This window comes from Pelmatolapia mariae, linkage group LG22 (genome assembly GCF_036321145.2).
Source record: "Pelmatolapia mariae isolate MD_Pm_ZW linkage group LG22, Pm_UMD_F_2, whole genome shotgun sequence".
Taxonomy (NCBI): domain Eukaryota; kingdom Metazoa; phylum Chordata; class Actinopteri; order Cichliformes; family Cichlidae; genus Pelmatolapia; species Pelmatolapia mariae.
In genome coordinates this window covers 22,330,599-22,474,777 of record NC_086245.2, presented here as the reverse complement: position 1 = coordinate 22,474,777, position 144,179 = coordinate 22,330,599, and the positions used below count along the sequence as shown (strand labels likewise).

The following is a 144,179-nucleotide window of genomic DNA, read 5'->3' as shown; positions in this document are numbered from 1 at the left end:
ATAAGAATAGACATCTGACTATTTTACAGAATAGACAATATAAACATATTTAAAGTTAAAGGAATTTGAAATGTACATTGTGCCTGGGTTTAGAGTGTCTGGAAGTGAGAGATAAGCATCTCATAACCTCTTCAAACAGGTACGATATTAAGATGGGGATTGAAAGAAACAAAGGAAATATTCCTCAAAAACAGCTGCAGGGTCAGGAAGACAGAGTGAGAGGAAGTTGGAATGAAAGAGCAGAGGAATGAGGATGGCAGCGAGTGGAACTAAGACTCTGACATGCAATTCAGATTATGATTCGCTGCCATGGGCATCCTAAAAGGAGAAACCCGTGTGTCGATCCAAAAAAAAAAAAACTGGCAATGTGGGGCTGGAGGCTCCTGAGAGGGCATGAGCGTTCTGCACTACTGGCAGTGTGGTAAAACAGTGCACGAACAGGTTCATTTATTAAACACAGTTCTTCCCTGAAAGTAAGGACATTTGTGTCCCGTAGGGAAATAACTCACACAACATTTAACACGCTCAAACAAAACCTTACTCACTTGTTGGCCATTCCTGTTCCCACGCTGTGTCAGACAAAGTCAGTGTGCATCTCATTTTAAATAAACTGTTTGGAAAAAGCCAGCTGTCATTTGCACACACAAAGCAACATGAAATGATTCATATTTTTTCAATTTCTAATCGCTTGTAATCATGTTTTGTCAGTTAGGCAATGGAAAGCTTGCTCTCATGGTTTTTTAACTTAAAAAAGGCACAACTTTTCCCAAACAAATGATTTATGTTTTTGTTTCTGAGGTCTTAATGCACCACTGATAAACAGGTAACACAAATTAAGCACAAACTCTCATATTGAAGTAATCAAAGTGAAGTAGTTTCTAAATTTGTTCCTAATAGGGGCCAGGGTGAACTGTTACAGGGTCTGTTTCTGATCTGCAAGAAAACAAAACAAAAAATTCCACTGAACTCCAAGCAAAAAGGAGGCTCCAGCATCCAGAGAAGGACCACCAGCATCATGTGGACAGACAGGAAGTTATTAGTAGTGTGTGTCATAGTAACAGACGGCCACAATACTTAGTCATATTATTGTTATATCATCTCTTGTTCTCATGTTCTGATAAAATGTCCCCCTAAAGTAATGATGTTTGTTGGAGTGCCTCTTTGTGGTATTCCATCTGTTCCCCTAGCATAGTAAGGTACAAATAGTATCTTTTCTGTAAAGAATGGGTCTTATTGGCATAGCAGTTTACCAAATCCTTCCACACCAGGCTGTTTTCACTGATTTGTCATAAGAGTCCTCAGGTCGTCAAACTCATCTGCGCCCCCGAATGGCATTAGGAAACCAGACAAAGACAAAGACGCCACACACATTTTGGATGGACTCTACTATCCCACAGATATAATCACTTCTGGAAGAGTATCCAATAGTCTGTTTCCCATTTCAAACCTCAACGAATCCCATCCTTATCCTTTAAAAGCACACAGACGCGCGTGCACACCATGGCCTGAAGACATGGTTACACTATGTCTACTCAGTGGAAAATTTCATAACCACAAAAACAAAGGCATTTTTGGTAGAATAGAACTTTCACACCAGTCAACCACAACACTAAAACCACCTGCTTAATATTGTGTGGGTCCACCTGATTCTCACATTACAGGTCACTGCTTTTGGTGTCTTTTTTTGTCCTGACGGTAGCGGTGGGATCTCTGTGAATCAGGCTTTCTTCTTGAGTTGCTGGATTAGACTGGAATCTAGGGAGTGTAAACCAATGCTTTATTGTGCTCCTTAAGCCTTTCCATGAGCAATTTTTGAAGCGTTATCAGGGGAGGCTGGTCCAAGCGAGCTGGACTTGGATTAAGAGAACTAAACAGAGGGTTAGAAGGTCCTTAACCCATCGGCAAGACCAGTATGTGCTCCTTTACACAAGGAGGAACACTGCCTGAGCTACAAAATGACCTCTGTAGAATAGGTAACAGCAGCCTAACTGACATCAGGTATCAGGATGAAAGCGTTGGACCCAGTATCAGACCCTATGCTGGTGCAGTAGATCCTGGGTTCTTCGTGCTGAACGATAATCCCCGGCCTTATGTGGCGGGAGGGTGCAGGCAGTTCCTTGACAATGAAGGAATGGATGCCACTGAATTGCCCCCACGCTTGCTGACCCAAATCCAATAGAAAACCTCTCACATATTATGTATCAGTACATCTAACCCAGCCAGGTTATAGATCAGACTGCCCAGGAGGATGCCCTAACAATGTTAGGCATGCATGAGTACCATTTTGAGCTGCTGCAATGGAATTTACCGTATCATTTTTTCACTTTGATTTTCAGGGTGTCTTTGAATTCAGCCCTTTGTAGGTTGACATTTATTATTTCCCTTAAACAATGTGGCATCCTTTCTTTTCTAACACATTACCCGTTCCATATCCGTATGGCTATAGTCATGTTTTCTTCATCGATCTTTTAATTTTACATATCCCATTGATGCATGAAATGCCTTTTTCATTTAGTTAGGTTCTATGCTGCCTACTTATTTATCCAGCTTGTCAATATCCTCATCATGTGTGTGATAGGGAAATCAATAAGTGTTTAACCTTTAAAGAGAACCGGCTATCTTTTTTTTATTCCAAATTTGAGAAATAGTCTACTTAGATGTTTGTGTCAGATTAAAAGCCGAATGTTCCTCATTCATGTTTTTGTTTTCTGCCTTTTTTAAGAACAGCAAAGCCTAACCTTCCAATGAGTTGATCTATTTAAAGACCGTAGTAATTCCTAAAGCATTCTGCTCTTTCCTTTTCCGTGCTGTATGTCGCAAAAAAAGGAAAGCGTGTTTTTAAGCTGTAACATTCGGTCGTATGTCCTTGTTACAAAAATGGTCTTGGCTGGAGCTGTCTGTTTCCAGTGTGGGTTCTGAGGATCAAAATGGAAACATATTGAAACATCGGTACAGATCCAGCTCTCTTTGAGTTGTGTACATTCTTCAACAGCAGTGAGCACTGCTGAATCAGAAAGACTTACATAACAAAGTTGCGAAACAAAGAGTCGCAGGGCAACCAAAAGCTCCGGGTTGTCCTGTTTGTGGTAGTTTTACCTCAAGTCCTTATAAAAATGTAAACAAATTCAGTGCCTTTCACCTGTAAGAAAACCTGTGCATATTTTTGCCATTTCATTACTGTGATCATTCCTGATAATCTCCTTTTAAAGAGTTTGCAGGATATGATTGTAGCCTGATAGAGGCCAGTTTGGCTCTGCAGATTCAGCCAGAATTGGACAACAGCAGTTTATTTTGTGCCTTTCCATGGTAGTGGTGGGAGAGATCAAATCATTAATGTCATCTGTATTTACAATTCAATTCACAAGGGAAGAAAGCCAGACCGACCACAGACTGTGCAACCTCAAAGTGGGCCTGAACACAACCATATCCTGCTTGCATCTGATTAAAATCCAACGATACAGCAGAAATGATTTTACCATAAACAGGGATTACAGTGACACAAAACATGTCTCATTTTTATACAGAGTAATAACAGGATATTAGGGACAGGGAACAACCAAAACACACTCGATAGTGCTGAGAAAGAGAGAGTTGGGGTAATTATTGTGATTCTAGACATGCAATGGCGCAGTGGTGGTGTTTTGGTCTCACTTGCCACTCTGGGCCAAACTTAAAACTATAGGACGGTTTGTTTCTCATGTTTCTCTGTTTATAGTGCACAGAGAATATCTGTGTGTTTATTGATGTTCCTTTTTAATTAGCACCAAAAGCAGCAGCAGTGAATCAAAGTTGTTACTTGTTAACTTTTCGCATTAACAGTGACTAGACCAGGAATTTAGGTGCAGACATTCCGTATAGGAATGACTTCAGTGATTTTAAATCATTTGTCATCTAGAGCTAGCACCCCTTCAGCTTAATTAGTACTTTGATTTCTGATCAATACTTGAATAAGTAATTACATGCAATACATTTCTAACAAATGCAGTTGTATTTTCTGTTTTGTACTAACCTAGCAGCCCCAAAGCTGAAAAATGAAGCCACTGCACTTGTGCCAAAAGCTTAATGGAATTATTTCAAAATAATATTGCTCATCCAAGAGATTTTTGCCTCAGTTCTGGTGTGTGAAACGCTAGAATTTTTTTTTTTTTTTTTTTTTTTTTGGGGTTTTCTTTCATCGGCTTCTTAGCACTTAATAACTAGTGGTAGTTTCCAAAATGGTAACATTAGGGTTTCACACTACAGAGTCAAAAAGCCAATGAGTGGCTTCACTGTGGCTACAGTCTATGGTGCTAATTAGCTTATTTGTACTGACCTAAAATGGCAAGCATGCTAAGTACTCCATCCATCAATTTTCTACTGCTCATCAGCTTAAGCACAGATGCCCAGACCTCCCTCTCCCTGGCCACCTCCTTGAACTAGTTCCTTAAACTCAGCCAAGCCAGCCAAGAAAGATATTATTTGCAACATGTCCTAGGTGTGGCTCCTCCTGATAGGCCATGCCTTTATCACCACACTTAAGAGAGCCAAACTTCCTCTGGCTCCACAATGAAAGGAAGAATAATATCACACAGAGACTGATGGTGTCCTTCTATCGAGCTACCATTGAGAGTGTACTAACTGATGGCATATGCGTTTGGTACCCTAGCTGTACGGCAGCTCAGAGGAAAGCACTCCAAGGGGTTATTAACACCGCCCAAAAAATCACTGGCTGCCCTCTCCCTGTGCTGAAGGATTTACATGAAAGCCATTGCTTGAAAAAAATTCAGAACATCATTAAAGACACTTCTCACCCCGGCTATTCCCTGTTGAAACTGCTGCCCTCAGGCAGACGGTATAGAACAAACAAAGCAAGAACAAACAGACTTAAACACAGCTTCTACCCAACAGCAATATCATATTTGAACATCAGCATTAGCAACCGTACCCTGTACCATGCTGTGGAATAACTTGTAACTAATTGAGGCATATGTATTGGAATGAATGTGAATGTTCTGTTGTTTTATTGGTATTTCAAGGTTTTTAGCACTGATCGAAGACAACTGTTAATCTCGTTGTTCAAGCGACAATGACAATAAAGATATTCAGTTCAATAAAAACAGACATGTCTGCTCACCTTTATGAAGCTGGATCCAGAGGGGAGGGGGTGTTTCTGACCACTTTTTAAAATAATTTAACATTCGAGTCTGATTCACAAACGTGTGTTTTTATCATGCATTCATTCTACAGAATGTCTAATAATCAGGTCTGGGTACTGCTGTAATTTTTCATAATTCCTTCCTCACTTAAACAGCAAGAGGCAGAGAGCCATTAAAAATACTCTGCCTGTTTTAGGCGAGGAATTTGCTTGGATTAGATTATGAAGGAGACACGACAACCTCTCGTGACCTGCAGTTCACCTGCACTATTGTAACATTATCCCACTTCAGAAGCTGGCAAGTTAAAGACTGTTTAGTGTCCAGTCACCATTCTCACATGTACCTACACCAGGTAATGCTTAGGAAAGTTCAGGGTTGCAGTATGTATCTGGAAAAAGTTGATGAGAGACCACTTTTCACTTCTGGTGGAGCAAATCAAAACAATTTCCTCCGATTTTAAACACACCAGTTCTGATAAACCTTCTGTCTGGACCTCATACAGCTGCTTATACAGCTGTAGAGTCTTGTTGTTGTTGACAAAGTAGGTCAAATTGTGCTGTACTGCCCATTGTGCAGTAACTATGAATGCCTTAATAGCAAGCACAAACTGATAAGAATCTGGGCTCCGATAAATTGTAAAATGATTCACAGATTTTCCTTTACGACCTCATTTTAGTGACCGTGTGTTGAGTCTGGACTCGCTTTAGGGTTTTACTCTGGTCTTTCTTATCGTTCTATTTATTTATTTATTTATTTTATGCACATTGTCTATCCAAGCAAAATTATTTTGAATGTGTAGACATGATGTAACAAAGACTGAAATGGTAATTATGGTGAAAATTTTGTCTGGCTAAATGTTTTCATCCATGAACCTCAAGGCATGCGTAAGGACTACCACTGAAACCGCCTGTTAATACTCCCGTGTACAATAAAAGCAACGCCCACCCTTTGTCATGCCCACTGGTGAGGAAACAAATAGAAAATAAAAGCTGAAAGTGTTCCGCAGACCAAAACAAACACGTGGGATCAGATTTGTGTATGAGCGACTTTTCGGCTTTTGATTGGGAACATTCCACATTGGTGTTTACATTTGAAAGGCAGAATGTACAAAATATAACAGCTATTGGAGGGGGAAAAGATGGAAATAAGGTAAAAGTGGAGTCTCTCCAATTAGAAAATAGAAAACACATGTATTGGAGGAAGGTTGCCAATATGTTGTAAGTCTACAGACTTCAAGAATGAAAGCTCACATGACTGCTGTGCTACACATGTGCTACCCGTATCACAAGGCTGAAAATTCATGTGTGTTTTTGTACTCATACACACACAAACCCACGCACATTTATTTGCAACACTTTTGGATCCCATGCCATGATTAGCACCGAGCTCAGCTTCTCTGGGGAGTTCAGCAGGTAGGGCAAAATTCTCTTTTAGGGCCCGCCACTAAAAATCTCCAAGGCTTTGCAGCGCATCGATGGCCCAGTGCTTCAAAACACAGTCCAAATCCTGGAGATCACGCTGAGAGGGAACATCTGGGGACTGGGACAGGCTGCAGATAAGACTCCAGAGTGTGTGTGTAGGCATGCATGTATTTGTACGTCATTGGCAGATTGTGGCTGTGTGTAGTTAAAGGAATAGATAGGCCATGATTTATGTGAAACAGTATTTAAATTCATGTACACTGTATAAGCCCTAATTACTGGGGTTACTGTACTGTGCATGTGCATGTCCATGTGCGTGTGCATGCGCACTATCAAGTGATCCAGCTCTGACTCCCTGAAATCCCAAAGCCATCAGTCACAGAGGGGAAGTAAGGGTGTTTCTGGGTATATAATTCTGTAATTGGTATCATATGTGTAAAGAGACAAAAAGGAGGTATGTGTGAGGTATGTGTACATTATGCTTACATTTATCTGACAAGTGACCTCTTGAGTGCATTTAAATAATGATTACAACTGTATAAAAAAAGAAGAATCACAGTTTTCTTTTCACCATCGAGTCCAACTTTAAACACCCTTAATCTTGACCCTGATGCAGTTTTAGTGGTTCAAATGTAAACATACCTTAAATAGGAGGCAGGTTACAGAATGCACACATTCTCAGAAGGATTACACTACTAAGTCAAAGGAGTTTGCAAAGAAAAGCGTCTGGACTTCTTAAAGTTGCCTGGTGATCCTCTACCAGGGGGTCCTTTGTCCCTCTTTGGGGGGATACTCCCACTGGGTTTAAATCTGGGACTCTCGGCCATTTGACCTTAGAACTGAAGAAGCTTCTCGGATGAGAGGTGAAACGTCTTCAAGCAACTTTAAGAAGTCCAGACGCTTTTCTTTGCAAACTCCTTTGACTACGATGACCTGGATGACTGAGAACCTTCACAGACATTACACTACTAACAAACTACCTCCTTGTAAGTTCGGTATAACGACTTGGAAATCCCGCTTTGTGCTAAGGCTGCAAAGCCTACACCTCTCCCAGCTACAACGGCAACAACAGACATGCTGTAAAAGTTCACACACAGTGCAAAGACTTGATTACTGTGCAACCAAATAACCTGAACGTTATATGGACAACGTCCTTGAGTCCACATCCACATCCCTCACACATGCTGCGCTTTGAGCCAACAGCAACTCTGACAGCTTAAGCAGATTGAGTCTATTTGTTCCCATCAGGTGCGTTGACTGGCGAGCAGAGGGTTTAAATCCAAAACTCCACTCTAAACAGAAAGTGGGCGTATATTTAAACAGGTCACCACCAACTAGCCAAGGAAAGCAGGGCTAAGTAGCCACCTCAGCAAACAGCTCGATCAAAAAGGATCTACCACCGATTTCTGGGTTAAAGTTACAGTGGAAACATTTGGAGAGAGGGTTGCTATCAACATGAATTACCATTGACATGTTAGCACATTTCAAAAGGAAGGGAAAGGGGGCATGGTAAACAACATAGCAAGGAGTGGAGAAATACAGAAAACCAAAGAAAAGAATAGGGAAGATGAAAGCGTGGTGCTGATTTTATGAGAGGGGCCAACGACTTCCCCGATATGCGTTTCTCTGCGGGGAGCATGTTGAAGGCTGAGTACGCCCTAGTATGTGGTTTTTCCAAGGCCGAGCTGATCCAGGCTGGCCCATCTCTTTTTCATAGATACACTGAGTTATACAGCACTTCTCAGAGGGAGGGAGAGGCCGGGTTTTCCTGTTCATGTGGAAAAAAGGGAGGGAAGAATGAGTGGAGGTAATCCTAGCCGCCGAGGTGGCCCTCTGGTAGGGCCCAAATTCTGCTATTCTCCTTCCTGAATGTCTCAGCCGCTCTCACTTTTACAGACGCATACGAGCGAACTGAACACATGGGGCGAGGCACTGTGTATGGATGTCGGTTGGTAGGGTGGGCTCTGTATGCTGCTAAAGCCTCTCCCTGTTTTTGACCACAGTTATGGTACTTGCCAGTGGGTGTCTGGTTAAGAAAATAAAGCAGCGTGTTGGCCACGTCCAGGCTCATATATAAAGCATATGTCTCAAAACACAGGAATCCAAATTCCAAAGGCAGGAATTTTAGCAGAGTTCTTAAGTTCTACTTCACTGCAGCATTGAGTGCTTTGGATCCAAAGCGTGATTATCCTCCTAACAAATTGTTTTAGAAATGCATGGGTTTGCAGCATTGTGGAGAACTGGATTTAACTATAACTGTCAAACTCAGGGTTATTTGTCTCTGTCCGTATCTGGTGTCTACTTTCTTTCTGCTCCCTCCATCATCATGTCTTGCTCTTTCCTTCTCACTCCATCTTTCCCTTTCTCCCTTTCTTTCCCTCTCTGAGACACTGTGCAGGCAGCCCTCTGTATTACTGCTCAGGTCCCAGCGAGGGCTTGCTGAAGAGGGATGTGGATTCCATAAAGCGCTCGGCTCTATAAACGTCTCCCAATCCACATTCAGCACCTGGGTAAATATTATCCCAGCAATGCTGTGGTGACATCCTGAGAACACAAGACTGATAATTAAGTTTAAAAAAAATTGTTATACAAACTTTGTACAAAAACCAGTGACTTCTTAATTTTTACTTATAACTCATATTTTTTAAAAATGTCAGGTCATAAATATTCAGTGTTGGGCAAAGGTCTTGAGACAGCCCTCATGTCAAGGAGTCACACTCTCTTGTAATTTTTTTTAAAGTGGTCTTGAGCAACAGTTCTCCAGGTTTTCTGAAGGATGTAGGAACGAGCCAAACCATGAAGGCCGTGTAGCCAAACAGGAGGATCTTGAAATTGATTCTGAACCTCACTGGCAACTATTGGAGAGCTAAAACAGGTGTGATATGATCTCTTTGTCGGGTCCCTGCGAGGAGCCTAGCAGCAGCATTCTGGACAGGCTGGAAATGAGAAAGAGAGGACTGAGTGAGTCCAGTATAAAGTGAATTGCAGTTTTCCAAGCGGGAGGAAATGAGAACTGAATGACAATTTTGCCATCTCTCACAGAAAGGAAATGCTTCATTTTTTGATGTGACGCAGAGATGGAAATAACCTCATCACAAATAGTAACACTGGAAGGACGTCACGGCGGCTTATGGAGGGAAGAATCCAAATTTAACATTTTTAGTTCAAGTCGTCATTATATGTGAAGGAGAGAGGTACAGGAGTAAGTGTCTCCAACCATCTGTAAAACACAGTGGAGGCTCTGTCATGGTTTGGAGCTGCATTTTAGCCAGTGGTTTGGGGGGTCTAGTCAAAATTGATAGAATTATGAAGAATGAAGAATAACATCCGCTTTTGATCCACTATGTTTCTGATTGGCAATGGCTTCATGGTAATGACCCCCAAACAGTCCAGTAAAGGCATACCTGGATAAAAGAACACACAATGGGTGGTTGTAGCTCAGGGGGAAAAGCAGTTCATCTATTAATGGGAAGGTTGGTGGTTGAATCCTTAGCACTATAATGAATTATCCTATGAAATATGAACAATTCATTTTAAAACATCATACAGGAATTTACTGGAATCGTCTATTTATGTCTGGCTATCATAAGTTAAGAAGGTTACCAACTAAGTTTAGCAAACTCTCAGTTTAGGTATAACTTGAGCTAATTTCTATCTTCATATTCTTATTCTTGGACTAGCATTGCAAGAGTCACAGTTCTAAACAACCCTTGTTTATCTTATACCAGGCCTTGGTGCAGCCCCTCAGTTTACCCACAGTCTAAAAAGAGACATTTTAGTTCCTTTCCTTTTAAGGTCAACTTGGTTTTTTATTGGCTGTAAATGGCCAATTTTAACAGCACATGGGTGGGACTATTTCTGTCCTCACTGACATACGGAGACAGCAGTCCTAACAGTTCAGACCAATGTGAAGCCTGAGATTTAGCATACATAATTTTGCACTCTATTACCTTATTATCTGCCACTTTATAACATTATAACCTTTATTAAAGCGCTTTGGGGTCCATATGGACTAAGTAAAGTGCTATACAAATACAGGCCATTTACCATTTATTAGAGTATGTCCCAAAAGGTTGATTCTGTTCATCTGGATATAGCTTTTCAGTGGGAGAAACGTTTCATCACTTATACAAGAGACTTCTTCAGTCTCAGCTGACTGCAGGTTCCCCCAACCTTATAAACAGTACATTTGCACAATAACTGAAACCAGCCCACTGAATGAACAATGGGCTGTGAGGTCAGTTCCTTGATCATTAATATGCAAATTGTCATGAACATTGATCAACAACCACTGATTAAAGCCCATTGATTAAAGGGTATGCAAAATAAATGACAAAAAAGTATAAAAGTCTCCTTTAAGCATGCATAATAATAAACACTTACATGCATAATTTTGTTTTTTTAGTGGGGGGTAATGCTACACATCTGTTGTGTGGCTCATTTTTATTGGCTTTGTTTATGTAACCTGTAACTGCAATACGAAACTAAGGTAGGAAGTGAATGGATGCCTCGGGAGAAAAATTTGGTTACTATATTACAGCAGATGAATGCACCATTCAGCCCACGCTTAACACATTTGCTCTTGTGTCTGAAAAGGCATATCTTCCAAACTCTTTGAAAGCTGAAAAGCTCCCTTAGATACCCAAGAACACTGCTTTGGTACACTGAGAACTGGCTTGCTGTGTTTAGTTGCAGTTGCTAGGCTAGGGCTGGACAATCGCTCCTGTGTGGAGCAATTTTTCCACTCACACGCAGCATATTGTGTGTTTGTGAAATAAGTAGTTATTTTTGACTGAATCTGAAAGCTGAAAACACACACACGCAGGGCAGACCTAATATGTGACTGAGACTGTTTATTAGAGCTCCGGCACCAACCTCCTCAACCACACGCAAATAACTAAAACTACAAAATCAGAGAAGTTTGTGAGGATGAAAAAGACTCGAGGGTATGGTACTTGTAAGATGTCTGTTCTATTTATCATATATTACCTTATTTTGGGTGGTTTGAGTAATGTAACAAATAAATGGCAGCACATTAAAAACTTAAATTACCATACCGTATTTAATGAGAGAGAGTTCATGTGACCCAAACGACTGGAACAAAAGTATGTGACAGCTTTGGCCCCCAGAAACTCTCCCCTCTACTTGGAATGAATTCTGTTCAATCTCTGTGTAAAAGAATGTGTTGCATTTTGAAGTACGACCACAGTCACGTTTTTAGGATTTTATGACGAGAATGTCTTAACTCAGAGGCATACTGCACCGTTAATAACTGCAGGCTTGCTGAGGAAACAGGCCAGGGGTAGTTACGGTCAAACAAAGGGGAAGGAGGAGTGAAGGAGCGATGTCTCGTCTCATTTTAAAGAATCTGTGAATTAAGGTGTTTGATAAATTAATAACACGTCACTGGCTTGCAAATCAGATGCATTAGCAGGTCTTGTTGCAGCTGGCTTAAAGTCGATCGAAGCCTCATTTTAAATCTCACGTGAAGTCAACAGATCTTCGTCTAGAGTCAATCTGATTAATAAAAATGGTCCTTTTAGTTTAATCTCAAAGCTAGGCCCAGAAGTCCAACATGCTCATTTTTAAAGGGCTTTGGTGGTTCAAAATAAAAAGCGCTCGAGTTACCGCAGCTGCACTCTGCACGGATCAATTTGGGAAACCAATTTGGAAGGATGGCTCCAAGATAGAGATGGGTTCCAGTGGACTCGATGCGACCTGGACTACCTCAGCCAGTGCACACTGACAGTGATGGAGAAGAAAAACAAAGGGCCGCAGGGAGGGGGGGCGAGGAGTCGCAGAGGAAATGAATATCTTACAGTAACACATGGTGTGAAAGAAAGAAATGTCTCTCTGCTGACCTCCTTGTGCTTTTCATTCCTCCTCTCTACCCCCCCTCCCTCTCAGCCTCCCTCCTCCACCCTTCACTTGTGCTCCATGCCGATTGAAATATGCAAGCATAATAGTCTGGGAAATAGGATCAAGAGGTTTATGTAGAAAAGTGTGTTTGGGCTGGGGCCGCTATGCAGTGGTAAATGACTGTCTTCAATCTACAAAAAAGATTTATGCTCTTAAGGTAAATTGAAGTTATCACACTGCAACCACAAAACCTCAAAGAGAAAATGATGCAGAGAAGTGTAAAAGACGAGGATAAAGGAGAGTACTGAAGAAAGGCAAATTAATCAATGGTTTAGGCTTGAATGATTTACTGGACAAAGGGGAATTTTACTTATTTTATTCATCGTGGGCCTCACAGCCTGATGCAGCTCTCCAAACTTTAATTGCTAGCTCACCTGGCAGATGATATTTACGATAATAAAATACACGAAAATACTCAAATAGAGATGCCTTTCAGACAAAAGAGGGCAGTGTGCAAAAGCCCCAGCTAATTGCACAGTGCTAATTGCACTGTTGCCAGTTTTGATGGCCCTGGAAATAGTCCATGAAACAGTGCAGGCATCAAACACGAGAAGATAACTACAAACATGAGGGGAAAATAATAAAAGGACACAAGAAAAAAAACAAGCATTTTAATCTCAGAGCTGATGCTGGAAAATTTTCCAATTTGTTACTTCTAAGCAAGGAATCAGTAAGGTTACTATGGGTTCAAACAAGGATGGTCAAAAAACCTGAAAGGGATTTTAGGATCCTAGCTATCCCAAAATCCTTCACAGCATTATATGTTCTGCCCAGTTTCACCTCAAAGTCACTTTGAGGTAATAAAGGCAGAAGGATGATGAAGCATCTATCTCCCCTCTTCTGCATTACAGCTTTGTCTGCCTTCACTCACCCAGGAGGATAATAGATACCAATTATCCTGCACCACTGATTTCATAATTGCTCTAAAGGGATCACTACAACACACACATTCCCATCTTTGCCTGTCAAGAGAAGCTAATCAGATCCCTAAATTAGACTGAAGTGATAGACTTATTAGGGACTAATTTCTGTATTGCTAAACTAACAAAATCACCTTTCCAAAACCAACAAAAAATGATGGTCTTGATCATGTCTAGGTTGTTCTGATTATATCTTCTGATCACAGTGTCATGTTATCCCCAGAGAGCACATGACTCCCAGACTGCAGGCTTACTTGTAGGTCCCAGAATTTCAATGATTAAGATGTAAGACAAAGGCTTTTCCAGCTGGATCAGGCGATGCTGAAATATTCCTCAGTTATGCTGCTATAGGCTCAAGCTGTTGGGGAACATCCTGTGATTCGCTGAGCATTTCTTCTCCACTCCCCCATCTTTTCACTCCTTATATGTTTATATACCACCACTGCATGTCATTAGCTTTTTGGCCCCTCTCCCATAGTTTATTATTCCTTGTCTCTTTATGCTCTTCTTTTTTCTCTTTTTTTCTCCTCACCCCACAACTAGTCAGCGGGTTCTGCTGAAGTCATTTTGTTGTTAGCAAGGGGTTCGTCCTCCCTACAGTCGCCAAATTGACTTGCCAAAAGGGATTGTTTGATTGTTGGGGTTTTCTCTCTAATATTGTGGGCTCTCTCACATGCAATATAAAATGCCTTAAGGGGATTGTAGTTATGAAGTGATATAAAGACATGAATTTCAGCCTTCAGTTTAGCTGGAATGGAAAACATTAAAAAGGCTAAAATTTCTGAACTTTCCTTAGTTTAGATTCAATCTAATCTCAATGCATGATGCCCTATCAAAATTCAACAAGCTGCACTGATCAGGTGCTATTCTGAGGTAAATCAGACAGAGATGACCTAAGCTGGCCCCAGATGACGACTTACATTTCCTATCCCCGGTAGACAGGTCACACAACTGCATCCTACTTCCTTTTCCTACAGGCATGGACATTCGTCACACCTCAGTCTCCTGGCGGCCTAAAACGGAAACATCAGATGGGAAACGCTGTTAACACCCTACAATATTCTCAACATGGGGTTGTGACTATTTGCGTATAGAAATTTTACTATGGCTAAGACATACATCAAATGATTTAAATAAATCATCACTATAAAGATCGTAGTGTGTCTGCATGTTTGTTCTGAAACTTTCTTTAGCTAACTGATAATATAATATATTTATATAGCACCTTTCAAGAAACCCAAGGTCGCATTATACAGAAAACTCAAAGCCCACAGGCCTCCAGTATGTGAGGAAAACTGAAGGCATTTTCACCATCTTTGGGAAATTAAAGTCATTCTCTATTGCTTGGCCTTTAGAACACCAGAAGTGAGGGTGGATTCAGAGGTGGTGTGGTGTGATGTGACTCTGCACACATCATACCACCACATCATTTTGGTTTTGAACACGTCACACACTTCCATTAGTGGCCAAAATGTGCAGATGGAAACATCAGATGGAGTTTTCCAAGCATGTTAATTCTTGCTTCTATTTTAGGATGCAGTGTACCTTTTTTAAATGAGGTACACAAGTCTATAAAGAGGTGCTAATGAATGACTCACACTTCATGGAACCCTCCACTATGTGTGTCATTCTTTCCTTGCTGGGTCCACACCTTGCACCACTGACTACTGACTAGAATAATTCTATTATTTTCATCACAGTAGCAATAAATACTAGTCACAGATCATGCCAACTCTCTTCTATCATTGCTTTTCACAACCCCTTCATCAATCCATCTGTTACTGTTTCCATCACCAGTCCCACCAGTCTTCCCTGTTTAACTCTTTCTGGAAGGTCTGTACACCAATCATAAATGTGTTCTATGATTTAGGCAAATTCTGCTACACAGTTTCTGTTAACTCTACACAAACCATCTGAATAAAGTTGCTTGTAATTCATCACAAACTGAGCAATATACTTTGTGACAAATGCTTAAAAAGGAAGAAAAAAACATTAATCATGGGCCAGTAAATTCAACCCCCAGGTTAAGTTTGCCATGGTGGAGCTCTACTGTAAAGTCCTGAGGTGTCTGACTGAGGACACTCAGAGCAAACCAGTCTTAAGTTTGGCGTGTACCAGTATTGCACCCCATCTGCCCTGCTCACCAAAGTTGGGTCCCTGTAACATGTGTCCACTTCCACCAAAAAGAAATTCTAGTTAAAGGTTTGTCATTTTGAAACACTGAAGGACATCCAACACATATTAGTGACACACATTTACAGGATATTAAAAATTGCATTTGAAGAGGTCTAGAGGTGCAGAAGGAGACAACCTTGAAGTCGCCAATAAATCAGGTAACTTTTTCAAAACTTCATCTGTGTAAGTTGCAGAACTTGAGTTGCACCGAATACTAGGAGAAAGGTTTCATAAATATGTTTTCATAGTGCTTAAACATTTGAAAATAACTTTTGCTGCCTTTTCATGTTTCTGCGGGTGCATACAATGGACAAACCAAACACTGAGAGTCAGTCAGAGCCCCTTTAGTGTTTCTATTTTTGTTTTTTCTTCCTACATATATTCAGCTGGTTGTAATCTGCAACCTCACCAGTAGATGTTACTAAATTCTAAACATTGCATATTTAAGCAATTGTAGCTTCTGGGTATACTGGGATCTACACTCAATGTATAGCACATTATGTTGAGTATAAAGATGTTGAGAGGAGCCTCATGTGTCATAAGACCCACTGTGTCAGTATTTTCGCCAGATGTGGCTCATGGGTCACTGGGGTGTGAAGAAGATGCGGGAAATGAAACTGACGGCACCTTGTTGCTAAATAATTACAGCTATGTTCAACCCCAGATTTCTTCCGAACACATTCACGTCCTGAATTGTTATTTTATGTTTTGTTTTGTTTTTTTCCCTCTCTCGTGTGCCGGTCTCAGTTATATCCTCCACTGACATGTTTTCTCAGAGTCTGTGTTATTGCTTATATGGTTAGAGCTGGAAAACCAAACAAAGCCTGACACAGCACTCCATCACCTGGCCCGATGATGTCATGATGTCTTAAGTATCCCACTTTGACTGTGGCCCCACCTTCCTCTCAGCACATGTCAGAGGTTGGTGAACCATGCACAGGTGTGTGTGTGTGTGTGTGTGCAAATCAGTGACATATTTTTGGAGGCTGAGAACCCCCACAGGGTGTAAAGTTGTTCCAGACCACGTTGTACCAGAGCTGGGTGTGAATGGGGGTTATGTCTCTGAACAGTCCACTCTTTGAGCTTCATTTCCAGGTCGACCCCTTCCAGAGCATGGTTCATGGTAGAGGTGTCGTCATCTGACTGGTTAGAGCTCCTGGCCTCACATGTTTGTTAGAGTGCATTTTGCTGTTCATCAATCAAATCTAGGTTTCCATTACTACCAAGCAGACCTGAAATTTCATATTTCCGCTCAGTCTTCTTAGTACACGAGCCTTGCTCATAGTGTGCTGCACTCATACTCCACTGACCTAAGTTCACACTTGCAGTTTCTTAAGTGCTAGTCAGAAGTTCTGCTAGTGCTTGAAGAAAACACTACTATAATTAAACATAATGATGATTTACATTGGCCAGCAGTTGAGCATGCTCCTTACAATGATAGTGCCAAGATGCTGATGTTTGTTGGTAACATTTACCAAGACGAAAATACTCCATCCACATATTAAAGAGGTACTCATGTATTGATTTGTGGTGAGAATATTTGCTTCTTCGGAAAAAGTTCTGGATTCGCTGTCATGTGGACAAAGCCATGATCTAGTTACTCATGCCAAATAACCGGACTGCTTGAAAGAACGTGTCATCACTTTCGTCTTGGACGATCCACTTCCTAATTTTTCTCACAGCGTCATCTATTTGTGCTCATTCACATCTGCCAAGAAGTAGATAGAACCGGGGGGGGGGGGGTTGAATGTTGGATATCCCTTCACAGTTAAAGTCATTCTTTTGCCTTCCAAGGCACATCTCCAAGGACATCCAGGTCTCATTCACTCAGCCCCACTGGCTTTTATGTCCACTGAAAATGTCTCAGTGGTGTGTGCCGCATACTGAGTGCAAAAGAAACCAAATGTGGTATTCTGAAAACAGACTGTTTATGTGATTTTGTTACATTGTCTTTTGTTTCTGTGGAACACAGTTTTGGTTTAAATTATTATGGTTTAATGTCTAAATCAAAGAAACACTTTGATAGGATTAAAGGAGAGGAAATAGGAAATAATTATATGGTCTCACAACACATTAGCAACATAAGAGGTTCATTGTAACAGTGGAACATGAAACCACAGTGTGCTCAAATGATGGTGTACTACAACAAACACACAGAGATTCTCAGTTGATGACAATCAACTGCCCTCTGTTTACTGAAAACAATAAAACCCCTCTGCTGACACGAGGCAGGCTTCTGGTAGAGTCTGTCCGTAGAAAAAACATTTAATGGCTCCATGTGGGGTTGTTTGCTGCTTAATCTGTGGTTGTAACATCCACTCAGACATGTGTGTCTATTTTTTTCCTGTTTCAAAGCGTATGACATTCCTTTAACCGGATAACTGATGTGGATTCTGACAGTTGGTGGGGCCAGACGCTGACCTGGCTCATGAGAGGCCCGGAAACAATCCAACAAAATGCTACACAGCTTTGGAGAACTCCCTCCCTTCTTACTTGCTCCATGTATCCCTTTGGAGCAGGATGTTGCAGGTCAGATTTACAGTAGATCTATGCGCCACTGAGCCTAACTTGGGCAAGCTAATTGGAAAAAGGATTTGTATGTTATGTGGCCCGCAGCGGGTCCTTTCAGCACCTCCACATTGAATAAGCAAGGAAATCACAAAGGACGGCACACAGGTGAAGCAGATGTACATATGAATGTGTGTAAAGATATATCCTCCACAGTACGCATGCATGCATTTGCACACAGAATGGTTTGAAGACCATAAAAAATTAAGAAGAGCTTTTGGCACGCTGCTCACATTACTGAATGACATGAACAAGGAAATGAGGAGGTTGAACTTTAAGTTACACATGTCTGGCAAGCACATTGCCATCGGAGAATACACTGACAGCATCCCAAATATATGTATGCATGTGTTATATATGAAGGGGAAAAAGATCAGGCATCTATACATGTAGAAATATGACTCATTTCCTGCACTGAAAACACTGTACTAATGGACTGTTCTGCACTCTTCTCATGCAATTTTAATTCTATTGTGTTTCTAACCTTGTTTTATCTCTGATTTCCATTATGGATCGCCAAAGAGGAACCCTCTGTCTGATAAAAATGGTCCATTACATAAATGGCTCATCACTCCGAGGCCTTTGTGTGTCTGCCCAGCAGGTGAACAAGAGGTCTTCAACTTGGCAACAATAGAAAGACTTTGAAGACTTTACAGTTGGAGAGACACATCATCACAGACTCCAGCAGTAATGGGACACAGTAACACTACACCTGATGAAAATAATACTAATAGTGACAACGTGAACAATAGTCTGGTCTTGTCATTCATGACAAAAGGTTAATGTCCCAAAATGATTATTAAACCTCATTATATCTTACAAGTTCATTTACTACAAATGTTGAGTTAACTATTATAGAACAAATTCTTGAAGTTGGTTGAAAGTAATGGACTTGTCTACCAACACTAGTGAAATTGAAATTGAGACTGTTTGTCTTCAAAGTAAAAGTTGCACCTTTTGAAACATGTTGGCTGCAATGCTGAGGCACAACTTTACTACAAGCAAATGTGGCAATCTACTAGAAACCAAAGCAATTACTGAGGGGGGAATACAACCTGTGGTTGTATCACATCCAATATGGCAGACAGCTGTTGAGCATTGTGCACATGACATCACATGAGAAACCTCAATAAAAGATGGACGTAGCCTCTGCGGGGCAAAAACGAAGCCAATGTGAAAGTGCCTTCTAGTGAAAACTGCATTCTACCTGAAAACCACTAGATGGCAATAGCTGTTGTCTAAAAAGATTTCTGGTTAAAACCTTATGGTAGAACAGCGTTTTGACTTGACTTGAGTCCAAAATAAGGTCATTTTGTAAATCTTGGTCATACAGTGTTACTAAAATGAGGATTATCTATGGTAAAACCACATTCTGACTAAACAGACAGTTACAGTGATGCAATGTTGAAAGTTTTAATCTCAAGGCTTCAAAACCGGGCTTTAGAAACCGATCAGTGATGTCACAGTAGCCATATCCATCCTTTATACTCTCTATGGCTAGTTCAAAATGTAACCATGCCTATTAATAAGAATATTATAAATATTATATTAATAATCTTTTATAATATTTTAGCTGAAATAACAACTATCTAACATTTTAAAATAAGACAGTGACCACGATTAAATATTGTGTTATACTTTTATGTTGGCCCTGAGACAGAGGATGGATGAATGGATGTTAGTGAGCATTCTAGCAGAAATCAGTTCAACGTTAGTTTCCGTGTTAGCATTTAGCTTAATGTACTTAGTGTCATAAAGCTACTAGGATAGCTAGGTAGTAATTTCCCAGAAAAGCAAAGATCAGTATTGTAAATTAAGATAAAAATAATAATAATAATAATAATAATAATAATAATAATAATAATAATAATAATTACAAAAGTGTTCAAATGTGAGTAAAAAAGATCAAATTTGAATCTACAGAGAGCAGTTCTAACAGCTACAGTTTTTTCAGATATACAAGATGGTGGTAATTTGCAGATAACACTAACTATACAACAATAACTATATAGCACTAACTATACACCTATGTGTAACATTTTCAGCATAAAAGATGAAGAAAATGTAAACACACTACTCACCTAATATTAGCCTTTACAATGAAAATACATCCATGGCTAAATCATTTGCTAGCTTGTTAGCTTGTTTTTAACACGAAGAAGTCATGTAATGTGCTGACTTATTTTGACATTATAACCTGTGTTTTGCTTTGTTTGTTTATTTGTTTTAAGTTTGAAATGGATGAAATTATAAAATGGTGGCTGCATTTTATCCAAGAGGGCAATACTGACCTATGAGACGTCTCATTAATTAACTTCAAGACACGTTACAATGTCAAACATAAACTGTCTAAGCCTTGATCGAAATACAATATTTGCTACTATATGGCATCATTTGCCATTACTTTTTCATTTTTTTTAACATTTCCATAAAATGCACTCAACATTTAAATAAAATCATACTATATATTGCCACATCATGTTATTGGTCAGGTGAGCCTCAAATTCCAGTGTTTTTGAACAGAGAGTCAGTTTTTCAGGCATGAAAATGTTTAGCCTCTACAATGAGACTATCCAGAGCCCTTCTAATCACAATCATTTGTATAAAACAATTGCTTAAAACCGGGGGAAAATAAATGTTTTGCTGAAGATATAAATCCTAGAGCTGGTGTCTGGATTTATGCCTTGCATACTAGCATGGATATCGTACTATGAAATGTAGATAGATGGCCAGCTTGAATCATTTGAAGTAAGCTGCCCTAATTAGTGTACAGTCTGTTTTGTCACTCCAAAATATTAATGTGACACACACACACACACACACGGTCAGCTCATGCTTGGCAGCAATGAGCAGTGACATCCCGTCCAGTGCAGCTGGTCTGCAGCCTCTAGGCAGTCCTACGCTCTGGGAGGGAAGCCTGGTTTGATTTTAGTCAAACCAGGGCAAACCAGGACTTTCACATTCCAGCTTTTCAACTGAAATTATTTGTTACTGCCCCAGAGACTCATCGAGAGCTTACATATATGAATTTGGAGGAATAATGTCTTAAAGTGTTAGCTAAGGTGCAGCTTGCCCTCAGGCTAGCCAGTGTAAAATTATACACACCACTTTTTCTTTTCCTTTTTGCTCTTTCTCTCTCTCTCATTCTCCTTGCTCTATCTTGAAGTGAGGCTGTTCCAAGCTGGAAAGTTCTGCCGCTGTTACATAAACTCCAGCTCGAGCGGCTGCGGGGTCAAGAAAAAGGGAAGAAAAGACGGAGAAAAACAAGACAAGAGCTGAGGAATATTGTGGGAAAATAAGGGCCAAAGATAAAAAGGATCTGGATTGGGTAAAACCTGTGTCATCAGGAACGTCTAAAAAAAACCTCCTCTTCATAAGATCCCGGAGAAAAGAGGAAGAACAAAAGAGCAGGAGGAAATTGGAAGCAGAGTGAAGGCAGCTTAGCAGCTCCTATCCAAAAAGCCTGGAAGAAAGGGAAGAAGGAAAAACTGAAAACAAAGCATTAAATGGCTTGGAATTGTCCAAGGCCCGCCTGAAACCCTCTCTGGAACCAGCCAGGCCGCCGCTGATACACAAAAGAGCCACCTTCAACCTGACATGTCTTCCTGTTGAAAAGACAGAAACACAACTCTCTCGGAGCACTGGCGATCCAGGAATTCATTGTGTGGGTTACCTGGTGCCGATCTCTGTTTTTATTGTTGGGAATTGAGGGGTTTTGTTGCTAGTTTAGTTTCTCTTTCCCTGCCAGCACACTTAATGACCCATTACTTTGGGAAGCCTAATAACTTCTCACTTTCTATTGGATGTACAACCCATGGTAGATGACTGAGCGAAGCATGAGTTATTAGATTTATAGGAAGTGCTCAACAGTTTGTCTGGAAGTGGGTAATGAATCATATTCCAAATGGCTTGCAGATGCTGTAGCAGATCTCGGTGGGTACATGCTGCGACTGAATACCAAATCAACTTATAATTACCTCTCGAAACCACATCCACATTTATTTACTGAGGTGTTTATGCGCATAAATCCCAAATGAACATCCCCTCAAACCACTAAAAATCACACGGAGCAACAGGGAGGTGTGTTTTAGCAGACAAGGGACGTTCCTATGAATAATGCAATGACAACTCCTGTACTGGCGAGAGCATCTTTTCAGGTGTGCACAATCATTAAATCAGCCACCTCTACTGCTTCACTGCCCAGGAGCATTTTTCAGTAAGTCAGGGTTTTAATTTACCATGAATCCACTTGTATGCTGACTCACTGCATTTTCTCCTTTTATGAAGTGCTGTCCGTACTGCTTTCATCTCAGCTGTTCTCACTGACTAGCTGCAAAACACACACACACGCACATATTGTGGAAACCTCTGAAAATCCTGGGTGACTGAATCTTCGGCCAGCCTTTACTTCACCTGTGAGGCAGCACGATTCCCAGCAGATACAGGACATTCCCAAAAACTGCAAAGTAAACAGGTTGAATAATGGAAACATTGTGAAAGTCAGAGGAAAAAAGGAAAGGGGGAGGGGGGGGGCTAAACGTTGAGAGGATGGGGTTGGAAATAGATGGAGTGGAGGTAGAACAAAGGGATGCGGTATTCAATAAGCGCAGGTCCATTACCAGGCTGTGTGCTGGGCTTTACTGTCACAGCGTGCCTTTCACCATTTGTTTCCCATAAAGGCCACATGGAAACATTTAGCTGGCTTAAAGCAGATCAGCGCACGCTGTCTCAGGCCCGTAACATTTGCTACTTGTATTCCAGGTCTGTCCTAATAAAGTTTTCTGAAAAATATAGGCAGCTGCAATAAATAATATTAATAAATATTTTTTAAATGGCAGCACGTCTGCTTGTGGGAGACGGCGAACAAACTGCCTGCATGTTAGGAAGCATCTTAGACTGTTTGAAACTATGAGACAGAGAGAAGGGGAGTAAATATGAATAGCATCTTCAAAGTAGTTCCTCATGGCTCGATGAGTCCTAAGTGCCTCAAACAATTCTTTTTTTTCTCTCTCTCTCTCTCCTGTGACACCATCTGCAGTCCTGCAGAGGGAATAGAAATCCCAGATGCTCAGGTTATAAGCAGAGCAGTCTTCACACTTTCTTGCTTAATGGGTAAAACTGTGAGAACAATCAACACAAAGCTCTCACCAAGAGCCGAGAAACAGTCGACTGTTTGCATGATCGGTCCTTCTAGAAAGCATTAACACCGACGCGAGAGTGCTGCGGCGGTAATAAATTCATCCTCGCTTTGGGCTCCGTGACCAGCATGTGTGTATGCATTTGTCAAGGTAAATTCCTGCAAGCATATGGCAGAGGGATACCGGTTTTCACAAGTACACAAACCCAGCTGCCTATGCATCCCTCAGGTCCAGCTCCAAACCTGCCAAGTCATTTACATTAAGCTTCTGCACACAACCACACAAAAAATAGATTTCCTGAAATACTCTACATCCAACATCCACATGACAGGCCTACAGGGTGCATAGATACGCACCCGTAATGTGTTGAGCGCTCGCCTAATGGCCTGCCAAGTTTATTGTTGGCCTTTGTGGTGCCTCCGCTTTCCATTCTTTATCCTTTTAAATGAGCGCTACCCCAGACGGGAGTAGGCAGATGCTTCAGACAATGCATAATAATGAGAAATCCCTCCCTAATACATCTTATAAAGTACAGAGTTGACTGCATGTTGTCAATGTTTCTCTCATCTCGAGCCAGATCAAAGCTATTGGCACCATCTGAAAAAAATAGAGCCTTATTATTTACGTTTTCTTGCAGATCCAGCCAGTACTCCCACAAGTAAGGGAATGTACACCCCCACACCGCAATATATCCATCTCTGGCAGAAAAAAAAAATAGATGTACATCGTTTAAACCACATGCCCGCAGAGGAAAGCTAATGTACACAGCAACCTCTTGTGGCTGTTTGGAGAATTGACCTCAAGTCAACAGAATTTGTCATGGGTTCATGTAATAGCACTAGTAGCTATAAAATAAGAATGTGTAGGGCCTCGAGGTTTCCAGCAGCTAATGGCTGACAGATTTCTCCAAAAGGAAATCCCTATCTGACAATCTCATTCTCTAAGTGCTTTCAGCAGACTCGTGAGTTTGGTACTCTTGCTGTTCTGTTACACAATAAAAAAATTTAAAAAAAAATGAGGAATTAAGAAAATATTGCTAATGTTCTCATGGTATCCAGACCAGATTTTTTTTTTCCTCCTTTCAAATGTGGAACCACAGATGGATTGTGTGTGTGTGTGCGCATGTGCTACATCTCATGAATGGCCACCTGTGTTTTAAGTTATTGATGAGGTGTGCAGCAGGTCTGACTGAGAGGTTCTGTTCATTACTTGTAAGGGAGCTATTCACAGGTGTGACAGCCCCAACTGGTGACTTTTCTGCACCCATGCAAATTGCTTCTATGGGCCCTGAACAAACATAAGAGAGAAATTAAGGTCGGTTATTGTTTGCCTTTGCAGAACAGCTCCAAAGAAATAACAGTACCGTGAAACATTTAGTGTGTTTGTGTAAGAAAGAGCTTGGTTTAAAGTGTTCAAGGTCCCCAAGCAGGCATGTTAGAAGGTTTCAAATCTCATAAATGGATGAGAAAAGCATCACATCAAATATGTCACTTTTACTGAACATCATCATAAATTAACATGCCAAATAATTGGCAGCAATAAAGTGTGATTTCATTAAAAACAAAAAAAGAACAGAATAGACCCAAAAAAAAAAAACAACCAAAAAAAAAAAACTTGGCATAAGACTTACTCGCCTTGTGCCGAACAAAAATAAACAAAACACTTTATTCATGAGAAAAAGACGTCAACGAGTCTTTAAACATGGGTTAGTAACAAATAAATGGTCAAACTGAAGCTACGAGTCGATTCAGGTACTTTTAGTGAATCATCCATCAGCCTCTTATGCTCACATCGACTCGTAGAGATGTTATGTTGCCAGAGAAGTAACCATCCTGTTAAAGTTGAGCACGTGGTCTGATGGTGTGAATTGTGTTCATCTTTTAATGTGTGAAAGTGTTCTGTGTTTAAATCAGTCCTCCCTCTGTGGGATGCAGGTGATCTCTGTGTTTCCATCACTCGTCTCCCGCAGGCAGGTTTTCTTCAATCCTCTTAATGAACTTCATGCGGATTTCTGTCACACTGTCCCCTCTCAGAGTGTCCTGGGCAAATTTCACATCCACCGCCATCTGGACCTAAACCACATTCATAAAGATTTTGTTTTAAAAAACAAAAAGGAAGACAGACTTTTATCCTCATTTGTTCATTTTCCACTATTAAAGTTGTGGTCAGAAGTTGTATACACTCATCATGGGCATGAATGTTCATCAGGTTTTATGTCCACAGCAAGTTTTACATTGTCATGGATTGACAAGGTGCTGACCAGGAAACAAGCACCTGCTCCAAAATCAAGCAGCTTTCGGAAGAAAAGTTTAATGTGAGATAAGACAAAGTTTGAGCTATGTGGCCACAATGACAAAAGATGTGTTAGGCTTTCAAATCTAAGAGCACGGTGCCTACTCTCAAGTATGGTGTTGGCAGCAAAAAAAAAAGCTCTTGGGCATCATGCACGAGTGAAGGAGGACAACTATCTCCAAATTTTTCAATTTCACCTAGAATCAAAACCTTGACTGTTGAAGGTTGGCCACAGTTGGGTGTTCAACAAGACAATGATCCCAAACACACAACAAAACTGGTTTTGGAATGGATAAAGCTGGCCAACATTAACATTCTGAAAACTTCCCAAGACTCCACCCTGGGGGGGCTGTAGCTCAGGAGGTAGAGCAGGTCACCTACTGATCGGAAGGTTGGTGGTTCAATTCCTGGCTCCTCCAGTCTGCATGTCAAGTATCCTTGGGCAAGATACTAACGTGTGAGTATGAATGTGTGTGAATGTAGTTAGAAAGCACTACTTGTAGAGAAAGTGCTCGTGAGAATGGGTGTGATCAAATCCGATTTTTTTGCCCCTATGCAACCCGTATCCGATCTTGGTATGACAGTGTGAACGGCACAAATCCGATATTTTCAAATCCGATCTGGGTCACTTTCATATGTGGTCCTGAATCCGATACGTATCCGATGTTTTAGAAAGCGACTGCTGTGTGAACGGTCAAGTCACATTAAATCCGTCTTTTACGTCACTGACACAAGACAGACGCCAATTATCAGCGCCCAAGAAGCGCCCGATAGGACATCGCGAACTATTTCTTGCCATCCGGTGAAACTGTTGGGAAGACCACGTTGGAGAAATGTGGACATTTTATTTTTACTGTATTTTCTGCAGATTCTGACAGAAATCTGCAACTATCCTTTGAAGCACCGCTCCTCTAAAACAGCAAAAAGGATCATCTACATTATTATGTAAATAACAAAATAACTTAAAGCAAAAATTTGGAAACATAAAGTCCGAAGTCTTTATATTAAGGGCCATCAGTCAAACAATATTGTGTCCTCTGGGTCTAAACAGAGCGAGTTGTGTGTGACATCTTCTTTTGCGCATGCGGGCCGCTTTGAGCGTTCACACTAGAGCGCGTTTGATGTCGCATTTTATGTGTAGTGTGAACAAGCAGACAAAAAAATCGGATTTGATCAAAAAATCGGAATTGAGCATTAAGACCTGCAGTGTGAACATAGCCTTAAAAGCCAGGTCTGTGCCAGAAAACCAACCAATTTAAATAAACAATTTTCCCAATAAGAGTGGTCAAATATCCAGCCAGAATTATGTCAGAATCTTGGTGATGGATATAAAAAAGCATCTTGCAAGTTGCTAAGAGACATTTAACCAAATATTGGTGGATGTATATGTTTGAGCCTGTGTGGATTAGAGGAAATCCAAAATAAAATTGGTAGTAGACATCATTAAAGATGTATGCCATCATTTCACGGCATAAACTAAATGTAACTGTGCACTGGAACCATATCACCATTGTTTCTTTATATTTTTCCATATATCCTATACATGCTGCACCTTAAAACTTCTGAGGTTTATCTTACCATCTCCAGGGCTCCTCTGAGGATGCCGCACAGAAGGTTGGAGTAGATGAGTGTGCTGTGGTTATCTGGCAACTCCACAAAGTCTACCAGTGGATTATTCTCGAGGATAAGGGAAAACTCATCTCCTGCAGGGCTCCAGTTGGTCACGCTTGGGGTGATTCCTAGGTACATTTTAAAAGCAACCTAATGGAGACCCCAATATTAACAACAGAGAGTAGAAAAAAAAGGAAAAAAAACATTAATCATTTACAAATATTTTCTGATAAAGTCATCAGTTTTTTTGGCTTTTGTTCTTCTTTATCACTTTTTCATAGAGGGAACGGCAGGCTTTCTCATTTTCTGACAAATAAAATTTCAATGGAGCAAACAAAATCCCAGTTGCACGGCTCCAAATAATTCCAACATTAAGCTGGCCTGGGCAGATTTGCACTCATATGTAAAATGTTTGCTGTCCTTATTCCAGTTTTTAACATCACTAGCCACAGAATAATAATGAAAATATGATCCACAGCTGTAGAAAATCTGTTGTGACCACATAACAGACCTCTTCTGCGTCTATTTAACTGAAGAATTGCTGAGGTGATTTCAGAGTTTAGCTAGAGGTCACGAGATATCCTGAAGCAGTCATTCACTGCACCTTCCAAACCGCTGTCCCATAGTGGTCCTCCATTTACAGACCTGACCTCTCTCTTCATGACCACGAGCCAGGTCCCTGAGCTGGAGTGTTGTTACATCTGTGGAATGACTCCCTTTGCACGCAGATGTAACACCTCGAAAGCAACTGAAGGGCTCAACGTGCAGCCCGAGAGCCGCCTTCCTGGTCTGTCTGTCTGTGTCCTTTTGTCATAAGGAAGTCATATGGAAAAACTGACAGCCAGGTGACTTAGTATAAAACCAGACTCAGTTATGCAGCCCTGTTGCCAAAGCTGAACAGAGACCCATTTTGTTAACTTCCAGCTATTTTAACAACTATCCATGATTCACATTTGAAAATAATTCTTATTTTTCTTATACTGGGCGTTGGTAAAGCACATCACTACATCTACTACATGAAAAATAAATAAATAAATGAACTGTTTCTATTAAGGCCTGTAACCTTCTAATTGGCTGCCCCTCACTACCAGAAAGTTTGAATAGCAGGTGGGTGTGGTTTCTGTGCTCACAGCCAGTATTTAGAGCCTTTGGTTCATAGGGATTACTTGTAACTTGTTACTTTGGCCATGACAAATGTGAGCATCTATGATTGCAACAGCAAATATGTTAGAGAAAATAAGGAAAAGCTTAACAGGTTCTCTTTCAAAATAAAAGTCCAAAGATGGCAAACCAGAGATGTATCACTGAATTTGCATCACATTTCACACCGGATCATTTCCACACACTCACACGAATGTGATTTTAGCATAAAGTTTAGAAATAAGCTTCATTCTGTATTTTAAGCTTTTCTTGTCCACTTAGTCATAACGGTTTTACTTACCCCTTACCCTTATCCTGACACTCTTTCACCCATCCTGTGTTAGGGTGTTTTATTAGAAATGTTCCCTCTAATCTGTCCCTCCCTCCCTCTCCCATTTCCCTCTGTCTATCTTGGGAGAAGTCCATGGTCATGCTCTGATTGGCCTGGAACCTTGCAGTTACCTTAGCAATGACATCGGCTGTTTCTCGGAAATCCTGACACCTGCCGATGCTTGAGCGTGCCAGGAAGTCCTCAATCAGACGCACACCAATGTTATAACCCCTGTGGAAGTCAGAACGTCAGAGAGAGAGAGAAGTGGGTAAGAGACAAAGTCGTGTTTTCTTTTTATATTAAAGGAAAAGTAGTTGGGGGGAAATGACAGATTAACCTCCGGCAAACTGTAAAGCCATGGCAGACAGCTTCAAATCCTTCAAAATATTTTTGGTTCATATACTTGCCAAATAATGACATTTCTGATTAAAGAGTCCAGACAACTTATCCTAACAGCAGAGTGTGAAGCCAATGAATGCATCCCAATCCTAACATGGTCTGTCTCTAACCAGCTGGATGGCATCTGGCAGATTGGGCAGTGCAGATTCACTGCCTTCTAAGGCCAGGTAAGACGAGCCTCGTCCTGACAGCTCAGGGTTACCGCAAGCCAAAGAAACAAAGTACATCCAGTCCAAAGGTCTGTCAGCATGACAGGATCATTTAAATTTCTTAAGTTAGAAACCAATCATTTTGTCTTAATCTTATTCTGGGGGAGTACTGTCTCCTGCTTGGCATTCCTAAGGCATTCTTCTGTCTTAATATTAAATATTTGCTTCTTCAAAAGACCCCATCCAAAGAACTTACAAGAGGAGAAGCAGCAGTGTAAGAAATGAAATCCGATAAGACTACGTCTCTGCCCCATTTTGTGTCAAGCTATATTATGAACTGAAAATAGGAAAACGCTTAAAGAGTACAATGAAGCTGTCAGCTATAAAGAGTCACCCAAGAGGCTTCAAAAATCCCAAAGGACGCATGATTGAGAGCATCCATTGAAAACCACAGGCTCAACATATGCAAGACAGAAGCACTGAACTTTGTTACAGATAAATACTCATGTACAAGAATACACGGCAGTACCTTGTCACCAGCATTGTACTTCCTGTGATACGTTCAAAATTATGTATGATGTTATAAATTGTGTGTTTATTACATTATGGGTTTATGATGCACACCTGCACATCATACCAGTTATGTAGTAAGTTTCAGCGGCTTGGAATTATCTACCAGAAAAGCCAGGTTTATGTTTCTTAATGTATCAAATTAAACAGGCTGGATGATAGCACATACTTGATGGTACATACATGAACTTATTAACTATAAATTAAACAAAGGGTGCCTTTGTTTTGACCTCAGATCATCAGTTTGAGATGATCTGAGGTTTGGGACATGGTACTTAATCCTGCTGGAAACAACCATCAGAAGATGGATACACTACACATTATTACATCACCAGCTTGATGCCGGACTGATCCATGCCTTCATGTTATTTAATAGCTTATCAAGCTTTTACGAGCTTAAAAGTCAGTTTTCTGTGTCACAAAAGTGGTTCTCTTTTTACCTAGCTAAATCGCCGTGGTAACTTATGCTGAAGACCTGACCAGGTTATGTTCCAATTTTCAGTTTAAAATAAGCTGGATGCACCAAGTTTGCACATGTTTTTCTAATTTGGTGCCAAATCTCTTTTACATTGCTGGAATTGCGGCTACCAGAACAAAACACATTCATTTCACTTTCCTCTGCTGACAAAGTAAAATGATTTCCACATCTCCTTTGTTAGGCTACAGAACGGTAACCTTTAATGTTTAAATGGACCTAGTTCAAAGATTCAAAGCTCGAATGTGCCGCAGTCACCTTTAAAATAAATAGCAGCACACGGTAGGGCTGGGCCATATCATACCGTTCACGGTAATACCGGTATAATGTTGGGCAACTATAAGAAAATGAAATATCGCGATAGAATATGGGTAAAACACGCATGCGCATTGCCTTTGTTTTCATACGCACATGGCGGAAAAAGCATGGCGGCAACGGAGAATGAGAAGGGCGAAAGCGGATCGTTAAATGAAACAGATGAACCAGAATTGGTTTGTAAAAATGCTGCAACTTCAGTGGTGTGGAACTGGTTTAGCTTTTGTCCGTCAGATACACAACAAAGTACTATTTTTGGTAGAGCATGCTAGCGGGCCGTCGTTATTACTGTGTTTTTTTGGAAAATACGGCACACTTAAAATCAATCCTTTGATTTTTCTGAAAATCGACGATTTTATGTGGTACACGGCGCTCGAAAATCTGTCAAATGTTTTAGTACGACTTTGCTAAGCTACGAACCCGCACCGCTTGATGGATTGTCAGAGCATTACGGCTATCGTAGGCAGGAGCCTCGCGGAGTGATACGTACTGTGCTTCAACATAATATTATCGTATTGTGTGTGTGTATAACCTCTTTTTAAGTTTTGTGGATATTATACATGGTTATGCTGAGGATATGTCGGCCAATTTCCACTGTCAGCAAGGAATTTGCATTTGCACTGTTAAATTTCTATATAACTTTAATGCACATAAAAAACAGCTGCTTGTTTAAGTGAAAATACATTGATGGGGTTTTTTTTGCACTAATAAAGTTGTGGAGTTGTAAAGTATTTTGTCTAGTGTCAGTTATATCGTCAGTTATATCGTTATCGCAAATTTTCAAATGTATATCGTGATAAATATTTTTGGTCATATCGCCCTGCTCTAGCACACGGAACTGTTTATTTACCGCTGTGTGAAATAAATCCCAAGATTAATGTTCTTCAGTAGCATTAATCTCTTATCTTTGTGACAATGTTGCATTTTACTGGTATACCTTTATATTTGATATAGATTTTTAATCACTATTTTATGATCATTATCTGAGGATCTGTTTTTGTGTGAAAGAAGAGTCACATGACCTGCAAAATCACTATTTTTATGTAATCACTCACATAGCAGAGCAGAAACCCAGCTTAACAGAAAGTTGGTAAAAAGCACTGTGGTGGCCACAGGGGGGGGCTTTCGACTGTGTTAAGCCAGCTAACACAGAAAAAGCGCTGTGGTTTTGAACTTCATTCATGGTCTGGTGTGATCTTCTGCTGCTGTATCCCAGTGTTTGACACACTGTGTATTCACAGATGCTCTTCTACATACCTTGGTGGGAACAAGTGCTTATTTGAGTTACTGTTGCCTCCCTAACAGCTTGAGACAGGATAACCTAAATGAACTGCGGTGTTATGTAATTGGCTGATTAGGAATTTGTGTTGAAGGGCAGCAAATAGGTGTACCTCATAAAGTGCCTAGTTACTGTTTAAGTGATGGAAAAGTTTACCTCCTGTGTTTCTAATTAAGTAATGTTTTTTTTGTTTCACACAGCAAGTGCATTTAACAGTATTTACACAATTTTCAAACGACAGCTGGATGTGAGCCCCAAAAGAGGATTTGGCCAGACTCAAGCTTAATTCACAGTTTATTATTCAAATGGTCACAAATTTAAGCACAAGTGTCTGTCTGTTGTGCTTAAAGAAATGCCTTTACTGTATGTGGAGCAAATGGTTCGTTCAAAGACAGGAAAAATCCTTGAAAGAGTACTCACATCTTATCCAGCTGTTTATTGACCTCCTCATCATTCTCATAGTCTTTACAAAGCTGGGTGACCAGGGCCCCATAAGTCAGTGTGAACAACTCCGAGTTCTAAAAAACAAACAAACACAAAAACAACACATAAACTACTCAAAAACCACACAGATCACATGTTATGTTTGCCCCACACAAATCTGGACAAATGACAACCTTTTTACCAGCAAGCAAAGCCTATATAAAACATTTTAATTTAAATAATAATTTGGGGATGGGATATTTTTGAGCATCTAGAAGTTAAACAGATCGTCCCAGGGCAGCTCCTATAGCTGAAATAACGTTTGATGCCAGCTTAGGATTGAATAACGTTTCATTAATATGTGGCACATTTTTCTATTGCTGATCTTTCAGTTTTCACACCAAACTTTAAAAGCTATACAGATCTAATGCTATTACCATAAAAATAACTGTTAACATTAGAGCCACAGCTGACACGAATGACCTGTCACGGCACAGGAGCTACGATACCTGCTTGGAAAATAGTGTTTTAGCGTCGTTTTTAGAAAGGTATTTTACAGTTTTAGTCAGCTCAGTTAATAAATTGCAAATTCATATACGTTCAAATTCATATACATTGAAAAATCCTTTAAAAATAGGTTTTAAATGTGTTTTTGTGTTTTGTTGTCATTTGTAAAAGACTACTTAGCTTGTAGCTCCACTTCCTGTCAAAGTCAAAGCCGGCATTATTCAACAATGAAATAAATGTTAAACAGGTACAAATATACTTCTTGTATCTAGTCACACGTGCAAGATAAATATGCATAATTTGCCGATTAGCTCAGCTCAGAGACATGAGTGAGTTGTTAATTTAGCCTTACAGCCACGGTTAGCATCCTGCTAGCTAAGCTTGCTATGTTGCCATTAATCCTGTAGGAGTCGCCTACCATCTTCTTGCTGTCTGTTGCCCGGTTGGCTTGTCTGGACATTGTGACGGGTGTTACGGGCTTACACAGGTGGTGCACTCGATATTAATCCTTTATTTATTTGATTCGGGCTAAGCAGTTATTTCCGTAATCGCCTGTTTAAGTCTCTCTCGCTGTATCAAGCGTCATGAGATAGAAATATGAACTTCCGGTCTTACTTAAAAGTAAAAGCTTTATTGCGGAAAATTCGCGAATAATCCATTGAAATTAAAGAAAACGGTGCAATGAGGAATGAAAGGCCTTTAAAATTGCACTCTGTTGTTGCCGATATCCAGACAAATGTAGCCTCTTATGTATGACACCAGATAATACACTTTATTTTGAAAGGAAACGCATTTTTTCCTACAGTTTTAGGGGTGTGTTTGACGCAGTTTTTGTTCAGCTGCTTATCTTACCGCCCTCTGGCGTCTTGGAGGGGAACAGAGGACCGCAATTTCTTGGGCTCAACAAAATCTTCCCATAATTGACCACACGATGGCGATATGGGCAATATATTGATAAATTGTGAGTTTTAAAAGCCTGCTTTATAAAATTGTAAGATTCCTCGACAAATAATTTAAACCTATAGTCGTTAAAAAGTTTTTTCTCAATAAGTGTAGTGATTACTCTTGCTCATAACATAACTTTTCACTCTACAGATATTGTCCGTGTGTGACAGAGAGAGAGAAAGTGAGGGAGAGGGAGAGGAAGAGAGAAAGACGGAGGGAGGGGGTTCACACACACAGAGAGAATATAGTAGTGATAGGTAACAGATGTGCTTTAAAGTCAGCATCACATTTTGAATCTCAGACATCACATGGCATCCTCTTCGTCCTGATTGGGAGTATTTTCACCTCGAATAAGCCGCATGCTGGTTGGTTGAAAGGCAATCATCCCATCGTCGTGAAGCAAACTCTGCGCTCCACAGCGAGGAGGAGGAAGAAGAGGGACGGCGGAGCAGATCGCCCGTGCTCACTTTCCTTTTTTGTGAAGGGCTCGTTTGGCAATAGCCAGCACAGACCGCAGGAACTGTTGTGTTGGTGGTGGTGGTGGAGGAGGATGATGACGGGCAAATCTGTGAAAGACGTTGACAGATACCAGGCTGTCCTCAACTCTTTACTGGCGCTGGAGGAGAACAAATACTGCGCTGACTGTGAATCGAAAGGTAGGTGATTTCCATCAGGGTCATGTTTCCCCGGGTTTTCAGCCCGAGGCGCGCGGCCGGCGCATGAATCGACCCCCTTTGATCGCTTACTACACTGGAAAAAAAATGCTGCACTGCATTCATCATCCCTCGACCAATTGCATTGTACTATGGTGCAAAGACGTGGAGCCACATCCTTACACGGCTGGAGCGTGGCATGCAGTTACATCATGCCAAGCTACCTCAAGTATTAGGATCTAAAAAGGGTTTAAAGGGTGAGAACTGCGTGGCGGGATGAAGTGAGAAAATGCGCTCATTAGTGAAAATGACTCCAGCTATCGCCGCTCAGGCTGTCTGACAGCCGGTGTGGAAAGAGCAGGGAAGCAGGCACAGGGATGGAGTTGAAGACACCTGTGCTGACTTTGAGTCACCCTGAACACACTGTTCTTGCAGACTGGGAGCAAGCAGTGAAACCCAACTCTTAACAAAGAGGCACTGCAATGTTCTTACAACACTGAGCTGCAATTCTCAGTGATTACCTATATAGCAAGGAGACTTATTGAGTTGCTTGATTGTAGTGGAGCCAGGCTGTCTTTTTATACACTGAATCACCATAATCAGACTGTCAGGTGTTCTATGTGTTCATCTGTGTGTAGCCTCAAGGAGGCCTTGAACCTTTATTTTTGCCATAGGGGTGGGTAAACACTGGTTTGGTCGCAAATACACTCAGTCAGAGTCTTGAGTCAACAAACAGACTATTCAAAGGTTGCTCTTTATTTGGTTTTCGGATGAGCCATCAACAAGTTGATGACGCCGTGGGGCTGTTTCCTTATCTTAGTTAAAGAGCTCTTGCGCATTTTTCAGGAAAATGAATGTTTTTGTTTACATGCAGGTTGTGTGGGCCTGGTGGGTGGATTTCTTTCGAGCATACAGCCGGTGTTGGGATATCGAGATGAACATCACTCACTGTAAATGTTTGAAAGGAAGCGCTGTGTGTACGCAAATCACTGTTACGCAGGAGGACACCCTTGGTAAATACAAACTTTGAGAATGATATGTGTAGACAGACTCCAGTTTAAAATGGGAGTATTAACTATATATACGAAAGTTACTGACCACTAGGCAAACATTAGAGGCAACCATCAGAAGATAGGCACACTGGGGTCATAAAGGGATGGACATGCTCAGGAACAGCACTCTAGTAGGCTGTGGTGTTTAAACGATGCTTAGTTGGTATGAAAATATTCCCCACGCAGGATGGATCCATGCTTTCATGTTGTTTCTAGCAAACGCTGACCCTAACAACCAAATATTGCAGAAGAGATCTAGATTCATCAGACTGGGCAACGTTTTTACGTCTTCTGTTGTCCGTGTGTGGTGAGCTTGTATGAATTGTAGCCTCAGTTTCCTGTTCTCAGCTGACAGGATTTACACCCAGTATGGTCTTCTGTGGTTTAAAGTCCATCTGCTTCAAGGTTTGTTGTGCTTTCAGAGATGTTGTTCTGTATACCTTGGTTGTAACGAGTGGTTCTTTGTGTTTCTGTCAACATTAAATCAGTCTGGCCATTCTCCTCTAACCTTCAACATCAACAAGGTATTTTCACCCAGAGAATTTTCAGTATCAGGATGTCCTTAATATGGTCAATCTTCCAATCAGAATTGGCTTGTCTCAGACATAGGAAGATCTAAGGGAAGATAAATAAGGATTATTCTGAACTCTGATTCATGCAAAGCTACTTTAGCAGAGTCCAAGACTAAAAACACAGACTTAGTAGTGAGCATATTAGTATCCTTTTATTATAATAATACCAAATTCTATGCAAAGTTTTGCCTTAATAAAAAAAAATCTAACATCCATAGGCTAAACTGTATAGTCAGCTAGGTCTATACAAGTTCAAGTGTGTAATTAAAGCTTTAGAAAAAATCAGTTCCAGCTGTCAAGTAAGTACAGCACATCATCTCTCCTGGGAGAATGTTAATATCTAATTTGTGATAGACATTTTTTTTCCTTTTAAAACACATTTGTACATTACTTTAGTAAGATGACATGTGACCACAAGGTCTTAGTTGTATTTAAACTGAATAAGTCACCAGATCTATGAATACAACAACGCAGGGTTTTGTTAATGTTCCTATTGCCTTTGGGTGCTCTTTTAAACAAGATATTTAGAAGTGATGCTGTTCGCCTTCAGGCAAACACACTCGTGACTGCTCAGTGGACAGTTTGAAAACAGCACAGTATGATTGGGCTCCTGCAGCTTATTTACATACTGTTTGAAGGCTCGAACGCAGACTTCAGAAGCACAGAGAATAAATGATGTCTTAGAAGATTATATTTGCATATGTGATGCAAATTTTACGACCTTTTACTCCCAAATCAGGCACATGTGGAGAGAGAAAGGGTATTTAAGTTAGCTACACAAGTTTGATTACTACTACGTTTCTCCTTTTTCTTGCATATTAAAATCATGGTCACAAAGGCTCTCTTGGTGTGAACTCTTTAGATTTTCAATTTAAGAGCTCGACATCCCTGCCAACCACACCCACACACACAAACAAAAACATGTTTTCTGTCAAGATTTCACACATTACAAAATCTTTGTAATGTGCTAAAAGGGTGTTTGTAATTTGCTTAAAGGGTGTCCACACAGGAAGGCTCTTGCAGCAATGTGACGAGCAGTGACCGTGGGATGACAGTAAAAATTTGAATTGTGGTCGCAACAGGAAAAATAATCACTGGCGAGTAAGGGAATTAACCGCCAATGGGTTTAAAGAAAATGATTGACATGTGACTGTGTGATTCATGAGTACACCCTGGACAGGTTGCCAGATCTTATTATTTTTGATTTTTAAAATATATTGTTTTGTTCCAAAATATATATTTTTTTACAGTAAATATGAATAAAGTTTTAAAGAACAGCAAATATTATTTTGTTATAAAAAAAGCTTTTATTTTGAAAGGTTACAAAGTTCTCTCTCCTGCTGTTTTTTTCGTGAAACCGTTCAAATGATTAGGCTGACTCTGTGATCTGAGCTGATGCTCAGAGAGTGTTTTTTTACCTCTTTGCTGAGTAGTGCATTTCTCAAAACTGTAAGTACACATTCCAGACTACACACTCGAGTCGTGCACAGATGCACAAGTGCACACCTCAAGCACATTAGTGCCCTCCCCTGCCCTCTCTCTCTTATCAGGGTTTTTTTTTATTTTTGGCCATATGGCTCGTGATGGGGTTTGGTCTAATCTTGTTTGCACCTGATTGCTGTTGCACGTTCATCACCTACCTCTCTCCCTCCCTCCCTCCCTCTCTCAGGATGATCAGAGAGGAAGTGGTGTGGTGTATGGAGCCAAGAACGTGTTTATTCCAGCAAATGCAAACACACAACAGCAGCACTCTCAGACATTCCCCTGTCTATTATATACTGCACCGCTGGAACAATATCTCTGTTTCTCCGACTCTAGCTTACTGCCTGTGTGCCGCAAACTTCCTGTCTCTGTCTGTTTCTCTGGGCTGCATGACTTTGTGTGCTATTTGTTTATTTGTACCACTTCCTCATACAGTGACACCCCTCCAGTAAATCCTTAATACTGCCAGGAAATAATAAAGAGACAGGGGGAGAGGCAGAGGGTTAGGCAGGGTGCATAATGTAGTCAACACTTCAACCTCTGGCTTCAGTCTCAAGGGGCTGTGTACATGTGCGTGTGTGTGTGTGCGTGTGTGTGTGTGTGTGTTTGAATGAGCATAAAAGCATGTCTCCCTTATTGTCTCCATTGTACTTGTGTTTACTCATGCTGGGCCCTGGTTGCTGTGGCGATATCACCTGATGATGCCAGGCTGTCTACCTCCACCATGAGCTCTCAGTCCCCTCCTCCCCTCGGACCCTTTTTAATCTCATCCAATGAGAAGTCAGCAGAGATTTCCATTCAGAGAAGAAGGTTATTGGACGTGTGTGTCTGTGTGTGTGTGTTTGTTTGCGCGTGTGTCCTTGGCTGGCACAAAGTACAGAGCCTCAGTACCAGAGAGAGGATGGCACCGTGCTACATTATTGTGCGCACAACTCTCTAATACACAGCGATGGCCAGATTAAGCTGCAAAGGGCTTTGGGACAAATAAGCTGCTGGGTCCCTTTTTAACAACCCTGATCCTGTCTTTACACCTGCAAATCGTATCACTGCGCAGGAGGACACACGCGTCTACCCGTTTAAGAGTCTCGTGCTAGTGACAGCGTGACAGGATGTAAACATTAAGGGAGTCCTTCCTCAGCTGAGCTCTAATGTTGTCAGCTGCATGCTTCCTTACCAAGAAAAGAACTCATACCAGAAACTGCTCACCGCAGTGTTTTGGAGTAAATGGGTCACGATTTCTGGAAAAAGATGTTACTGTTGAGTTAGTAAGCAGTTTTTAACCATGTATTTCCATTATAATGAAAAGAAGGCACAGCTAACATCACCAAAACTAGTTAACTTTATTAACACAGAATATCAAAACAGAGGAAAAACCCATACATTTGCTTTTGGTGTGAACTATCCCTTTAAGAATGCTGAATATGTAAGCGCCAGCTTAGCAATCGGCAAGCAATAGTGGGAAGGAAAAACTCTCATTTTAGCAGGAAGAAACCTCCGGCACAGCCAGGCTCAAGGAGCGGCAGCCATCTGCCATGACTGGCTGGGGGTGAGGGGATGGAGACACAGGACAAAAGATACACTGTGGAGGAGAGCCAGAGATTAATGATTAAATGCAAAGTGGTGTATAAACACAGAAAGAGTGAAAAGAAAATCAGTCTGAGGCTGAGCTGGGCTCTTAGAGAGTTCTTGTACATTGAAACTTTGGCCATTTTTAACATGAGCACTGACCACTGTAACAATTTATAGGATAAAACATAAAGATATTGCCCCTCCGTAAGACTATCCTAAACACGACTTTTCTCGTGGCCCCTGAGTTGCCCGTTTGGACTGATTTGTTGATTCAGCCTTATACAACCATTTAGGAAAAACACACAAAAGTATAATAAGGTCACACGTCAGTCTGCTGGGGTTTTTATCTGTGAATTGGCCGCACAGGAAACAGACAAAATGTCAGGAGCAGCTTAAAGAGAGCAGTTATTAAAAACCTAAAAATCATATAGTTGTAAGCTCCTCAAAGGTAAGTTATGTCACATGAATTGTGCTGTTACTGTTTAACCAGGTGATAAATTGGTTCTAAGGATGCATTTTTGGTTCTACAGATAGTGGGTATCTTGGTGTAGGGGATTGCTCTAACAGCTAAGCAAATAACACAGATGACTACTCAGCACAATAACCTTATAACATTTCAGGGGATAAAAACAATATGTGGGCAATAAGATTAAAAAGACATAAAAGCAGGACTAAAAATTTGGACTGCCTTACTCATCTTTTTATATGTAACACTGTTCGACCTCAATTACTCACCTGCAGGATCACAGTCATGATGTTTGCATGGTAACACAGATGGTGGGTGTGCCTTTTGTAAATTATCAATAGGTTCCATCTGCTTTGCTCAGATTGGGTCACTGGGTGGCTCCAGGGTATCTAGATTGGTTTAGATGCTAAGGGGCTAGAGAGTAAGGGACAAAGGCGTGTATGCATGAGCGTGTGTTTTGTGTGGCGGCGGAGCAGGGCGTGGGATCCGCTGATGGCTGAGATGCTCCGTGGGATTAACTGGGTACATGCAGAGCGCACCATTTATCCTTGTGGGATGTAGGCTAATGGACCATATGTACCTGCTCATGAACAAGTGTGTATGTGTGTGAGAGTCGGTGGACCAGTGTATTTGTGTAACGTGTGCACCTGTGTGTTTGTAACTGTAAGGATTCAGACAGGGTTTTTAACAGAGATGTGTTTAAGATGAGAAATTAATGACTAAGTCGCCAGAAATGGTATGGAAAAGCGTTCAAATACGTGTGTGTAAATGACAGCGAAGTTCATTACAGATCTCTGTGTGCGCTCTCTGCTCGTCATACCCCCCGTTACACCCCAGCAGGACGTCGGACAGCTAAAGTCCACCATTTGATGACTATAAAAATCCCCTCCTGCTTGTCTCTGTTTTTGGCTCTCACTGTGGCTCTGCCTTCTCCACCCCTAATGTGCTTCAGCCTGCGTGTTTCACAACCATGACCACAGCCATTTTTTAATTTAATTATTTCTTTAGTTTTGCCAGGGTGATTCATCAGTTCTCTCTGCTTTTGGATGCTTTTCCGTGTAAAAACTGAGAAAGGGACTTATTAGTCAGACCTGGAGAATTTAATTAGACCTTTAAATGATGTTGGCATTCGCTCTTTTGATCACATCAAGAAAAGAGGACATGTATTCACCGCTGCTGGTGAACGGTGGAGCAGTCTACACTCACTGTGATGCCAGCCACAAAGATAAAGTGATTCATAGGGATCGTTGTTTCAATCTTTTCTTCCCTTTTTAGACGTCTCCTCCACCTACTTCCTAGTATATTTGTTCAAAGCACCTGGAGGTGTGCAGTGCTGCCGGACAGACGCACTGCATATGGGTTCTTACTCAAGCATAGCATTGATTGGAACAAGAGAAGGCTGCTTCTCTGTGGTGTGCAGGTGTGATTTGCCTTAAATGTAGCCTTCATCTGTGTGCTCTTTCTGCTCCCCCGGCTCACCGGATCAGCGCACTCCTGTGCACACCTGAGGACCATGACTCCAAACATTCATAATACCCAGCTGGAAGCAGATTAAACCTTCGCATGAGGGGAGAAAAATAACAGGCAGTGTATGGAAAGAAGACTCTGAAGCCATGCTAGCAGCTCAGTTGAACTGTATAACAGTGCTTTTAACTAAGCGCTAATGTCAAGATGCTAACAGTGACAGTGCTGATTTTTACTGGGTATGTTTATCGGTTTAGCATGTAAAGGCTGATTTGGACTTTTATGGTGAATCTTTGTAGAGCCTATGACCTACATAAGTGGCCAACACTGTTACTAGTATTCATGCTTGTGCATGGTGCATTATGTGTTATTAATTATTTTGAATGCTGTACCAGCCATGACAGAAACATATTTCTCCGTTCCCTCATGTCCACTCCAGTAGTTTGTTACGGCGTTTGTTACATCTTAGGGTTTTAGAGGGGTGTGCGGTTTTGAGTTGTGTTACAGTGTAACACAGACGTAAGCGAGGACAAGTGTTTCCTAATTGACAATAAATAGAAATTACAGCTGAATTTTAGTGTAATTCCGTTAATCAAGAAAGAAAAGGTGTGAGGTTGTTCACTGTCAATTACTAGCGGACATGCATGCTCCAGTCACATAGGTGGCTGGCCACCCCCCTTAAGCAGGGGTTGGGAATTAATTTTCCCAAGGGGCGACATGAGAAACTGGGACTGTTGTAAAGGGCCACACCAATAAACTTCTTCTTTTGGCTGCTCAAAGTGGGTTCTGTTTAGGACCCACCAACTTTGAGTTACTTGAACAGAATATTGTCATTTTACACATTATGACTTCTTGATCGAACCTGACTATTTTATCAATGTTTACATTGCATATCATCCAGGTAAGTAAATCCCCAAAAGTTGATTCTGTTCATCTGGATGTAGCGTTTTCAGTGGGAGAAACGTTTCGTCACTCATCCAAGTGACTTCTTCAGTCTCAGCTGACTGCAGGTTTTCCCAATCTTATAAACAGTACATTTGCATAATGACTGAAACCAGCCCACTGAAGGAACAATGGGCTGGGAGGTCACCTTCATCATAATTATGCAAATTCTCATGACCATTGATCAACAGCCACTGATCAAAGCTCATTGATCAAAGACAATTGATCCATGGCCATGAGTACCATTCACAGAGTTGGGGAATGGCTGGAATCACAGCATTGTAAGATGGCGAAAGATGTAACCTTAGGCCCCCTCCTCGATTCAGAGATGGTCTTTCCCTTTTCGCATGACTCTGCGCTCACACCAGCGTTCCTCCCTGTCCAGGATGTGTACATCCTCATCATTGAAAGAGTGTCCACTGGCCTGTAGGTGTTTATAAGATTGGGGAAACCTGCAGTCAGCTGAGACTGAAGAAGTCACTTGGATGAGTGATGAAATGTTTCTCCCACTGAAAACGCTACGTCCAGATGACAGAATCAACTTTTGGGGATTTACATTGCATAGTTTGTCTACCAGACGGCACTCTGCAGCTTCCCTGCTGGCAACATAACAACCAAACAACCATCCGAGGAGAGTCAGACAAACGAGGCCAAATGAGTAAATAAAGAGTTAGACGTAACAGATGTTAGGGAAATCTATGTTTTGTGTGTCTAAAGGGACAAAATACAAATGTATAGTGGTTGGGCTCTGCCTGTTGAAGCAAAGTTAAGCTATTGTAACGCATGCCATAATTTTGAAGACATTTCAGCTAAAAGCACAGACATCAGCCTCATAATGATGACTGAGAAGAGGTCAGGTCAGCTATGATTCATCTTCTGAACATCAGGAGCACCTAAACTATGTTTCATGACAGCTGATCCAATTGTTATTATAGACTCGCCTATTTTTTTGTAGAGACATCAGTCAAAACTGTGCATTGCTAAAAAAAGAGAAACTTTCCAATATGCAAAGAATGGAAAAAGCATTCCCACAAATCCCAGAAAACATGAGGGCAGAAAATAAACAGAAAGAAAGAAATGGAACTGGTGTGAAAGAGATATAAGCAGACAAAGGAGAACATGAGGGAGGCAGCCGTAGTGAGAAAGATAAGAAATGGCGGCCAGAGCACAGAGGGAGCATTAGAATAAGAGATGAGAAGGACAAACTAATTCCAGTGTTCAGGGACTTCAACACTATTGACAGCGTCTCTGTCTTTCTCTGTGTCTGTGTCGGCGTGTACAGTGGCTAAGCAGGCTTTGCAGAGTAATTCTACTATTATTAGCCAGTAGACAGCTAATGCTGCAGCTAGACAGTGAGGAAGAAGAGTGCACATGGTGACTCTCTGTTTTTTGCATTTTTGATTCGCAGTTTAAAAAGATGGAGAAAACTGAAAACTAACTCTTAATAGTGCAAACAGAATTCTAGTAGGATTCAAGAAGGAGCCTATTCATTGCAGTGTTTTTCTCAGAGGAAAAGAGGAAGGCGCTGCGTGTTTTTCCCTTCTCAAACTCGACTTCCCCTTTCATTTGCATAGAATGGCCTTTTCTTAAACTCTGCACAATGCCTTTGTCTGCTGGAAGAGAAGAAATCCAAATCGAAAAGCTGCTCTTCCCCCTAGTGGCGTGAAGGCCACAGTGCACGGACCTGTGGCAGCAGGGTTGCAGGGACTCACAGCAGAGATGGTTTGGAGAAGTGGAGGCAGAGAGTCGCAGAAAGAGGTGGAGGCAAGGAAAGAGGAGGAGGGAGATATGGTAAAGATGTAAGAGCAGCACAAATATTATCTTTGAAGCTGAGTGCAGTCCCCACAGAGGATGGTTGCATATCTTGAGCAAAAATAAATAAATAACGAGCTCATCTATGATGTTTTTATTTATTTTATGTTCTGAATATAGAAGGAAGATTTGCAAGCATGCTTTAAGCTAAAACATATGCAGCATAAGCAATAAACAGGTCTCCACAAAATCTGAGTGGATCCATACGTTTGGCTCAGATCACAGTGCTCCCACACACACAGGCTCTTGACCAAATGAGTAATCATCCCTGCAGGTATCCAGGCCCTGAGTGTGTGTGATTGCTTGTGTGTGGTGCGTGTTTGTGGGACTTTGTACTCCTCCTCTCGCCTCTCAGTTATGTAGGCTAACTCTCGTATTGGATCCTATTATGTGTTAGGCCACCGCATGACTTACACAGGATTAGATGTGTTCCCTGCTGAGTTCAGACTCATAATTGAGGTTTCAGACTCGTCTCTTTATAATTGGTCTAAAATTAATCATTTTTTCCCTCATGTTTCTCTAGTCTACTCACTTAGCCCTCTTTCTTGTTTAACCTAAATCTCTTTTATACCTTTAGCTTGACTTATCACCACCTCCTTGCATCGCTCCTCTGCGAAGACTCTCTCCTCTCTTCTAAATTTCATCCCCCCCTCCTGTTGCTCTTCCAGGTCCACGATGGGCATCCTGGAATTTGGGCATCTTCATCTGTATCCGCTGTGCTGGTATCCATCGAAACCTGGGGGTTCACATCTCCAAGGTCAAGTCTGTCAACCTGGATCAGTGGACGCAGGAGCAAGTCCAGGTCAGAGGTCTTCACTATGAAAATTTCATAACCCCTAAAAAACCCCCAAAGCTTTTAAATATTGGGTTAAATATTTTGAACTGTCCCTGATTATTAAACGCTATAAATGTTGGCTTTCTTATTTGTTTTTTGATTATCTGTTTGTTTTTCAAGCTTCTCTAATTAGCTTAACTGACAGTAGCCTGGCTCAAATTTCCTTATATGGTCATTTCAAACTAGAAGGTGGCTTACAAGGCATGGGTTCTGTTTGTGGAAGCCAAGTGAGGGGCATCCAATCAGAAGAAGGTTGGCTATTAAGGAGTGCCGCATTAGAGAGACAGCTTATTTCAGATAGAGGATGAACTAAGGGGATGCATTATGACCCAGTAAAACATATGTAATGGGGGTGTTAAACTGTGGATATAATCCAAATCATAAAAAAATTAAAATAGGTGGTATTGTTCACTGCATAAGACTGTTAACAAGAAAACACCTGTTTTCCCAAAATTCTAAGCTGTTGCTTCTTTTGTGAAAATCTTTCAGAAAGTAAAACCTTTAAATAAAATAGATTTCCATACAATATAGAGATGGATAGAAAATAAACAACAATATAATTTTTAGTAATAGTAATAATTTATTTAATTTTACTCTATGTATATATGCTTATTTTATCTGGTGGTTGGTATTTTCACATACAGTATAACTGACGATTTTCCACCTCCGAGTAGCCTCTTTCTCTTTAGTATGCAGCTCATCTCGTCTGGTCTGATAGACAAGACAGTCAGCGTGATGCTTCTCAGTGTGAGGGGATTTCTTTGGTCAGCACTTTTTCTTTAGTTCTCTACAGCTCTCACAGAATCCTGCTTTTTCATATAACCGCACTTTAACAAGGACACCTTGGATATTGCATTTGAACATTACTAGATTTCTTTGCAATGTGTCAGTTATTTTGTTCTCTGTTGGTGTCCCCAGTGTGTTCAAGAGATGGGAAATGCCAAGGCCAAACGGCTCTACGAAGCTTTTTTACCCGAGTGCTTCCAGCGTCCCGAGACAGACCAGGCTGCCGAGATCTTTATTAGGGACAAATACGAGAAGAAGAAATACATGGATAAAGTCATTGACATCCAGATGCTCAGGGTGAGTCCACACAAACAGATCCACGTGTTTGTTCTTGTGTCTCCAGTAGAATCTGCAGAACAGGTTTGGAGAGTGAATTTCTCTTTCTTTCCTGTCTGCTACCCTCGACCAACCTTAAGTGTCGTCAAACAAAACCACTTCTTTTCTCTGTACAGAAAGAAAAGAGTTGTGACAACATCCCAAAGGAGCCAGTTGTATTTGAGAAGATGAAATTGGTAGGTGCATCATTCCATGTTCATATCATAGACCAGAGATTTCATTCTGGCCTTTGTTATCTTGGTTTTGTTTATTATATTGTTAAGTTGCTAAATTAATTTTAAAAAAAAAATCAAGAGGCAACCAAAGTCTAATGCAGTAGTAGTCAATCGTCGCAACCACACTCCCTGACTTCAAGCCTGAACAACATTTTTAAAAAAAGGTCCAAAGCTAACCCCCAACCGGTTGCCAGAGATGGTTGCCCCTCCCTGAGCCTGGTTCTACCAGAGGTTTCTTCCTGTTAAAAGGGAGTTTTTCCTTCACACTGTCGCCAGGTGCTTGGTTGGCACCGATAGGAGGTTGTCTGATTTTTGGGGTTTTCTCTGTATTTTTGTAAACTCTGTACCTTACAAAACAAAGCAACTTAAGTCAACTGTTGTGATTTGGTGCTATATAAATAAAATTGAATTGAACTGATATAAACATTTTAGCATCTGGACAGATGATGCATATTGTAGAACTTAACTTTGTCTCACTAGACAATCTCATAGAATTTTTCAAATGAAACATTCTTGTTTTAAAAATTCTATGATATTGTCTAGTGAGACAAAGTTAAGTCAAACATTGAAAATGAAACATTCTTGTTGAACTTAATTATAAACCTTGGTCATCCCTGTATTTGAAAAGGTGTCAACAAAAGGCAGAGAAAAGCTGGTAACTTTTATTGTGGTGACTTGAATGGAACAGTCATTTTATACCACTAGTGAGTGTGAGGAGTAAAAGAATCGGCAGACAGACTCATTCGCCAGTGTAGAATTGTTGCATTAATTACACTGATTTTCTCTGTTGTGACAGAAAAAGGACGTCAGCCCAAAGACAGATTCCCAGTCTGTCACAGACCTGCTTGGACTAGGTATTCTGCCTTATGCACCTGCACGCATGCGCTTAGACTAACACAGAGTCCAAAAAATTAGCACACCAGGAAACCGCTGTCTTAATATAGAACTGCTTTTATGTTGCAAGTCTGCACCTAAAAAGCAAATAAACACGCCAGGCATCTATTTTAGGACAGAAAGCTGAATCTTAATTAGATGAACTGTTTTGAACGTGGATACCTGAAACGGTTGTTATCATTATTACCTCTATTAGATGCCCCAGCTCCAAGCCCTGCGGTGTCTAATGGTGGAGGATGTGTTCCAGACAGTAATGAGAGCCCAGTGGTGTCTAACGCAGCCCTTGCACACTCTGCCCTGGATCTCTTCAGCTCCCTCGCAGCTCCCTCCCCTGCTTCCTCTACAAAAAGCACGGTAGTAGACAACACACTGTACATGCTATAAGCTGCTGAGTTTTTATTTGCGTACATTCAGACAGACTTTCATCTTTGCCTTGTGCCTGTCCAGTCTGTTTCCAGCACCATGCCTCAGAGCAGAGTGACTGCCTCAGTGCCTGAGAATCTGAGCTTGTTCTTAGACGCAGCACCCAAAGCAGAGGAGGGCACTGTCAAGAAACTATCCAAGGACTCCATTCTTTCCCTGTACGCCTCCACTCCCTCGGTACATGCCAGCAGTATGGCTGCACATGGTAAGAGTTTAAAAGATTTCTGTCAGATCTGGTTCAGATCTGGATGTTGACAGGGTGATAGTCTGCTCATCGTTATTGGTGTCTGTGATTGCTCTCAGCAGGCTTGTACATGAACCAAATGGGATATCCAACACACCCGTACGGTCCATACCATTCTTTAGCCCAGGCGGGGGGAATGGGAGGCACTATGATGACATCACAGATGGCCATGATGGGGCAGCAACAGAGCGGGGTGATGGCAGTGCCACAAAACAGCATGATTGGAATTCAGCAGAACTGCATGATGGGGCAGCAGAATGGCTTAATGGGTGCTCAGGGGGTCACGGCTCAGCCTAGCGGCGTTGTGCCGTCGCCCTACATGACAGGAATGATGGGACAGCAGCAAACTGGAATGATGGTACAGCAGCAGAACAGCATTATAGGACAGCAACAAAGTGGGATGATGGGACAGCAGCAGCAGGTTGGGGCTTTGCCCGCATTACCCCAGCAGCAGGCTTACGGAGTCCAGCAAGCCCAGCAGCTACAGTGGAACATCAGCCAGGTGTGTGTTTGTTTTTTGGGGTTTTGAAAGTTGTGAGAGGAGTGGATCCGTTGCTAAAGTTCATTTTGTGCCCTTCAGATGACTCAGCACATGGCCGGCATGAATCTTTACAGCACCAGCGGTATGATGGGATACAGCGGTCAACAAATGGGAGGTTCAGCAGCTCCAAGTTCGGCACACATGACAGCGCACGTGTGGAAATGAGCTTGTCTATCTGAGATTCGATGGAGCGCCAACGACCCACAAAAGGAGAAGAGAAACGCCGTGGATCAGACTCTCCATTAAACATTTTCTGATGCAAGGGAGGAGGAGGAGGAGACTGAGGTGGAGAAGAAGAAGAAGAAGGTTTGAGAAACCACTACTACCTCTCTCTCTCCTCTCTGGCCGCGCTTCCTCTTGCCGTCTCATGCATAGCCATGTTCTGCAGATTTCCATGTTTGCCTTCAGGACCTTTTCATATGACGACTAAGACAAGGGGGTTCTAAGGCCACTGGTTAGGACTCCAGAGCTTTCTTTCTGCCTAGCCTTTATGAGAGAGAGCTTGTGTGCAGAAACATTATGAGGGTATCAAGCAGCTCCAGAATTGCACTGTTTCATATTTAATCAGATGGCACTGGGGTTGGCATTGGGGTTAGCCTAGCTTTAAAAGCTCAAACAGACCGAGATATATAATCTGGCAACCTAAATAGGTGGCTCATACTTTATGCCCTACATTACCAGTATTTACCCAACTGATGGAGCGACATTTAGTGATGATATATACAGTGGCCCTGAGAGGTCAAACACACTGCTGCCTAATAAAACACCAGCAAATATGAAAAATGGTGCAAAAGCACACAAAACATAGTGGAAGTTCAATAAAACCCAATGGAAATAGAAAGAAAAACACTGGAGAAGCTAACAGAAAAAAATCTCACAAAAACAACAGAAATGTTTTTGGCTAAAATGTGACGGCTAACAGCTAACAGTAAACGGCTAACAGCAACCATGTACCTACAGTGTCCATTATGTTTTGTCAGAATTTTTTTTTCTATGTCCATTATGTTTTAATCAACTTCTGTGGTGCTTTTGCAAAATTTTTCTGTTTTGCTGGTGTTTTCTACAGTTGCACTGCATGTGACCTCTCAGGGCCACCGTAGACATAGCTACATTTTAACAGCAGCCATATTTGCAAAGTGTAGCAACTACAACTTTATTCAGCCAATTTCAAGGTAGAGATTTAGAGCTTTTCAAAAGTATATTTTCACATAAGTGAGATGAGCTGCTGCTAATTCACTTAATAATCATTAAAAAAATATAAAAGCTAGGCTAGCCTAATAGTCCCTTCATGCTGCATGCAGAAGACAAATACACATAACCATTTTTAGCCACATATATCTAGAAATTCTACTCATCTAACAATATTTAATTCAAGCAACAAAACCTACCTACACAGCCCGTAATATTGATGTCTTCATCTGAATATCTAGAGGGCTTCTTTTAGAATCTTTAATCTTCAAATGTCAAAAGTCCAAAACCATATTTTGGGAGACCAAAGATCAACACTAGCTTTACTGTAAGTGGACAGTATTCCTGTATGCTCTTTCCTGTTCAACCACTTAACTAGTGATTAATAGAAGAAAAAAAAACAGCACTTCAGCAGTCCGGCATCACTGTCTTCACTGTGCTGTTCTTTCACCAAGGGTAGGACACTTAAAAAAAAAAAAAAGAAGAAGAAGAAAGAAATCATTTTGCATGCAGTGTCATCAGCGCCCGCACACCTCCAGTTAAGAATCTACCTGGTGCATTAGTGGCCTCAAATAACGTTGAATGTCTGTAAATAGGAGGTGAACAGAGAAGTGGGAGTAGAGACGGAAAACTTCAAGGTGAAGGTCAGCCGGGTTTCAGATGCTTCCACTGAATTGCATGAAAAGAATGTGTATCTAGCTCTGATTGTATGTACTGTACTGTATGTTTGTTAAGATTTGCGAATGTGTCTCTCTGAATGTTCCTCCCTCTGACTCAGTCTTTGACAAAGACTGACACAAAAACCAATAAAAAAAAAAAATAGGTAAAACATGTGCTCTGAATGTGATCTCGGTTGACTCGTTTGATCGCGCGCACTTGTGCTTCGATGTGTTTTTGTTTTTTATATATTCCTCGTCTAGAAGCGTACACCTTGTGTCTCTCGAACGTCTGTGCTCGATGGCATCCTGTGGGTTTCCAGTTTTGCTGTAACGGCCTCACCTTTGCGTTGGGGGCAAACAGTGAGCTGTTTTGTTTTGGGGGTTTTTTTGAGAGGGGATGGGAGTATTTAACAATCTGGCCAAACCACATCGTGAAGCATAAAGCGATTGTACAACCGCAGTCTGTCACATCTGTTTTAGCTGATGCTTGTACGCTTCTCCCACACAAACCATCTCTGTGCCCTGATTTCTCTTAAAAGTGTTGCTAAATCTGCCTTTTCTGATAAATGCTTATGGAAATGCTGTGTTTCTGTTATTTTAATTTTATTTGACACTTGTGTTAAGCTGGTAAGATGCTGCTTTTAATGTGAGTGGCAGCAATATAGGAGGTGCCTATGTGCAGCATATAAGGACTTATTTAACAACAGTGTGACAGCAGCAGTCACCTTCTGCACTGAGAGCAACATTTATATAAGAGAGAGCACATCCAGCACAGCAACAGCAAATCTGTCAGTCAGAGGCTAAGGCCTCACCTGAGCTTTTCCATTTGTGATCAGGCTACTTTCTTTTTTTTTTTGGTCCGATATTTTTTCAGTGAAATAAAAACAAATAAAGGAATGTAACTGTATCTTGTCGATCAAGATACTGTATATTTTAATTCTTTATCAGAATATCGCTGTATATTATGTTTCTTAAACAACATGTTCTGTATATTAGTTTGTTTTTCTTTTCCACATGCTTTGCCCCACTTTACACAATTTCAATAAAATTTAACAATGTATATGTGACATATGATAATTGTCCCTGTGAAAACATGCAAATAAATATTGTTTTGGTTAAATTTTATGTTTTGTTTGTTGTGTTCATTGCTGGGCTTTGTCTTTAGACCCTTTTCTTTATTTCTTACACTATTAAACCACGCAAATGCCTGTTCACACGATTCTTCTGCATGAATTGTTTGCATTCTGCAGAAAATTTGGTCTCAGATTTGCTTAAAAACCTTTCATCTAATTAGAAATCCCAGTCTTCAATTAATTCAATACAAAATACTACATAGAGTGCACTATACAGGTCATCGGATGTTCAAGATGGGCTTTACGTCTACCAACAACTGCTCACACTGCCAAACCAATTCACCGGACAATTATATCCACGCTCTTTGGTTCTGTCCACCAGTTCAGAAGTTTTGGCGTGAGATATGTGAAGACTTATCGAAGTGTCTGAAATGTAACATTCCAACTTCCCCTTTAGTGTGTTTGTTGGGCAGCTTAGATAATGTCACTTCAGAAAAGAATATAGCCCACATGGTTTTCACTGCCCTATGCATAGCCAAGAAAACAGTCCTCATGAACTGGAAAAATAAAAATAATCTTAATTCTAACCAGTATAGAAATTATCTATTAGATTACATTAGTCTTGATACAGCCTCTGCCACCACATCAGATCAATTGCTCTGGGCTCCTTTGATCAGCTCCATCACCTAGTGGGGGTGGGGGGTCATAGTTTGGTCTCACCTTCACTGTTGTGATTGGTGTGGGGGTAGGGACAGGCTTAGGGCGTCGGGGGTTCCCAGGAGCATCTTCCTTGGGGGGCTCAACCCGGGGTAGCGGTCATGGCCAATTAAGGGCTCTGTTGGCTCTTAGGTGACGGTTTCCTCGTGGCTGCGTGCAGCGGGGCTAGGGGAGGGTCTGTGCTGATGGACGTGGGTTACTGACCTGGTAGCCTGGCTGCCCCTGGGTGGGTCCGGGACAGCCGTGAGGTTCTGGGGGCGCTCCGTCTCTGGGCTGGGGCCCTGGCCGGGCCTCGGGGGCTCGGGTCCTGGTTGGTGTGTTGCTGGGGTTGTGGGCGGGTGGGTATATGGGGGCCCAGTCCTGGCGCAGGGCGCCGCCGGTGCATCGAGCCACCTGGGGGACTCTTCAACTGGTGGGGGAGGTTGTCACATCTTGCAGGAGCTTTCCTCTCCTCAGGAATTCTCTCTGCAGGAGGGGGAGATATAGGAGAGGTGGAGGAAGATCTCAGCCTGGGCGTCTATTGTCTTGTGTAGTCTGGAAGATGAGTGGATGATGGGGTGGGTGCAGTTTTCTCTGTAGTGGGGTCGGGTGGGCTGTCCCGGGCTCTGTGGGGCCGGGCGGCACTGCTGCACTGGGCCCTGGTCCGGATGGGCCTGGGCCCCCTTTCCCTGGCGGGTTGCAGAGCATGGGGGTGCGTACTGGGGTCAGCGGGGGAGCTGGCCCCAGGGAGGGGTCACTTGCCCCTCCCTTTCTTCCCTCCCCATCTCCAGCTGCCTCCCTCTTCCCGCTCCACCACAATCACCCACACATGCAGGGCCTTGGGGTAGGGGTGTGTCACCAGGGTGCAGAGGAGGCATCCCCCCCCTCTGTCCCCTTCTGGCTGCCTCTGCCTCAATTTTATCTCACAACTTAGACATTCACATTGCTCACACTCTCATAACACATACATATAGGATCTTGGGGGTGGGCTCACAACACGGACTCCAAATTACCATCAGGGTGTACACCTCACCCCTGGCGTCGTTGCCCACCTCTCAATTTTAAATACACGTAGACATTGAGGGCTATCAGGAGGGGCTATGCGCTTACCTGCTGCTCTCTGGCAGGTAGCTCCATGCCCTCCTGGGTTTTAATTGCACCTTAGAACACATATACATCAACACTACATATGAGCGGGTAGAGGGAGGTTTGGAGTCTTCTCACACCCCTGGTCTCTGCGGCCTGCTGGAGCGGGGGGGCTAGGAGGAGGAGTTGGCCGTCCGACTGGGGTCTGGTGTGTGGGGCCTCCCTGCTGCTGCGGAGTCGGGGCAGTCTGCTTCTCCCCACTGCAGGGAAAAGGGTAACACCACCTGGGTCTGGGTGCAGTTTCCCCCTCCAGGGGCAAGGGTACCTAGACCCGGTTCTTAGAGTACGCTTGGGGAGTGTGATTGTGTGTACAGCGTCTCTTTATGTCTGTCTCCACGTTGGTTGAGTGTGGAGTAATTGCCTATGAGAGCATGAGGGTGGGAATGGATGTTTGTATTTGAGTGTGCCTGTATGTCTGTGTCTATATGTCAGGTTGGGTATCAGACGCCACCTCTCTGGGGACATCTCAGGCCCTCCAAGGTTTGGAGGCCTATCTCCCCCTACCACTTCCCTGCCGGTGGCAGACGCCCTCAGACATCGATGCGTTGGTGGTTCTTTGTGTCCGGGGGTGGGCGTCCGGGTACACACCGGCTCACTCCTTGGTGGCTGCTTATCCGGGCCTGGAACCTGGGGCTCGCTCGGGCCACTTCGGGGGTGGGGTGCCCTCGGCCTCTCGGCCTGGGGCTCGGTCACTCAGGCACAGCTGGCTGCCGGCGGAGCTCACGGGCACGTCACTGCAACCCCCCCTGGCTTCTGCTCCGCGGCTGCTGAGTGATCCCTCATCTGGGACTCTCCTCAGCTCTTTCTGGGACAGTGGCGCGGCTGCCCCTCTGTTGGTCTTCCTTGGTCTCTTGTGTTCTGGGGGCCTCTGGATGTCTGGAGTTTTGATCTCCTCCATACCTGCTTCATGCCCTGGAGGATGGGACTGTGGCCCCCCACACCCTCTAGCAGATCATTACATTAAGGAACCTTTTAAATACAAGCGCGCTCATGCTCACAGGTGTACACACAGGTGATCACACACACAAACTACACCCTTTTTGGCTCCTACCTCAAAGCACACTGTGCGCTGTCGATCTTACGTGCTGCACAATAATGTTTAATATTAAGTATTTAGTGTTATATTCCCATATATCATTGTGATGTTGTTTATTCTATTACTCTCGTTTTCTTCTGCTTGTTTTCTTTTTTCTTTCTCAACAGGTGATCCAGGTGATCGATATATGTATTTTTTGTCTGCTTATTTTGTTGTTTTTTGTTTTTTGCCCTTTATCCCCGTCCCTCTTCTCCGCTGTTTTTTTTTTTTTGTTGTTTTGCTTTTTCCCCCCTCTTTCTTTCTCCCTTTTCTTTTCCCCTGTCCCGTATCTAGCAAGTAAAAAAAATAAAATAAAATAAAATAAACAATAAAAGGTAAATCAAATGGACCATTACGGCAAGGCTGGGATGGTCCATTTGGTAAAGTAAATCCGTTGGGCATCTTTCTTCGCCTTTAGACAACAATTCTGATGGCAAAAGAACCAAACGGGACAGGTTTAAAAAAAAAAAAAAAAAAAATTGCCTATTCTGCTTGATTGCTGTCAACAAAAAAGAAGGAGTGGCTGCATAGAAGTTTAATACTACTGTGGAAGTTTGTTAGTAAATTTTTTCTGGCCTCATGTACAGGTCACGAAGCTCAAGGTAGTTTGAGTATAGACACATTAATGTTGCTCTGCATGTGCATGACTTAAACAGTAGTAAGTGGTTTCCTTGTAGGCTCTCAAAATCAACTAAAAGTGCAACTGTGTAATACTATAAAGCTTGTTTCTACTGCCCACTAGTGGCCATACATGTTCATATGTGGCTGACTCATATGCTTTGTTGTGTGGCCTACTTCTTTGTCCATTTTAATCTAACTGAGATCATAATTTATAAAAATGAGCATCTTGCTGTATTAAAAATATGTGAAAGCAGCAACTGAGGCCATATAATCAAGAGAAAGGTGTTTACTGAGGTAATTAATGGTGTTTTTTTTCCTCATAGACTTTTATACATTTGACTTCTTTTTCCATAGGGAGGAGGGGCCCTCTGGTGGCCATCGGAAAGAATGCAGCTCTTCTTTTACGTGACTTGAACAAAGATTCATCAAAGATACACAAAGAATGCACGACCTGCAATAGAAAAGTGAAGACACGGAGAATGAATGTCTGTGATTCAAATAAACTTTATTGACTTTGCGTCCAGATGTCAAAGGGCATGCAAATACAGGCTTCTGAATCCCATTGTTTTTTTTCCTTTTCTCCTCAGTTTGGTTCTATTTTCTTACAAAACTACGTGCACCTTAAGTAATCAATTTTGCAGCGTACAAACCACAAAAATACCAGTTTTACATTATCAAATACTGCACATAGAAAACATTTACAAAGCACAGGTATAAAATTACAGCTCCCTTTGTTTTGTTTTGTTTTTTCCTTCATCTTTGCCATAAACCACATCCTTTCATCAGCCAGGCAGCTACGCTATCCTTTGTTTTGCTTCTTGGTGGAACGTTTAAGGCCAGATCGGAAAAGACAAACCCTCATTTACCAAAACCAGCTATTCCAATTGAACTGGGATGATGAATCCGTAATTTGCAGGGAAAAAGAGGCATCGAGTCTACTACATGTGCTTTGGGAATGTGATTGTGGTCCATTTAAATATTAGTTAAACCATTAGTTTGGGTTGTGTTCTGTGCTTTCCTAGGCTTGATAAGGTTTGCCTTGATAGCGGGGAGGGGAGCTACTATGGCCGTAATACAATCTGACAGATGGCGAAAAAGGACAGAAAGGTTACAAAGCAAAACTTGTGCTGTGATCGCTGACATAGACGTGGATGAAGACAAATGAACTGATGCCGTCAGGTAAATGGCAATGTCTGTGTTTGTTCTCATGGACAGCTGTAACACTGGCAAATCAAACACCTGGAATGCATGCGTCTGGAATGCAACGTCGAAGAGAAAATTAAACTTGTTTATCACGAGCTCTACTGTCATACAGCAGTAAATCACAATGCACTGCATGCTTTGTTAAATTTATCCCAGCGCTTAAATTTGTGGGTACACTTTTATCTTATTTATGGTAGCTCAACTGATACCAGTGTTGTTCCAAAAGCCAAAAAGTGATTTCTGATGTTTCTATGAGTTTCTTTGATGTCTAATATCTTTACTCATATTGGTAAATAGACTGTAGATGTATGAAGGGGTCATATATAAATAAAGAAATAACTGGTTTTTCATTCCCTTTTGGTCCCTTACAGTATGTTTCTAGAACTGTGATGTTATATTTGACGCCCTCTTGGCCAGATTTCTCTTGAAAAAGACATTTTTAATGTCAATGAGACTTTTTACCCATATATATATAAAGGAAATCTAACAGTCACTTTGCCAAAAAACCTGATTCAAGCTTCTACCTTGTGATGGGGAACTTCTTTCTGGCTTAAAATGACTTGATATCATTCATGAGAAATTAGTCTGATATATTTTTCTGACAAATTAGGCCAATCACTTTTTGGGCGAATACCGGAAATCACTTTTTGGCGCCCCATGCTCAGCTCTGGGGTCACGAGAGAGAGAGAGAGAGAGAGAGAGAGAGAGAGAGTGAAGCCGTGGGCGAAGGCGCCCACGACAGCAAATGCTACAGCCAATGTTTATTGCCAGAAGAAAACATCAGAAAATGTAAGGCTTGGCTCATGCTACTGTAAGATAACAGTGTTTTTAATCATAAAAGTTCTTTTGCATCTCTCTGGATGCTGTTCTGGGTCTGATTGCCCCCACCGCTGTCACTTGTTGGTCTCATCGTGATCAAACCATCATTAAAGGTTAAATACAAGGTCAGAAATGCAAAGATCAGAGTAACCATGCGGCAAATATTTCCTAGATCAAAATACAAATATAATAATTCCATCAGCTTGATAGACAAAGGGTTGGGGGCGGGGGGAGGGCAATCCCTTCTGCTCAAAACCCATCTTGGCGATTGAAATAAATAAAATAACCGCATCTCGCCAGACGGAATTCATGCTTGTTTACAAACACAGAGCTGTTCCTTTAAAACACAAATCATAAGACATACAGTATTACAGTACAGTAAAAGTAGGGGCCGCCTGATTGGGTGCAGGCGGGGTCCCCGGAAAGTCTCCAGAAGAGACGGTATAGCAAACAAGATGACGAAAAAGAGTTACACTCCTCCTCGGTGTAAGGGTTTAGAAATACATTCATAAAACTATACATATACACATAGAGAACTTCGGTACAATATCTCAAGCAAAATACATTTGTTCAAAACTTTCAGCTGTGTGCTACAAGAGTGAAGCAACGTCTCCTACGCAAAGTAAGGCCATTGTAAACTGAACAAGCCCTCGTTTTTGCAAAAAAAGCTAAAAGGCGGGTTTTGCCCACGCTGTCCTCCTCCTTCTCTGAATAATACCTCTGTCCTTAGAAAAATAAAATACACTTTCGATATAGTGCACAAACTATGACTCAGGTATGTGTTATTAAGATGCGTTGCACACAATACATTTTTGGGTTAAAAAGATGCTTTTTTATAGCAAGTTTGTGGGGTTTTACATTCTGAGCATTGGCAGCCTCTCCATTCAAATATCACCTGAGCCGTGTCGACTTCATGCATCTGCACACCTTCACATTGACAAAAAGAAAACGAAAACAGTCTACGCGTCACTCAGCTCCACAAAAGCACGAAGACTGACAACCTGCTTGATCTCCGTCCCGCCATCCCTGCTGCTAATGAGGCTTCGACCCCCTTTTTTGTTAAATCTCTTAAAACTAGCAAAGTTAATAGACTGTGTCCAAATAAATCAAATGACCTTGTGTGAGACGATGCACAATGATCAGGTGACACTACAGTTTATATATAATAATTTTTTTTTCTTTAAATCTAAGGTAAAGAGAAAGTTCAAAGTTAATGTTGGCGTTCATATGTGAAAACTCTGATCCACTCACACCTTGCTGCCCTGTCGCTCATTATGCATCACACTAACTCACTAAATGCATCTCTCTAAAAGACATACACCCGCACTACACTTTAAACAAAGGCAATATTTAAAACTTATCCTCTAGGTTGCAAGAATCAAAGGATTTGGGCAAATTTTGGCTAATCCTGCCTTTCTTATAAGATATATAATACATTTCTTTGCATCTATTCAATCATGAGAATGGGTAATGCTTTGGGGATGATTGATATATAGCAAAGGGACACACATACACACACGCAGTCTCATAAAAGCTCCAAAACGCCTGGAAAAACATTAACAGTATTTTGATAGTTTACCAAGGAGTGGAACAATAAGCAGGGAAGTTACACAGATCTATAAATTTCATTATCTTGTTTTTTTGAGGATTCTTCTTCCTTTTTTTTTTTTCCATATTTGTATAACATGCCAGCTGTCCCAAGAAAAAAATCAATACATAAAATTACTTCATAGGCAGGACCATACAAGTACAGATCCAGCAAGGAATAGCTCCGAACCATAAAACAAATGACAACACCTCTTTAACAAAGAAAACATTTTGTATACATATGATAGGAGGATTAAAAATAAACATCATAAATCATCCTCCCAAAAATTCAAGAATGCCAGATATCCCTTTAGTTTATCCAAAGTTCAAAAAGCATTGAAACGTGAATCGTGTTGTTCTGAGGTGCTGCGAGACTAAAAAAAACCTCGCATTTTCCCTTTTTTTTTGCAGAAAGATGAGGAGAGAGGAATAAATGAGACTGAAAAAAAACCATGTGGTGGTGATAAAAGCAAATTCAGAGCTCATAAACACGTAGAAGCTTTTAAGAGAGGAACTCGAGACTTTGCACCTCTTCAAAATATGATCTCTGTTAGCGCCTTTGCCCATGTTCATGTATCAGAAATATATACAAGGATTGATGTTGGTCAGAAAAAAAATAATAAACCCTTCCCCCCAGACATCTGCACCTTAAATAAACCAGTAAGAAAGCAGTAGCTTAATTTGGCGTGCTAGTTCCTCTGCTGCCAGTGAAGACTCCATCATCATCACACCTTTAACTGTTTTGTTGATTTTTTCTGCAAACACCCTTATAGTTAGTGCAAAGCGGACTCAGAGGAAATGTAAATGGGAAAAGGTTAAAAGTCTTCAAGAAATCTAAATCCGGCAGCAGAAGTCACCTGGATCAGCTGTTCTAGTGCACTCGACTTACATTTCCATGCTGCAATTCAAAACAATTGTGCAGCGCAGTGTGACTAAATAAAAACGCAAAAAAAAAAAAAAAAGAAGAAGCAGTCAACCGCTGCGAGCTCAGCGTGAATATTTTACAGTAAAGTGCTATTTAAAGAAAACGCAAACACGCCGCCTGACGGGAAATATAAAACGAGAGTGCTGAAGATGTGTCACTGCCACATTTGCACCTGAAACAAGTAAAACCACCATATGGCAGGTATGCTAGTAAATGTAATGCTGACATAATAGTCGGCTATCGCAAAGAAATTCAATTCACGCTGACACGTTTAAAAGAGGTTTAGTTAGCGTCAAAGGGAAAGTTAGGAGGGTTAAAGGTTTCACAAGCTGTGCGCATGTTAATGTTTCCGGTGTTGTCCCAAAAAGTCATTCCCGATGTTCCTGTGTGTTTTTTATGTATAATCTCTTTGCTTATATTGGTAAACAGACTACAGAGTCTATTGGATTTCTGAAGGGCTTATATACAAAATGAAGAAACTACCTGTTTTGAAAGCTTCTTATTATAATTGTGTATTATTTGCACCTACATTATAATCAATCCAGTCTCTTTTGGCCTTTCTAAAACATTTATGTTATATTTGTTGCAATTTCTGTTGCCCTCTTGGCTGGATTTCTATTACAATAAGACATTTTTAATGTAAATGACACTTCTAAGCTAGATAAATAAAGGATTTATAAGAGTCACTTTGCCAAAAAACTGAATGTAGCTTGTGACAGGAATGTTGTTTGTGGCTCAAAAGGACTTGATATCATTCATGAGAAACAGGTTTGACATATGTTTCACAGATTATAGGCCAGCAAGGCCATTTACAACAGTTTATTTTTTGGCACAACACCGGCTACATCTGATCGGAAAAGGAGAGGTGCAGAGGCACGCCGGCCATCTCCCCACATCCCTCATCAAGTAGGACGGCAACAAAAATGGGGAAATCAACTGGAAGCTGGAACAAGTCCAGGTGCTGGTAGAGGCCCTTTCCCCAGAATACGCGAGGACGGGCTACAAAGCGGTCACATTTCTCCGAACGCCTAAGGTGAAGGCAGGGATCATAAATGTGTTTGTCCGCTAACGTGTGGCTGGCTGGCTTATTTTGTTCTCGTCTTCTGCAGATAGCGATGGCAGCCAACCCCTTCGCTCCGCCATCACCACAGCCCCATCCTTCTCCCCAACTCAGTGCGGTGTGCTCCCTTCTCGGCACAAAATAAAGCAGCACTACACTGCTGTCACATTGGTCAAAGCAAGCTAAATGAAAAAGGTTTAAGCACTTTAAAATGTCTCGCAAGCAAACATGCAGAATGCAGCCGACACATATATATAAACACAAGTAAGTTTTTAACTATATATCTATTTTGATATATATATCTATATATAAACTCTGCCCTGTGAAAATTATAGAATAGCAGTGTTGCTACCTCACATAATAGCCATTATGTGAATATCCGAGCCTGTTATCCAGGTATGTGTATGTGTTTGGCCTCCCGTCCCCAGCTTGTGTGTGTGCGCGTGTGTGTGTGAAGTGTATCGTCATTTTTTTATTTAATTTTTTTTTGCATTACATCTAAGTCATTGACTCTGCTACATATCCATATTTTATATTGTATACTAGTTCACCTACTACTTATAATAGTAATATTAACAACAATAACAATTGCTTTGGTTTAAAAAATAAAGTTTTTTTTCTTAGTTTGGCATAGAGAGTTTAGAAACTGGCATCAGGATGTGCCCTGGGATGAGCTGTGCCACGGAAAATCTTGGGCTGCAGAACACGGCACCCGGTGAATCCTGGTTTTCGTGGTATGAGATGTTGGAAACAGGTGGGTGGAAAAATGCTACATGTTCAGGTAAATTACGCCTTCTCCCGTTTTGGATCTGCTAATCGTTTTGCCAGTAAACACTGAGCGGTGGGTGAGAGTGTGAACGGACAGTCGAGAGGATATTCCAGTAAAGACTATGGCAGCATGTTGAGAGTGCATGTGTGTCAATGTGGCTGGGATCAGGTATTTGTGTGTATGTCAAGTGTGTCTTCCTGCACGGATGCATCTCTTTGTGTATGTATGCCTACCTGGCTTTGCACTTACATAGTCGTCGTGTATATACAGTACGTGCGCCTGTGTCTGCGTGACTCTGCCTTGCGCGCGCGTGTGTGTATGTATTCTGGGTGTCTAGGTGCATGAAGGGCTGGTGGCGCTCTCCAGGGAGGACTGAGAGAGGCGTCGGGTGAGGGGTCCGATGCTGGGGTCTGCCAGGGAGGAGGTAGGGAACAGCTTATACCAGCCGCTGACTGTGGCAGACAGGTCCAAGTCCTCCAGGAGGATTTGGGCCATTCCCATGAAGCACTTGTGGTCCATACGCCCGTAATCCCCCCACACTATTACCTGGAGGAGAAATGACAGCAATTTTTTGTTTACTGATTTCCAGTGCTGTGGAGACTTCTCAGCTACTGGCAGACCCCAAATCTATTTGTCATACAACAAATTTACTAACTCAATAATTATAAGTCCTATGAAGTTTTTGATTGGTGCATAAGAACTTTCAGTGTCACCCAGTTTAAACCTGTGAGACCAGCAAAGACAGCGTAAAATCAATTATTTGGGGTGTTTGGGATCAAAAGAAAAATGCGTGAGACGTTTCATTTTTGGGTGATGAAGCTTAAAATGTTTGGCGGAAAATTGTAAAGGCTAGAAAAAGAGGATTACTTACCTGTAGGACTTTGCCCTGAGGACTCTCATCAAACAACAAAGCCTGCTGGTAGGTGGGGTCCAGAGTCTTCTTCACTACTTTGGTTTTCTTCTTAGCCAAGCACACGCCGTTCTCCAGAAGATACACCTTCACATAGGTTGCTGCAGATGAAAAAAGAAAAAGTGAGCCTCATGCATGTGCTGCTAAGCCCACAGAATTGTAGCTTTCATCAAGAAGTGAGTACCTGGTATGTTCTTGGAGCCTGGTTTGGGGGTCAACCCTCTGGCCTGGTTGACCTCCACCTCTAGCTGCCCTCCTCTGTCTACCATGCCTACATGCACATCCCCTATAGATCAAAACAAACCAAAACTCAATATAACACCATAATAAAAAAAAATTTTTTTAAAAACCCCTGAAGTTTCAATGCAGCTGAGATCTCTGTGGTACTCAGCTAACAATCAAACGAGAGCCTGGACTGCAGCTGCAACAGACAATGTCCAGCAGCAGAGGGCCACATAGAGCTACAACACCATCTTCACCACCAGGTATAAAGGAGCGCACTGCTCTGGGTAGTTATTTTTCAAAACCAGTAACCTTTGCATGAAAGATTTATAACTCACGCAGGAATAACTTCATTCCTGCTGAACGAATACACGATTACTGTGCAGTATTTCACGATGCTGTTGTGCATTTAAGTGGATGCATGCTGCAAAAAGTTTTAAACAGAAACTGGAGTTTCTGATTGATAATGTATTAACTGAATGATCTGTCTGTGCTGGTGTGCGATATATTGTCCCGCTTATATGCCTCACATTTCAATCAAACGCTATCAAGCAGAAACAATCGATGACTTCCACTAGTTTTGTATGATAAAAACAGATGAGAATGGAGTGGACTGCACGGGACTAGATGGTGATGCTGGCCGACTTCACGCTTACCCATTGGGGGTGTAGCTAATGTTTGCCGGCCTACGATCTGAGCGGGGCCTAGTCCGTCCAGGAAGTCACTGAACTGGCTCTCAGGCCCCAGGCGTGTGGTAGGGAAGACAAACCTGCGAGAGAAGAAACAGACTCATGCTGGATGAACAGGTATTGTGTATATGGACGAGCGAACGGATACACTGTCGGACGGGACACGCACGTTCCATCGGAGCTGTTTGAGTTAGTGCTGCCGTCGGTTGAGTCCTTGCTGCCCTGCCGTGTCACTCGGTTTCTCATCTCGACGGCGATTCCGGTCTCCGTGCTTCGCCGGATGGTGCTGCGGAGCTTCTTTGTCCCGCCATCTGAAAGCAGAACACAGAGGTCATGTTCCCTTCTTTAAGTACCTTTATTTCAACAGGCTAATCCACTAAGTATAATAATCTGAGGATTATTAGAGCTGCCTGTTAAGGGCGCCAGGGGTTAACGGTGAAATTATGTGACCTTTATGAGAATTTAAGATACTTCGTAAAGCCAAGCAAAGTTTACACACATATACACTCAGTTGCACAAATTGCCTAAAAATGCCTGATGTTTCTCTTTAGTTATTTGTGAGTGTGTTTCTGTGTAAAATGTTTGCTTTTTCAAAGCTACCCACCACAAATAACCAAGAATTTAAGTTTGCCTTGAAAGCTCAGATCCCTGCACTCTTTATTATGAAGCGAGGCCACTCTAGCGAGAAGGCAATATCCACTGGGGTGTCCCTGCGCTACTGAAAAATAGCTCCACATCGCAGGTATAACTACAGTCCATTTTAAATGCACAAAGCCCATTTTGCAATGGCTGTTGCAACTAGGGAGCAATAAGCCTTTAGGGGGACCTCCTGAGCCTCAGCTTGTAAGGCAGAAACACACACAAATTGGCAGCATGGGGAAGAGTAGTGGGTGGCGGGGCAAGGGGAGAGGTGAGAGGCTGAGCTCAGAAAGATGAGGAGATGAGAGGAGAGGAGGGGAGGGTTATTAAGGCTTTGCAAGTCCTGCTGACGTTAGGAGAATGAGAGCAAGCCAGAGAGTGCTAACCCCAGAAGAAGCTTTCAGGACATCATCCCCTGTAATGACACACTGTATCTCCGTGTGACTCGGCATGCTGAAAAAGCAGCAGCAGGGCACAGATGAAGTGATTTGGGTTCAGGATGTGAAGTGTAAGGTTGTGCAGCTCTTTCCTTCACTTTTATCACTCCACACCTCGGCCTCGATGTCATTCTTGTAGCATTAGCCATAGAGTTTTAGGTCAGTTTTATCAAAGGGTTGGCATTTCCTCTAATTTTTCAAGCAAACACTCCAAAGAGTCTCTGGTTTCTGCTTTAAAATGCAGAGTTCTTTCCTTTTATTTTTGTTTGGCCCTAATATTTGCATCTGTGCATCTGTCATTACTGTGTAATAAATTGTGCTTTTTACCAACTACACTAAAAGAGATCGATGTCCACAACTGTAAATTCACACCTTTACACGGGTATGCAGCTTGGGTATGCAGCTTGCGCACTCACACCTCTGTGCAACGTGTGCACAAAGTGTCTGCACGTGAACAGCCCGGGCCACACAGTGACAGTTTAGTCACACGGGAGGATGAGAAAGCAGCTGTGAGCTGTCATGTCAGCAAAGCTCACTTTAGAAAAACCTCCACAGTGGCTCTGACTAATTTCTGGGTCAACCCTATGAAAGGAGATTTTCTGGCCAAAAATATTTTTCAAAAACTTTCCAGTGGGGATTAAAAGCTTTCCTCTTCTTTGAGCATGTTAATTATGAGGCAAATGGCTGCTTATCAAAGCAATAACAAAGAGAAGTAATACATCACAGAGCGCCTTTACGACTACAGCGGTGGTTGCTGTAGAAACACGTGCATCTGCCCTGTATAGGAGCCTGGATATATAGCACAACAGCGCAGTGAAGGCAGCACAGCAGACTTAACAAGTGGTTCCTTATCACTGCCAGTTAAGCAAACACCCAGCCGTCCCACTTCATTAGCCCGAGCATCTCCAGTCTCATTAAGCATCCTTACCATGCCAGGCTCATTACCATGACAACCACAGACACCCTGCATCATCACCATCACTGTGGAGATAAACAGACAGCAAAACAGAGGCCCTTGATGATAGTTTTGGGTGTTAAAATGATGACAGAGGAGGACAGATCTATGCATCTCTCTATCAATCTGCTAGACCTTCTCTTGCTTTCACCTGAACAAATCTTAAAATGCTACAGGTTACTGAACAGAGCTCTTTTGTTCAAATGAAATCCAGCTGAAAATGAACTGTGGTGCATCCCATGTTAACAAAAACAATCTAAAAAAGATGCATGTTAGGTTGAAGCGGACTAGCATAAACCTTTACAAAAAAAATGCTGCATCTGTGGGGCTCTAAAGAGGAGAGAGGACGAGTGCTGAGGATAGATGGGTGAAAAGGAAGATGAGAATGATAGGGTCCCATGGGCATTGAAGATGAGGAGAGGGGTGCTGCCTTCTGGTACCTTCTATTTATAATCCTGCAGTAAAGAGTATTTCCAACAGCCTGTGTGTGTGTGCGTGTGTGTGTGTGTGCGTGTGTGTGTGCACGAGAGAGAGACACAGAGAGAGAAAGGGAAAGGTCTGTATGTGTTGTAGCATGACACCCAGACAAACTCCATGCACTCCTGCTGCCATGACAACCCCCGCCCTCAGATCTGGACCTCAGACAATGCCACCTGAGACAACTAGCGCCATAGCGACAGGCTCATCCGCTATTGCCTTTTATTTTATTTCATTTTTTAAAAAAATAAGAATCGTAACTTGTACAGGAAATACTTGACTGTAACTTCTGCACTAACTTCCTCTCCAAAACTTTGTCCTCGCTCACAACCAAATCGCACAAGTCTGCTGAAGAGTGTGTTTAAATTTTAACACAGTTTGGCCGCAAGTGCGACGACGCCTCTGTTACGATGAGTAGTTTCATGCACACAAGTGGGAGAACTCCAGTGTTAAACTATCGAGAAGCTATTCATTTAACTCCATTTCCACACTTGTTACTCGTTTGTCTACCGGCCCCTCCCCTCTCGTGAAAACAGCCCCCTCCACAGTATGAGGCAGTGATCTCTTCCTTCCTATTTAATCCCCTCCTCCTCCTCCTCGTCTGCTCTTTCCCTCCATTCGTTTCCATGGCAATGCCTTCTGCATTGCACCAAGAGCCCCGGCCGGCATGTTCGCTCATAAGCCTTTCCCCCTTACTCTGTGTCTTTCTGTGCTCATATTGTCCCCTCCACAAGTCCCACTCTTTGAATCGAGCCTCCACTTCTTTTCCACTGTCATATTCTCCTCTTATTGCTCCTCTTTCTCTCCAGCTTTTTGTCTGCTAGTTATCTTATGAACCCCTTGCTAACCAATTCCTTTTCTTCTTTTCTTATTGTATCTGCCTCATCTTATTTCCTGCTTCATAATCATTTTGGGTGTATTTTCTCCCAACCTGCTGGTGAATTCAGTCTGTTATACTGTTAACATCAAAACACACAAAGCACACATCCTGGAAGAAGTAATTAGAGGTTGTCTGACATATATGCCATTTGAGCAGCTAAAACAAAAACATTGCATAAGCTGTTGTGCTTTATTGTGCTACAGTAGAGGGTTTTCAGTTTCTGTGTGTTACAAAAACAGTTAAAGTGTCTCCTGTTGGCTTCACTATGATGAGTAATACCCCGCCCCTGTAAACAACCTCATGAATCTCGCGGAAATGCGAAGCACGGGAATAAAAAACACTAAACTTTTTTTCTCAGCTGCTTATGCACATGTTATGTATCATGGTAGAGAAAAAAATATATATGGGTGGAACACAAAAGTGTTAGGGTGGAAAGAACTAATAGGTTCAACGGTGAACACTATTAGGAAGGTGAGATTGCTTAAAAATGCCAACAATGCAGAAAAGAGCCACACACTGTGACTGCATGCACACTCACACATGACATATAGCTTCTTTGTGTGTGTGTGTGTGTGTGTGTGTGTGTGTGTGTGTGTGTGTGTGTGTGTGTGTGTGTGTGTGTGTGTGCTCAGTAGATCATTAAAACTGCTCTGACATTTGGAGAGCACACTGATGAAGCCATTCTCATTATATGCTGTAATATAGAATGCTGTTTTTAGACTCCCGGGCTACGCCGACATGCCTATTGGATGCACCGGTGACGGCAACGATCCACCATGCATAGCAACAGTAACCAAGCATGGGTGTTGGAGATGAAGGATATGTTGTGGTATATTTACTGCCAGACCCCAGCTAAATTTGGACTAAGGGAAGATTCAAAGTGGAAGCTTAAGTAAGACCAAGAGGTTATAGTGTACATATGAATCAGAGGTTCAGAGCCATATTTACAGTTTACACAATTCATGTGTCATATGACACATTTGGAGCTATTCCTGCAGCAGGTATTATGGAGTTTATTCAAAATGAGTCAAGCCAGTTAACAAACAGCAAATAAAAACTTAGATTAAGTTCAAAGGTTTTGTTGAACATCCCACAATGTAACTCTCTAGGTTTTACAAAATAATCAACAATCATTAGCGACCTCCTTTGCTTACGTCCATCCACCTTAGGAAGCTAAAATCCTGAAAATGAAAACTCCTAATTAGCCTGGCATTATTGCACTATTTGTGACCACAGACTGTATATAAAAGATGGACCACTCAAAAAAATCACCCATTGGTTTTTTGACTACTGCTTTAACATCTCGAGTCTGGTGCTTTGGTCATTGCTGTCGTGGTTTAATAATGTCGAGAAGTGACGAGATCTGAATAAAACTGAAAACATTATCTGGTAATGCTGGTTATCTTGATTAGCAATGTGCGTCATATAAACTGATATACCCGCTAATTACTCACAACATAGAAAAAACACAATACTAGAATTTCAAGTAACAGAAAAAGATGGATGATTAATACATTAAGTTCACAGTAAAACATGTTATTAGTAACATCATTTTTTTAAATAACCCAAAGCAATTTAACCCTTTAAGACCTACCATAGAACCAAGTCCGCCAGAGCTTACTTTATATTTTTACATGCTGTAGAGCCATTTTTGGGAGCATTTCAAGTTGCTATACATCAATACAACTATTATAGCCCATATTTTAATAATATGTATGCATTAAGTCCATAGTAACTACATTAATCTCAAAAAAGTGCAATAAACTACAAACAAATTGAAAATCATTTTTGTTTTTTTTTACATATATTTCTACTTGGAGAAATTTAAGAGGCTTATCCCTCAAAACTTTAAATACAAAAAAGTTGCAAAAAATAGTTTACAACAATAGGACATTTATTTTGAGTGTCTTCATAGTTTTATTTTTGAGATACACCAATTTTTATATACTGCAGGAAAAACGAAAAAAAATCCTATGATGCAAAATTGCAATGAAAACAGTATGTGCATCAAAATAAACTATTTCCACAGTGCAATTCAAGTTCTAAGCATCCCAGAAACTATTCAGAAAAGCATAAAGTCAAACATGACTTATAAAAACACCAATATAGGCTTTAAGGCCTATAGTTTAAAAAAACTACATTTTCCGCGAAAATGACGTCACTTCCGGTTTCGGGCACGAACTGGCAGACCTGCGATCGTTCGCGCTGACATCTGTTTCAATCATTGACTGTAGAAAACATGGACGACGCGAAAGCTCCCCAAAAATGAAGCCAAAACGTCTCTATCGCCCCCTGGTGTCTGGCTGCAGTATAGGTCATAAACCCCGCCTCCTCCATGTTAGCGGATGGGACTGGGGTCAGACTAAAATAAATTAATTCTCCTTAGATAAGATAGATTTTTTTCCAATGATTCTTTCTTTTGTTATCAATAGTTCTCATCACGCTGATTGATGTCCAAGAGGTCTCCTTTCCCATAAGTTTGATTCTAATTCCTACCGCGGCGATGTTAAGTTGGGGTTAAACGTCATCATAGCAGCTTGGACTGACAGCTGCAGTCACAGAGAAACTTGCGTATCTCTGTTCGGGAATAGCAGATAGAGCGTAGGCTCTGAGAGGAGGGCCAGCGTTTACGCTACAAAAAGACGACTGAGTGTTTTAACCTGACAGCCTGAGGTGTTCTTCAGAAAACTGGACTACCCGACAGAAGGACCCGAGGCCCCGCTGCACTTTTTCGGTAAGTTAAACGTGTTTGTAAGCTAATCCGTAACTACCGTCCTTAGCTAGGTCCTGAAACCTAGCTAGCTAAAATGAGCACTCGGCTGTCAGGGTTCGTTTAGCTAATCTGTGCAGGTGAATGAATTTACTAAAGAAATCAAGAGAAACTCCCCGGGCGACTCGGTCACTAATTACTGTTACTGTACTTTTATTACAAGTATTATACTGTAAAAGCAACAGGCTGCACCCTGCTGCAGCTCCTGTGCAGAGCTGATTATTAAATATGTGCAAACAACAGCATGTTTTCAGTCTCTTGCCACATCTGTAAAGACAGTAACATCTTTTTTAAAAGCTTGTACTTCAGTAACTGCTCATTAATCAGGAACTATGGATTAAAGTACTGTAGTGTACTGTAATACTGAAAAAAATGCAAGAGAAGAACTTCAGATCCTGAGTGTGTGAGGACAGAAGAATCAGCTTTATTTCAATATTGAGGGATAAAATTTATATTTGAGTTTGATGGTTCTGTTCTCTTTGTGATTACAGGAGCTGCCCTCAGATTCAGACCTCAGCACCACCCAGTGACAGCAGACAGATCATCCAACATGTTCACATGTTAACTGCAAAATGAACTGATGAAAACAGTGCAAAGGTTAAAGTACCACACGTGCTGTAGTGAAAGCTGCAGCTTTATCGATAAAGTTAAAGACAAAAAAACAAAAGGATTAATCACTCATGTAACTGTGTCACTATATATCAGCATTAACAGGACCTCAGTTTGGTGTTTCACAAAGCTGCTGATCTCAGACCTGCACAGCTTCCGTTTTAAACACTTAAAGTGTACACAGCTGCATGAAGAGCATATGAGATTTTCTCTAACACAATTAAATAAAACCTGATGAAGGTCAAAGGTCGTCACTTGTATGTTGAACTACAAACTTGTCATCTGGAATTTTTTCAGTTTTTTTACACATAGTGTGTTATTTACCATAAAGTGATTCAGAGTTATTCATACCAGAGTAACCAGAGAGGATCATATATTTTTAAATATATAACTTTCTACAGGACTGAATATAATATCTTTATGTAAAAGTCCGGAGCCTCTGGGGAGTATCTGAGTATTTATAACATTACACAAACCAAAGGTCTCATCACAGTGTTGATGAAATGCTGGGTTTATCCATCTCCTGGATCGGGCCTACGGAGGAGTGCTGAAGATTTCCCTGTGAGGGAGCTGCTGGTGAAGATCATGAGTCCTGCTTGATCAATGCCATGAGCTTCAGTCTTCCTGGTGTTTCTTAAATGATGCCTCTTACAGCGGGTCAACAGAACTTATGGCACAGGACAGCTGTGATGAAAGAAAGGGAAGAAGTTTCTCCAAACCTCTGGACCCAGGAAACCCAGCTTGGTCCTGGTGGTCTCCCTCACTAGTTTCTCTCCATGGTGAATGTAGCTGTGGATATAATATGGACTCTATTATTAAATGAAAACAACAAATTAGACTACACTACTGAAACGTTCTGCTGATGTTTTTAAAGTTTCCATGTTACCAGGATGTAGAGGGCTCTGAAGATTTAAACAGTTTTAGATCCATTACACTCACAGTCTTATGTTAAAATCTCAAAGGACAGCATTATATTTTTGATATTAACAGTAACTCTGGGCCTCTGTAGAGTGTGCAGCTGATATCATCCTGTCTAAAAATGGATAAAAAAAACATAAGTGTTGAAGACTATTAAGAGTAGCAGGTGTGTAGCATCGCTAACTAGCTAGCAACAAGCCTCCAACACAGTGCGTATGCTAGCGGCTAATCTAGCAAATGAATTAACAACAGAGTGATTTTAGAACTATAAGATGATAAGCTGTGTGTCTTTTTTATAACAGTGAGATGGTTGTATTTACCTTAATTAAACGAGTCGTCAGTCGCGGTAAACCAGCAAAAAAACTCGAGCAGCCGGGCTACGTAAAAAGTGTAGAGGGGCGTGTTTGCGGTCACGTCCAGCGGGTGTGTGGGCGGGAGCGTTACACAGTCGCTCCACCTCAAGTCACTACTGCGCAGACTCTGGCTCCAAATTTGCAAGATGGCAGCCTCCACAAGCGGGATATTTTGGCTTCATTTTTGCACAATGGTAGGAGGCGGGGTCGCGTCGTCCATGTTTTCTACAGTCAATGGTTTCAATGTGGGAAGTGTTACGAACAGCTGATCGGATCGGCAAAGCGTTTTTGTGGAATATTATGTTTTTGTTCCTGCAAGCGTTTTTCATGCAATTTTTGCAAAGCTATATGTGGAAGGAAACTGTGACCTAGGACAAGCTGATGGCATACGATTTAAGTACAACTCCTCCGGTTTCATATGCAAAAAAAATTATTGCGCTAGCTTACGCGGTTCCGGTTCTACAGGGATTTAAAAATAGTTATGCAAAACGGAGCGTGCCCACTCCGACCGGCTTTAAAGGGTTAATTAGTTAAGGTGCAATTTGGTAGACAGCTAGCACCAATTATATTAGCCTCAGTGACACTATTAGCATGCTTCTAATAATGCATTAAGTCCTTACACAACACAAACTTCACAGCAGCCGTTTTGATATGAAATAGTAGGTAAACACAGGTTTTTAGCATATAATTAATTTGTTCTTGTTATGAAGGCAAAGGTTTAATGATTGTGACAAAAGTATCATTGGATGTGTCTATTATTTTATGTCAAATTGGCTTAAAAAAGCAAACTAGCTAAACCGGTATAATTCAGCCCCTGATGAATACATGGTGAAATTGGCTTAAAAGGCCCACACTGTCAAAAAAAAATAAAAATAGGACAAACAAGCGTGGCAATCTTTAGAGAATGATTTCTGATGCTTTTAGGACCAATTTCAAATGGCTGTTGGAGGATCAGCAGTTTTTACTCCAGTTAGGAAAAAAATAGTCTAATAGCAGTTGGTTGACTGGCAAGGTTCACTCTGTGAAATGTAACCAAACCACATCTACACAGACGTAACATTTTTTTTAGTGCAGGGCATAGTTGTCTTTTGATAAATGTCTCAAATGTGCATTTGTAGTTTTTGCCAAGAGGTCTATAGGATAAATACAACTCTCATTTCAATACTAAAGACTGGATTGATTCAGAGATGAAGAGATATGCAGATATTTGCAAAGCCAGTTATTTTTTTATTTATATAGAACCCCTTCATATATCCTCTTCACTACAGCCCATTTACCAATATCAGTAGAGATATTAGACATAGAAAAACTCATAGAAACATCGGAAATCACTTTTTGGCAATCCGTTGTGTCAGTTGAGCTACCACAAATAAGATAAAAGTGTAACCACATTTTCAAACACTGGGAGCAACTTAACAAATCACGCAGTTGTTGGGTCTGTTCCCACAAACCCCGCTAGTTCTAGAGACTTATTTATTATGAAAGAAAACAAGGCAACAGCGTTCGATCGATTACTTGCGCAAGGGAGGCCTTTGGTCAAGAACCAGCTCTTGGAGCTCACGCTCCTAACCTGTCTCCAGCCCAAAGTCCTTCAAAGAGCAGCTTCCCTCGCAGCTATTTATTGACAAACTGTTACAGTTCACACAATAGTTTACAACACGTACCTCCCCTCTTAACCCCCCTTGGTTACAAAGACGAGGCACTGTGTGTGTGTGTGTGTGTGTGTGTGTGTGTGTGAGACCTCCTGCTGGGCAGGAAGCTTACATCAAACAGACCTTCCAGATAGGATGTGTCTGTAATCAAACCTACAGCCCCTCACCCAAAAACTCAAGAATCTGGGGAGGGGGACTGTGGAATTGCTTTACAATGTAGAAATGGATGATAAGCATAAAAATGACAAATATTTAACAATTCACTCTAACAGCAGTGCATTGGGGTTTTCTGCTGTATGACAGTAGAGCTTGTGACCAACAAATTTAATTTTCTCTTCGATGTTGCATTTCTTTTAGAAAGACGCATGCATTCCAGGTGTTTGTTTTGCCAGTGTTACAGCTGTCCATGAGAACAAAAACAGACATTGCCGTTGACCTGACGGCATCAGTTCATTTGTCTTCATCCACGTCTATGTCAGCGATCACAGCACAGGTTTTGCTTTGTAACCTTTCTGTCCTTTTTCGCCGTCTGTCAGATTGTATTAGGGCCATAGTAGCTCCCCTCCCCGCTATCAAGGCAAACCTTATCTTATCAAGCCTAGGAAAGCACAAAACACAACCCACAACCCCAATGGTTTAACTTGGAGCCTCTAAATGAAGATAGCTGTGATAACATTTAAATAGATCACAATCACATTCCCAAAGCACATGTAGTAGACTTGATGCCCCCTTTTTTCCCAATGATGAATTATTCAGTCCAGTTGAATTGGAATAGCTGGTTTTGGTAAATGAAGGTTTGTCTTTTCTGAACTGCCCTTAAACATTTCACCGAGGAATAAAAAAGGCAAAGCAACACATAACAGTATAACAAGTAAAAAAAGCATGAAAATCACTACAGCCAAGTTAACTCAAACATGTAAACAGCAGAAATTTACCGTGCAAAAAAATCTAGTTGGTTATCAAGTTGGTTCGGCTGGCTTTTTTGTTTTATTGATTCCAATCAGCCCTCCCAAGAGACCCCGGGCATCTGTCTACAGTCACGAAAAAATAAAAGTCCACCTCTTTCAGTTCTAAGGTTTTAAATATTAGTAAGTACACCCCATGATTCAGTATCTTGTAGAACCAAATTTAGTCATGACTTTATCAATGTTTCACATCATCATGGAGGAAATCTGGGCAGCTCATGGGGCCAAAGAATTGCTTCAGTTCATTTTGCAGGCATTTGTTTATGCACAGTTGTTATCAGTTTGATGTTTGGACTCTGAGTGGACCAGCGCAACATTCTTATTTTCTTCTTTAGAAATTCTGTTGTAGATTCTTTGCTGTGCTTGGGATCATTGTCCTGTTTTAAAACCCAGAGTTGGGCAAGTTTTAGCTGTAAGGTAGATGTCCTCACCTATTTTGTCCTGTGGCTGCAAAATAAGGCCAAATCATCACCCTCCACCACCGAGTGTGATTTGCACCAAATGTAACACTGTGGATTATGACCAATCACCTCTACTTTTTACAGTACAGTGAAAGCAGGACTTGATCAGCCATAATCATGGTTTGTTTCCCCATCTGTATGCTAAGATAAGCTAACTGCAAGTATTTCTCACTTTGAACCATTTGTTTAAGGGCATATCAGCTTTTTGACAAACAACAGCCATAGAATGAATATAATGTAGGGGCAACAGTTCAGAAAGTAGCATAAAAACTATTTACAGTACAAGTAATTAGGTTAATGATCGTGACTTCTCAGAATTGGTTTATTATGTTGTATTAATGTGCAATCATAAGCTTTGTTTCCTTGTTTTTTTCCCCCATTTGCTGTGCTGCATCTGTATTTTTGTCCTTCCAAAAGAATCCTTTTCTCTATAATTTAACCATTTATGAAACACTGCCAGCGTTCCTCTTTTCCAAGTCAGTTATTTAACTCTAACAGAGCATGTAAAAACAAATAAATGTGGTCGAGGGTTAAGTGTAGCCTAGTCTTACCCCGTCTTTAATGATAATGCATGGGAATTAAACAAATCGAATTTCCCCTTTGTGTGCATATGTGTGCACTGTCGCTGTGTGTGAACTGCAATGCAACATTTCAGGCAAAGACCTAAGTTAGGGAGTGGTCAATGTGAAGTAAGTGATTAGCGTTTCTCAGCATCAGGTTGCATGGGAAATTATTTCATGAAATCAAAAAAACGTTCATGTATGGCAGGATGTCTGTCAGCGAGTTAATATGCCACACAGGCTCTTGTCTAACGGCAATTAATTACGATGAGGAAAAGAGTAATTTAATTTAGATGTAATTTCCTCTTGATTACTTGACTCTGTGGCTGATGACCAAAGGATTAGGGATGGCAGGGCATTTTATTTTTTTTAGAGAAAAAGCAGATGAGAAAAAAATAAGACAATATGGGCAAAATATGGCGAAAAAACAAACGAAATCACAAGACCTTCTGCTGCTTGTTAAACTACCACTAACACACAGAGCAAAACATGTAAAGAGCAAAACAAAACTGATCTCAAACCTGCCTTTACATAAATGCTTTGTAAAATTCTACTACTGGGATGGGATATTTTAATTTCCTTCTGATTTAATTTAGCTGTTTTCCAGGTTCCAGCCAGTGTATCTTCAATAAAAGCAGGATTATGAGAGCAATAACTTTGCATGAAGAAAATTTCATTTAGGTCAAGAAAATTCCCCAAACAACCTGATCAGAAGGGGAGCTCTATATCTAGCTTACAGATACTTTGTGCTCCGGTTTAACAGGAGATAACATTTCAGGGTAGAAATTAAATCGCTTGTTGAGCGCTTCCTGCAGTGCAGCAGCAGCAGCCTCTCTGTGCCATGAAACAGAATTAGAAATCAATCTGCCTGTATGTTCCCATTGCCTGAGAAGGAAGCAGAACTGTGTGCAGCTCCTATGCACCAAAAGCTGTTCTCCCCATCCCCATCCAAAACACCACACGGCAGGCAGCAGTAGGCTTGCGTATGCTCTGTGTAAGCGCAGTGTTTACTGTGCTTTTTAATTTTACCTTAGACATAGATATGTTACATATGAACATGTTGACTCATGCCTCGGTTAGTGACGTGAGCAGTTTGGGGATATTTATTGAGAAAAGACCACTCTGCTGTCAAGTACAATTACGTGACTTTGATCAAGTATAGAAGTCTAACATTTTGAAAAATGTGTTTATTAAATGCACAGAACAGCAGACAAACAAGATAAAATACTGCACCTCTATTCAGCGATTCATCTTACCACACATGCTGGACGCAGCGCGTGTGAAACAGCTAGGATCCCTACAGTTCCCTTATTAATATGTTAGATACCCACTGACATCTAAGATAGGTACACTGACTAACAGCTGACAGAAAGGCAAAAGTAGGTCAAGTATCAATGTACCGATGTATGCAGAAGAGCGTCTCTGAGTGGAACCTTAAAGCAGATAGGCTACAACACAGGAAGACCACACCAGGTGCTCCTCCTGTCGGCTAAGAAGAGGAAAGTTAGGCTGCAGTTCATACAGGTTCACTAGAACTGGACAAGAAAAGTGTCACACTTTTCCCTGTTTCATTACCACTCACTGGCTAGTTGGCAGTGTTCAAACAAATGTACAAACCAATTTCATCTAGCGACAATCACCCATCTCTGGCAATCACCTGCAAACTGGTCGGGGAATAAACATTTTTCCCTTGCGACCTGTGGCTAGCGGGCGCTGTTACGTCCCTCTGCAGCCCCTAATCATCTTAATGTGTTCGTTCAGCTGGTGCTAATTGGCCACACCTAGTCAGGTGTGGATAAAAGCATACCCGAGGCAAGCTTTCAGGGAGCTCACTTGTCTTTGCCTGGGTGGTACCAGCCATTTCAGCCAACCTCCTATCCATTATAAGATAAAACCTCTTCCTACCTACACTCTGCTATTCGTCTCCTTTTTTTATGTTGCGGCCTCGAGCCGGGTCGTAACATAAGTGGGGGCTCGTCCGGGATTATTTGGACATTTTAGTGGAGTCTGAATATCTGTTTGACTTTTAAGTGGGTGAGCAAAGGTGTTCACTGTGATTGAGCAACGTCCCTTTAGTAAGTGTGTTTCAGCTGGGTGGCTGTGCTGCCCTTCCATCGAAGCGCTTGTTTGTTGTTTTGCTTTGTTGTTTTGGTTTTTGTGTTTCTGTGGTTGGCTTATGTTACGACCCGGCTCAAAAGCCGCAACATAAAAAAGGAGACAAATACCTGAGTGAGTGTGAGAAGAGGTTTTATCTTAAAATGGCATGGCAGGTTGGCTAAAACGGCTGGTGCCACCAAGGCAAAGACAAGTGAGCTCCCTGAAAGCTTGCCTCGGGTATGCTTTTATCCACACCTGACTAGGTGTGGCCAATTAGCACCAGCTGAACGAACACATTAAGATGATTAGGGGCTGCAGAGGGACGTAACAGGCACTTGCTGACTTGTCTTTAAGCCTGTGTGAGTGAGGCATTTGGGGTTGTTAAAAGATTTATGGCCACTTGGACAGTGGGCAAGCCTTTTTGCAAAGTCTAAGTCTATTACGGTAACATAGGACACCATATCGGCTAGCATATCAAGCGAGATGAGCTAACCCCCCTCCCCACCGAAAATCATTTGAAAATATTGGCAAGTATGCTGCTGTAAACAGTTGCATCTTAAAGACGGTATATCAAATGTCAAAGTTGAATCAGATTGCAGGCAGTGTGCTTTGAATCCACATGTTGTTTAGATGCAGTGTTTTACATGCAGAAGCTACACTTCCACAATTGCAAAGCCACAAAGAAAGAAAGAGTGAAATAGTTCACCAATCTGTCTCGCTAAGAATAGAGCATTGATGGGTTGGTGGGCGAGATTGAGAAAACGTGATAGATGCTGCGTGAAAGTGAGAGCCAAAGAGATTGAGATTAATCGCGGAGAGATAAAGGGGAGGGAAAATTACGATGTCGGCGAGCTCGGGGAAACAAAAGGAGGACAACGAGGAAGTGGAGACATGAGAGGCAGAAAGAGGACAGAAAGTGATCGTCGGTCAGTTTAGCTGTGGGTTTGGCAGCCTCCAGAAGGACCAGTAGGGAGGAGAAAGCTTTTAGAGACAGGAGTAAGGTTTCAGTTTCTACAGTATGTGTCAGGAGAGCCAATCACACAATGTCGCTTTCAAAGCAAAAAGAGGTGCCAGCGCTTGAAATTACAACAAAAAGAGCAGTTTCACCTGAAATAGCAGCTTGAAAGATGCAAGGACTTTTTCTTTGATTAGTCATAGTGAATAAGAATAGCAATCAAGTGAGTCATCCACAGAAATAGCTTTCATTATCAAAAGGGCAGCGCGTGTGTTACTACAGTTCGGATGCTGCAGAGACTCAGCAACTTTCATTGTTATTATTCTAACAATTCATAGTCTTTGCTCTTGCTCTTTTTGTCCGGGCTTTTCTGAGCTAAAGTGACATTTAAGAATCTCCCTTTGGAGGTGAGTTTTCCCTCGAAGGATCTAAATCACTGTAAGCTTTCCAAGATGCGCCTGCCAAAATTCCTAATGTGTGTTTCCTAGCTTTGACTCAGAAACTGAGCTGGAAGTAGGGCATGAGTGAGTCACCACAAAAATACCCTCAGAACTGAAACGCAAGGTCTCTTTAATCTACTATAGTATAGTGTAGAGGACACGCTTTAACTTGTGGCCTTTAAGTGTGTTGTTGCTGTGCTTATTTCTCCTGTCAAAGCACCCTTTAAAAACAAGAAAACATTATTTACAAGATTGGGAAGAGAGAGAGATCATTTCCTTTCAAAACATTTTCAGTTAAGAGTGAAGAGAGAACCTCAAAAATGAGAGAAAAAGACTTAACTAGATGGAAACGGCTCCGACGAAAAATGTATCCTTTGCTATCTTCCCTCTGCATCACATCATCCTGTCTAGCCTGAGCTTTTTCAGACTGGGGGAGCACAACCTTCATATTATCAGTATTTAGGAAACTAGGAGAACTGCTACTGGCCGCCTGGCATTGTCCTGCAGATATACCGCTATCAGCTTATATAACGTCTTATCTTCTTTTTTTCTTTCTGAGAACCTGATCCTTGTACCAATTTTAGAAAAGTTGTCACCAAATCTCTGGCTCCACTGTTTAAAATGCTCTGTGCACTGTTGGCCACACATGTAGCATCACAGCTCAGCAGATGTTGGTGCAGAGTCAAGCAGTCTCTTTGCAATAAATTGCTAAATATGGGTCAAACACTGGGTGAGTTTTCATCCACAGCTGGTTGCATCTTATTGTAGCTAACAGAGTGTACAGTCATATCTAAAAGAACATTTGCATTGGACTCTGTGCAGTCATGTAAAAAAACTAAGCACACCCAGATTCATTGGCTTTAGAAGCAATAACTTGAAGTAATCTGTTTCTCCATCACTTTATCAGCCTCTCACATCTTTCCCTCATGCCTTTACAGCATTGCTTCAGTTCATTGAGGTTTATGGGCATCTGATCATCCAAAGCTCTCTTAAGTTCCCACAACAGCATTTCAATCAGGTTGAGATCTGAGCTTTTACTGACTGGGGCAACTGCAACACTTCGATTCCTTTCGTTTTCAGATTTGATGCTGTGATTGGGATCATTGCCCTGCTGCATCACAACATTTCAGCTGAGCTGTCAAACAGATGGCCTCACATTTTAATATTTCGGTATAAAGAGGAGTTCGTGGCCAGGCACCCAAGTTCTGTGCAGGGTTGTCGAAAAAATTGGTACCCGGACACTAATCAATAATAGAAATTGCTACTGAATTAAATATTCTTTTGCAACAGTATCAATACCAACAGTGCCATCTTCGCCTCCTGCTGCTGACACACAACCTCAGACAGCCCCTCTCCTCACTAGCAGCTGAAGTAGTTGACGTTTTTCTCACACCTAATGAGAAATTTCAAGAGGTCACTATAGCTCACATTTCAACAGCGTTGAACAGTTATCATAAATGTTAACCTGTCCGGGGCATGTGAGCCATTGAACTATTAGCAGTTAACCAAAAGCAGCATTAGCTATCATTAAGTTAGCGGCTAACAGCTATAGCTAAATAATGTGATAGCATTAATGTGGAAGGTAGGCAGTTATCAGTCCCACCCAAATATAACAAGAATAAAGTTGTAAACACTTTCCTGGTATTGGTACTAAGTTTAAAATACTAGTCTTGTGACAACTAAAGCTTTGTCGCTTAAGTACAATTTGTCCTGCGTTGAGAAACAAAAGGCTAATTTAACATAATTTAGTAAGTATTTGCTCTATTTTTTTTCTCCTTTGGTATACAACAACAAAGTAAAATTCACAGCCTGGAGGAAACACCTGTGTTATTTTCCTGAAAGACAAATATAAAAATGAGTCAGAAGCACTTAACATTACTGGCAATGGTGCAAGTCCCTCTGCATATTTTTCACAGCCTGGAGCTAGAGTTACAGGCGGCCAACTCAAAAATATTTGTCTGACGACAGCATACTCAGAAATGTGGTTGCTATTGGTCACAGAGCGTAGCTGGAATCATTTTAATAAGCAAAGGAACAAGTATTCTCGTCACGTGTCAAACATATTTCCTTTTCTGTCTCTGTTTCTTTTCCGTGTCTCTGGCGTCCTTCCAGCAGGAGCTACAGCGCCATAGAAATAAACACACAGGAGTCAAGATTTTAAAAAGGAGGTCAAGGAAACAAAAGCATGGATGCTGAGCTAAATAGAGCAGGAAAGAGTAAGGTGCTTTAGACATATATGAGCTGGGGTGTGTGTCGGGGGGGGGGGGGCTTTCAGTGGGACACACAAACATGCATATCTATGCCTGGTTTCCTTTAATCTAACTGTCCTGGTGCACTGCATCACATCATTGGTGCTTGTTTCTCTGAAAACCACGTCCCTCTGTGCAGACAGACAGTGCACTGGGAGCGCTCTGCTGGCTCTGTTTTCGCAGTCATGGATAAACCTGCTCAGAAGATAAGACCATGTTCAGCGGAGGAGTGACTCACCCAATAAACCTGGGAAACCGTTTCTGTGTGTGTGTGTGTGTGTGTGCCTTCTCCTCACCGGTACTAATAATAGCAGGTAATAAATAGAACACAGACAGAACCAAAATGCCATCCCCAACACTGTTACAAAACCCAGAATAATGAGACAGTGGGAGTCGGGGCTTTGAATGGAATAACATGAGGAACACTGAGCTGCATTACGGAAGAAAAAAATACACTGAGTTGGTAGGAACGCGTGAAAATAGCCAAGATAGGGAGCTATACATGGTATCAAATGTTACACAACAACAGTACACAAAGTGTACTGTACTTTTATACAACATGCAGGCACTCACAGTGTATGTAACCTTATTTTCTATACCACTATATAAACTGTTAATGTACATACTGTAAGTGTCTTTACTCTGACCTGATGCTTTTATTCATGCAGTTCTCTTTAAAGAGACAGTTGCTGAAACATTTCCACTGAATGACACTTACCCATTTTGCTGCAAAATAGAGACCTGACCCCTAAAGTCTTTTTTTTTTCTTGGAAACACCTAAGGGCGCAATTAAATTTCACGCATTAAGACGACGAACTGGCAGAGGTCTCAGCTGTTGTCTGACAGTGCTGACAAGTCCTAGAAAACGTCCTTGCCCTACTTCAAATATGTAAAATCAGTTTATGTATGAATAATATACTTGGATATTACAATTCCCAAAAGCACTAATTGAATAAATTAATAATCTTGTTGCATTCTTCACTCTGCACAGTTTGTTCTCATTTTCCACCTTGTTACGAAGGAGATTTGAGCGTGTGTCAGAGATCCTGAGTGCTTTGCCACTGGGAAATTTACCCCGAAGCAGGTTTAACCAAATGGATTGATCTCAAATGATTGGCCTGATGAAAGACACAACACCAGCTCTCCAACTTAAGGGGTTGTGTGTGGCAACACTGATACTTAATCAGCAGTTCTGCCTGGAAATTTACAAATAGCTGATTAGGAAACAATTTTATCTCTGTTACACATATTGCATTGTTACAACCCTAATGACAACTCCTACAGAAACTTGATTCAATGTAATTAAGCCTACCTTGACAAAAGGTCAAGAACCCCACTAAGAGCCTCAGATGATGCTGATGTTGTTATTTGGAAATCAGATAAAATAAATGTGCTTTAACGCATCTGTAGAAAAAAAAACTTTTGCATTAGACCTTACCTTAAGTGATTCTGCAGATCGCCGTAAATTGACTGGATCCAATTCACAAAATAAGAACGTACCTGGTAGGAACTGTGACACAATAATGCCATAAGTGCATTACCTCCTAAAAGCATTTTACGGTAAGATGCTGACATATTCCTTCAATGTCTTTACATTTTGGTGTCTCTACCAGTTACCTCGTTGCTAAGTCACATTGTTCATCATTCTCCTTCACCGTGTTCACGTTTTGCACACAAACTGTATTGTTTGCAGCAGCAGAACCATCCATTTTCTTTACTAGATAACAAGAAGGCTGCTTGTGATCTCATTTTAAAAGATATGAAAAAATAGAGCACAACATTAATAGATTTTGCGGAGTGCTGTGAGAGTCTGTGTTTCTCCTCAAGGTTCCCTTCCCTCACAACATCCAATCAAACCAATCAATAAGTCATTTAATGAAATAATCTATGTTGAGTTTTGGTTCCATTTTCCTTTCCCATTCATGCATCCAGTCCAAGACCAAATCTGCATCAATATTGTGTGTTATTGGTTATTAGCTGGTCATCTTATCCTCACATACCTACCCCCCTCTGGTCAATCGATGCTGGTGTCATTCTAAACATGGAGCACCGAGAGCTGACCGGACGGGGTCATTAATGACTGCCACAAAGAAAAGAAAGGACCCTAATCGAACCCGACCAAGTGAGAAGGAATGTTATGTGTGAGTCACATGTCTAATTATCTGCATCTGATATGTCCTTCTAGCTGGTGTAAACTATGAGTTGATGACATGTTAGGTTGGAGTAAACAACCTTGTTTTTTTTTTTCTTCCACCAACAGGTTTTCAGTCTTTACCTGGTTAAGCTTTGAGAAACAGGCAAATTCCTAGTAGAGCAGTGACATAATCTTGTTGGGTGACTGTTACGTAAAAAGACCTGGACAGTGATTCAATTTACACCTAAATCAATTGGAATGTTGACTGTCTGAGTCTGAGCCTACCTCCACTTAATCAGTTTGGAGATGCAATGGCCAAACTGATTCTGATACTCGGGATATCTATCAGTACTGAGTCACAAAGCACCATCAGTTTTCTCTTTTTCCCCCAAAAATTGAAATCGATATAACACTGATGCCGCTGTCACCGAGCTCTGTATCTACAAAGCTGCAGTTGAGTCTATGAGATTCTGTAAGATGGGCTGCACACAATTTACCTGTGTGTGTGACCCATCTCTCCTGCTTAAGTGACACTTTATAGCTCAGTTTATCAGATTGGCTGCTAGTAGCTTATTTTTAATAAGATATTGTGTCCACGGTCATGATCTAAACCACTCTACTTTAGAATATCTTGTTATAGGACTGAGGACAGATTTGTTTATTCATATCTCGTACTGAATCTCAGCTCATCAGAGGTGTGCTTTAAAAAAATCATTTCATAACCTGTTGCCAGCGCAGCACAGGGAGAAAACTAGCGAACCTCTAATACGGTGAGATGTGGTATCGACAGAAGAAGAACAAGAAGAAGAAGAAGAAAGAGCCATCTATGATACTGTGATTTTGTTCCAGGCACAATGTGCTGCTCCGGCAGCTGAGAACATCTAAATTTAGATGCACCCCTTGTCTCCCCTTCCTCTTCTCTACCTCGTCAGCCCCTCCTAGCCTCCCCATCCGCACTTTCCCTTTGTTGTGCTCTCTTCATCACCGCAAACACGACACGAAAGCCCCCGTGGTGAAAATATCGACAGTTCTCCCTGCGTCAGACAAGTGTCAGCTGTGATGAGTGAAGCAAGCTCTTTGTTTGTGTCACTGTGTATGTATGTGTGTGTGTGTCCACAGAGCCCTGGTTACAACAGCCATTTTAAGCTGATTTCAAAGGCAGGTAATGATAGGGGATAACAATGCAGAATTATGGTGAGTGGATGTGTTTGCATTTATCTAATGGTTGCTTTCTTCTTACTTATCCTTCAGGATAAGCTGTCGCTGGAGACAGAAAGAAAAGCTAAACTGCCTGGCTTTGTTACATTTACGGTATAAATAAAAGCCAACCCAAATGTTTTACTTAAATAAATATAATGTCAAATTATAACTTACGGGACATGCCAAATGAGTTCAATAAAGAATCTGTACATAAAAGATGGATGTAGCTGCTGTGTCTGAAGAGTTGATACAGATGTGCATACTTTCTTTAAATGTTACAATTTCCCCCCTAAACTGGAGTCAGTTACAGAATTTGCTTCTCTCAGTTAAATAGCTCCAAAATAAAGTGGTCTGCTGCTGAGAAGCAGCACAAATAATTACACGGACAAACCTGACATTTTTCACTTTACCAAACAAAACCAGGCCCGACAGAGTTATATAACAAAACAAATTTCAAGTACTTACATCATTTCCCGGTATGTTTATAAATTCACCAGACACTTGCACTTCGTAATTATCCCCATAACTGCTTTGATCCTCTTGCTCTTACCAGGGCAGCTGGCCTCTGGCTGGCTCTGAGCTCTGGACAGCCACTTTGCTTTTGTAAGCCTCTTTAAAGTGTCCATGTTCAGGCTGAAGGTGATTTAAGTGTCTGATTAGTTCTGTTTTTCTGAACATTTTCATGGTGGTCCCCCTACAGTTTACTTTGTCAAACTTTGTGTTTTCACTCAGCGTGAAGAGCTACCACACTAACTGCATGCTAGCGTATGAATGTGAGCATGCATACAGCTATGTGCCTGCGCCGCTGTGCATGTGTTGCCCATGCATGGAGCAGACCAGTTCATAATCGGACTTTCATTAGGCTGAAGAGCTGGTCTCTGGTTAGGGCACAAAACTGTCATATGCCAGCCGTTGGCCAATTACTCGGTGGAGTTCTAAGAATAAATCACAATTCTATGAAAAATAATATGCTTTAAGGTCCAAACTTAGCATCCCACAGAGTATCACAGTGTCAATAAATAGCCCTTTTCCGCTACCCACTAGCTCAACTTGGCAATATACAATCAACTATCACAAAATGTGCATGGGGTCGTTGTAGCAACGCAGCCAAAAGTCCTGTGACATCATTTATATGCGACACCAACACCACAACAATGTAGGATGTTGAGACGATGGTATACCTGCTGCTCGTTGTATGGCTTTTTGTCAGACTCGGGAACCACTGTGCTGCTTTTTGTGTAGCCATTTCCCATATTGCTGGAATGTATTTTTGTGAAGGGAATGCTCATGACTCATTAACTGAAGCCATTGACTAGCCAATCAGTGGCATGCAGTCTGCTGATGTCACATTTTCACCTCCGATCGCTTGGAACCCTGTCCGAGTAGGTACTAAAAAAGTACCTGGTACCAGGTACTACCACTTAATAGAAAGCCCTAAAAACAGCGTTGACCCACGCTGGTACTAGTGGAAAAAGGCTATAAGATATCTAGGGCTAGAGTTAGGCCCCACTTGCATAGCCAAACGTGCCATACGGCAATAACTAATTGCCGTATGGCAACCGATTGCTGGAGCAGTCACTGTGAAATCGAATGCTCCAGTCACAAAAGCCTTTAGTCAATAATGCCCACTTGTAAGCACCGTTACCCAGGGACAAGTGTGTATTCTGCAACCAGTTAGCAAGTGATTGCTGGAGGCTGCATGGAGTCACTAGTGTTAAATTTGGCGCAAAGAGCATAGCACAACTTCTACTTTGAAGGTGAATGTTCTCCGGTTTGTGCTACACCTTTTTTGGTTTCAAAACAGCTTAAAAAATAAATGGCAAGTGTCTGCAGATGAGTCAACATCGTCTATTGTGAAATCTGTCAATTGCACTGTTTTGTCTGACTGACAAATATACACAACTGAGCAGGTACAATAAATACATATTTGACATTTTTGTTTAAAATAAAGCACTTGTATAATTTAAAGTACTGGTAAAAACACGCTGCTGCACAAAGCAGCAGAGAGCCAGATCTTGTGATATATTTCAACACTTACACAGAATTAGACACAGACGGTGTACAGCCAGGCAAGAAGAAAGAAAGAAACATGCAGACACGAGCACACTGTTCTGTAAAAGTTACAGTTCGATGTGCTGAGACGAGAAACAGAATGTGTAAGAGGACACGAGGAGATGAACAACTTCTTTCATACTGACAGATAGAGGAATGAAAAAGAAAAAAGGAAAAATTTGGCTGCACTCAAATAAGATGCATCCCCTGCTCCCCCTGCCCCTCCTGCCCATGCCTCTCAGCCTTTACAAAGTCTCAGTGTGTGACATGTTTTTCTTATTTTCCACCAGGAAAGAGTAGGTTTGTGTTCGCCACTGAGGCGCAAAGTGAGAAACGCTTTTCTTGCAGCTGCACAGGGTCTGTAATTATACGCCGCAGGAGACGCATTAGAACATAATGCCGCTACCAAACAGTCACCACGCGTACTTGCTGCTGCCGCTGCAAACCCGCTGCAGAGTTCAACACACGGCGACGCTCACAAATGTGCTGCATCCTTTCAAAAAGGACTCGCTACAATACTAACACCTTAAAAGATAAAGCTTGTTCAATCAAATACTGTAGCTGTCAAAATAACCCCAGATACACTTTAGAGTGGATTATGCTAATGTTAACTGTAATAATAATTATTCTGTTATAACAGTTTTAGTGTCATTTTAACAATTGCAGCAAGGTATTTAAATCAATTTAAAGGAACAAGGAAAATTTTCCCATGTTAAAGAAAATTCAGGAGGATAAAAATGATCCTCCTTCCTCTTCGAAATAAAAAACCTCAATTTTAAAAAGAATCTAAAATCTTCAAACTTTTTAAATCACAATAAAACAGATGGGGAGAGACCAAGGTTAGAACTAAGGAAAGGATACAGAAAGAAAAAACAGAAGCTATGAGGATGACGGCTGGGGAAATGGGGAAAAACAGATGAATTTGCCTTGGTGAAAGTGTCAGAAAGGTAGAAACAGAAAGTGAATATACATAGAGAGAACGACTGACAGATTAAGTAGTTTAGACTGTAAACTGACCTTGCTGGTTGAGCTGCTGTGTGCTCTTGCTCCACTGTGACAACCCCACAATGGCCACCATCTTGGCACCCAAACTGGAGCGCCGCTTCTTAGTCCCAGTCAGCGATGCAGAGTCTGGGCCCCCGCTGCCAGGACTTTTCTCCAGGCTGTACATGGCCCCCGAGATACTGGAGGAGCGCACCACGTTCCGGGCAGCCGTGCTCAGCCCGCTCAAGCCACTCATCCCTCCCGGGCGGGGCACCTCCACGGAGCTGCTGAGCATCATGGTCCTGTTGGACTGGAGGGCCGATGGGCTGGGGGGGGAGAAGGGGCCGGAAAGTCGGAGCGGGGCTTGACAAAAGAGACGAGAGAGGACAGAGAGTCAGGTGATCGTGAAAGTACAAATGGGGGAGAAGAGCTCAAATAAAAGGACGTCTTGACGTGCAGTGTGTCTCATAAAACACAGTGGAAAAGCTTGTCTTACAGCCGCAGCAGCAGCTCCCCGGGGCTGAAGGACACCGAGTTTCAATTTCAACCACAGTTTGGTTTTACACACTTACTGCAGAGGCAGCAAAAATGAGTTCTTACACTATAAAAGACACAATGAAAAAGGGAAATGCTCTAAAAAGTCTTTTTCATCTTCAACAGTTTTGAAAACTGAGAAAACAAAGAACACAAAGGTCAGCAGGCGAGGACAGTGCAGATGGCAGCACACTGTCCAAGTGAGGTAAACTATATCTACAGCATCACACACACTCACACACACAAATGTCAGGACTGGCCTGCTGTTGAGGGGTGACCCTGTCAGCTGGTATTTGTCTCCTGTATTTTTTTTTTATCTTTTTTTTTTTTGTCTGACCTTAAACAGCGACAGATGATAAACTCCAGAGCCAAGTCATCACTGGCTGGCTGAATCATGGCAGTGCGCGCGTGTACTCGCTCGCCAAACTCTGATCACCTTTGTATTCTCAAACTGATGGGTACGGCACCTTTTGTACTGGCAGAGGTACAATTCTACTAATAAATTTTTTTTTTCACTAGCTATTAAATAGGATTGAGCCATTGCTTACACCTGCGGTTGTGTTAAGCAAAAAAAAAAAAAAAAAACATCTGTGACTTGGGACCTTCTTTAACTCTGCTCCTTTTCTCTCCCATCACAACAGCGATCGAACAGAGGCTAAACCGACAGCCTGGAGGCACATTAAATATGTAGTTGCGCTGTGGCCGACATTGTGCTTTTATACTCGTCCTAAATATTTGTTCATCACTGCGCATTTTCTATAACACTTGTCTCATTGCTTCATAAACTTTGTATCACATATCACACTCAGGTAGTTTAGATGCCTAAACTTAAAGTAATGCAGATGAGAACTAGGTTAAGACGGTCAGAATTACATCACTTCGACACATCTATTGAACCTTAGAAGATAGCTCTCTTTCAAATGACAATGGCACAAATAAATGTAAAACAAAAAGAAAAGAGAGGTTTGGCCACCCTTTGTTTTGCAAGTTGAAGACCTCACAGTAGGATAATATACTGCATTAATTTAGAGCCTTAGAGCTTTCAGCCAAGTGCCCCCTTGTCTTTGGGTCTCTCTCTCCCAGACCTAACTCACAATACTGATTCTCTCCCGATCTTTAAAGCCAGTCATAAAACACATATTTTATTTAAAAATGGCCTATTCTGTTTGAATTTGATGTTATGATGTATTAGCTTTTTATTCTATGGTGTTTCTTAACTACTTTATGTATACTGTGACTTTGGTAAGTAATTACTTGTCAGGTGTTCTTATTTAAATGAAATGTATTATTATTAGTAGTAGTAGTATCCTATCACAGCACTTCACTCTCAGACTGTAGGCTTACTTGTTTTTCCTAGAGTTTTGAAAAGTAAGAGCCTTCAGCTGTCAGGAGACAGACAGCATCTCTACTTTCAAGATCAGGCTTCGAAGTTTTTCATATTTGATAAAGCAAATAGTTAGAGTTGGATCAGCTGCCACAGGCTTAGGCGTGCCAGAAGATTTCCCATAATGCAATGAGCACCTCTTCTCCACATCCCTCTTTTCAGTCCCTGCATGTTTAAATGCCACGATTGCATGCCATTGACTTTTGTCTTCTCTCCAATGGCTTCTGTTTGGTCCTTTCTTTCAGATAGCTGCCCCTCACTGAGCCTGGTTGTGCCGAAGGTCTCTTCTTCTTCCTTCCCGCTGTCACCTAGTCCTCCTCATAGGGCATCTATTATTCTAACATCTTTACAGTCTAAAGCACTTGGAGGCGATTGTTCTTGTGAATTGGTGCTATATAAACAAAACTGAATTAAATTGAATTTGCCTCCCTGTGACTTTATTTACTTCCCAATAGTGAAACGCAGTGAGGTCCAGCACACATCAGAGGAATAAATACAAATGGGGTTTTAGGGCTTTTTTGCTTGTTTGTTTTTTTACAGAGTGATCCAAAAACTGCAACCACACTTATAACATTTCAGAGGTGCATGAGAAGATCATCTTAAGAGAAAGATCAGTCCAAGTGTATGTATATAGGTAAGGTTTTGGATTTTTATAGAGTGATGTCTGGGATTTTTGGTCTTCTCACATATGATGCTAAATGAAACAATTAACTCAGGACAACAATCCTTCATCTCAATTCAGCCAGACTTATTGGAGCAGCATAATACAGTTAATCATTCCCTACAATTATACTACAACCACTGTGATGTCACAGTGATGCATAGTAATGTGTTTGACGCACTGCAGCTGAAGTTGCCCTGTTTTAAGCCAGAATTCTAACTGATGATAAAACTCAATTAATCGCCCTGCCCTACCATGTTTACCATCCATGTTTAGCATGCTACAATGTGCTAATCAGCCTAATCTGATGGTATAGGAGAGCTATGGAGTTCCTCAATGTCAGTAGAATTCATCATTTTAGGATTTTAAATGTCAGTGGAAAACTTCATGGCAATCCTTCTATTCATTATTGCCAAAAAAGCAATGGAAATTTCCGTCTCTCCAGCCGTCCCACATGTGTGGCTAAAAGACTCAGTCGGTGATCGCTGGGAATGGCACAAAATGAGCTTGCTATTAAAACATCCCCACTGCTGGAAATCATAAATAATATATACATACATGCAGTAAAATATGCCCTTTATGCATCTTTGGAAGAGAATACATGTAAAAGCACTGCGTTTCATTTGTCTGTGTGAATCATTCTCCCGACCACTTTCTGCCACATCACCGTCACCATAATCCTTACTGACTGATACTGGCTGATTTTTAGAAGAAAAAAAAGCAAAAAAATTACCAGAATAGGCAAAGTAGATTATTTTGAGGAACAATGAACTGATGTAGCAAAGGGCAGATTTTGGTATTTTGTAATGAAAGTCATAATAATAAGCTGAAGAGGAGGAGGAGGAGGAGGAGGAGGAGGGTGAGGCAGCGGGTCTGCATGCTTTGACATTTGTTACTGAGAGGAAACAGAGGCAGCAGGAGGGGGAGGAGCAGGGGCTTGAAAACAGAAATCCAGGTGAACATGTACTCCCTGTATTTTCTTCTCATGTCTTTCTCCTTTTCCCCCCTCTTCTCTTCTCTCCCTCTTTTCTATTCCAGCTCACTCTTTTCTGGCTCTCTTTGAACATGCAGTGATAGAGCGGGAGAAAATGAGGATAGGATAGAGATAGAGATAGAGATAGAGAGAAGGCTGCAAGAGATAAATAGAATAACTGTGGTTTTAGAGAGGACACACGAGAAAAGTGAAGGAAACGGAAGGATGGGGACTGAAACGTGGGAGGAGGAGAGATGCTTCATAATGAATGGACAGTGAAAAAAAGGGGGGAAACTGCACAAAGCTGCAGTCTGATCTGTGTGAAATAATGGAGAGAAGAGGAGAGGGAGAAGAATATGACACTGACAGTGACAGTAACTGAGACATCTATCCCAGCCTCCTTATTCTTTCTAATGAGATCTTCCACAGTATCAGTGAGTGTGGATCACAGGCTTAAATGTGACACAAGCTAAACTGAATGTGTGCTTCATATATGTTAATTTACTACATCAATGTATTGCATTAGAAGCTAACAAAGGTAAGTATGTTTGTTTCTTTTTCATAAAGAAAGAGTTAGAAACAGGCTGCACATACAATCAGTTACAATTCATTATTACTTATTTTCATTCATTAGTTATTAATAATCTCGGACTCTCTTCCACCGCATGTCTTTTGTCCTGTTTTCCTCCCCTCACCCCCAACCAGTCACAACAGGTGACTGTGCCTCCCTGAGTCTGGTTCTGCTGGAGGTTTCTTCCTGTTAAAAGGGAGTTTTTCCTTCCCACTGTCACCATAATGCTTACTCATCTGGTTGTTGGGGTTTTCGCTTTTTTCTCTGTATTTTTGCAGGGTCTTTACAATATAAAGCATCTTGAGGCAACTGTAGTTGTTATTTGGTGCTAACTAAAAATTTGAAAACACACTTGATATAGAAACCAGTTCTGCAAAGTGGAGCCAATTCAGAAGGGACTTTAATCTGTGTTCATTGTAGTACCCAGCAAGGGGAAAACTAAACTGCTTGTCGAAACGACCTCAGTTGAATTGGCAATCATGCTCTTAAGGAGAGTAAAATAGAAGATGAAAAAGAATATTATTTTGGGCTTGCTTACATCGTGATTAGCAAGCCATGTGAGATTGACATTCATGTCATTTAGATTCACTCCTCTGGTTTAAAATAAAACAACAGCAAAAAGACAAAATACTGTCTCCGTTTTAAGGCTTCAGAAATGGACTTCCAGTGGGTGGCGTCACTGTGGCTAAATCCATCTTTTATATACAGCTATGGTTCAGAATCAATGTCTTAAGCACTTCTCCACTTCCTTACACTGTACCTTAAATATAGAGCCGTGAGACGTTATCTTAGCCCAGCGTTGCAAAAAGACTGCAGAAACAGCATACCTGTCTCAGTCCATATATAGTAAATCTGCCTACCAGCAGTTCTGGTTGTCTCCAGTGGTTTCCTGGCAACCAAGTCAAATGGTTTGGGATACCACGTAACTGCTACCCCCACAGTTTGTTTCAACTGTCAAATCTTTGTCGCATACCACACATCCCTCATTCTTTGCTCATTTCCTACCTATCCAAAAAAACCCTTAACCTCCTAAACAGCCACACATTTTGTGTTTTTACATTTAGTTTTGTTAAACAAAGGAGACATAATGATGCAGGTCTTAATGCTCAATTCCAAATTTTTGTCTGTTTGTTCACACTACAAATAAAATGTGACATCAAACGCACTCTAGTGTGAACCCTCAAAGCGACCCGCGTGCGCAAAAGAAGACGTCACACACAACACGCTCTGTTTAGAGCCAGACCAAACAGTATTGTTTGGCTGATGGCCCTTAATATAAAGACTTGTTTCGGACTTTACGTTTCCCAATTTTGCTTTAAGTTATAGAGTTATTTTGTTATTTACATATGGCCTAATAATTATCCTTATTGCTGTTTTAGAGAGGAGCGGTGCTTCAAAGGATAGTTGCAGATTTCTGTCAGAATCTGCAGATTATACAGTACAAATAAAATGTTCACGTTTCTCCAACGTTGTCTTCCCAACAGTTTCACCGGATGGCCAGGAAGCGTTCACGATGTCTTCTTGGGCGCTTCTCCGGCGCTGATAATTGGCGTCTGTCTTGTGTCAGTGACGTAAAAGACGGATTTAATGCGACATGACCATTCAAACAGCAGTCGCTTTCGCCTGCAGTGTGAACGTAGCCTAACAGTCAAATCCAGGTTTTGGTCTAGAAAAGAGTGTTGAAGACTGATGCAATTTCTTAATCTTAAAAGGGTGTTTTGGGTTTCCCCTGCCTGTGCCTTCCCCTTTGTAACATAAATGCCTTGTCTGTTAGAGTAACCTGTCTTTTGCTGTGTAAATAAAGCTTCTAAATATATATAAACTCTAATCATGAATTATGGTTCTGCAGGAAATCTACGTCTAGACTTATGCTGTAACCAGAAACTCATGGCGTACGCCTATGCCATAATCTTCTACAGTACGCAATCTGATGTGCACATCCCGAGCCTACAACGACATGCATGGCATGGAAGGTTGCAGTTTACGTAAAAAAGGAGTGTCCAATTTAGCAAGTCAGTATTTTGACTTCCTGTAGAAGTCTAAATTAATCTTAACTCAGTTTATAAACAACAAAAAAAATGACAAATTTAATTCCAGTTTACTAAACTGGAACCAAAGTCAATTTAGACGGAAAGCATTATATGAGGACCCACAGCCTGTCTCAGGAGTGACTATAGATTTTATTAACCAGGAAGTAAAAACTTCTTTTGTGAGAGTGTCCAGGGCCTATAGACAGTAACGTTCTCTCATTTTTCATGGTAAAAGAATCCAGAGCTCACTGAGGTAATGTGTACAAAAGAAAAACTTCCCAAAAATCACCTAGTCATTGAGATCAGACAGTAACAGACACGTAGTCCATCCAATCAGTCAAGGACAATTTCAAGTTGGTTCAAGGAAAAAGCAATCCAGGGGCTCTCTTTCCCTTTACGAGTTTCAACAAATGCAATTGAAATGCAGTTTAGGTGCCAAAGTGCCAAGTTTGGCTTCAATCTGCCAGTAAAAAACAACAAAAAAAAGAAAGTAACCAGCCAACCAAGTTGCTAATACATTTAGCCTTGGCATGCTAGTTACTAGCCTCAGAAACTATAACCAAACCAGTGGCCAGTCCAGTGCGTTACAAGGTTAGATGTATAACTCGGGTTATAAACGAGTTATGGATCGAACACTATGAGACATCTGCTTCTCATTTTCTACTCACAGACTCTCAGATACTAGCAGTGGGTTTTATTATCACCATGATATTTTTTTCCCTTACAGTGTGCCATGATGTATCAAGCCAAACAAAATATAATACATTTAAAGTGGGTCAGATAATTTCAGTAATGAGTAATTCTTTTGTTCGTTTGTATACTGCAGTCACATGGCTACATCACCTAACATTCTCTCAGTCTGTCTACTTCTAAAATCGAAGATATAATGTCACCGCTCAATATGTCACTATGCACCTGTCCCCATACAGCGTTTTCCTCAACCTACAGGCAGACTCAGAGCCCATCTATCCTTATCTCTGTGCCAGACAGCTCCCTCGCCATATGTCTCTGTGCTCTCTAACTTCTCATCTCAAAGCTCATTTATTTCCCCTCCTGTCAGCAAACCGCCCTCTCCGCCCATTCTGGTGGCTCTGAGCTCACCCTCCACACCTCCACATAACCCGTCTCCAGCCCGCAGAACCCCTAGCTTTCACTTATTAAAGTGCATCAGGTCGAGTCAAGTAAAAGTTTATATCTATAGTACATTTTACCTCAATTGTTTAAAGTGCTGTACATGTTATACAAAACATACACTAGACATAACAGTTACTAAATTAACAATAAATATACTGTACAACTCATCCGGTAAAATAAAGTGAATAAGACTGTTTGCATAGTCAAAGCCAGGGTACCCTTCTCAACTGGAACTGAAAGCAAACGGGAATAAGTAGGTTTTCAACTGTATTTTTTGGAAAAAAAAAAAAACTCTTTCACTCTCCTTAGGTTAAATATGACTATGTTAAATAGTATCTCAAAACCAATTCATTGTTTCGTTCTTTACCTTTTGTGCAAAGTCTTTTTCTGCCCTGTGCCTTCACATGTTTTTAACACAGATTAGAGAAGCATCCATTAAAATAGGAATTTGATGGTCCTCTCATTTAGCTTTCAGTAACAACACAAAGCATGTTTACCAATATTCACGTGTTTCACAGTTAACAGCTTATTTTGGTAGTTAAATGGTCAGAAAGGCCCATAAAAAACGAGCAGAGCATTTATATATTCAATTGAGTTCAATTCAATTCAGTTTTACTTATATAGATCACAACAACAGTCACCTCAGGGCGCTTTATATTGTAATTAAGAGACCCTATAGTAATACAAAGGAAATCCCAACAATCAAATGACCCCCAATGAGCAAGTAGTTGGTGACAGTGTGAAGGAAAAAACTCCTTTTTAACAGGAAGAAACCTTGGGCCGAACCAGGCACATGGAGGTGTAACCAGTTGGGGCCGAGAGGAGGAAAATAGGATCAAAGACACAACAGGACGAATGACAGATACACTTCATGTTTTGAGTCTTCCAGGTTTAAACTAATACCAGCTTCCAGAAAACCATGTAAAGAACCAAAAACAAAACTGGACTGTTTATAGGCAGCATAATTCAGCTGCTGAAAGAAAGCCCAGAGAAACAAAGGAGCGGGGAAAAAAACTTCTCTTTTCTCTTCCTCTCGTAAAATGCCACAACCTTGTAATTAGATATGGCTGAGCAATCCATTAATGGTCTCTTAAAAGTTGCTCTCTACTATGCAGACTACACTGGCCGTGCACTTAATTAATTGGCAATTTAGCAGCAGTGTAGATATTAAAGATTTACTGTACAGTAGGTGTGAGTGTGTCATCAGGTGACTCACCCCTCAATGTAAACTGACCCTGATAAACAATCTTACCTATTTTAACTTGTCTTTTCTCATCTGCTAATGCTGTTACTATTTACTCCCTCTGCTGATAGTTATTACTGTTTTTAATTAGCTTATATTATTTTCTAAGAGACATATCTATTTTCATGCATCTTTGCCAAAAGCTTTTGGCTATGGCAAGCTGAATTTTCCCACATGGGACAGTGAAGGGTAAAGTGAGCTGGATCACAACTAAATTAATATGGGGGAGTGTATTAATTAAGACAGTGTTGTTCATTTGATATCAGTCAGATGACATCAGGCATTTAGAGGCACACAATATACAACTTACACTATGACAACCAGATGTTAACCATAAAGAGCTTGTGTATTACTGAAGTTGATAACAGCTGTCCTGGCTCACAGCACTTTTTGGTTCATTTCATTATAAATTAAGGAACTGTGCAGATAAAATTCCACCCAGCACAGTAATTGATTTGTGAATTCTGACTAAAGGAACAACATGCCAACTGATTAAAAAAAAAAAAAAACACAATCTGAGTTTGTCATTGTTCCCTGTGTCTCCTCGGGATGTTGTTGTTGTTGTAATCTCTCTCTCTTGCTCTCCTCTGCCAGGGTGGAACTCATTGCGGGTTCCCGCCTCTGGCCCACGCACCAGCAAATAATCACGCACCTGCTTCTTGTTCTCCAGACACTCCAGCTACTACTTAAGGCGATGGCTCAGTGTTTCTCATCGCTGGATCGTTATGACACTTGTCAGTGTAGCCCCAGCTCTTTCTTGTGTATTCTCATTCCCAGTGTTTTTCCTGGCTTCCAATCGTGTTTTCTAGTCTATAGATCTTCCTGGACCCATCCCCGTTTCCACCCCTGTTGTGACTGTGAGCGTGAGTGTCTTTGTACAAGGACCATACAAGGACCATGTTAGGCAAGTTCTCCAGCAGCTACTTGAGAATAAACTGTTCATTAAGGGGGAGAAGTGCAAATTCCATGTTGAGACTGTTCCTTTCCTGGGGTATATCATTGAGGAGGGGAACCTGAAACCGGACTCCGTCAAGGTTCAAGCTGTTGCTGAATTGGCCCGAGCCCACAGATAACAGGCAGCGCCAACGTTTTCTCGGTTTCTTTAACTTTTATCGCAGATTCTTTTCGTGACTTTAATAAAATTGCTTTTCCTCTAACCCACGTAACCTCTCCTAAGATTTCTTTCCAGTGGGATCAGGATGCCCAAGCTGCCTTCACACTTCTCAAGGAGCACTTCGCCTCAGCTCCCAACTGGATCTGGGTCTCCAATTCAAGGTGGAAGTAGACACTTCCAACTCGGGGGTGGATGCCATGCTCTCCTAACAAAAGGACGGAGTAAGCTCCCTCCATGTGCCTTTTTCTCTCACCATTTGTCCCCTGCAGAACACAACTACGACGTGGGAGATCAGAGTTGCTGGCAATAGAATTTGCCCCGGAGGAATGGAGACCCGGCTCGAGGGCACGGTCCAACCCTTCATCTCATGGATGGATCACAAAAAGCTAGTGTACCTACAGTCAGCCAAACTGTTAAACCCCCAGCAAGCCAGGTGGACCCTGTTTTTCACCGGTTTCCATTTTTCTATTATCTATAGGCCAGGTTCTCATTACGTGAAACCGGACGCTCTATCCCAGCTCATCTGGTTGGGTCCTTCTCTGAGGACCCAACTGACACTGCACCCATCCTGCAACCTACCTACACCATTGGGACCATTGCATGGGAAATTGAGTCATCGTTCCAAGAAGCACAGGGACCAGGCCACTGGCATGCCTCTGTATTCTCTATAAAATGGACTATGGATTCCAGGCACCGGGGGAGAGGATTTCAGTATCTGGCGGACTGGGAGGGCTATGGCCCTGAAGAACACTCCTGGATTTTGCGGTCTGTGGTTCTGGACAAAACGAAGCTTTGAGAGTTCCACCCCTGCATACTGACAAGAATGATGGGTCGCCAGCAGGCTCCCATTTAAGTTCGGGGGGTACTGTCATGGTTCCCTGTGTCTCCCCAGGCGTGTCTTTGCTGAATGGTGTGTGTGGCTGAAGAAGAGTGTGCCCCCCCACCCCACCACCACCACCACCACCTTTCCACTCACACTTTGTATATGGCACCTGGTGATTGTGTAAATAAACTGTTATTTTTTGCAACATCAACAGAGTTCTGCGCCTGAGTCCGGTCATTCATTGTGACAGAGTTTTAAACACATGCAAACTAAAATAGGTACAAACCTATTCTTCTCCTTTCCACCATCACATTTGTATTCTTAGACTCTAATAAGAGTGGCTTAGCATGAATCACCGTTCAAAATAATCCTCATTTACCATAGATTGGGTGTTGGTGCAGCAATGCCATTCTTGCAATATCTGAAATAATCCATTTTAGATCCTCTCCCTTTAAGCCAGATTTCTTCTGACTGGCTGCCCCTGGCAAACAGAAGGTCTGAACAGCAGGTTGATCATCCATCTGCGCTTGCAGCTAGAGCTAGAGCCTGAGATGAGCATATTAAGGATGTTCCTCACCCTCCTTAACATCATGCAGAGCCAAGAGTAACAGGGAAAACTGTCTGAATTTGAGTCTTCACAGTAGTTGGAAGAATGAGCTTTTTACTCACAGGGATTAGTTACACATCCCTCATTTTCTCTGAACTGAACACTCACATAAAGAACAGTATGTAGGCCTATATATGGTAAAAAAAATAATCAAAATAGAATAACAGGGTCGCTTTCAATGACTTAGTATATTAGTTTCTTCACCAGCTGAAACACCATATCCTGATCATACACTTTCTTTTGTACATCCTGGTAAGTAATGAAGAATGAAAAGAAATATGAAAGAAATTTAGTACACAAGGGCAAGGCAGCACCATTAAAGCACTTCATCTTGGGGCCACTATGGAAACTTCCCAGGTTATGATATTGTACGTGTGAACCCCAGCGCCTGCTGCCATTGTATTATACTAGACCTTATGCCATGTGTGTTCGTGGGTTAGGGGAGTACTGTATCTCTGTGATCATAAGGGGTCTGTGAAGGCGAGGAAACAGAAGGCCGGTTATACAGCTACACACAGAGGAGAGCGTAAGACTGCCAAGCTGTGGGAAGACTGGGAGCCAAATGGATCACACACGTAATCACACACAGAGAAACGCAGCATAGTGCAAACACACATATGCTGTGCTGAACGTATGTGCCAGAGTGGGGCAAAAGACAGAGCCAAAGTATTGAATGACAGAGGGTGTTGACACTGATGTCTTGGCTGCTGGACTTGAACTAATATCCAAATCTTCTGTGAACCGCTCGCCTCACACACTCAGATCCGATTTCTTCAGTCTCACTTCGACTTGAAAAAGTACAGAGTATCAGAAGGCACGCTGACCAATAAGTGAGAGCACCACTCAATATTCACAAATTTCCATTTCACACTTTGCAGAGCAATATTATGCCTGATGCACACAGACACAAATCTGAATCAAACGCTAACAGCCATGAAATGAACAGAAAAAGGGATTCATAAGGAGCTTTTCGCTTTCCCTCTCCCGTTGGCCCAATCAAATTTTTATCCAATAAAATCTTTAATGAGGTGAGTCACCGAGTCACTCCCTTTACATCACCTTGTGACAGCAGACATAAATTCGATTCGTCACACGACGTTTTCGCACAAACTGCTGAAATCGTGTTGAATCGGCTGCGGCAGGGAAGCAAAGCTTTGCGTTTTCCCCAATCACAGCTACAATTACAGCTCAAATTAGCCTTTCGGAGGTTGTTAACAATGAAATGTGGCATTAAAAAGTGCACATCTGTAACTTACGATGGTGCAGTAAGCAAACAGACAGATGACACTGTGTCTTACTACCATCAGGCAAATGTCAGCCAATGACCAACATCTCTTTAAATTTTGTTTTTAATTGTAAAAAGAAATATTTGTGATTAAAAACAAATTGATGATGATACAGAAAAAGCACAAAAAAAAGCTAATGTTAGGTATTAAACGAAATGGAAATTTAGCTTTTTCTCTACCTCAAATAAACAAATTGCTTAATATAGATGGCCAATCTATATACAATGGCCAGCAGGGGGCGACTCCACTGGTTGACAAGAGAGGTTCAATTGCATGGAAGGTTGTGAGAAAATTATGCTACTTTATGAATTCAGGACTTCAGCAAACATTTTCCTGATGAGCTCTTAGATTAAAATCTTCTTTAATAAAGTCTAATGTTTGCTTTGTAGCAAAGTGACCCATTTAGAGCAAAAAACAGGCTCTAAATGGTATACGATAAACTTTAAGGTGTAGCCCACTTCCTATCGATAAGTTGCTTCCTCATGGACATCCAAGTTAAGCAGTTAGTTTTGCTCGTAGATACGAAGGATCTACGGGCAAAACTAACTACGAAGGACTTGCCAATCAGTTTTTCTGTGAAGCGCATTTTGGGGGTTTTGGGGGGGTTTACAGTGCATAATGGATACATCTCACTAATCAAACTAACAAGCAGCAGCTGCAGCTTATCAGCTCTACCCACCTTCTAAATGTTCAAAATATCAAACAAATGGCACAGGTTGGTGTTAAAATATATTAAATATTCACTCACTCATCCCCACTTTTCCAAACCTATTTCTCTATAGTTGAGCTAGAAATATTAGATTTTCATTGAATTAAACACCTTGTCCTGGATTTGAGCCCACAGCTTTTTGGATGAGGCTCATATCATCATCGCATGCCCCACAGAAGCCTCACTAGCTCACAGGGTTTCTCTCTACGCACCACCATGGGAAATCTGGTGTGAAAACGAGACACACTTTATCACTGCGCTGTCTTCTTTATCTGCCTGTAGTGACACAAGCGAAATAAACTTCTTTTAATCATTATGTTTATCGTAAAAGCTGTTTGGCAGAAGGCAGTCCATTTCCTCGCAGTTTCCCTTGTTGCACTACAAAGGTTGACCCTAAATCACTTTCCGCTTTCATCTCTCACTGCAACCTGCAATCTGTCCAGCACTGGACTATTCTCGTTGCACTCTCTTTCTCTTTTCATCACCATCAAAAGAAGGATGCAGAGTTACTCAGTCAGCAGGGGGATGGAGAGCCAGCAGAAAATAGAAAAATAAAAGTCGGAACGGCTGGGCTGAAAGGAAAGTGGGTTAAGAGGGACGTGATGGATGAGACGGGGAGCTTTCCTGACTCATGGCCTGCTTTTGCTGGTGACTAATGTGGCCAGTGACATCTTTCTCACTATCCCTCAGCCCCCACGCCCCTCTGTCTCATCCCACCTGGGACACTGGTAGTCTGCCTGGGGCGGAGTATCACATAGGATCTCACCCAGCTCAACATGTCAAATCACCAAGTTCCAACTTAGAATGCAAGGGCTTGTGTTGTGAGGTTTTCGGGGGCTGCAGTAGGTCTGTAGAGAGATAGCTAGGTTTAACCAAAGCACAGCTTTCTGTCTTATTTACAGCTAAACATTTTAAAGGGATGTGTGCAATGGAATGCATACAGATCCTCCAGGAAGACAGGATAAGAGTTACAAGTTTATCTTACTTATATATATATATATATTCCTCTCCATAGATAGGCTGTTTCATACATGACCTAAATGTTTTGCTTGTTTTGCTGATATAAATGATTTCTTAATAATAATAATATTGACTATTATTATATTTCAGGGATTTATTTTTATCTGCAGCTGAATCCATACTGTGTTTTTACAACATAACATGCTTATTATGTTTTATTATTATAAAATTACAATCCTAGGTTTCTTCTAAGGTTTATCACAGTTTGGGTTCTTCTTCTTTTTCTTCTAAATGTGTGTCAAGCAGCAGTGCTGAAACTAGCTCGTGACACAGAACATCACCTCTTTGGTGGGGAAAGAATCTGAGTCAGTGTGAGGTTGAGAGATACTGGCTAGATACAGTCAAGCTCACCTCAATTCATGGCTTGGGCTCTGGAGCTAGTGTCCTAAAGAGAGGCCGAACTCTAATAAGTGCACACGGCACCAGGGCACCCTAGGTTGCAGGTTGATGGTCGATTTTGTAATCATTTTATTTGATCTGCAGCTGCATGTCTTGGGTGAGAAGAGGAGCTGAGCTGTCAACTGATCACCAACTGATCAGGAAGGAGGATGCCGGACAGTTCTGCACACTCATAAGCATAAGGCCCCAGTCTGTAAGACCTTCAATTCCCACATTCAGCTTTGACAGCATTCCGAGGGAGGCTGGGGACACTGAATCTGAATGGCCCACGTTCAATGGCTCAGGAAGCTACACAGAGCTGGCCATCAGAGGTGACGAGAGCCATTAAACGGAATAAAGGGTCCTATCAAGGTTGGTTACCCTACAGGACTCCAAAGACAGCTGCCAGATGCCAGCAGGCCAATCATAGTGCAGCTCTGGTAGTAGCTAAAGCAAAAAGTCAGGTATGGGAGAAGTTTGGCCATAGAGCCAGACTGTCAGTTGGCCTTGAAGCGATTCTGTCAAATCATCACACAACTCAGGAGGCGGAAGCAATGCTCTGCCCACACACTGTTAATAGTGCAAGTGGGATATTGCTGCTCACAGTAGAGCAGCTTCTTCTACACACTGAAAGAAGCTAGTTGAGGTGGTTTGGGCACCTGACTAGGATGCTCCTAAGCACTTCTAGAGTGAGGTGTTTTAAGTATATACCACCAAAAGAAGGCCCTGGGTTAGACTCAGGAGATTATGTGGAGAGATTGCTGGAAAGATTATATCTCTCAGCTGGCCTAGGAATGCTCCATTGGCTAACCTGAAGGAGTGTGGCTGAGGAGAGAGAGATCTGGGCTTCACTGGGCTGCAGCTGCACAACCCAGTGCTTGATAAAGAGCGGATAGCAGGTAGTTGGATGGATGGACGGATGGATGGATGGACGGATGGATTGATTGGATGAATGGATGGATGGATAATTGGGCCAAAATATTAATACACGAACACTAATGGATAGTAAAAGGTAGTGTTGGATTAGATACTCATTTGCAACAGTACTGCTACCGACACTGCCATCTTCGCTCCTCTAACTGACACACAACTGTACATAACATCACTGCACATAGGCCAAAACACCCCCGCCCCACCCCCAACGTCACTAGCAGCTAAAAGCATGATCAGTAGTTTATTACACTGAACAGCATTTTATTAGGATTCATCGTGAGGTCAGCAAAGGTTATCATCATAGTTAACCCTGTCACTGCACATGTTAATGTTAGTCATTTAGAAATTAGGTAATTATCAGTCAGCCACATTAGCTGTCTCTTAAGTTATCACTAAGGTAGTGACTACTGGCTATGGCAAATTAATGAAACAACATTACAAATAACCTTAATGTGGGAGCTAGACACCAAACGTTATCTGGCTCATAATTAACAGTGTTAATTTAACAGGATAATAAAATTCTTTGTGTCTAAAAAGCATTACGGTTCTCTTAAAATCCCAGATTGAAGATGAGGAAAATCTATCGACAACTAATTAAAAACAGCGGCAGCCTACCTTAGCTTCTTTCAGTTGTTTCCTTTTTAGAAACATTAGCCACACTAGATGGATCCCCATCTTTGATTTGGCAAGGGTTTTCAGAGAGGCACCATAAACACTATTTTGTTTTGTTTTTTCATTTTTTTTTATTACTGGTCTTTCAACCTGGACAATTCCCTCACTGTGTCATGAAAAATGTAAACTTCAAAAATATAGGTCAAAAACCCCCATCACATCCATGTGGGCTGACCTCTTCTGGGCAAGGTTCAGTCCAAGTATGCAAAATAATCTTATATAACACCTTAGTGTCTCAGTGGTAAGTCCAGTTTGGAGTGGGAGGTGAGGCGCGAATCAAGCCAAACGATAATCGTCAGCCAATCACAACCACCGCCATTGATGACACATACCAGTTGGCTAGTGAATTGTGCCCCACAGATGGCTGTCCACGAGTGCACGCAGCGACATACGGTGCAACAATAACACACATATAAATAAGCACCCAGACACGCACACCGGAGCCTGTTCATTGCTATGATAAGTGTCTAGCTCTGCCTCTTGGTTGTTTTCATTTGATTTTCATTTCAAAGAGCACCAGAACCAGCAGCGGGCAGCTACAGATCTGAAGTGTGATCAGATGTGTCAGTGCATTTATGAGTGTGTGTGTTGCACTGCACTTTGCCTTTGCCCTTTCCAGCTATTGGTTTTTAGTATTGTGTGTGTGTGTGCATGTGAGCAGAGGCTCTTTGATGGAAGATGATATAGTGCACAAAAGTAAGGCTGGCCTTTGGAGCAGCTCATCTGATAATATGTGATGCTACTCTCCCCACCACCAAGACTCAAGAGTATGCACAATCATACAATTGTGGTCACAACTTTACATAATATGATGGTCATTTGAGGCTTTTATTCATTTCTTTCAACTTTTCTTTGTCCACAGTGAAATTATTGTACAGCAGACATGTTTACTGACTTACTGGCTTTTTTTGGATTTTCTCAAATCCATACAGTATACAAACGGAAGTATTCAAACAGAAGTTTGCATACAGGCTCAAACATATACATAAACTTACTCTAAATCTTTCCTTAAATTGTGCTGGATGTTCTACAAGAATTACTCCAAGATCATCAGTTTGAATAATGGTGTGTCAAAGTTATTCGGATGCGTCTCCACTTTGCCCAGGTCTGGAAAAAGACTCAAACTGTCACCCTCAGATGAGAGGAAATTGGTTGGGATGTTAAGGAACAACCCAGAAACCACCAAGACTAGAGCCTGCCATGAACTGAAAACTGTTGGAATGGCAGCATCACTGTCCACAGTGAAGCAAGTTTAACAACGCTGACTGATAGGGTACTCATCATTTTATGGTCAGAAAAGAGAAAGATTGATGTTTCTGGCCACAATGACAAGAGATATGTTAGGAGGAATAAAGATGAGGCTGTACTAACTGTCAAGCATGGTAGCTGTAGCATCATGCTCTGGGGCTGTTTTGTTGATATTCATACACTGCACAAAGTGGATGGAATAATGAATAGTAATCAACGACTAGACCAAACTTGGAAAAAACTGTGCGTTCCAACAGGACAGTGAACCTAAACACACATCAAAACTGGTTTGTGACTGGATTAAACTTCTGGAATGGTCTTCCTAAAGTCTTAACCTCAATCCTACAGACTATGCTTGAAATCCAGGTCCATGCCAGAAAACTTATGTTAAAAAGAGAGGTCAAATATCCACATGCTTAGTGATAGCTACCATGAGAGTCTGTTCGATTTTTAACTTACAAATATTTGACAAAGTATAGTGTGGGGCTGTATGTATAAATTTCAGGCTGTATTTATAAATCTGACCATGTGTGGATTAGAGAAAAGTGAAAATAAAATCAAACTTGTGCATCCAACTCTTGTGTTTTTTTTAAGCCATTAAAGATGCTTGCTGTGCCATCATTCCACCCTGGAAAAAGAACAGTTCATGGAAATCACTGTGTATGTAAACTTCTGAGCACAGCTATATATTTCATCCAAGTAAATATTTTACAATAAGAGGCTTTTGTTCCATCCCAGACTTGCAGCTCAAAAGCTGCTCGGAAAGCCACACCCAACCAAATCTGGAGTAAAACGGTGACACGAGCACATGAATACTTCATAAGCAGACATGTGAGCTAAATGGCAGCTTTTTGAGGATATAAAATGGGATGAGTGATCCTTGGTCTCTCTTAAATCGGTACAGAATAGCAAATTTATGAAAACTGGCTTCTGTGAATGTGTGAGTTCAAGTTAAATGGAAGTACAGGGCCACAGCTTTCCACAGCACAAGTTTCAGTCTTTTTAAGATTTTATTTACTCAGTTGCGTTTCATTGGATTATTCAAAGGATCAAGTCTGAGTCACGGTAGCATTTTAAGAGTTAAGCATGTGGATAATTATTCTCTTTCTCCTTGAAACAGGCCGAGAAGATACAGTCCTTTAGTGCCAGTTAATGCACTTACTCGCTCTCGCTTACTCATGCTTAATACTAACAATTACAAGTGTCACAAATATCAAACTGCCTTCATACTATTCCCTTCACACGATTGAGAGAAAGTCAAAGTACAGCTACTTTGAAACCAAAGACTCTTTATTTTAAAAGGCCTTAGAAGTGTTAGAGAGAAAACCTTTTTCTTTCCATCACTGTCTCATGCTTCAGAAATATAATATCTTCAGTTTTAAAAATGTTTAAATATTTACTTTTGCTTGTTCTTTTTATAAGATCCTACGTGGACTTGCTCCACCCTCACTGAGTGAGTTCATCATGTTTAAATCCAAAATCAGTGGAAGAGTAACCAGATCCTCTACTAGAAGGGATTGTACAGTACCTTTGGTATCTCACTACCTCTGGCAAAGGTATTGAGATGAGGAATGGTATTCCAGCTGTATTAAGAGAATGGACTTCCTTCAACACATTTAAAACTAATCTCGAACGATGGCTAAACAGGAATCAGATTTGCGATCACTAGTTTTATATGAATATGTGTTATTTTTAATGTTGCATATTTTGCATTTCATTGTAATATAACATTTTGTGCTGTAATTTCATGTATTTGTTGTCTGGACTATATTGTTGTACACTGTCTGAGGGTTTGCTAAATTCCGTATTTATTGTTTTTGTTGACCTGCCAGCTGCTACAGATGTAAATTTAGCCTGTTGGCTAACTCTGGCATATTTACATTGATATATGTTCATTAATATGCACTGTCCCTTTTTATTCAAAAGAAGATCCTCAGTCACATGTTTCAGTTTCCTTCCACAGGTGGGGAGCACAGTCTGCGCTGCCATTCTGGTGTTTGCATCTCCCTTCGTTTGTGTGCATACACGTGCATGCAGCCATCTGATACAACCTCACACCTCAGCGTGCACTTGGCACAGGCAAGGGGCAGGCATCTTAAAATATGCTCAGTTTCACTCACACTCACTCCTTCCTCTCCATTCACTGTCACGTGCAGCATAAACAAACACCATAAGAAAGGGGCAGCAGTGCATAAACTGAATTATAGCGAGGCACCTTTATGCCTTTGACCTCATGCAGCCATCCACAGATCACCAGAAGAAGTGCACAGCTGACCTATGACATGCCTGAACTTTCTCCCTACATGTCTAAATCAGCAGAGACAACTGGTTCCACATCTCTTAAGCAAACATCAGTGTAGACTAAGAATCATTAGAATCAGAATACTTTATTAGTAAAAATGAAAGCAAGAAAATTGTGTCTATGAGTATTTAGGCCACAATGCTATCTCTACCACAGCATCACTGTGCATCATATATACCGTCTCTTATGACCGTATTAATCCCTTTAAACACTTAACGAGATTAAAGTAAGAGAAGACATGAACCTGTAAGCTGTATCGTGGCAATTGCTTACTAACAAAGAGGAGAGCATAACAGAGGAAACCAAGTATTTCCAGCTGATGTGCTGCAAATAATCTAATCCAGTCCACTACCTCCAAAATGCCTATAGCTTGTACACTGCAAGATTAAACACAGTTTAAAATATTTGCGTCATGCTCCTCTCATCTGCTCAGATATCAGTTGCATTATTCCGATCATCAGTCCATTGGTGCTATCATTGTCCTGCACGGACACTGAGCACCGCGAGCCGTGCAATTAAGAAGGAATCAGTGCACTTACCACTTAGAGCAAGAAGCGGCGAAGGCAAGGTGCGGGGAGTCGGAAGTTGTCAAATTAATGTTTGCTTCTGTCGTTTTTGTAAGTATGTCATCGTTTGGGTTTTATTTTCGCTGTGCTGGTGTGAGGACGGCGGTTCGTAGGACGGCTTGTCGGCTCTGTGATGCTGGTCACACGGCATGCAAGGCGCGGCGAGAGACGCGCTGCTGTGGCGAAAGGGATAGGAGGGTGGGAAGGAGGGAGAGGAGAGATGGATTACAAGCAGGCCCGGCCGCTTGGAGAAGACAGGCAAACAGCGACTACGCGTGGACATGTGTGGAGAAAGCGTGAAGGGAACTGTAAATGTTGTTTACCTGTGCAAAAGCGTCCACCTGTCCTCACATTTATCATTGTGGTTCACCTTTGCCATTCTTCGTTTTAGTGAAATAAAAAAGTAAACACAGCAACTTTTTTATTAAATCATAATAATAATAATAATAATAATAATAATAATAATAATAATAATACAGCTGCATTTAAAAATATATATATATATGTTACAGGAACTGCCTTTTTAAAAACCTCAATTAGGCACTCTAAAGTTTATAAAGAGCTAGCAGTATTTGATATGCAGTTAACATATAAGCTAGCTTACCAAGCTAGATAGCAAAGAAAACAAGAATAGAAGAATAGAATCGCCAATTTATAACGTTAATCACATAAAGTAACAGCTGTATGTGTAAATAAGCAAACAGCTTCTTCTTTTTTAGCTAGAAAGGTTATGTTGATGTTCTTGTCATAGTACTTTTTTTATTCCCCCAAAGTGAAATATTAATGATAGCTGGTGTGTTAAATCCATAAATTTGGAGTTTTCATGTAGCAAATTCACAGTGGGGATGAGACTCACTCCAACAATTCACAGTCCATGGCTGTGAAATAGTTAACACACATTATAATGTGTTAATTGGCGAATTTTAGATGTGTTGTTATTCTTGCAGAGAGCGGCAATAACTTTGCCACTCTTGCTGTTTTGTTAAGCTAATGGTCTTCTGGCTGCACAGCCTCATACTTAATGGACAAAAAAGAGAGTAAAAGAAATCTTCTAATGTTAATTTCAACAAAACAACTAAAGGGTGTATGTGGCAAAATGCCAAACTCGTTTACTCTGAAGTGTTGTAATGAGTTATATATTTACATGTGTCCTAGCTCAAGTGTGAAGAAAACAGTTTCTTTTCCTTTGCAGCCACTCATGATGAACTTCAAGAATTGTTGAACTCTTTGGCGGTCGCTGCCCTTTGCAAGACTGAAATTATTCTCTGATCTAACTCAAACAGCTGCAAGCAATCGCTGGCTGGAGTACGTACAGTAGGCCTATGCAAGTTGAGACTCTTGGCTTGGACACAGCATTTAAAATTTTTCCATTTCTGTAATGTATAAAACTCAACAAGTATACTGGATGTTTGCTAGAGATGACTCATAACACATCACATTGTTACTGTCTGAGTTACCCAGTCTGCACAGCACCAGTACACTAGATTAATGTGAAATGAAATTTAAAAAAAAAAAAAAAAAAAAAAAAAGCAGACATGATCTTTACTGGAAAGTATTTTGAATTTATATGAGATCTAATGAAATTGAAAATGGCTATGCTTCCGTTTCCACTTAGTGAGTATGCAGCAGTGTCTGCACAGTTAAAATTGATGCTTTGAATTTATTTTCTATCCAGCCTTTTTGGATCTCCAGTTCAATCTCCAGTTTTGAGACTAGCCCATCCTTAAATACAGCATGTGCATGTGCAGTATATTCTCTAAGCCAACATTTCTTACTCTCAGTGTGTTAAGCGGAAGACACTAATCCTACTATGAAACCATAAACATCCTCAGCATGGAAACACAGAGCCAGACATGGACCTATAAAAATATATTTGCAGGTGAAATATGTGCCACCAAGGCCTTTTGCAATAAGCTAGTCAGATAGGCATAAATCAGAGGCCTTGGATCAATGCCTTGTTTCCCATAGGCAAACTGCTGTGGCACAACACAATCAATTCTACCTCTGGATTCATAGCTCCAATTACTAAGCCTTGTTCTCTGCTACAACTATAAAAGGGGTGGTGTGTGTGTGTGTGTGTGTTGGGGGGGGGGGGGGGGGGGTGTCACCTGGAATCATACCCTATTTATAGTAGTTTTGGATTCAGCTCAGTTCCTCTGAAATGTGCAGAGGGGCAACCAAAGCGTTTCTTTCTTTCCGAGCGTCCAGTGCTGACATCAGCTGATGCAGACACCACAGTGGCAATGAAAACAGCATGCATTTAGTCACCCTATAATAAAGACAAAATCTGGTCTGGAAAAGTTAGCAGCAGGCAGAAGTCATAATTCAAAGGATCCACTTGGAGCTGCTACACAGCCGGAGCCTGCAGTCTAAAGAGGGCATCAACCAGACAGACAGCTCCTGTTTCCCTCTTATCGATAGGTGTGTTAAATATATTAAAGCACCATATACTGTGTACATCTGGTCCTTGTTGCTGAAGTCAGGGCACAGTCAATTGGATTACAGTGCACGCTGTGTTGTTTAAGCAGTGATTTCACAGGAGGGTTGGGAAGGGAGGACTGAAGGAGCATATGGACTCAAGTCTTGATGCTGTATTTCCATCATTTTAAATGTAGGGTCCCTCTTGGGGAATATTTAATGATCCATGGGAGGAAAGGAGGGTACGCGTGTTAAGATTACGCACAACTGGTCAGACGAGCAATCCAACATCATCACTGAGGTGATGTATTTGAGAGTGAGTAAATGCTACCAATAAAACCCCGTGCGTTTCTGTGTGTGTATTCAGGTATCCACAGACTCATCCCCTCACTCATGCATACCCTACATAAACACAAGCAATGCTATCGATTTGATGCTGTAGCAAATCTGCTTATTTGGTGTGGGGTGGGGTAACAAACACAAACACCCTTATTTATCAGTTAGATTGCTTTAAAAGTCACAGGACAGCAATATAAACACATTTCAGCGGCACGAGGGAGCAAGTGCCTTTTCATGAGAGCGTTTCGTTTTCAGTCGTTCATTAATCAGCTGAATTATTTATCATCTTCTAGCAGGGGGTGGGTGGGAGGTTACTGCTGAGGGACAGAGGAGCAGGAGAGAAAATGACTGTGTTGCACACTGTTGCTCGCAGTTAATGTTCCGCAACTATTTATAAGAACACATAAAATTTTTATTAATTATATCTACAAGGCCTTTTTGACCTGGCTGTAAAACACGGACACACAAACGGAGGCAAACACGAAACCCAGCGTCACCTCCGTCTGAAGCTACGCACTCCCCGTCAGCTGAAAATATGCTCGAGTCAGCAGAGGTAGAGCCCCCTCTGCAGTATGGTTTATTGCTGTCACATGGATCACTCTTACTGTCCCACCATTTGCTCAGCACCTAATAAATACATTCTGAACAGCTTATTTATTCTCTGTCATTTGGAAGCTGCCTCACTTAGCTCTCTTTTAGCAGAAATCTGGTGTGAATAAATGTTTTTTGTTTCCAGGCCTTGATTTTGTTGTTTTGTCACATTACATTGCAAGTGAAAAAGTAGCCTGAAGTTAAAAAGTACTTCTAGGTTAAAACACATGTGCAGAAATAATTAAAAAACAAAACAAAAAACCTCATGAACATTTGAGCTTGTGTTGTGACACCACCTTCTGACTGATACATGTAATTACAGCAAGAATTCCTATCCCATGAAACCGTAAATGAAATACATTTATTTGCCTTTAGCCCACCAGACAGATAATCTCTTTCACAATAGAAACCTGGTTGAGGAATCAGCCATTCCATAAAATAACATAATATCTGTACATATGCTGGAACTGTTTCCCAAACTCTGTTGGCAAATTTACTCCACATACAGTTCAACAGGCTGATTTGTTGAATTTTGCATGTTTGATCATTAAAAATTAAAATAAACCTTTAAAAGATTTTTTTCCCCATCAGCTTTTCTTGCTGTACCCTTAGCTACTTAATAAAAGGGAAAAGATGAACAAATTAAAATCCATGCAATGCAAAATCATTCAAAAATAGAACTTTTTATGACAAAAGATAGCTTGAAAGTACACAGTACACTTCCAAACTGAGTTTTCTCCACCTAAACTGAGGAGAAGTGTGTGGATGTCAGCCACATCTTCAAAATTACTTGCACGGAAAAGGTTTAAAGCAGAAAATCTTTACACAAAATTATATTTTTTAGTTTAATAATGTACCCATATTGTCCACAGTATCACACCACTAGCAGGTTAGAAGGGGGGGGCTTCAGTGGAATCTGTCCCAGAGTGAATTTCTTAGCCTTGAACTGACTCAGTTCCTCTTCGGTCAGTTTACTCTCAGGGGAAAACAGACTGTCCGACGCCCCTTCGGCAGACCCAGTTCCTGACGTGGGCTGAGTGGCTGCTGCCCCAAATCCTCCACTTGTCTTCCCAAAAGGACTGCTGCTTCCTGTTGTCGCAGGGGCTACAACCCCGAAACTGCTGCTTGCTGTAGTGGGGAAACTAAATCCAGAGGCAGATCCAAATCCTGACGCAGGTGCTGGTTTGTCCGTGGTGGTAGAGGCGAAGGAGAAACTTGAAGCTGAAGGTGTAGAGGAGAACGCAGTGCCGAACCCAGAGGGAGGCTGTGTGGGAGCTGCTAAGATGTTACCAAAACCTGTTGAAGATGACTGTGTGGCTGCAGAGCCAAATCCACTATTTGAAGCAGAAAAGCTGAAACCGCTGGCCTGGGCTGGGGCACCAAAATCTGCAGGAACAGAAGGATTTAGAGTTATCATGGAGTGATGGATAATTTTATAAAATACCTTTTATTATGAAATTCTGAAAAACCTACACTTTGATTAATTTAGTGCTAAAATACTAAACTACATGCAGTCTCTGTAAAATCTGCTCAAACATCAAAACTCATTAGAAATGGGAAGTACCTTCAAACAAGAAAGACAGTTTATGATTCAATAAAGAAATCGTTGATCTTTACCTTTGCTTCCAAAGCTGGAGATGGAGGATCCAAATCCAGTTGCTGTTGTCGAACCAAACCCACCTGAAGATCCCTGAGGTGCAGCACCATTTAATTCTGCAAGCTGCAATGAAAAAAAATGAAGTAAAAAAAACATAAAACACTGAATTAAAAGCCCCAAAATAGACAGGACCAATGCTAGTGTGAAATCAGAACCTCAGCATTAAATCTAAACCAGGTGTTCGATACGTTCGAAGAGTAGAAGGAAACTTTATTAAACGAAAATGTATTCTGACATTTCCATTGCTGCACACTGCTGACGTGCACACCTAATGGTAAAAATCTAAACACATCTTCTCAGTGCTGTTTGGTTTTCACGTCTCATTAGGGACCAGTTATGGACTCTGGAATTGTAACAAATGATCTAAAGTTGGGAAACGGTGTTTGTGAGCATCTGTGTGTCTTACCAGTGCCGCACGAGTGGCTGGATTCATAATCTTCAATTCCTGGACTCTGTTTTTCCACTGACTGAGCAGCTGATTGATGCCATTCATCTAAGCACAGACAAGAGGAATTTCTTATACTCTTAGAAATACTTAAACACATTTAACGTTTTGCCTTCCGATATTAAATTAGAGCTTGATTATAATAATCAAGCCCATGTACCAAAAAGACTTGGGGCCATGCTTCTATCCACGAAGAGGATGAATACTGACCCAAAGCCAAACAGACATGACATTACTAAGGAACAGTGCACTTACGTAGCCCTGCAGATCTCCTGAAGCTCTTGTGGAGTAGTATTCCAGCCGGAGCTCTTCAGGGGAGAGGTCAGTGAAACCTGTAGTCAGAACATAGGAAGCATGTTCAGGTCCAGTGTTTCAGTTTTTAAAAATATGCATTTAAAATGAAAAATCTCATACACACCAGATACAAGTGTCTTGAAGCTATAATAACACGAGAATCCCCATTGGCCAGACTTCTCCCAAACATCTATGTCCATCTGAATGACTTCCCTAGATAACAAATATGACAATGATTTCCTTACGACTGATAAAAAAAATTTTTTTAAAAAAGAGAACGTTATGTTTTCTCATAAAGACTCACAGTTTTTTGTCGTCGTCTTCATCACCAACTGTTCCTCCCGCTGCCCTTCCTCCTCCTCCCCCCCTGCCTCCCCTGTCAAAGGTGCTGGGAGTATTAAGAGCTGAAAATCTGTTTTGACTTGAGAAACTGAAGTCGGAGCTCTTCACATTTTCTCTTCGCCCTCCTCCACCACCACCACCACCACCACCACCACCTCCTCCTCCTCCTCCTCCCCCTCCCCCACCTCCTCCATAACCCCAGTCGTCACTTCCGTGAGAAGAGAAGGATGAAGGCTGGATGTAGTTTCCTTTTTGCTGGGAAGGATTCACCCAGACTCTGTTTCCAAACCCTGGAATCAAAATACAAACCAGTGTCAAAAAGCATTACAAATTGTGTAAAATACACTCCATAGTGCATCATCATTATTAACCCATTTTAATCCTTGTTTAAATCACTTTATTAGCTCTCTGGTTAGCTTTATCCTCGACTTTCTTCTTTACTGAAAGCTGGTTGTCTGCTTTACATTCATTTATTTGATAACCACCATGAGGTCTCATGAAGTGGTAACATGAAATTAAATTGCTGTTGTTTAGCACACACCTGACCTTTGTAAAATATGTATTTGTTTCCAGCGTATTGTATAACTGCATTGGAAAAGAAACTACGACACAGTAATATTACCCATCCCTCCGATACTAAATGTGCATTCATGTGGCATCAGAATAACAGGAAAACCTCTTTTGTGATGCCCATTCAAGTTTGAAAAAACACCATTTGCCAAGTTGTTGACATACTTAAAACTTAATAGAGCTGATATTTCTGACTGGGCCCCGTGCTATGAAGTGAATTCAACAGACCCAGGCTACCCTTCCATTTCTACATAACTTAGCATGACGGTGACACACCCCAGTAAGAAGTGAACCGCAGTTGAAAATCCAGGGTTAACTCCATGGTTAAGTTACCTAGATAAGCACAAATCCTGCTTCGGCCTCTGGATGTGTTTGTATCTCATCCCACTGTTCAAATACCCTACCCACGAAACAAACCTAATTTGCCTACAATTCAGTGGGACAGAAAAGGAAGGCTAACAACAGCTAGCTAAGAGAGCGAAAACGTCACAAGAAGAATGCTAAAGAAACTGAAAGTAGGCTTAGATGAATATTAATTTATCGAAGACGTTACCTCCACCTCCACTTCTGGGTTGCTGCTGACCAGAGCGGTTGCTGTAGTTGTTGTTATATCCTCCACCACCACCTCCTCCTCTGCTTCCTCCTCTTGGGTGCTCATTCCAACATTTTTCGCCGTAACGACAGCGGCCCTGAAGAAAGAAGTTGCACACAGGCATTTCCAAAAGGTGCTAAAGGCGTCTTTTAGAGCGCAAAAACACCACTTCCACTCGGCAATATTTTCTGGCCGTGTCTGAACTGCGGTCGCACGAGATTTACGTCACCGCTCGGCCCACGTGGTCTTTTTTTTCGGGTGGGATTCTTTTTTTAAATTTCTTTACCAGATAATTTCTCTATCAGATATTTTTTAATTTTAACAAAAGTTATATAATAATAATAATAATAATAATAATAATAATAATAATAATAATAAGAAGAAGAAGAAGAAGAAGAAGAAATTAAATAATAAATTAAAAACACATTTTATTTGAATTTATTTTTTAATTTAACCTTTACCAAAGAAAAAAAATTATCTGTATTTTTATTTTATTTTATTTGACCAAAATGTAAGGAGTAGAAACTACAGATACCTGAAAATTGTAGTAGTATTAGTATTTGTACTTGGTAAAGTATGGTAAAGTCCTTGGTAAATGTTGTTAAATGATGTCACAACTACTAATAACTCACTCAGCTACTAACTTATAAGATCTTATCAAACATGACTCAGCTAAAATGATCACTTTTTTAAAAATTGTAAATTACAGCTACAACATGATGTGTAATAATGTTAAAGTTAAAAGTGATTTAATGTTTGTAAGACCTTAGAATATTTAATAATTATTAAACATTTGCACAAACTCTGACTAAAATCCAAGATACACCTTTCATCACATCTTTGTGGTTTGGAATCTCAGAGTTGGAGAAACTTTTTGAACCCATGAAAAAAAGCACACTGAAGATGTCAAACACTTTCTTACCTACAGTTTGTAGCTGTCAGTAAATAGTAACCTTAAAAGCTATGGTGGAACTATAAGAAAGTTACGGTGCTTACTGTAATGTAAAAAAAAAAAAAAGTAAACACTAATTTAAGATAATTAGAAATAGTGTGAATCATCTGTATCGATACCTCACTGATACACAGCTACTACACCACACTCATTCTTAATTTAAAAAAAAATGTAAATGTAAAAGAAGATCTTTTTCAACACAGGAATCCCACAATGCACTACTTTCTCTAAACATGTACAATAAAATGTAGTTTGCATCACATTTATTTTTCTATGGAGGACACAATTCACGGAAAATATAAAAGTTTTATTTTTGCTTTCCGTGTTATCAAAATGATATACTTTGATACAGACAACTACATGCAAAACACTTTTTTTTGAAAGCCTAGTAATATAGTCTTTCTTAACAATAAATTAGAAAGTAAGTACCAGTAAGGTCATTAGAAAAGGAATGTCATAAAAACTTATAGCTCATATATGAAAACACATGATCGTCTTAATAAAAGCACTACTTTTTAAAAATGTCAATACTGTATTTTATAGTGTAGCTTGTTTTAACAAAGTCTGGTCTTCAAGAGAATATTAAAAATAAAGCTATCTTTAAGTAAAAAAAAAAAAGTTTAATGCTATTTTCATTATTAAGATGAGCAGCAATACGATGCCGTACCATTTAAAATGAAAAATCCTTGCATGAATTGGCATGTAGCATGTTTTTCACCACATAGATGTGGAAAGGCTAGTTATTTTACATACCATAGGCATGGAACAAACTTCAATTTTTTATGTTAATTGAAAAGCTTAAAATTACAGAAGTGTAGAGCTGCCACCCAGGCAAAAGAAAAATAGAGCTATATTACGTTATGACATGAAAAGTTTATTGTTCTAACAATATACTTTTCTTGTTTGTTATATATACTTTCATGTTAGTACAATATACTTTTTTACATTTGAACAACATAATATCAGGTTATTACAATATACATAATTATCACGTTGGTACAATGTAATATTTATATTGTAAAAACGTGAAAGGTTTTTTGTTATAACGTGATAATCATGTTTATTATAATAACGTGATATTATGTTGTTCAAATGTGAAAGGTATATTGTACTAACATGATAGTATATTGTACAAACATGTAAAGTATATTGTTAGATCAATAAACTTTTCACGTTATAATGTGATATAGCTCTATTTTTCTTTTCCCTGGGTGGCAACTCTACGCTTCCGTATAAAATCATCAACATGTAAACATTTCTTGAGCTGAGAAATCTGAACTACCTTTAGCTTAATCGCCTTTCAAGTGATCCCTGGTTAGTAAATTTTCTAAAAGATGAGCTTTACTAAAAAATAAAAAAAATTTGTGTACCCAAAAACTAGCAGATAAGAACGTCTGGATTGAACTTGTAGGACAGATTACTGTAAGGCAGGCGTCTCGAACTCAAGTCCTCGAGGGCCGCTGTCCTGAAATGTTTCCATGTGTTCCTGTTGCAACACACCTGTATACAATTAGTAGGTCATTAGCAAGACTCTATAGAACTTGATTGTATGCTGAAGTGGCAATTCAGCCATTTGATTCATGTTACAGCAGCTCATGAGTGAATGAACACGGTGCAATAAAAGTACTTTTAGAAGTACATTTTTCCAAACACTAATACTTGAGTAGGGTTATGGGTTGCCACGTCAGCATGCAATCAAGTTCTATACTCTTGCTAATGACCTACTAATTTTATTTAGGTGTGTTGCAACAGGGACACATGGAAAAGGACACCAGCCCTCGAGGACTGGAGTTCGAGACCCCTGCTAAGGTGTCTAATCAAACTCTGTGAAAAGTAAGAAAATGAAACAATATATCATATCAGAGCTGCCCCAAAATATATCAAATCCTCCTTCAATTAATCACTATCTATCAATATATATTTCTTTTTTTGAAAATACATGTTATAAAATGTTTGTTTTAAATAATAAAAACATATTTAGGAAAAAAAATGTTTTCCTCTGCTCTGTAACAAATCTAAAGCAATGTTTTAAAAGCAATAGTGATGATAATATGAAAAAGTCTTGTAACAAACTATAGCAAGCTTACATGTAATAAGATTTTAGAATAAAAAAAGAAATGGTGCAAATACAATCAATAAGAAAGGAGAGGGAGTGCACACTCAGGCACTACAACTATTAAAGTGCATTGCAGAGCAAACACAATCCATGGATGCTGAGGAAGAGGACCACTGGGAGGACTCCTGCATTATCTCTGGTTTCCATCCACAGGCGGTCAGCGTCTCTCCTTAGCGTCACACTGGCGGAGGAAAGTAGCTGCTCTGCCAGCTGAAAGGCCTGGTTATCCTGCAGCAGGGCAGGAAGAGACTGAATGTTGAGAACATTGCTGCTCTTTAGCTTGCACACCTGGGGAGATAGGTAGGTGGATCAGTGGACAAGCTCTTTGTTGCAAAATGCTGGTTTACAGATTCGAATTCTACTTTCCTCAAAGAACTAAAATAAAGAAAGATGAAATGGCTTAATAAATACTATAAATTCATGTCATAACATTAGATATAGAGCTAAAACCCCATAATTGGTTGTAGTTAGCTTAGCATAGCTAGCCTGGTTAAAGCAGCCTCCAGAAGGCCACAAGGAATTTTTTAGGGTTAAAAATACATAAAGTAGAAATAACATTATTAAGTGAACTTTAGAAGGTCAGATAGGTGTGTATTTTGACACCTCTGGAACAGAGATAGGCTAGCTAGTTCCCCGTTTATACTAAGCTAAACAGGTGCTTGTCATGTTTAGAGATGTAAAATTTATTTTTAATACATAGTTTTCTTTTGTGTGTGAGTGTGTTCTACGTACATATTGAATTATTGAAATAACTCAACCATCAATGTACTAATCATGGTACCAATCATTACCAACAATGTGTACTAAACTGAAACAGGTTAGCTAACCAGCATGTTGAAGGCCTGCAGAAAATCAGGAGCGCTCTTGCCCAGAAGTTCCAGAGTTTCTTTGGGCAACTCTAAAAACATTAAACAGAACACATGACGATGTTAAACCCACTAAAAAAACAAAAGAATTCTGCAGCACTGCTTTGTAATGCTGATCTTTTTTTGTCTGTATCTTCCTCTTACCTTCCATGGCACTGACCAACAGGTGTGCTGCATTTAGGGTGCTTTCAGTGGGACTCTCTGCACTGGGTTGCTCTTCTTTTGGGGTCCCATTGTGTATTTCATTGCTACACAAATCTTCAAGCTGACACAGAAAAAGGGCTTCAGATTAGAAGGAAAAATAAACATTTTGGGATGCTGTGGTTACACATTTATTTACACAACCGCGACACAGATTATTTTAGCCGACTGGCTAGTGGTCACCACGAACATCTGGTCTACAGGGCAATATCAGTTTCACTCACCACAAGCTGCAGATATGACAGAGCAGCTCTGTCATTCAGAGTTTCTTGGAGCTTCTTGAATAAAGCCCATCGGGTTGGGTGGGGGAGCTTTGCCAGAGGAGAAAGGACTTTTTCCTGCGATTCTGCAACAAACCAGAAGATACTATTTGTTTATTATCGATTATTATAACCATGTGACTGCTGTTCTTTCATATTGTCATAATCATATTTTTTTTAGGTATAACAGCTAGTTTTAGTGCCAGTGTTTACTACTGAGGAAAGTCAGCTCAGCTATAATGTTTGAGATTAAACCACAAAATGCAACGACATAGGCAACGTTTCAGTGAGACAGATAAAATAACAGTTGTATTTGGGACAAAAAGGAACCTTCCTCAGTTTGCCATAAGTCTACTGTGTTTCATTTGTTATATTTTTTTCCATCAACAAGTAATTGTGTGAATGTATGAATGAAGGGACAAACCATTATGAAGTGCAATAAGGGGTGCTTTCTGTGGAACCTTCTGCTCGTTGCACTTTCCATCCACTGTGTCGAAGCAATCATCAGAAGGCCAGGACCTCGAGATGGAGTCTGACTCAAAGCCTCCAATTGCACCAGGTTGTAGACATATGTCTGAAAAATACAGAAAACATCATAAACACATGGGCAAACACATATCACACACGAGTGTTATCTGATTATTGAGTGTGTAAACAGAAGAACTTACTGTTGCTATTGTATCATGTAGCCATGTTTGCCTATCACTAACACTTCTCTATTCCCAACATTTTATTTTCCCTTTCAAAGCATCTAAGTCGAGAAGAATAATTGCTCTTTATGGTGCGGCTGCCATGTATGGGTGTAATATAGTGTGTCCTATCTGATACACACACACACACACACATAGCAGCAGCAAAATGGCTGGACAGGAGATGGTAAACTGAGATAAAATAAAAGATTACCCTCTTCATAAGTAGATGGCAGCTACATGTGTTACTATAATTACAACAACACCTGATGAGCATGTACACCCTCATTAACCTCTCCTGTCTCTAACAGCAGTACAGTACCTGTAAGCGAGCATTTCATCCGTGGCAGGGGAAATGGCCAGAGGACAAAAAGACTGATAAGACTGTTGATTGAATACAACCTGCATCATTGCTTCATTGTTGTAAATACTACCGCTGCCATCTTGGAGGCTGCTGTAGGATAGTTGTCGGAAGCTCACCTGGGCATTCCAGGCAATATAAGCTAGCCCCAAGAGGAAACTAAAAAAATGAAGCCAACATGGAGTCGCAGTTTCTGAAGTTGCACTTGGGGCTAGTTCCAAACATGAGTCAATCCCTATAGACTGCCATGTTGAAATGCTTAATTTTACACTATTAAAAAGCATGGTATGAAGATCTTTTTTTTCTCTCCGGATAGTTTTCCCCCTTAATAACAAGTGTACCCATATCTTTTTTTCTTTAATCATTCATCCACTAGGATACTGGTAAACCTTTAAAGTTAGGGGTTTGGCTGCTTTGACTGACATGTGGATACTGACAAGTGGAGGCTTCATCTCTGCTAGTCCTATTAATCGAACTAGACGTCTTGACAACAACCAGACAAATAATATGTCTTGTTGTGTGGTATAGTTTGTCAGAGCAGCTTCTGTTACGTTTCTGCTGAGGGAGATTCCAGTTTTTTTAGTGTACTGCAGGGATGTCAAACTTATTTTTCATCACGAGCCACATCCAGCCCATTTTGATCTTATGTGGCCTGGATCAAGGAAACTGCCCTTTTCACCAGTGTACAGAAGTTTAACTGAACATTTAATCCCTGAGATAGCTTAGTGTTAGGTCAACAACAAGAAATCAGTCACACAACTCTTTGGGCTTAAATGTGAGAAGTAAATATATAAAATTACAGAAATCTATAACTTCATTAATTTGGTGTAGCATGGATGGCCATGGAGGAGGTCTTTACCAGTAGGAAAAGCTGTAAAACCTATGAAAATGCAATTAAAATACAATTTTACCCCCCAGGCCCTATGTTTTACAACCCTGAACTACAACTTAGCATTGATTAGCAAGTTACCAAGTTGTCCATGTCTGTGCAATGCACCTGCACAGTCTGTTAATGGAGCTTGCTAACCAAGCTTGCTAGCATTAGTGCTTCACTCTATCTTCCAAATATAGTCACTTCCTGCTCCAAAAAAACCTCCCAAAACAAAACCTAAGCAAACAGGTAAAAAAAAATTTTTAAATGAATAAAATAGCAACTTTGTAGCTCCAAAGTACAGAATCCAAAATTCAACTCATGCCCATCTTTTATATACAGTCTATGGCTTTCCCATATGTTCTCCTCATATTTTAGGTTTTGCACCTTCAACAAATCCAATGCATACAGGAGAAATATCCACTCTCAGAAGGAACTGCTGATAATACAAAGTTTGTATTAGCTTTAATATATTCCATTTGATTCAAGGAAATCTTATACATAGACCGCTACCTGTCACTTTCCTTCAACCAGTTTGTGGTATAATGCAAAACAAGCATTTTTCATTCATTGTCATCTACAATGTCACCAAAACTGGACTATTAAGTACTAAAAATAGTTGCTTCACTCTGACTGCTGACATTCACTTTAAGCCTAGTTCTACTGTGATCCACAGTATAATCACACAAATATCAGCAGGGTTACTTCAGGCCATTGAAGCAAACACCTATGTGTGTTTAATCAAAGCAGAGAGCGTAGAAAAGCTATGATATCCATTTAAAACTTTTGCCACACACAGCAGCAGTTTTTCAGTGATTTGGTTGTATGTGTGGTCAGTGAGGTCACACCAGAATGTTAAAGTGATATTGTCATTCTCACATTCATAACCACACATGTGGTTTACCACACACACTCTCACTCACACACACTCACAGTATTGTCCGTCTTTTTTAACCTCCAGTTCCAGGATGCTGTACGCGATGACTGTACCAGAGGGGATCTCCACGGAAACATCGCTGTCTATCTCAATGCTGTTGCTGTCCTTCACACACACCTGGGAGCACACATATACACACACATATAGGATTGGATTAGAGGAAGGCTGACTGATTTCTTTTTTTCTTATATTTTTGGGCGGCATAACCAGAATTTCACAAATTTATGGTGATCAAACTACAAAATAAGATATATGCTGATAATAATATACCTGATAAAACTTTTGAAAACTATTGGCATCATGATTAAAAAAAACGTCTAAGAGGCCTACCTTAACCGAGCTCCCCAGCATGCCAACCAGCCCGAGCACCCCTTGAAAGGTGCACTCTTCCACTTTTGTCTGGGTGATGGAGCAGGGGCTGGTGGTGAGGATCCTCTCCTTCACTAGCCCCACCACCTCAGCCCGCTTCTCTATCTGCCTCACCAGCACGTGCTGCATGTCCACCGATCTGATGTGAAGAGAAGCTGGTGTTAATGGTTTAAGACAGACTGATTGACAAATGGAAAATGACACCACGCCGCTGTGGTCTGAGGTGTTTAGCATGTGATGCCTGAAGTCCACATTTATAAGGAGTTCATTACATCACCAGTGAAGACCTCATCTCCTTACTCTTCGATGACAACCTGTATATGTGAAAGCAGTTTTTAAAAATAAAATAAAAAGTTTTTAAAATATTACATCATACCTGTTGTGAGAGTCAAGTAATAGCTTTTTCACATTCACCTCTTCTTTCTTCAGCTGGCCAAAACATGACTGGAGCTTGGTAGTGCCACGCCCCTCCAGTCTGATACTGGCAGAGCCGGCTTCGGGGCCCAGCTCACTAGCAAGTTTAGCTCCGTATGTCCCCTTGTAGGTCAAGAATTCTGACTCTGACACTCCTGAAAAAACACAAGATGTTACCCCGATATCAGCTTTGTTGAAATGTGTCTGGGAACTCACATGCACTACAATTTTCCTGTAACAACTTAAGTTTGAATCTGCACACCTACCTGGCATGAGCTCCTTGTCACCCAGCAACAAGTCGCCGAGAGTGAAATCTGTTGGTTGGTACCTGGGTCTCTGCCAAAACCAGCGCTTGCGTTTGATCACAAGCGCCATGGGAACCAGTTTGTGAGAGTCATTTACTCGAGAGACGTGGATGAGAAGTCCTTCGGGGTCAATCTCACGGACGAAGTTGGCAGTGGCCTTGGAAAACATGACTCCAGAAGACAAGCACTGCAGACAGCTGGAAGAGAAAGAAATTAAAGGTTTCAGCTTGGGCTTAATTTCTCTCCGACAGCAACCCTAATGTGTTTTATTTAAAAATCTAAACAACTGTGGGTGATTTCCAGTTGGTATTCTCCCCAGCTCTCTACCCTTGATTGTTTATGAGTGACTGAGAGGCCTGTGTCGGGGAGGGGGGGGGGTTAACCCCCAAATAGCAAGAAATCAGTGACTCATCGGACATAGAGGAAGTTCCCTGGATGTTAGGATACAACTTTAACAACAAAAACATGAGTACACACAGACACCAAGGTCCACTAATACTGCAGTCTCAGCTTTCATTGTTTAAATATTCACAATATTTGGATGTACAATAAAGAGGGGAGGGGAGTTTGGAGGAGAAGGCTGCGCAGCATTAGATGGTAGAGGAATGTTAAATAAAAGAAGATGATGGAGCTCAGGCTTTTGAAAACTATCCTCATGAATAAAATGTAAGAATGTTCAACTTCGCCGTTGAACATTAAGGCAAACTAACCATGACTTGACATAGATTCACTGTGTTGAGTCACTTGGGTTAAATTATTAAGCAGCTGCCGTAATGTCACCTGGGACTGTCCTTTAACCCCAAACTCGCACTGCAAAAGTTCACATTCTGAATATTTTATGTTTCTTTTGTTTAGTGTGTTCTGAACCAAGGAAACAAGGGGCATAAAAGGAATAACTGTCAAAGTGTCACATGCAATAACAATGTATGCGATAGATAGATAGATAGATAGATAGATAGATAGATAGATAGATAGATAGATAGATAGATAGATAGATAGATAGATAGATAGATAGATAGATAGATTTTCTATAGTAATGTAATGTGTCGATGAGCATAATCAGACGCTTCAGGTTGCTAAAGTAAACTGCAGTTGGACTCTGACAGTCCTGTTTTCGGCTCAGGCACCACGACCACCCCCATACACACGTGTGCCAGCCCATTTCCCGGCAGCCCACTTTTTCCAGTTCGAGCTACAGTAGCTGGGGCCGCGCGCGAGCTGGCGTAGTGAGTGAGGTCAATTGCGCACGAGCCTCAAGACGCATGACTTGGATGAATTTAAAGGGAGCCGGAGACTCAAAAATACTTTGACCGCAAAATAACAACACAGGTTGGGACAGTGGAACCATTCTTAGTCTCGCCATCGCACAGAAACACAGACTGACACGCAGTAGCCAATAAATAAAGTTTTTACCTTTCTCAGAGTTGACAGTCAGTAATGGAATGTGACCGATGATGACGTAAAAAATAAGATCCAAAAGTAGTCCTTTGGCTTTCTAAGTGAAAGTTCACACACAGCTATTTGAGCAAATGACGAAACTGTGAAGCAAATCCCCGAAAGACAGCACTGTCCGGGAGAAGCTACAGGCGAGTGCTGAGAGGACTGTACAGCTCTATTTCACAGAAGAGGATGAAGACGCCTCCTCCCACTGGAGTTAATTCTGATCATATGAGCACAGTGGGATGTGTATCTGTGTGTGTATCTGTGTGTCCGTTTCGGGACATGAGCAGACTTGCCTGTTTGAGGTTTTAGTTTTTTTCGTGAATTGTGCAGTGGAAAAAACTTATTAATACTATTCATTCATATGTGATGAGTAATCTTTAAAACGGATGTCGTTTACAGCAAAAGTTCATTCAGCAGCCAAACCACATCTTGCCTCACAACACCACCTCTGCAGTTGAAGTGGTCAAGCAATTTTAAGTCTTTATTTATTTATTTTAAATGAGCCAGAACATTAAGCTCAAAGAGAGTTATATGTTAAAAAGATAATTAAAAAAATAATAAATGAACTCATGTTTATAGGATATGAGGAAGTTTCCACTTAAGTATGCACGCCCACACATCCACATTTACACTATGGTTGTCAGGGTCAGGGTCTGTGAGCCAGCATTTTGACTTTATTTTGTATTTATGATTTTCTTATATTATATTGGAAATATGTTAAGTTCTTGTGCTGTAGGTACTAATAGTTAGGATTTAGTTGACTTTTATTCTAGTTTTTGTTTCATCAATTTCTCCTGATTTATAAGTCTTTTTCTTGTCCTCTGTGTTTTACTTTTAGTTATGCCCGTGATCTCATCTCCCTTATCTGTTCTCATGTGTCTCTCCTTGTGTTCCATGTCTCCCCATGTGTTTTAGGTCTGTCTGTTCCATATTGTCAAGCTTTTGTTGTCATGTCTACATTTCTCAATGTTTCCTGTTTTATTTTGAAGAGTCGGGAGTCGGCGTCGTTATGTTTATTCCAGTCAGCTGTTTCCCCCCGTGTGTCCACTTCCCCTGATCACCTGCTGTGTGTATTTAGTCTCTGTGTTTTCATTCAGGTCGTCTGTTTTCCTCCATCTAAGTAACTTCAGGTTTAAAGTCTTTAATGATTCTGTTCAGGTCATGTTCATGTTTCGTGTTTCCTCTTCATAGTTCCTGGCATGTACCTGTTCAGAATCATGTTCACGTCACTTTTGTTATAGTCATCACAGTTTATGTTTTCCCAGTTTTGGTTTTAGTTTTAGTTCTCACCCCCTGTACGCCTTGCTTTGTTTTTGTATTCATGTTTTTCCAGCCTAATAAACGGCTCGCCTTTTGTTTAAAGTCAGTTCTGTCTCCTTTCGGGTGTGCATTTGGGCCCTCCATCTCACTCCAACACAGTCTACTTCCGTGGATCGTGACATATGGTACTATAACAGGTTCTGTGATCAGGAGGTTTAAAGTTCATAAAAGTAATTTTCATGTTCATTAGTGAAAATGTAGATGCATTTTTTGTCTAAAACAATGTCTCCAAGTCATTATGAATAAAGTGCATTTAAAAAGTATATTTAAAATATTGTAGGTGGTAACAATTTAATTTCACCCAGGAATAGCTAATTCTGGAAACCTACTGTGGGATCATGCAATAATCATGTGTTTGGAAGATGGGCAAAATGAACAAAGTACATTAATAAGGTTTCACACATAAAGGTTAAAACTGTACTGAACTGAAAAAGACAAAGTTGGCACCAGCGTAATACACGGTTTCTCTGAAAATGATAAGAAACTTTGCTTTTCATTTATATTTAATATATTTATGAGTTACTTTTAGTTTTAAAACCTTAAGTCCTTTCTGCATTTACTTTTTCTTTCTTTTCCACTACTTTCTATCAATATTTTAATCATTTATGTTTTCTTATTCTCATTATCTGAATTATCTGACTATTTCAAATTTTCCATTTTTCCTATCTCTAATAATTGGCTATGTACCACAGGCCTTCAAGGTGGCTGTAGTTAAACCCTTACTTAAAAAGCAATCTCTAGACCCAGCTGTCTTAGCTAATTATAGGCCAATCTCCAACCTTCCTTTCATATCAAAAATCCTTGAAAGAGTAGTTGTCAAACAGCTAACAGATCATCTGCAGAGGAATGGCTTATTTGAAGAGTTTCAGTCAGGTTTCAGAGCTCATCACAGCACAGAAACATCTTTAGTGAAGGTTACAAATGATCTTCTTATGGCCTCTGACAGTGGACTCATCTCTGTGCTTGTCCTGCTAGACCTTAGTGCAGCGTTCGATACTGTTGATCATAATATCCTATTAGAGCGATTGGAACATGCTGTAGGTATTACAGGTACTGCGCTGCAGTGGTTTGTATCATATCTATCTAATAGACTCCAATTTGTTCAAGTAAATGAAGAGTCCTCTTCACACACTAAGGTCTATTATGGTGTTCCTCAGGGTTCAGTGCTAGGACCAATTCTATTTACATTATACATGCTTCCCCTAGGCAGCATCATTAGAAGACATAGCATAAATTTTCACTGCTATGCAGATGATACGCAGCTCTATCTATCCATGAAGCCAGGTAACACACACCAATTAGTTAAACTGCAGGAATGTCTTAAAGACATAAAGACCTGGATGGCCGCTAACTTTCTGCTTCTTAATTCAGATAAAACTGAGGTTATTGTACTCGGCCCTGAAAATCTTAGAAATATGGTATCTAACCAGATTCTTACTCTGGATGGCATTACCTTGGCCTCCAGTAATGCTGTGAGGAACCTTGGAGTCATTTTTGACCAGGACATGTCCTTCAAGGCACATATTAAACAAATATGTAAGACTGCTTTCTTCCATTTGCGCAACATCTCTAAAATTAGAAATATCCTGTCTCAGAGTGACGCTGAAAAACTAGTTCATGCCTTCATTACTTCCAGGCTGGACTACTGTAATTCTTTATTATCAGGATGTCCTAAAAACTCGCTGAAAAGTCTTCAGCTAATCCAAAATGCTGCAGCAAGAGTACTGACAGGGACTAGGAAGAGAGAGCATATTTCTCCTGTTTTGGCTTCCCTTCATTGGCTTCCTGTTAAATCCAGAATTGAATTCAAAATCCTGCTCCTCACTTACAAGGTCTTAAATAATCAGGCCCCATCTTATCTTAATGACCTTGTAGTACCATATCACCCAATTAGAGCACTTCGCTCTCGCTCTGCAGGCCTACTTGTTGTCCCTAGGGTATTTAAAAGTAGAATGGGAGGGAGAGCCTTCAGTTTTCAGGCCCCTCTTCTGTGGAACCAGCTTCCAGTTTGGATTCGGGAGACAGACACTATCTCTACTTTCAAGATTAGGCTTAAAACTTTCCTTTTTGCTAAAGCATATAGTTAGGGCTGGACCAGGTGACCCTGAATCCTCCCTTAGTTATGCTGCAATAGATGTAGGCTGCCGGGGATTCCCATGATGCATCGAGTTTTTCCTTTTCACCTTCTCACTCACTATGTGTTAATAGACCTCTCTGCATCGAATCATGTCTGTTATTAATCTCTGTCTCTCTTCCACAGCATGTCTTTATCCTGTTTTCCTTCTTTCACCCCAACCGGTCGCAGCAGATGGCCGCCCCTCCCTGAGCCTGGTTCTGCCGGAGGTTTCTTCCTGTTAAAAGGGAGTTTTTCCTTCCCACTGTCGCCAAAGTGCTTGCTCATAGGGGGTCATATGATATGATTGTTGGGTTTTTCTCTGTATTTAATATTGTGCTATCTACTGTACAATATAAAGCGCCTTGAGGCGACTTTTGTTGTGATTTGGCGCTATATAAATAAAATTGAATTGAATTGAATTGAATTTTGATCATTCTTCAGTGTTTTATGAGCCATATTTTCAGTGTAGAAAACAGGTCACCTAACATAACATGTTGTTACTATGTTATTACTGCTTTTTAATGTGTAATTTCCTGATTTATAAAATAACTTTAAATGTAGAATTAAAACTACAGCCATGAAATAAATGGAATTCTGATTGCATGAAAGTAGTTTAACCTTTAGTGCCTCTACAATATCTTAATAATATTGGGGTAAATGATTTTTTAAAAAAGAAGAAGAAACCACAGGGAGGAAAAACAGCTTAGTAAAAAACAGGAGGTGAAACACAAATATACCTGTTCACAAAAAGATGATGGTGATTGTTTTTGATTTATATTTAAAAATCATCAAAGGTGATTTTTTTTTAAAAATTTTTTTTGGATATTTGTTTATAAACAGAACATTAAAAAAAAGAGTAAAGAAAAAGAAAAAATGTTCTGGCTCTGAATTTATGATACTGAACTCATCTGTGTAATCTTCCTTTAATTATAGATGTTATGAAATTCCGTACTTTACAGTGTAAACTTTTAAACAACAGACATCATTGCACTATTACATGCATTATTTTTGTATTGCAAATGTTCTGTAATTATTTATTTGATTATGGAGTGATGATGTAATTGGATTTTTGCCAAGTTTTGTCACCGACTTTGATTACAAATATTACCAAATGTAAATTAGGTCCTGACTGTAGAAACCAACACATTTTCAAATGGCAAAACAGTCTGGTGTGCCATTTTTACTGTTTAAATTCTGTCTTTTACATCTTAAGTTTCAGTTCCTTTAAGAGTGACGTTGAGGTGCCAGACTCAGAGGGGCAGACTGTCTGCACAGGGTTGGGTCATTCTGACCTCCAGCAATCCCTTTAGTTGGCATAGGAGCGTAACTAATAAAGGTCCTCTTTTCTCTTTGTCAAAATAACTGATGATTGAGGCAACAGGATGCCTGCTTGTGGCCACTTCCCACTTCTTTTTTCACATATTTTCATTTTTCTTCCAAGTGTCGAAGAAAGTAAGATTAATAACCCGACTTTGCCTCCATTACTGGGAGATGCTCGGTTGGTTGGAGGAGCTGGAGTGGATCTTGTCATTTCACAGGATTTCAAGTTTGTAAAACAGTACTTGGGTCTCTGTGTCTTTTGTGAGGCTGCCAAAGAGCTGATGAAGGTGGCGAGGCAAATGCTGTGAACCTAGTCATCTCACTGCACCTGAATGTATGATCTTTATTTTCCCTCACATTCAAAGTTTTTTTTTTTCCAAAGTAGGATGTGAAGTAAATCCAGGCAGCCCTCCTATCTCTCTCCACTTCTACTCTCCTAAACAGATTACTGAAGCCACTGTATCAACCATGTCTCTAAGGTGGCTGTGGGATAATTTGGTTGAGATGTTAAAGGAAGTCAAAATTGGCAACCTGTGTTATTAAAAAATAACAAATATCATTCCAAAAATGACATATATGTTATAGTACTGTTAACCCAACCTTACTGCACAGAAATAAGAATATATTTGATCAATCTGACACTATTTAAGTAAACTGCAATGACGCACACATGGACACACTATTTTTTATTAGGTACACCTTGCTAGTACCAGGTTGGACACCATTTAGCCTTCAGAGCTGCTTTCATTCTTTGGTAGTACGGATTCAACGAGGTGCTGGAAACATTCCTCAGAGATTTTGGCCCATATTGACATTACAGCATCACACAGTTGCTGCACAGGTGCTCTGTTGAATTGAGATCTGATAACTGTGGAGGTCATTTGAGTAGAGTGAACTCATTCCCGTGTTTAAGGAACCAGTTTGAGATCATTTGAGCTTTGTGACATAGAACGTTATCCTGCTGAAAGCAGCTATGAGAAGAAGGGTATACTGGGGTCATAAAGGGATGGACATGGTCTACAACAACACTCAATTAGGCTGTGGTGCTTAAACGATGCTCAGTTGGTACACTAAGACCAGCCTGAATCATTCATATTAGCAGGATTAAACCATGCTTTTCTGTTGTTTATACTAAAGTCTGACCCTACCATCTGCATGCCAAACCAGGCTCATCAGACCAGGCAATGTTTTTCAAATCTTCTGTTTTTAATGAGCCTTTGCGAATCGTAGCTTCAGTTTCCTGTTCTTAGTTGACATGAGTGTGACCTGGGGTGGTCTTCTGCACTGAAAAAAAAAGTTATTTCAATTTACTTGATTTTATTGTGTACATCGGTCCCACATAATATGAATAAGTATGACTGACTTAATTTTCCACTTTCCCTCAAGTAATTAATGCTTGTCAAATTGAAGTATTTTATTTACATCAGATTACTTTAAAAACTCATGTTTGATGTACACACTATTTATCTGTTACCTTAATATCAATGCATTGCATAATGTCAATATATTTTAAAGTTTAACACCAACTTATTTTTGATTGCCAGTGGTACACAATGATATTGTGTAATGTAAACACATTGCAATTATGTTCCTGCAACACAAATTATGGCTTTAAATCCTACTTAATTTTTTCAATTTACTGATCATTATTGACAAAAAAGGCAAAGACTATGAGTGCTGCTGAACAATTCACCTTTATTAAACTGTAACAGCAGTGAAAGCAGCAAGCTGCCATAAACAAGCCCAAAATCACATCTATATAAACTTGTTAACACATTTTTAAAGATAGCCTGCAGAAATAACTAAAAGAAAAATGTAAGACATTTGCAAATATTTCACAAAAAACTGACCTTAGCAGCAAATAAAAGAAAGTGCTTATAGATGATCCAGTCATCTCTTACATATAACATTTGTATTAATTACACAATTGAAAATGTAAACTAAATTAAGACTACCTGGAAAAAAAAAAAAAAAGCAACACACTTTTATGAATAAACAGATTTACACAAATATAACTTGTGTATTATTTGACAACGATTTCAGCTTCTGTACAAGTATTTACCTGTACAAAATTTCAACTACATCAAGCCTTAAATGACATTGTCACATAGCTAATACCAAACACCTACATGAATCTTAATCTTCCTTTTAAACATGTAAGCAGGACATTAAGGTTGACTCAGAACATATTGCTAAAAATCGTCAGTAAATATTTCTTACAATATGATACCAAAAGGAAAAATCATCCTGCATTGCAGTCACAAGAGGGGAAAGAAATAAAAACATAAGCAGTATAACATTACTGAACACAAAATGAAAAACTGCAAAGAATTGCAGAAGTGCAGTCTTTGACTCCTCAATGAAACAGACGGTTTTTGAGAGCAAGAACTTTGTTGGAGAGTTTAGCTCCATTCAGTTCAATGAAAACCTTCTGGAAAAAGTCAAAGGTGTAGCGGAGGTCAGCAGGGTAGGCAAGGTTTAATGCATACATGAGTCCAAATAGCATTATCACAGCAAACGTTACATTATCCAAATTCTTCAAGACCCTGATTAGCCTTCAAAGACAACTGTTGTACATCTGCTGAAGCTTGCTCTTTAAGAAGATAAATTCCAACAGTGTGGTCTTCAACAGTCTCACTGATGGCATGTTCTTCCATGCCCTGTAAAAAAAAAAGAAGCCATGTTAGTCATTTCATGCCAGGTAAGCAATATGACACTGTGGAATGTCCTAAAAAATAAAATAAATAAAGACAAGTACATACCACATACTCCCAGATAAGCATGCCAGGATCTTCACCCATATAGATACACACTCCCTTGACACACTCACGTCCAGCATCAGCATCTTCACACTGAAATGAAATGTATGTAATTAGCATCTTCATTCAGCCCTTGTCCTTTGATTTAAGTTTTAATAGTGTACTTTACATGAATGCTTTTAAAGTAAAGGCACACAAACTAATAAAGATAAGTTGACAAAGTGAAGGTTAAAAACAACAAGCAGATGTAATAGTACAAAATGAGAGAATTTATCATGGGAAAACATTTAAAGTCTTCCACAATTATAAAAAGCTTCATCCAAAAAGGATAATGTTAAGTGAGTGTTGAGGCTTTATCACTTACATTATCCATTTGTGACACTGAATCCTTTTCAGTATTAGTCCAAGCCCTCCTCTTCTGTTGACCAACTTCACCAGGTTGTCCAAGTGGAGATTCAGCTGAGACAGGAACTTTGTTTGAGGGGGGATGGTGGCAATTCTCTTAAACTCAGCGTTGATCTGAAAACATGAGCACAGAGGAATGAGCTTCAAAGGTTTAATACCTGGAAGAAGGCTGCAATCACTCATGCTGAAGAAGTGGGCTGTCAAATAACAACTGTGCCTTAACCATTTGAGGCTAATACCGCAAGAACACCGTGAATGAGGCAAACTTTACCTCATGGACATCAAATAGAGCAGGCCATCTTGCCATGAAAGCCTCCACCATTGGTGCATCACGAACAACTTCATGTCTTCTGTATGACAAAGTATTTTCCATCTTGAGTTTCACCAACTCTCTGTTGTTCCTCTTTTATATGTCCAAAAGTAAAGTTTTCTGCACCGCCTCTAGGCTGTCCTCATTTTCTTCTGATGGGTATGTTGGGTAAAAAAGGCACGGCTGAGGGCTTCGGAGGCTTGGGCAGGATCAAGAACAATATCATCCTCATGCTGCATAGTGGTGGGCCTTGACATGTCAATAGCTTTAAGAGTCCCTTTGTCTGCTACTTCTAAACTGAGGTGAGGTTAAGAAACTCATTCCCAAACAAGGAATCCATATACTGAAGTCTGAAACTGCCCTGAAGACCACACTGTCTCTTGACTTCAACGATGAGATCCAACAATGAGAGAGAGTGAGCCTTCGACAGGTTCCGTCAGTCAAGACAGTTTTTAGGACCATAGGACTCCCCATAGGACTCTGTAGGCAAAAAAGAATTACATATCAGACATTCAGAAAGAATCATTTCATTTTAGTTTTCATACAGCTATCCATACCCAATAGTCAAAGTTATAAAGATCAGACATAAAAAAGAAGAATTTATCTAATGAAATACATGCAACTGAACTTATTACACTTATCGAACACCTTTTATTCCTGTATGCCTTTTTAAAGTCACAATGTGGCCTGATCCAATCTTATAGTCAACCAATGGATAAGTATCAAGGAGTTCAGAGTGAAACGAGAGTGAATATTCTTGTGGATACTGGGTTGAGCTCAAAAGCTCTGTAGTGCTCTCTGTACCAGCCACCAAGCTCTCTGACAATGTAGAATATGCTGTGGTACAATGCAGATATGGTTTTTCAGTATTCTGGCAATCCACCTGCTGCACTGTGGGCCAGTACCATTCCCTTTCTATAAGTTATACTCTTTAATGTCACACACTGTGCAAGGTCGCCCTCTAGAATGTCAGGGAATATGTACCTAATGAGTTTAGCTATCTCCTCTTTAAGCAAATCCACTAGAAAAGCTGATACAGCTGAGACCTCTAATTCAGACTTGCCAAGAGATGGGGAGTTTAGATGGCAAGCTATCATCATCTGATGTTTTGACTTCTGTAATCATAAAGGTAAAAATGCCACCATCACAAAAAACATTAATTTTAATTGAAAAAAATGTATTCTGGACCAGAAGAGCATCAATGGTTTCTTTAAAGTACCAATCTTTCCCTCATTTATACATAATGTTTTGAGAAGCAGCTCACATATGTTCCACACAAAGTAGAAAAAAAAAAAGGGGGGGGGGGTTAATGGATTCGCAATACATCACTTAATAAGACATACTTTGTTGAACAAACTTATCTCTTTGTAGATATCTGCTGTATTATTTGGGCTTGACCAATAGAATAGTCAAGTAAGTGACACTTCACCTAAAACAATGACTAAAAGGAAAGATGATTTGGCATTTATGGGCACAGGTTCTTAAATCCACGTCTAAGGTGGCAGGATCCTTATTATAACTGGAGTGTGTGTCAGCAGCCAGAATTAAGGTGTGGCACTGTGGCGCTCCCAGCTTCTTAAACTCTGACGGTTACAGCCAGACTAATTAGCCACTGTAGTCATAACTAGCACGAGTAACACAAACACTATTGCGCTCTCTCAGTGACGTTTTAGCTTGCTAAGCCATCAAAAACGTCAGTGCTCTCTCTCACATACATAAATTCCATATCCAACCGACAACAGCTGCTTTCTCCCGACTTTATTTTTCAGCTTTAGCCACGTAGCTAATACCAACTTTAGCTAGCACTGTAAAAGAAAAAACAACAACATGTAGATGCATTACAGACTACTATTTATATACTATGCACTACAATAATTCTGTGAAAACGTTACCAACTAAAACAAGTTTATTTAAATTACGTACCTTCTCAGTATGCCTGACTCAGTGCCAAAGGTTGCATGTGGCTGAACAGTCTTCCAGAATCTAGCGGTCAATTGCGCTCTGCTTAAATTATGTTGTTGTCTTATTGGATAAGACTCTAGGTCTTATTATCCAATCATATTTAGTTGTTGTCTTTGAATATATTGCATCATTTCCGTTTGTGGTCAAACATGATTACAGTGGTTTTAGTATTCTAATTTAGTCACTTTAAATCAATGCAAGAAAAATGAGTAGTTTCAGTATTGTTTATAATCAAGTAAATGACACATTATTCAATCATGTAAATAAGAGAAACATAAAAGGCTTGTGTAACATTAACTAAATTCATTTGTGCAAATTCAAAAGCCTGCCAATTCCCATTTTTTCAGTGTGCTGACATTTTGTGCATTCAGAGATGCTCTTCTGCATGCCTTGGCTGTAACAACTGGTTATTTGAGGTACTGTTGCCTTTAATCTGCTGGAAGCAACCAGGCTCAGACCTCTCTGATGTCTGGCATCAAGAAGGCGTTTTCACCCAGAGCTGCTTCTAAGTGGATATTTGAATGGAATGAGTTGCTGGCATGTGATTGGCTGATTAGATATTTGCATAAAGGAGCAGTTGAACAGGTGAATCTTCTAATGTGGCTGAGAGTGTAGTCTTTAATTTGTTAGTACGCCTATTTGTTTCATGCTACCGGTCCAGATTTCCACTGCGATGATTAACATTATGCATCAATGTGAATGTGTTATTTGAGCATACCTTTATAATCTGAGCCAATATGACCCAGAAAGGAAGAAATTCATAAAGTAGCCATATGCTTCCTCACTGGGTTTAAAGTTTTCACAACAGAGTCATGCGGTGGCTGAGGCCGATGAAACTACAGAGAATGCTCACCTGAATCTGCAGCCCCCCACCCCTGTTACACAAAGCTTTGTAGCTAGTTTGATCTCATCCTGCTGTCACCCTGCAACTCCCCTGACTCTGTGGGGGGCACACAGTCAGCACCAAATGGCAAAAGACACACTTAGCAACTAGCTGATGAATATACTGGAGCATTTAGCAGCTAAAGCCCTACATTTTCTCCTCAGAGTTCTTGAAGACCACAAATTAAATTAAAGGTAACAACAGTGATTTTGCTTATGACATCTGGGTCTTTCAAAAAGTTTACCACATGCTAATTTTAAGGTTAAATGTCAGTGCCTTTTAACTTGTTTTTGAGCCCTACAAGCGTCTAAAAACAAACTGCAGGGTAAAATATTTTACTATGTATCCTTAAAATGTTCCAAATGATCAACAAATAAATTAAATACAGCATTTATGTGATTTTTACCAAATATATTTCTGTGCAGGCATTACTCACAAAAATGTTTCAGGTATTTTAGCACAAAAGGAGGTTTATGGTCCTGTGAAATAAAGATATTCTCTTTCTGATTGACAGGCATTCCTTTGAGAAGATCTTGAGAACTAAGAGAAAGTAAAAGCGGAGGTTTTTGGAAAACAGGAGGACATCTGGAGAATATTAAAGTTAGGAAAACTGATATTAGGAACAAGAAGCATTTTGCAAATAAGAACTGACTATGTGGGAAAGTCATCAGATCTAATGTGAGCTGGGATTCAATGGAAGCTCGCACAACTCTGCAAATGACACGCAGGTCTACATGATGGATGGACAGTGTTTTCCAGCTGGAATAAAAAAAAAAAAAAGGGAGTGCAGTACTTCCGAACATGTCAAATTATTTATCAAAGGACATAACTGAACCTTATTGTCTGCTTTATTTGCTGACTGCTAAATCACATTTAATACATAATTAAACTTAGTACAAAAACTAAGGAACTTTATGTTTATCTTTTATTTTAATAAATGTAATACTTTTGGAAAGCCTGTTTATTTCCTCTAAATGGAGCCACATCTGTGAGGAAAATGCACTTGTGGGTTGTGCCCATGAAAAACTTCTCTGCCAATGTCAGGCAGCTTATTCTGCTATTGAATCTTGTTTTGAGGTTCCACCACCCCAGGTGGAGTCAGCAACATTCATACAGCAGGTGGATCAAAGCGTAGAGAAGATGCAGGGAACACTATGTTGATTGCTGCATCGATGAGATACCAACTTTTGGTGTGGGGAGGGATCTCCTTCACGTGAAAAACAAGCTGGTCATCATTGGAGGCAATCAAAATGCAGAGACATATTGACATGAGATTCTGCAACCAGTGGCAATCTAATACTTCCACATTCTGGGACTGAACTTTTTCCTTAAAGATGAAAATACTACCAATACAGAGCAGGGTTTATCAGAGACTACCTCCCCTCCAGAACATGGGGATAGAGAGGATGGCATGGCCTGCCTCAAGCCCAATACAGTGTGTGACCAAGCTGCTGACCAGCAGGAGGAGGTTGTAGGCTGTTGTGGCTGTGTACGATTCTTCCGCATGCTAATAATTTAATAATAAATATTAAATTGTCAGCATGTCTTGTTTCTTCAGACTTTATTTATCAAATCAAATAAATGACACCAAATAAGAGTAAAAAGCAGAAAAAGCTAAGCTAAAAACTTTGGCATTGGCAGAGAAGCCTTTCATGGGTGTAATTCACGTACTCAACTCTGCTGCTCAACCCAGAAATGCATTTTCTTTACAAATTTAAGTGGAAATAAACAGGCTCTCCAATTGTGTAAGATTTATTGCCAAGAAGCATTTGTTGCAACAAAGAAATAATCAACCAAACACATGTTTCTTTACTTTATGTGCCAAGTTTATTTCAATGAGGGGGCATTTTTTTGATGACCATTTGAAGAGACTGGTAGTGAGGCAAACAAGAACCTGTCAGACACCATTACTTGTCCATCCCTTGTAGAGTTTATCTTCTTTCAACATGGAGTGTCATTGCCATTTCCTCAATGAAAACCTGTGCACATGATCCCATGACAGGATTGATTATAACAAGGCAGCATACTGACTCCTGTTTATCACAAGAATCTCTAATCGGGCCTCAGCTGGAATAATAAGAAATTCTTCGAGTCACGATGTTAACTCGATGGAGCACATGAGCAAGATAAAAAAACATTTGCACAAGTTCCCATCAGCCCCTGACCCTCATTTTCTCTCCAGCTAAGAATCATACTGACATCATTAAAACATTTTTAGTCTGAATAAAAGTGCAAAACTGCTACAGCAGCTCCTTGAATGCAGCACTGCAATAAAAAGGCACTTTGGTAAAAGCAGAGATACAATGAAACATACAGATATGCACCTTTAGTCTATGCTTACATGTAAATTACAGTTACAGGAGGGAAAAGCCTAGGAAGAACCATTGGAAAAAAAAAGAATACAAAAAACCAAAACACACCAATAAAAGTTCTATAGGTTGTGCTCAGTTCTAAAAGAGGAAGCAGGAAGTGTGGATCCAGGTTACACTGACATGGAACATTACACAGGCAGGTCAGGACACTTGGAGTCTGCCCTCAGTTCAGTTTCATACTTCCCTCTTAATAATAAGTCGACTGCAGACATTTGGTAAAATCCAAAGTTCACCACAGCACAGGGAAGTCCATTTTGCTGAATCCGGGATCTCTGCGCAGCTCCCAGTACGTGTTGTTGCTCACCCAAGTGTCATCCTTAGACTTCCTGTCAGCAAAACACAAATGATCATGAATTAGTATGACTGAAAGATATTGAATTATGCACCACAAAATTACAAATATTAACTACAGATGGAGACAGAAAAATGAGCGACCTTGTGAACATTTCCCAAATATTATAAAGCATTTCTCCAAACATCCTGGTTTTATTTGGATGTTTACATTACTTTAATTTGCACACAAAAAACATTTTTTAGTCAGTTATAGTAAAAGTGTATCCAGTTGCTGGATAACAGCCTGCAGTAATTTCTTGTAGTTTTCAGCTAGTTTCACTCACGTCTCCTGAGCATCATCGGCCCATTTTTTTCTTTGGCAAACCTTTAAGCACCTCCAGATTTGATGGTCTTCTGGCACAGACTTTGGTCTCAAATCACCCCACAGATTTTCAGGGCTTCGTGCAGGTCTGTTAATGACATTCACTTTGGTCTTCTGGAGGTACGGCTTCACCACGAGCGACCCATGTTTTGGGTCATTGTTGTGTTGGAAGACAAAGTGACGACTCAGACATAATTGTGCCGCTGAGGTTTTCTTTCATTATCTTCACATTATCTTCTTCATGATTCCTTCCACCTTGATGAGATTCTCAGTTCCAGAAGCATCCCCACAGTATAATATTCACACCAACGTGTTTCACTGTGGGGACACTGTTCTTTGGGCTGTACACCTCTCCCCATGTTCTCCAAATATAAACAGTTTCTTTGGCCAGGATTTGGCAGGATTCTAGCGATTGTCTTCCTTGAGACTACAATTCCCAACTTGATTAAATCATTCATTAGTGTCTTGGCAGTTCCAGGCTCTTTAGATTTCTCACTAGTTTGAGTCTTTTGCTTTCTACCTCTGCCAGGTTAGTTCTTTGTGGCTCCATTTGAATTGCTTGATACTTCTACAGTTCTACAGTTCTTGACACTTGGAAACACTGTGATAACTTTGCTTTGTGAGCATCAACAATTCTTTAAAGTCTAAACTGATTTCTTTTGTTTTTGTCTTGATGCTTTCTCAAGTGACAGCTCAAACCCTTACTGAAGTTTTTATACTGTGTGTAGGCTGAAAGATAAAGTCAAAATCAAAGTTAGTAGCATTTCAGAGTTAACCTAAGCTTGCAGAGCATAGCAGTCGTTTGTGCTATAGTTTAATAAAAAGTTCAGTTTATCAGGGGATTGATCATTTTGACCCTTGTATTTTTTGTTTTTTCCTGAAATAATTATTTTATTGGGTGCAAACAGAAAACTAGTGCGTTTAGAAGTGCATGTTGAAAATCATTTGCTCTGCTAAAAGGAACATTATGAGAAAAACTTTAAATTTCATACAGGAGCTAATAATTTTACCCTCATCTGTACTTTGAGTTACAACAAGCCCAGGATTATGTTGGGGGGGGGAAAAAACCCAAACAAACAAACAACAAAAACCACACACACAAACACCGCACACAAAGACCTTACAGACAAGGAAAAGAGCATCATACTTGAAAAAGCGTGGCTGGTGTGTCATGTTGTTGTCCTGCAGCACTTTCCTCCTCTCCCTCTGGAGCTGCTCTATTCTCTGCTTCTGCTCCTCAGCTCCATCTACATTCCCCTCCTCCAGCAGCCTGGAATAAATATACAGAAAAGCAGTCAGAGTGGGGATCAGTGCAGATTTGTTCCTGCTGCCTGTCAGTGACATTCCCAACCTCCACAAAAAAGAAAAACTCCAGCTTTCGGGCAGTTTCGGAAGTGACTTGATGCCGCTGTAACAATATTAACTTCTGAATGATGTCACTTAATAACATAGCGTTGGTAGTTAATCACTGGATAGCTGTTACACAACTTTGTAAAGCTGCTGGATTCATGTTAACAAAACATTTTCTAGTTACTCAAATTCAAATGAAAGAACAAAGATTTTTCTTTTCATTTATGTATTTATGTTGACTCACTGAAATATGTTGAAACCATGTCCCTTCTTATAGAGATATTATACTTATAGAGTTATTCAACTATTCTAGGACAGTAGGAATATATCTTTTGAACATGTAATTAAAAAAAAAAAATTACTATACATTTAAAATATTAGACTGTACATAAAAGATGAACACAACTTCCTGGTCTGAAAAGTAAAGCAAATGCATGTTTAAAAGGCAATGTGCATTCTTTGTAATGGCCAGCAGGGGGCGAATCTATACAGAACAAAAGGTTTCTTGGACTCATTTGTCTGTGAACAATCTGCTAATGTGTTTATACTCAAGATCTCTGGTTTTCAATCTTAAATATGTTGTTGTTTTTGTTAATTATGGTAAGAGTCAAAAAGCAGGATAAAGTAAATAGAAACTCCTTAACACAAACTTCTTCAAAACCTATTGTACACAATACTAAATATGCAAAACTTAATGTACGTTCTCAGTTAAATTTGAACAATACAGTCCAGATAAAAACAGGATGGGAAGCTGAAATAAACAGACACTAGAGGACAGGCAGGAAGAACTATGTGCAGGAGTGTACACGATAGCCAACTCCAGACACTAGCAATCGTGGCAAAAATTACCGTAACACAATCAAACAAATGTTGGAGAAAATGTCAGCCACATGCTGGTAACCATACCTACAATATGTTGGTATGAGATATTAAAGGCACACAAAAATACCAGAGGGCAGTGAAGGAAGAGAGGAATAATTCCTTTAAAGAAATTGTGTATCACTTTTAAGTGGCTTAAACTTGACCCACCAACGTATAACAGCTAGGTCAAGAATAAATAACATAGTCTCTGAGAATTCAACAAGATATATTTATCAAACAGTGGAGACCAGCTGAGGTGATCCTGACATATTGAACTGATCTGAGTTAACTCTCAGATCCAAAACCACACACACACCGATGTGGTGAATATAATGCCAAAAGTATTCACTTATCTGACTTCACCACATATGAACTTCTTAATCCGTAGGGTTTAATTTAATGCTGGCCCACCCTTTGCAGCTATAACAGGTTCAACTCTTCTGGGAAGGCTTTCTACAAGGTTTAGGAGTGTTTATGGGAATTCTTACAAAAGCGCATTTGTGAGCCCAGACATTGATGTTGGAAGGCCGGGCTCACAGTCTCTGCTCTAATTCATCCTACAGGTGTTCTATCGAGTTGAGGTCAGGACTGTACCATCCAGTCAAGTTCTTCCACACCAAACTCGCTCATCACTGTGTTTATGAACTTGGTTTGTGCACTGGTGTGCAGTCATGTTGGAACAGGAAGGGGTCATAAACAAACTGTTCCCACAAAGTTGGCAGCATGAAATTGTCCAGAATATCTTGGTATGCTGAAGCATTAAGAGTTCCTTTGACTGGAAATGAGGGGCTGAGCTCAATGCCCGAAAAACAACCCCCATACCATAAGCCCCCCTCCACCAAACTTGACACAATGCAGTCAGACAAGTACAGTTTCTCCAGGCTACCACCAGACCTAGACTCATCCATCAGATTGTCAGAGACAGAAGTATGATACGTCAATCCAGAGATCACGTCTCCACTGCTCTAGAGTCCAGTGGCGGCGTGATTTACACCACTGTATCTGATGATTTGCACTGTGCTTGGTGATGGGTGAGTGAATACTTTTGGCAATATAGTGCATCACATCCAGTTTCAAAACACCAAGTTGTTGACAGCCAAAATGGTCAATGTGAGACTTGAAGATGTTCTATATACAGTATATGTTTAAAGGACAAATCTCTCTCTACAAGCAAGGACATACACAATACTCTTCATCTTTCTGGATCTAGACTAGTATAGCTGTTGCCATGGTTATGTTCATACTTCTGCCTTGTGCTGCTTCACACCACATGGGCAAAGCCAGACTTGGCCCAGAAGCTCATGGAACCAAATGGTCAGATTTTACAGCTTTAAATCTATCTATTGTATAAGACCATCTGTTTTTGTTGTTTATTGTAATCAGGACTAAGAAAACAAACTGAGATTCTCAATGTTACAGTGTGTACACAGAAATGAGAGACAAAGAGTGGCAACCTCTGGTCCGGCCTGAAGCGCGTGTCTGAGGGGGGCAGCAGAGGTCTTAAAGCAGGGTCCAGCTCATTTAACTCCACCGCAAACTGGGTGAAGCCGTAGTACTGTTCTTGGTCCACTGGCATTGGATCTAAACACAGACAGACATAAAAACAAGCAGCTATAATATCATGTTCAGGTCAGTTGTGTGCTTTGACTGAAGCGGTGCAAGACAGTGTGACCGACACTTCCAGCGACTCCTCACTTACTTGCTCTCCAGATACACGTGGCAGACGGTGGCTTCCCTTGAAACACTGCTTCGTGCCATTTTCCAAATATGGAGTGCACCACTTTTCCATCTGAATCTGTAACCACACCCTCTATCTCATTCACTGTAGAGCTCCATGTTCTTGCCTAAAAAGGAAATTTTTTTTTTTTTAAAAAAAAAGAAGGACACGATACATATACATTACACCATACAAAAGCAGACATTATTTGTATCATACAAACTATGCACTAAATCCTAAATGAATCCTCTTAAATTTAAAAGAAACTGCAGCATTGTTACTTTTTCTGCATTTATTTTTTTTACAGGTCAGCTTCTTATTTGTCCAGTAGATGGTGCTGTTTAAGCTTCTAGTGTTGAAGGACTTTGGCTTACTACTGCTATTACGGCTTTATGTGCAAGAAATGGAGATTTGAATGAGCAGTAATTTTATAACAAGTGTGGATCATTTTTAAGAGCCTGCTCAGGGAGTTTATTAAAAAAAAAAATCACATGTTAAAATTACTAATAACAACAGCATGACAGAGAATCACGTGTATTTAGCAAAATAATATTACAAACAGTAAGGGGGGAAAGTTTACTCTAATAATGGTGGCTTACACACAGCATCTTTGTGTCCTAACCTTAACAAATGTAATTTTGCACTGGCAGACATTGCTGTTGATGTTTTTGATCGCCATCTCTCCGTAGTGTTCAATCCAACGCTGGCCACTCAGGATGTTATGGATGCAGGATGTCACCTTGTTCCATTCATAATGGTCCCCAAACCTGCAGAAAACACACACATATACACACAATGCAATCACGCTGCTAAAACCCTGCGCCGTTTAGCCTGCACTCATTACACATCCACAACAAAATAGAAAAAAGTAAAGAACCTACGCAGGTAGCGTGACACGGGTGGTTCCCATGGGAACGATTTCCATGGATTTTCCCCAGAATTTATTTTTCCATCGAACATCTGGAGAGAACAATAGAGCATTAAGGGAACAATCTGTAGCTTCTTTGACTATCCAAGTTATTTTTTAACAACATGCCAGAATGCATCAGAGCTTCCACAAGCTATATTAGTATAATCAATAGAGTCATTTTATAGAGTACAATGATGCTAAGCAGTTAATTATGACATGATAGGAAGGTACAAAATGATGGTCAAATGAGGTTATTTAGATCGGCTAAGACACTAGTTTCTGCTTCATGTAAAATCTACAGCATGCAGCAAACACACAGGAACAAGGTGTGGGAGCTCTGATGTAATCTGCAAGAAGCCCAGGCAGACAAGAGGGTGGATGTGGGGTGTTTATTCCAAATAATCACTGTGGGGCTCACCTTGCCAAAAGGTGAAGTTCTTTGAATCAGCATGACATGCTGACACAGGCGGGTGATGACTCACCTGGAAAGTGGGGAGAAAAAGAAAACAATAATGAGGTCCTTTATGAAAAGGTTGGGTCTGCAAGTTGAAAGTTAATTCTTTGCTAGCTCTACAACCAATAAAGCATCAGATCACCGCAGGGCACCATTTCACTGCACTACATTTGTTGCTACTACTAGCCTAGTTTTGTGAAAAGAGTCATGAAGAAAGTGGCATTCATGTTTCCCCCCTCTTTTTGTAAACAGAATCTAATGAAGTTGTCACAAATAATTTGACAGTTGCATTAACTTAGAGATGACAAAACAGCTGTGTGCAGTCTGAAGAGAATGTGTAAACTTTGTGACTTCTACCTGCTCAGCTATAAACCTGAAGCCCTTATCAGGCCTGTCACACTCGTACGTCTCTCCCAGGACGGGGTTAAAGGGTTTGCTTCCTGCTCGGTAGTAGGTGGATGCATACGAAGATATTGCAAATGTAGCAACATAGACCTGCGCAAGGAAGGAAGAAAGGGATGGCTCAGTGAATGACACTTGGTTCCAAACAAGAACAGTAAGATGTTCCCACTCTGTCATTCTGTTCAAAAAATAAATATGTCAAATCTGAAAAACACCCTCAGAGTCAGCCACGGGGAAAGCTCGAGCCCCCTCATACACTGGAGCTCAATCAATTTCAAACCCACACTAAGAAGTCAAAATAATATTTTTTTTTCCCGTCGGAACATCTTTGTACCTACAACCAACTTCAAAAAGTGAGTTTTGAGAAATTTGCATGGGTCCATGTATGGGATGGGTAGCTGCTTTTTACATTACACTCAGATACAAGAACTGATTTGGTTGTAGTTTTAATGAAACAAGATAAAGCAGAAGGTGTCAAATTTCAGCCGACCTTTACATACTTGAGGGCCTGAAAGTCCAATAATTTTCATAGTATGAAGGTCAAATTCAAATTCATGTTCAAGTTTCACTACAAAAGAAAAAAAACAAAAAGCTGAGAGCAGGGTGGGCTCAGGCAGGAAGCACTCACTCTCTTCCATGGAATGAGCCTGTAATTGGTATTTGCAAAAAATTCACGCCTCAGACTATGAAGATAAAACTGTTTATAAGGATTTGTCGGGGAAGAAACTAACAGAGG

The 144,179-nt window shown here is 40.7% G+C and overlaps 6 protein-coding genes across 8 annotated transcripts in view; 1 reads left to right on the top strand and 5 right to left on the bottom strand.

Annotated features, from left to right (window-relative positions):
- Positions 1-24,754: 24,754 nt before the first annotated feature.
- trappc3 (trafficking protein particle complex subunit 3) lies at positions 24,755-33,342 on the bottom strand. The gene is made up of 5 exons (XM_065471116.1): positions 33,186-33,342; positions 32,258-32,355; positions 28,782-28,881; positions 27,147-27,329; positions 24,755-25,348 (listed from the first exon to the last, which is right to left on the bottom strand). Exons 1-5 carry the CDS (start codon positions 33,225-33,227, stop codon positions 25,229-25,231), a joined length of 543 nt encoding a protein of 180 aa, XP_065327188.1. The 5' UTR covers positions 33,228-33,342; the 3' UTR covers positions 24,755-25,228.
- Positions 33,343-33,958: 616 nt separating this feature from the next.
- smap2 (small ArfGAP2) lies at positions 33,959-50,940 on the top strand. Of its 2 annotated transcripts, none has more exons than XM_065471115.1 (9): positions 33,959-34,368; positions 44,393-44,526; positions 45,478-45,642; positions 45,798-45,857; positions 46,693-46,750; positions 46,987-47,144; positions 47,238-47,418; positions 47,520-47,959; positions 48,038-50,940. In XM_065471115.1, the coding sequence occupies exons 1-9, from the start codon at positions 34,263-34,265 to the stop codon at positions 48,161-48,163; spliced, it is 1,428 nt and encodes a 475-aa protein (XP_065327187.1). In that variant the 5' UTR covers positions 33,959-34,262; the 3' UTR covers positions 48,164-50,940. The 2 variants fall into 2 exon arrangements, with proteins under 2 accessions (XP_065327187.1, XP_065327186.1); XM_065471114.1 differs by having other exon boundaries at positions 47,517-47,959.
- A 4,009-nt stretch (positions 50,941-54,949) lies between these two features.
- On the bottom strand, positions 54,950-106,791 carry rims3 (regulating synaptic membrane exocytosis 3). Its single transcript, XM_065471113.1, has 7 exons — positions 106,589-106,791; positions 86,461-86,790; positions 62,810-62,951; positions 62,608-62,720; positions 61,914-62,015; positions 61,691-61,830; positions 54,950-61,365 (listed from the first exon to the last, which is right to left on the bottom strand). The coding sequence occupies exons 2-7, from the start codon at positions 86,723-86,725 to the stop codon at positions 61,153-61,155; spliced, it is 975 nt and encodes a 324-aa protein (XP_065327185.1). The 5' UTR covers positions 86,726-86,790; positions 106,589-106,791; the 3' UTR covers positions 54,950-61,152.
- A 3,511-nt stretch (positions 106,792-110,302) lies between these two features.
- On the bottom strand, positions 110,303-114,067 carry LOC134623640 (nucleoporin NUP42). Its single transcript, XM_063468675.2, has 7 exons — positions 113,825-114,067; positions 112,664-112,991; positions 112,484-112,572; positions 112,321-112,397; positions 112,027-112,113; positions 111,581-111,683; positions 110,303-111,349 (listed from the first exon to the last, which is right to left on the bottom strand). The coding sequence occupies exons 1-7, from the start codon at positions 113,985-113,987 to the stop codon at positions 110,838-110,840; spliced, it is 1,359 nt and encodes a 452-aa protein (XP_063324745.2). The 5' UTR covers positions 113,988-114,067; the 3' UTR covers positions 110,303-110,837.
- A 2,815-nt stretch (positions 114,068-116,882) lies between these two features.
- On the bottom strand, positions 116,883-123,778 carry LOC134623641 (gasdermin-E-like). The gene is made up of 10 exons (XM_063468676.2): positions 123,618-123,778; positions 122,166-122,401; positions 121,862-122,054; positions 121,447-121,624; positions 121,113-121,233; positions 118,683-118,832; positions 118,223-118,344; positions 117,942-118,062; positions 117,759-117,829; positions 116,883-117,219 (listed from the first exon to the last, which is right to left on the bottom strand). The coding sequence occupies exons 2-10, from the start codon at positions 122,371-122,373 to the stop codon at positions 116,992-116,994; spliced, it is 1,392 nt and encodes a 463-aa protein (XP_063324746.1). The 5' UTR covers positions 122,374-122,401; positions 123,618-123,778; the 3' UTR covers positions 116,883-116,991.
- A 12,754-nt stretch (positions 123,779-136,532) lies between these two features.
- The window catches only part of LOC135933155 (oxysterol-binding protein-related protein 3-like), a 21,610-nt gene continuing 13,963 nt past the window's right edge, over positions 136,533-144,179 (bottom strand). For both annotated transcript variants that reach the window (XM_065471110.1, XM_065471111.1), the window contains 8 exons: positions 143,399-143,536; positions 143,006-143,069; positions 142,559-142,637; positions 142,300-142,444; positions 141,660-141,804; positions 141,415-141,541; positions 138,897-139,019; positions 136,533-137,420 (listed from right to left, as the gene is read on the bottom strand). In XM_065471110.1, the coding sequence (XP_065327182.1) occupies positions 137,324-137,420; positions 138,897-139,019; positions 141,415-141,541; positions 141,660-141,804; positions 142,300-142,444; positions 142,559-142,637; positions 143,006-143,069; positions 143,399-143,536 (918 nt within the window). In that variant the 3' untranslated portion in view covers positions 136,533-137,323. The remainder of the gene's footprint in view (positions 137,421-138,896; positions 139,020-141,414; positions 141,542-141,659; positions 141,805-142,299; positions 142,445-142,558; positions 142,638-143,005; positions 143,070-143,398; positions 143,537-144,179) is intronic.

Bases quoted from the DNA above. Each gene is read 5' to 3' on its own strand.
- trappc3 (XM_065471116.1), bottom strand. From the start codon at position 33,227: ATGTCCAGACAAGCCAACCGGGCAACAGACAGCAAGAAGATG. The intron at 28,882-32,257 runs GTGAGTACTCTT...TGACTTCCACAG, and splicing joins AATAAACAGCTGGATAAGAT to GGGTTATAACATTGGTGTGC. The intron at 27,330-28,781 runs GTAACTGCAAGG...GGTCTCCATTAG, and splicing joins CAGCCGATGTCATTGCTAAG to GTTGCTTTTAAAATGTACCT.
- smap2 (XM_065471114.1), top strand. From the start codon at position 34,263: ATGATGACGGGCAAATCTGTGAAAGACGTTGACAGATACCAGGCTGTC. The intron at 46,751-46,986 runs GTATTCTGCCTT...TACCTCTATTAG, and splicing joins CACAGACCTGCTTGGACTAG to ATGCCCCAGCTCCAAGCCCT. The intron at 47,960-48,037 runs GTGTGTGTTTGT...TGTGCCCTTCAG, and splicing joins TACAGTGGAACATCAGCCAG to ATGACTCAGCACATGGCCGG.
- rims3 (XM_065471113.1), bottom strand. From the start codon at position 86,725: ATGATGCTCAGCAGCTCCGTGGAGGTGCCCCGCCCGGGAGGGATGAGT. The intron at 62,721-62,809 runs GTGCGTGTCCCG...CTTCTCTCGCAG, and splicing joins TCAAACAGCTCCGATGGAAC to GTTTGTCTTCCCTACCACAC. The intron at 61,831-61,913 runs GTACTCACTTCT...TTTCATCTGCAG, and splicing joins AGGCTCCAAGAACATACCAG to CAACCTATGTGAAGGTGTAT.
- LOC134623640 (XM_063468675.2), bottom strand. From the start codon at position 113,987: ATGCCTGTGTGCAACTTCTTTCTTCAGGGCCGCTGTCGTTACGGCGAA. The intron at 111,684-112,026 runs GTAAGACACACA...TTTTCATTGCAG, and splicing joins CAGCCACTCGTGCGGCACTG to CTTGCAGAATTAAATGGTGC. The intron at 111,350-111,580 runs GTAAAGATCAAC...CTGTTCCTGCAG, and splicing joins CTCCAGCTTTGGAAGCAAAG to ATTTTGGTGCCCCAGCCCAG.
- LOC134623641 (XM_063468676.2), bottom strand. From the start codon at position 122,373: ATGTTTTCCAAGGCCACTGCCAACTTCGTCCGTGAGATTGACCCCGAA. The intron at 121,625-121,861 runs GTATGATGTAAT...TCTTCACATCAG, and splicing joins TTACTTGACTCTCACAACAG to ATCGGTGGACATGCAGCACG. The intron at 118,063-118,222 runs GTGAGTGAAACT...TTTCTGTGTCAG, and splicing joins TGTCATATCTGCAGCTTGTG to CTTGAAGATTTGTGTAGCAA.